The following is a 144,179-nucleotide window of genomic DNA, read 5'->3' as shown; positions in this document are numbered from 1 at the left end:
TACATTGGTGTGGACTATAAATGGTAGAAGGTTACCAGTCATATCTGCGTGTAAGAAAATTTCTAACATACATGTGTTGGTCCCTACACGAATTTTATGGCAAATACTGATGATAACATTTTAAGGAGTATTTATATGTTCTCTATCAATCTTTTACTGACTTGGACTTGACTAATTTTCATGATAACACCTCCACCGACACATGTTAAGTGTTTCTTTTTTATGTGAAGGGTCATTAATTTGTAAGTGTAGTCTAGAAAAACTCCGAAACACAAATAAAAGGGCTTGGTTAGATGTGAAACCCTGGCTACGATTATCCTCAAGACAGGACAGTGGAGGAAAATGGTTAGAAACAATAGTTCACGTGTGAATCGACAGAAATCATTGTAACCGAGTAAACAAAAACTTTACACCGAAACACAAGTACTTATAATAAAAAGACTATTTGCCCTTAAACGATGGTACTTTTTAAAGATATGGCTCCTTGTTGGCTCGCCAAGGTCCCGAAAACAAAGTCTCACATGATCCTTGCCGTGTGTACTGAATTCTTTGCTATACGCTGATTCCAGATTTAACAACCACTCCGTTAAAAGATGTGATTCTTTGCCCAGGAGTTGTGAAAATGTAAGTTAATTATTTAGCGTAAGAAGGAGTAGCTTACACTTCTAGTTGCTTTTCCTTACTTACCTGCCTCTATTCCTGCTTACCAACCTCCGTACCTACTAACCTTACTGCCTACCGTACCTTCCTGCCTACCTCACTGCCAGCCTCCCTCATTGCCTGCATCCCTTCCTACATATCTATTTTACCTCTTCACCTACCTCTCTACTGACCTTCATACTTGTCTGCATGAATCATACCCTCCTACCTACCTGCCTACCAAAGTATCCAACCAAGACCCTACCAACATACTTGCTTACCTATCTACCTGCTACCTTCCTTCCTAGTTACCTTCCTGTTTACTTTCTTAACCACCTCCTTGCCAACCTTCCTATCTGCCAACCAACCTCCCAGTCTTCATCCCTGAGTACATCCTAGACTCTTCACTGCCTACTTCCTTGCCTACTTAACTATTTCCTACCTACCTCTCTGCCTAACTCTCTGTCTACCTCCCTACTTATCCTCCTGCCTACCTCCGTGCTACCTCCCTGTCTGCCTTCCTATCTCCACAACTGCCTCCTTCCCTGTCTGCCTGCCTGCTCCCTACCTTTCCAGGCATATAGATGAAAAACTCTCTCTCTCTCTCTCTCTCTCTCTCTCTCTCTCTCTCTCTCTCTCTCTCTCTCTCCTTGTAAAAAATCAAATGCGTGGGAGGGCAGAGACCTGGTAAAGAGTGAGAGGGAGATGACGGATGGTGATTGGCTGGCTGGCTGTGACACACTTCTAGCGTCATGGAGGATTTCTATATGATTTACCTAGATCTTTCTCCAGTCTTTGTGACCTTGGTTTTGACCTGTCCGTGTCCACCACTAAGACTAGGGAACACTATCAGCGCGGGATGATTCAATTGACACCTCAGTCCGTCCAAAACCGTGTACAATTTCGGCCTATAAGTCGCAAAGGATGCTTTTTTTTTTCTTTTTTTCTTTTTTTTTTTTGTCAGCCTTAACGACGAGTTCGACTTCGTTTTCAGTTTTTTTTTTTTTTTTTTACATATCGGTTATCAGAAGAATCTACATTGTTAAAGAAGGAATCAGACACTTCCAAATGATTGGTCAACGAAATTAATCGAACACCCTAACATTATTATTATCGGCTTTTATGTGCAGTGAAGAAGGAAAGAAAACGATTGAAAATGCGATTTGTTTCACTGTTTCTTCCGTATGTTCCAGCCTCAAGGGATGACTGAAATTTTTCGATCAAGTAATGCATTCAAAGAAAGCTCGCTAGTAAGTTATCATAGACCCTTCAAAATACTGATCAACGTTAGCCCATCCTCAGGCCTCTACACCTGTAAAGGATAATAAGAAAATGGGTTTTTACATTAGTAAAGCAAGTACTTTTTTTCTTTTAGTTTCTTATATCCGCCTTGCCTCCTTCTTGCTGCCACAGCCGAGTTTACTCAGATTAAGATATTTGGAAATGGGTAGTTTAGATATTGCCTTTATTTTCAGTTTCATCCATCCATCCATCCATCATCCAATCCTACATTGCCCCATGAGGAGCGTAGGAGCCCGGGGCTAGGCAGTTGGCCCCGACATTATTTTCAATTTCACTCTAAGTTAAATCTTTTAAAACAAAATCGTCCTGTTACAGTAAGGATGAAGCTAAAAAACAACATCTGATTGAATGTTATGGCCTTCTGTACTAACGTGCACAAAAATTCCTTCCATCAACCAGGGGACAGGGTAATCTGCCACTAGAGGCAGGGTTACTTGCACACGTCTGCCACCCAACTCCCTGTCCTTACTCTCACCAATGCACTGATTTGTTAGGCGGATGGATCGGATATATGAAGCTTCAGTTCGGTAACCCTAATGTATAGTTTGATTTCAAAATATTTATCCAACGCGTTCTACGCGATATACTGTACTACAATGCAAGTAACTGCGACAAATTTTATGACTGCTAGCCACATAAGTCCCTCTCCTGCCTTGTCATCTGGGGAGCGACATATCCATTCACCCATTCATCCACTTACCCACTTAGCCCATCCAACACAACCTCACCTCGGCCCCTCACCCTGCCCAGACACCTGGGCGACGAATCCATCCCACCGATCCCGGCTATCCACCCTGCCAACTCACGAATACTACCCACGAAGCTCACCCAACAAATCCGCTTAACAAATCTACTCACCCACCTATCCACCCTGAACCGATCCAGTCACCCAACCCACAAACCTAACCACCCACCCAGAGCACCCCTGCCACCCTGGTGCCCCAAAGTGCCCACAGACTCTGGCGGCCCACCATGCCCACTCACCCTGGCAACCCACTCTTCCCACATTTTCCAACGACTTACCTTGCCCACCGATCCCTATGACCCACCCGTCCCACCCACAAATTCCACCCACCTTGCTCACCAAACAGTACCATCCATCACATCTGCCCACACAACCCTCCCAGCGTGCTCTCCCAATTCACCCTGAAAACTCACCCACCCTGCCCACTCATCTCACCCTGGGAAACAACCCATCCTATCCACCCACTCCTCCCATCGATCCACCCGCCCATCCACATGCCCAACTACCCTTCATATCGAACCTTATTCACTCCCCCATCCCATTCACCTATTCTAACCCGACTCATCCACCAACTCACCCCATCCAAACCTATCTTACCGACCCCTCCCCGATCACCGACGTATCCAGCCACTCACCCACCCAGCCCACCCCGCGCACCCACTCACAAATCCATCTACCCCAACAACCCACCCCAATCCCCTCCACATACTCCAACCAACCAACCCACCCCCTTACCAACCATCCTGCCCACCCACGTAGGCGATACACCGAACTACCATACCCAGCAGTACAACCTTACTCACCCCACCCACCAAACCAACTGACTCACACACACACACACACACACACACACACACACACACACACACACACACACACACAAAGAGAAAGAGAGAGAGAGAGAGAGAGAGAGAGAGAGAGTAGTTCACAACGACTTCAGACACAAATCATCCCCAGTGGTTGTTCTTCCTCGAGGAAGATTGGTCCCAAGCCTTACGAAGTATGGTTTGATGGTTGACTGCATGATATTTAATATTTTACCGAAGTATTCCTTCATTAAAACTATTTCCTACTGGATAGCATATCGTGGAATCCTAATGGAAATACAACCATAACATTGGTGGATTGAAAGGTATATGTCGAAGATATGAGTCAATATACTGTGCAAGTTGCTATTAGAACAGTACTGGTTACTTCCATATCTCATCCTCCCCCTTCACCATCACAAAATTCTCCTCCCCTCTCCCTCCCTCTATTCCCGCCTCTGTGTGTGTGTGTGTGTGTGTGTGTGTGTGTGTGTGTGTGTGTGTGTGTGTGTGTGTGTGTGTGTGTGTGTGTGTGTGTGTGTGTGTTGGAGTCAGTTGGTTGGTTGGGCGGTGTTAATGAGGCTGAGTTGCTGGGTGTGGTAATTCGGTGCATTGCCAAGGTGGGTGGGCAGGATGGTTGATTAAGATGGAGGTGGGAGGATGTTGGGTGAGGTGTGTGGAGTGGTTTGGGGTGGGTTGTAAGGGTACTGTAGATGGGTTAATAACTGGATGCGTTTGGTGCGCTGGGTGGATGAGTGGCTGGATATGTGGGTGGTCGGGGAGGGGTTGGCAAGTTAGAGGTTTAGATGGGGTAAGTTTGGTGGATGAGTCGGGTTCGAATGAGTGAATGGGATGGGGGAGTGAATGGGGTTGGGTATGTACAGTAGGGTGGTTGGACATCTGGATGGAAAGATGGGGCAGCGAGAGAATGGGTGGATAGAATGGGTGGAAGGGCAGGGTGGATTCGGTGGGCAGGGTGGGTGAGTGTTCAGGGAGAGGTGGGTGGGTTGTGTGGGTAAATGCGATGAATGACATTGCTGGGTGAGCAGGGTGGATGCAGTTCGTGGGTGGGACGAGTGGGTGGTAGGAATCGGTGGGCAAGGTAAGTCTCCGGAATGTGTGGGCAGAGTGGGTTGCCAGGGTGAGTGGACTCGGTGGGTCGCCAAGGTTGCTGAGACGATTGTGTGGCCAGGGTGCTCCGGATGGATGGTTGGGTTGGTGGGTTTGGTGGCTGGATCGGTTCAGGGTGGCTGGGTGCGCGAATTGATGTGTTGAGGGCATTGTTAGGTGAGTTTCGTGGGTAGCATTCGTAAGTTAGCAGGTTGGATGACCGGGAATGGTGGGCTGGAAGCGTCGTCCAAGTGTCCGGGGAGGGTGAGTGGCCGGGGTGAGGTTGGTGAATTGTGCTGGATGGGTTGAGTGGGTAGGTGGATGATTGGGTGGGTGGATATGTGGCTCCCCCGATGACAGCGCAGGAGAGGGACTGATGTCTATCTATCTATCTATCTATCTATAGCCCGTCGCCCTAATCCCGCAAAGGGTGGCCGCAGACAAAACGCCTCCAAGTCACTCTGTCACCCACCATTTGACTCCCCTCCCCCCAACTCACCCCCCCCTCCCTCATATACCTCTCAACTCCATCCCTCCACCTCATCCTCGGTCTACCCCTCCCTCTCCCTCCCTCCACCTCACCTACATACACCCTCTTAGTCAGTCTTTCATTCTCCATTCTCTCCACATGTCCAAACCACCTCAGTGTATTTCTCCTAATCTTTTCAACCACATCCACATCTACCCCACAACGTTCCTTCACTTCTTCATTCGTCAACCTGTCCCTCCACGTCACTCCACATGCTCCTCTCAAGTAACTCATTTCCACTGCTCTCACTCTTGAGTTGTTCCCCTCTTGCAATGTCCACGCCTCGCTTCCATACGTCAGGGTAGGGATCACAATACCATCATGTAGTGACTTCTTAACTTCCATACTCACCTCCCTATTTCTCATCACTGCTTTCAGTATACCAACAACCTTTCTTCCCTGCTGTACCCTTTCACGTACTTCATCCCCCAAAGTTCCATCCTTACTCATCACACTACCCAAGTACTTGAATGCACTCACATTCTCCATATCCTCACCATCCAACCTCACTGCACACTCTGTGACTTCATTCCTCTCAAACACCATAACTTTACTTTTGTTTACATTAACTTTCAGCTTCCTCCTCCTACACACTGTCCCAAATTCATTCACCAAACCTTGCAACTCCCATTCATCTTCACTCAACAATACTGTATCATCAGCAAACACCAACACCGGAAGCTTCCAAATCTCACCCTCATTCATTAGGGCCACCCCCAAATCCACTGCCCTACCTTGTACCTCCTTTACAACCCCATCCATATATATATTAAACAGCCATGGAGACATTACACACCCCTGTTTCAGTCCCACATTGAGATCAAAGAACTCACTCAGCTCACCATCCACTCGCACCGTAGCCCTAGCTCCCTCGTACATACTCTTCACGGCACTCAACAATTTCCCCTCCACTCCATATATTCTTAATACCTTCCACATACCTTGCCTATCTATTCTGTCATAAGCTTTCTCCAAGTCCATGAAGGCAGCATACACTTTCCTTCCCTTCTCTAGATACTTCTCCACTAAACATCTTAGAACAAATATCTGATCTACACACCCTTTTCCCTTCCTAAATCCCCTTTGTTCTTCTCCAACTAGCTCCTCTGTCATATGCCTAACCCTATCAATGAGTATTCTACCATATATTTTACCAGTCACACTAAGAAGGCAAATACCCCTATGGTTACCACATACTTCTCTCTCCCCTTTTCCCTTTGTACAGAGGAACAATTATACCTGATTTCCAGTCCTCTGAACCCTTCCCTCTTCCCAAGCCAATCTACACAACTTCCATATCCACTCCACAACAATCTCACCCCCATACCTAAGCATTTCACCACACACTCCATCAATTCCTGGGGCCTTTCCCAGCTTAATCTTCTTCATCGCTTCCACTACTTCCGACCTACTGATCTCTTCCTCCCTCCTCTCATCTCTTCTTCTCCCAGCCATTCCCCAACCACTTATACTCACACTGCTCTCACTCTCTACATTCAACAAATCCTCAAAGTGCTCCTTCCATCTCCTCAATTTCTCTCTCTTCTCCACCAACAATCTATTATTCCTATCTTTCACTCCCCTACTATTTTCCCTTTCACACTGCCTTACTTTCTTTACCTCCTTCCAAAACAATTTCTTACTCTCCCTCCATTCCACACTCAGATTCCTCCCAAACTCTTCATCCACTTTCTTCTTACTCTCCTTCACCAGTCTCTTAACCTCCCTTCTCCTGCTCACATATACCTCTCTCTTCTCTCTCTCATCTTCTCCCCTACCTCTACTCGCCAACCATTCACCATATGCCTTCTTCTTTTGTTCCACAGCTCGTTTCACCTCATCATTCCACCATGCTGTCCCTCGCACACCCTTGCATCTCCTCCTCACTCCACAAACCGCCTCACACGCTGCGCTTATCTCTTCCGTGAATATCTTACATACTTCTTCCACCCCTTCCATCTGCTCTAGCTCATACCTTCCCAATCTTTCTTCCACTATGCTCTTATACTCTGTCCTTTTCTCACTATCTTGCAATTTCTCCACTCTTCTCACAGGAGCTGCTTCCTCCTGTCTTCCCCTTCGCCTCCTCAAGGACTGATGTGACTAGTAATTTTATCATTCATCCCAAATACTTGAAATTTTAGTATATCGTTTAGATCATGTTGGTTAAATATTTAGAAATCAAACTCCATACATTAGGGTCATTCTATTGAAATCTGGTGAAACTTCAGTATAATTACTTCTTAAGGAACTGAGTATGGGACTATTCACGTGATAATACACCTAATAGCAGGATAAATGAAAGTAACATTACATGCGGCAAGACGTGAGAGTGACTGAAACTTCATACCTAAGAGCCATCCGCCTAGCAAATCAGAGCATTACTGGGAGTAAGGAGGGAGGGTTGGGGGTAGACGTGTGCAATTAACCTGATCTCTAGTGGCAGATTACCCTGTCCCCTGGTTGATGGAAGGAACTTTTGTGCATGACAGTACAGTACAGTCTTCAGCTTATTCTTGTTGTCTCCAAGCAATTTTATCAAGCTCGGAGGAGATTACGGGAACTGGCAGCAATACATAATTATATCTTTCATTTACCTCTTGAATAGCAGGGTGATTATCTTAACTGTAATCAGTCATATGGTAGTAGCAAGAATTAAGAAAAATGAGGTCCCTGTTTGAAGGTATTACGCTGGATATCTTACTTGCTCCGCGTTGCGTATGGTCTGCAGAGGATAAAGAGAATCTAGGCCACATCAAACAGTTTATTTTGTGCTATGAATCGGCTTAACCGGAGGAAGTAAGGTTAGGTTAGGTTAGGTACGATTAGGTTAGGTGAAACTACATTATATCCCTTTGTAAAGAATGGGAGAGGATTTACCATGCTAGAGGTAGGTGTGTGATATGATACAAGTAAAGGTTGTGCAAAAAGGAAAGAAAAAAGAAAGCAAGGGAGATATAAAAGAGAGAAAAACGAAACAAGAGGAAAAGTATCGGAGCAAGAGAGGAATGAAGGACAAGAAATGTTTAAGGGGAAAGAAGCAAAACATAGTTTTGTGTGTGTGTGTGTGTGTGTGTGTGTGTGTGTGTGTGTGTGTGTGTTGCTGCTGTTGTGGATGCTGTTGTTGTGGCGCTAAATTTATCTGTATGTTATCTAGTCGGACTATTGCAATCCACTCACTTCCTTTAGGGGGATAAGGAGGGAACTGAAGGACGTTGCTGCCTGGTTATATCGGAGCCATTGTGTGAATGCGTCCTCTCATTTACGCATGACTGAGTGTGAAGGGACGGGAGGGGGAGGAGGTAAATCATGGTATGTGCCGCAGTGTAGGAGCTATGGTACAAACAAGGAATAATGCATGCAACATTAAGTTCGGCAAAGAACTAGATAAGTCTTTACAGTACGTCACGTGAGGGGAAGAAAAAGACACAGGGAAAGTTAACGGACGAATTAATTAAAAGAAGCTGAAAGATTTGATAGGACTGAAAAAGGATGGGAAAAGCAGCGTTGACATTAAAATGAATAGGAAAGGACAAAAGAGATATCATGGTCGGACAGCGAAATACAGGCAGGGCATTAAGGTAGGGTAGGTGGAGCAGAGTACAGCAGAGATTAATAGAGTAGCATAAGGTAACGGCAAGGTAGGATGAGTCTGAGTTAAGTAGTAAAGCAGAGTACAGTTATGCATGGTAGGGTACAATAAATGGAGTAGGGTAAGATAGGGTAGGAAAAGGTATGACAAGACAAAGCTGAGCAGAGGAGAGCAAAGTAGAGCAAAGCGGAGTAGGCTAGAGTACGGTGGGGTACGGTAGGATAAGGCAGAACAGGTCGGGGCAAGATAAGAAAGGACAAGGCAGGAAGGGGTAGGGTAGCATGAGGTATGGTAGGGTTTAGATTTTACTAAGACTATTAGGTGGTTACAAAAAAATAAAGTAGTACGTCACTGTACTGACTGGGTCTCGTGCGTTCCCTCGATGGTCATTGGTGTCATTATGAAAACAAGTTCTTTAGGAAACTACTCCTAAGGATTGTATTCATATATAAACATAAATAAATAAGTAAATAATTATATATATATATATATATATATATATATATATATATATATATATATATATATATATATATATATATATATATATATATATATAATTCTCTTGTGTTATGGACTTGGCTCAGTCAGCAACACCATATTCTACTGTGAATCACTTACTGCTCCCATAACTTATTTCATGTCGTATAGCGCCTGCATTTTTACTTGGGTCAACTGCATGGCTGACTACTTACTTCATGAAACAGCTAAACTGTCAGCATTCCTCTCGCTACTTGACTGAACTTTTCCCGCAACACACAGAATACTGGACTAGCCTGTCATTCGAGTATTTCTCATTCTTGATATCTCCAGAGGCTTCTGTTCCTCCTAAGAGTGCTTTTTGGAAAAAGACTTGTGATTATGTATTCAAGGTTTTCAAGTACATTGTTCATCATGATTATGTATTGTATATCATTACCATATGGAGCCTAATGGAAAATGTTAATTACTAATTCAGTCTGAGGATATCTTATACATTAATATTCTTGTTACCTCCTGACAATGTTATGCTGCTTAGAGCATCGATGTAATAAAGCGGTCAATGAATATTATATCTAACCCTCCAGTTCGTAGCCTTTCCTAAGCTGAGTAAAAGCGTTTGGGATTAACAAGAGTAAAGTAAAAACTATGTCATCGGAGTCGAGTGATTAAATCGTCCAATAAAAGGACAACTTATATGAGTATTTCTCGTTCTTGGTATCTCCAGACGCTTCTGTTCTGCCTATGAGCGATTTTTTGGAACAAGACTAGTTTCTTCCTTCCTTCATTAACCTCATTAATGAAATCTTTACTAAATTTAAGAAAATCGTATGAATGGTAGCAAGAACAATACAGCAATAACATTCTAGGGCTGGAGGGATTAAGAAATATTCCATTAACTCCTGACTGTTTGCTCGAGCCTCTTAAGTCTTCAGTGTTCAACTTCTGCACTGTGATGACGTCCTTTACAGTTTTATTCTTATTATCACCAGACTAATGTTTCATTCACTTTTGCACACACCCCTGATAGCGAGGTAGTTAATGGACATTGTGTTTACACGTTTCGTGTCAGAGCATACTTTTCCAAGAATGGTAACGAAGCTATGATCGGGCAGACATTATACGTAGACAACAGTGAATAACCAGCTTTGCGCAGAGAGTCATATGTGGGATCTTAGTAGTTGTGTGGCCACCGACGTGGGTCCCTGCCACACAGCAGAGGCACACAATTACTTACCAACACAGTCACTTTTCTTGATCATTACAGCTGCAAAAATGCACATCAGTGCGTCCGTCCGTCATCGATTTGCGAGTCTGGGAGCCATTAGCCTCTTGCACAGTAGTGTCACACACTGACCGGTTACGGCGGTATGACAGTTCCGTGTAAACACACAGTCCACTGAGGAGTAATCATTTCTTTGTTCCATCCCACTGATTCTCCCCTGATCCCGTACATGCTCGGACATCATACGTGGTAACTGATCATATAAACAGGGTCTAGTCCCTTCACTACCAGAGGTCCATTATAAGTGGATTAAAAACAACCATTGGAAACATAAATAAAATAATTAAAGAAGTTGTCATAGTAAATTAGGTAAATATTTCACCACAAGCACGTTTTCATACGTTTATTCTGACAATCTCTAGACAATTATATATCAACTGAAGATTGATCTGTGAAGGTGACATGACAGCTTACGGCGGTTCCAACCTATCATTCTAACAGGATCTTCTAAGATTTCAAAAATCCTCAGGAAATAGCAATGAAAAAATGAAACTTTCGTCTGCATGCAATAAAGGGTAAATACTCTTAACCATTTCATCCCAAGAACGTAATCTGTATTATTCTTCCTGCACTAAGAAGACAAAATTCAGCTAAGGAAAGGCCGTTCGTACAGGAGGACTTAATGAAGATTGTATCTAAGCCCCAAGTTCAAAAACGCTGTCCTAAGTTGAATTAAAGCCACTGAATGAAGGAAGAATAAAATCTAAATAATGTCATCGGATTGAAACTTTAATATAAAATCACATAACAACATGAAACTTTCAATTTGTGTCGTCGGAAATATTAACGTGATTTTCTAAATTTGGTGAATAAGCTGAATAATATATATATATATATATATATATATATATATATATATATATATATATATATATATATATATATATATATATATGGGTGGTAGGTGGGGGCGCCCATCATCCACCCACTTAGTGTAGTGGTACCCTGTTTTTAGGGTAGCTCTTCATCGAGTAGTAAGCCAAATGATTTCCTGTAAGCCAAGAAATCATTTACAACGCCTGGTGGTAACCTTATAACCAACCGACATCAGTTCCCTACGTGACAGCAAGTGGGTTGGCGTAGTGTTAGTGCCCCTCCCGGGGAAACAACTACCGGTAACTAAAAATACGAACAAGAAGCCTCAGACCAGGACTGACCTAAAGATGATGACTGAGGACCGAACACAGGACATGATACGGATGGCGACGTGGAATGTAAGGGGTGCATATGATGAGGTGAAAGAGAGAGAGATTGTCTAGGTGCTTGAGGGTGCGAAAGTGGATGTATGTGGATTAACTGAAACTAAATAGCGAGATGAGAGCGTGAGAGAATGGGAGTATGGATGGGGTATATGTGAAGGAGTAGGTGAAAATAAGAGGGCAAAAGAAGGAGTGTGTATTGTTGTGAGTAACAGATGGAAGGAGAATATAAGAGTGTAAGGATCAGTTGGCTCAAAGACTGTGTAAGATTGAAAGTTGGACTACAAATATGGACAATTGTGTGCGTGTATGTGCAATCGCAAGATCGTGCAAGCAGAGTGAGAGAAGAGTTCTGGACAAATGTGGAAGTGTGCATGGAAAACTTTGAAAGGAATGAGAGAGTGTTTTTGATTGGTGATATGAATGGTAAAGTAGGGAATGTGAAGGTGGATGGAATAGTTGGTGAGTGGGGTGTGCCTGCTGAGATAAATGAGAATGGCAGTGCTTTGGTGGACATTTGTGACAGGAGGGGGTTGGTGGTAGCCAATACTCTCTTCAGGCACAAAATGATCCATAGGTATACTGGCAAGTGATGAGAAGGGTGGATGGTGAACTGAGTGAAAGGTAGGCAATGATTGATTATGTGTGTGTAAATGAAAGGATGCGAAGATGTGTAATGGATGCAAGAGTATATAGAGGTTGAGGGAGTGGACTTTCTCACCACCACTTGGTGGTGGTCAGAATCAAGGTCTAAATGAAATGGAGAAATAGAAGGGAAGGACGGGAGGAAGGAGTATATGCAAGGGGAGTGGAAACGTTACAAGAGGATGAGAAAAAGACAGAATGTAAGAGAGAAGTGGAGGAACGATTGGGTAAATATGAACTGGAGCAGATGGGGGACGTACGTGGAAGGTGTGTGCAAGATATTCAGAAAAGAAATGTGTGCAGCTTGTCAGGTGGTATGTGGGTTGAAGAGAAGACGAAAGGGGGTGCAAGGAACTGCATGGTGGAATGAAGAGGTGAGACAGGCTGTGGCACAAAAGAAAAAGAAAAACATATAATCAATGGATGTGAAATAGGGAGGTGGAAGAGGTTGAGAAACAGAAGGAAGAGTTATATGTAGAAAGGAACAGAGAGGTGAAAAGATTAGTATGAGAGAGTAAGAAGAGAGTGGATGAGGAATTTGGAAGGAATTTGAATGTCAAGTGCGGGGAATGTAAGAAAATGTTCTGGAAAGAGGTAAAGAGAGACAGACAGGTTGGCAATGAAGTTAGTAAGGTAATGAAAGATAGAAATGGTACATTACTAACTGAGAAGGAAGAAAAAGTGAGCAGATCGAGAGAACACTTTAATGAATTGTTAAACATAGAGAATGAAAGTAATGCGTGTTTAAGTGGCTTGGGAATGGTTAGGAGAAGGAGGGAGGTGAGAAGACAGGAAGAAATCAGTAGAATGGAAGTTGTGGAAACAATGAAGAAAGTCAAAATGAGGAAAGCCCCAGGAATTGATGGAGTGTGTGGTGAAATGCTGAAGCATGGGGGAGAGATAGTAGTAGAATGGACGTGGAAGATGTGAAAATTGGCCTGGGAGGAAGGTAGAGTCCCGGAGGATTGGAAGTCACGTAGAGTTATTCCCTTGTACAAAGGGAAAGGGGAAAAAGAAGTGTGTGGTAATCATAGGGTCATTTGTCTTCTTAGTGTAACAGGAAAAATATACGGTAGGATACTTATTGACAGAGTTAGGGAAATAACAGAGGACTTAGTTGGAAAAGAACAGGGAGGCTTTAAGAAGGGAAGAGGTTGTGTAGATCAGATATTCATTCTTAGATCTTTAGTGGAAAAGTTTCTAGAGAAGAGAAAGAAGTTGTATGCAGCCTTCATGGATTTGGAGAAAGCATATGACAGGATGGATAGAGAAGGATTGTGGAAAGTGTTAAGAATATATGGAGTAGATGGGAGGTTGTTGAATGCTGTGAAGAGAACGTATGAGGGTGCTAAGGCTGCAGTGCATGTGGATAGTGAACTGAGTGAGTTTTTCTGTTTGAAGGTTAGGTTGAAACAGAGATGTGTCATGTCTCCATGGTTGTTCAATCTGTATATGGATAGGGTTATTAAAAAGATACAAGATAGGGCAGTGGATGTTGGAGTGCCTCTAATGAGAGAGGGCAGTGTTTGGAAACTCCTGTACTGTTGTTTGCAGATGATACTGTGTTGTTAAGTGAAGACGAAGGGGAGCTGCAAGGCTTGGTGGATGAGTGTGGGAGAGTGTGTAAGAAACGGAATCTAAAGGTGAATGTAGGGAAGAGTAAAGTTATGGTCTTCGAGAGAGGTGAAGTCAATGAATGTACAGTGAGGCTGGATGATGAGGAAATGGATAATTTGAGTACGTTTAAGTACTTGGGTAGTGTGATGAGTAAGTATGGAAGTTTGGAGGGTGAAGTGCTTGAATGGGTACAACAAGGAAGAAAGGTTGCTGGTTTTTTAAAGACAGTGATAAGAAACAGGGAAGTAAGCATGGAAATGAAAAAATATTATATGACAATATTGTGATACCAACTGTAACGTATGGAAGTGAAGCTTGCACCTTCTTGGAGGGACAGAAGTCAAGAGTGAGAGCAGTGGAAGTAAGCTATTTGAAAGGAGCCTGTGGAGACACATGGAGAGACAGACTGACAAATGAGGATGTGAAGGAGCGTTGTGATGTGGATGTGATAGGAAGCTTTAGGAGAAACATATTGAGCTGGTTTGGCCATGTGGAGAGGACGGAAAGTGAGAGACTGACGAGGAGAGTGTATGTGAGTGAGGTGGACGGGGAGAGAGGGAGGGAAAGACCAAGGATGAGATGAAGGGATGGAGTGGAGAGGTATATGAGAGAGGGGTGTGTGAATTGGGAGCAGGGCAGTGAAATGGAGGGGGACAGGGTGACGTGGAGGCGATTTGTTTGTGGCCACCCCGTATGAGGGATTAAGGCGTCTGGCAATATATATATATATATATATATATATATATATATATGTGTGTGTGTGTGTGTGTGTGTGTGTGTGTGTGTGTGTGTATGTATGTTTGTATGTATGTATGTATGTATGTATGCATTTATGTATGTGTGTCAATTTATTGCCAGAAGCCTCAATCCCGTAAGGGGTGGCCACAGACAAATCGCCTCCATGTCCTTGTCACCCACCATTTGACTACCCTCCCCCCAGCTCACTCCCCCCTCCCTCATATGACTCTCAACTCCTTCCCTCCATCTCATCCTTGGCCTCCCCCTCCCTCTCCACCTCACTCACTTACACTCTCTTCGTCAGTCTCTCACTCTCCATCCTCTCCACATGGCCAAACCACCTCATTGTGTTTCTCTTAACACTTCCTATCACACCCACATCCACACCACAACTCTCCTTCATTTTCTCATTTGTCGGTCTATCTCCATGTGACTCCACAGGCTCCTCTCAAATAACTTAATCCCACTTCTGTCACTCTTGACTTCTGTCCCTCCAACAAGGTCCAAGCTTCACTTCCGTACGTTAGAGTTGGTATCACAATACTGTCATGTAGTAACTTTTTTCACTTCCATACTCAGCTCACTTCCTTGTTTCTTATCACTGCTTTCAAGGAACCGGCAACTTTTCTTCCTAATTGTACCCTTTCAGGCACTTCACCCTCTAAACTTCCATTCTTACTAATCACACTACCCAAGTACTCAAACGTACTCACATTTTCCTTTTCCTCCGCATCCAACCTCACTGTACATTCACTGACTTCAGTTCTCTCGAGGACCATAACTTTACTCTTCCCTCCATTCACCTTTAGATTCCGCTTCATACACACTCTCCCAAACTCACCCACCAAGCCTTGCAGGTCCCCTTCGTCTTCGCTTAACAACACAGTATCATCTACAAACAGCAGTACAGGGTGATTCCAAACACATCCCTCACTCACTAGGGCCGCTCCAACATCCACTGCCCTACCTTGTATCACTTTTATACCAACATCCATATACAGACTGAACAGCCATGGAGACATGACACATTCCTTTTTCAATCCAACGTTCAGGTAGCAAAATTCACTCAGTTCACTATCCACATGCACTGCAGCCTATGCACCCTCATACATACTCTTCACAGTATGCATCAACTTCTCATCTACTCTATATATGTATATACCACACACACACACACACACACACACACACACACACACATATATATATATATATATATATATATATATATATATGTGTGTGTGTGTGTGTGTGTGTGTGTGTGTGTGTGTAATTCAGAACTGAGCATTCTATTTCCGATTACACTGAGCTTCAGCTACAAAGTCGTGTCACTGATGACTGTATTTAAAAACCGAGTTCATGGTGCAAAAGTGATGGCTATTTAAGTCTTTGATGATAAGGACAACTCTAGCTATACTGTGTGTTACAGCAAAAGATAACTCTAGGATTATACTGCAATGGACACCAGATTAGACTGAGTCACTGGAGCCTGAAAGTGTTAATAATATAATATTAGCCATGATGAGTTCGGGATAACTTGATTTTTTTTTTTTTTTTTTTTTTTTGCTAGGACAAGATGATTTTATTAGGCTGGCAGTCACTCACACAACCTGAAAATAGTATGAAACACTTGCCATAACTGTCAGTAGTGACCAGCCTGCACCTTACTTTGCAGTGTGTAGTTAACAACAGTACAGAATGGTCTGACATGTTCTGTCATCAGTAATGGTTTCAGAAACTATCGACAAAAACTGTGGGCCTGTCCAAACATTTGCGCAATCCAGTTTTATCATGAAGACACTGACCGATGGCGAGAAAGAGAAATTGAAAGAATCCCATCTCTATCGGTTTTGATATCTTGTTGTTGTCTGTCGGCGGTTCTGTTCAACTTGGGAAATACTTCTCAATGCCATAGGGTTAACCTTCAGTCTGATGACGTATGTTCTAAGTTGTTACTTCTAGACTCTTTAACTAAAAAAAAAATGTAATTCAGCAAATTACTAAAATTCTGTACTCCATACGTTTAAAAAAGTCCATCCAAAGCTGTATTAAGGAGCCTGAAGAAAGCAAGAATAACGTATAATAAGTAATCGGATTACCTCTCGGTTAATCCTTCATCTGCTACGGATACCAGATCACTTTATTTCAAGTATTTATTTCTCGCCGCTCGACCCTCCCATGGGCCATCCCACAAGCACTGGTGTCGCTGAATGGCTACTGTGGTGCCGATTTGAAATGAGCTCTTTGTAGCTCTTCCAGAACCTCAAGGATGGTTGCAGGTACTTCTTATGACCTTTCCCCCCATCCGATGATTCCCATGGATTTTTATTATATTTACAATGATTCTTATATTAAAATTAATAACTTAAGATTCTTTCTGAAAATGAACCATATTCATAAAATGGCCTTTTAAGGTAATTTTTGGCGTTATTTATTTATTTTTTATTTTTTCAATTTTTGAGGCAAGAGCCTCAAGAATCCAGCATACGAGTAAACTTGCTGTTCCAGTATTGCATTCGTCCTCATTCCGACACAAGTGTTTCATCATTTACTAAATATGGAGTTTTAGGAAATGTTCACTGGTGCTCAAACAACTGCCACAATGTAAAGTGAATTTTATTGGTTGAGTCTTTTCTTCGGCTCCGTTTTCGTATAATCTTCCCTTGAATGCTTTGAAGAATAAAACTGAAACTCACGCCTTATAACACAGACACACACATATTACTTTGCCAAAAACTTTAATGGTAATTGGTGTTAAAAACTACAGTTACGAAAAGATTAGTATCCTAAAACTTGAAGTCCCAATTTAAAGTAATTTTGTTTCACTGCAAGACATTAAACCACTACTTGATTTTTCAAGCCAACTGCTCATTGCATGCTATATGTTGATCACAACTCGTGTGTGTGTTTGTGTGTGTGTGTGTGTGTGTGTGTGTGTGTGTGTGTGTGTGTGTGTGTGTGTGTGTGTGTGTGTGTGTGTGTGAAACTGGCATAAACAATACGAAATGTATTTTTTTATGAAAGAAGGAACTGAAGGCCAGAAGCCCACAAGATTGTTCCTTCCTAGCAATATACAAAACAAATTTAGAGAGCCAGATTCAAGATCCATTCATTTTGAGATGCCTTGACACACTGTGTTTAAAAGACTGGAAATCACAGGCAGCAGGAAATACAGACAGAGGAAGTCAGTTTCAGACTTTACCTGTTGCATACATGAAGACCAGGGAGTGATGGTTAACTTTTGCATTAGAGAAGTGGGCAGAAAAAGAATGTTTTTGTGTGTGTGTGTGAGGAAAAAGGAACCAAAGGCAACGAGCCTGCAAAACTATTCCTTCCAAGAGTAAAAAAAAATTTAAGAGGGAGCCAAATTCAAGATCCGATCATTTCCAGATGCCTGGAAACACTGCGTTTGAAAAACTGGAGATCATAGGAAGTAGGAAATACAGACAGAGGGAGACAGTTACAGAGTTGACCTGTTGCATAAATGAAGGACTGGGAGTAACGGTTAACTCTTGCATTAGAGAGTTGGACAGAAAAGGGATGAGAGTTTGCTGCTAGACGGGTGCTACGCGTCCGTCGTAGGGGTGGAGGAATGCATGCAGACAGTTCAGAGGAGCAGTGACCATTGAAGTAGCGATAGAATAGAGATAAAGATGTAACAGTGCGGCGAAGAGACAAAGGTTGAAGGGAGTCAGTAAGAGGAGGAGAGTTAATGAGGCGAAAGGCCTTTGACTCCACCCTATTGAGAAGAGCTGTATGTGGGGAGCCTCCCCACACATGAGAGTTGTACTCTACACAGGGGCGGATAAAACCCCTGTATAGAGTCAACAATTGTGCAGGGGTAAAGAAGGAACGGAGCTGGCTTAGCACACCCAATCTCTTGGAAGCAGATTTTACAAGAGATGTAATATGATCTTTCTAAGACAAGTCCCGAGTAAATGAAACCCCAAGCATGTTCAAGGGTGATGCAGGATTAAGCTGAATATTATCAAACATTAGTGGGTATACCTGTGGAAGATATTGTCGGGTTAATAGGTGCAAAAACTGAGTCTTTGATGCATTAAAAATAACAAGATTATTTTCATCCCAGTTAGAGATATGGGCCAAGTCAGACATTAGGTGTGCCATAGCCTCATCCCTTGTTTGTTGAAGTAACTGCTGAGATGGACGTTGCGGGAATCGAATGGAAAGGCGAAAGGTGGAGTCATCAGTGTACGAGTGGATAGGGTTAGATGTACAGCTTAGAAGGTCCTTGATGAATAAAAGGAAGAGAGTTGGTGATAGGACAGAGCCCTGAGGAACACCACTGTTAATAGATCTAGGAGAAGAACGACGGCCGTCTACAACAGCGGCTATAGAACGACCAGAAAGGAATCTAGAGATGAAGGCACAGATAGAAGGATAAAAACCGTAAGAGGGCAGTTTGGAAATTAAAGATTTATGCCAGACTCGATCGAAAGCCTTTGAGATGTCAAGTGCAATGGCAAAGCTTTCGCCAAAGTCCCGAAAGGAGAATGACCAGGAGTCTGAAAGGTAGGTGAGAAGATCGCCGGTGGAGCATCCCTGATGGAACCCATACTGACGATCAGAAAGAAGGTTGTGTTAGGAAAGATGCTTTAAAATTTTTCTATTAAGAACAGACTCGAAAACTTTTGAGATACAGGATGTTAAAGCAATTGGACTATAGTTAGAGGGTTGGGAATGGTCACCCTTCTTTGGGACTGGCTGAATGAGAGCAAACTTCCAGCAAGAAGGAAAGGTACAAGTTGACAGACAAAGGCGAAAGAGTTTGCCTAGGCAGGGTGTAAGCACAGAAGCACAGTTCTTGAGAACAACAGGAGGGACTCCATCAGGCCCATATGTTTTATTAGTATTGAGGCCTGTGACAGCAGAAAATACATAAGCTGAAGAAATTTTAATGTCAGCCATGAAGAAGTCAGGGGGGAAGTGATGGAGGAACAGCACCGGAATCGTCTAAGGTGGAATTGGAGGAGAAAGTCTAAGTGAAGAGATCTGTTTTATCAGTAGAAGAAATAGCTACAGAGCCATCAGAGTAGAAAAGAGGAGGGAAGGATGATGAGGTAAAGTTGTTAGAAAGGTTTTTGGCAAGGTGCCACAAGGAGCGGGAAGAATTCGAGTTATAGAGTTGAGAGCACTTAGTATGGATGAAATTATTTTTAGCAGAGCGAAGAACAGACTTAGCACGATTCCAGGCAGAAACGTATAAAAGATGTGATTCAGGGGTGGGTTGGCTCCGGTACCTTTTATAGGCCCTCTCCTTGTTGCGGACAGCATTAGAACAAGCGTGATTAATCCAATGCTTTCGTGCATTAGTCAAAGGATATGAGAAAGGAATGTATGCTTCCATGCCCGAAAGAATAACCTCTGTAATGCGCAAGGCACACCCAGATGGCTCCTGGCCATGGAAGCAATAATCATTCCAGGGAAAATCAAAGAAGTACTGCCTGAGGGCCTCCCAGTCCGCAGCTCCAAAGTGCCACAGACGACGTTTCTTTGGAGAGTCCACAGGCCGTACTGGAGCGATAGGACAGGTTAAGGTGATAAGGTTGTGATCGGAGAAGCCCAACGGAGAGAAAAGCTGAACACTGTAAGCAGAAGGATTAGTTGTGAGGAAGAGGTCAAGTATGTTGGAACTCCCATCAAGGCAATCAGGGATATGGGTAGGGTGCTGTACAAGCTGCTCTAGGTCATTAAGGATAGAAAAGGTGTAGGCTTGTTCACCAGGTGGATCAGTGAATGGAGAGGAGAGCCAAAGGTGGTGGCGAACATTGAAATCTCCCAAAATGGAGATTTCAGAGAAAGGAGAAATGGATAGAATGTGTTCCATCGTAGAAGTAAGATAGTCAAGGAAATTTTGATTGTCAGTAGAATTAGGAGATAAGTAAACAGCACAGATATATTTAGTCAGAGAATGACAGGAAAGCCGAAGCCAGAGTGTAGAGAATTCGGAAGAATCAAGTTCAGGAACATGACAGCAAGATAAGTTGTTGCGTATATATACACAACAGCCACCTTTGGCTTTGAAATGAGTATACAGAAAGTAGGAGGATACAGAAAAGGGTCTGCTGTCAGTTGCCTCAGACAGCAGAGTCTCAGTTAGAAAAAGAAGGTGAGGTTTAGAGAAGGAGACGTGGTGCTCAACAGAGCGAAAGTTAGAGGAAAGGCCACGAATGTTGCAGAAATGAAGAAGAAGTCAGACAGTGGTTCCAGGCATCTTGAGTTGTCGCCGGGAGAGGGGCAGAATGTGGGGGCATTTATGGTTCTCCCCCCTGGGGACTCCGAGGCTATGTTAGTCGATGCCATTTTTTCTTTTTAAATTTTGAAAAGGAAGTGTGGTGTGTACTGTGCATGTAGTTTGGTGTTGATAGTTAGAGAAACTTGTACTGGAGAGCATGCTGGCCTACTCTCTGTGTTACTGAGACACTGAAAAATTTCAGCAAAGGGGGATGGTCGGGACCTAGTCCCGAGGGCTGATGAAACGGGAGCTCCAGCTCTCCCTATCATCAGCTTTCCATCCACCTTGGGAGTACTGCCCTGCTCGACTGGTGCTACAGTCTGCTACATCGGTGCTAAGCACCCTCCGTAGCAGTGGATGGACGCAAGCAGACAGTTCAGAGGAGCAATGGCCAATGAAATAGCAAAAGAATAGAGATAAAGATGATACTGTGCAGCAAAGAGACAAAGGTTGATGGGAACCAGTAAAAGGTGAGACTTACTGAGTCGAGAAGCCTTTGACTCCACCGTGTTGGGAGGAGCTGTATGTGGAGAGCCTTCCCCCGCGTGAGAGTTGTACTCTACACAGGGGTGAAAAAAAACCCTGTACAAAGTCAACAGCTGTGTAGGGGAAAAAAAAAAAAAAAAAAAGCATGCGGTCGGCTTAGCACACCTAATCTCTTGGAAGCAGATTATACAAGAGAGGTAATATGATCATACAAAGATAAATCCCGAGAAAATGAAACCTCAATGATGTTTAAAGACTATGGAGGATTGAGTTGAACATCGTTAAAAATTAGAGGATACTCATGCAGAAATATTTTATAAAGATTTTGAATACATAACTTTGTATAAAATGTAAAAAAAAAAAAAAAGTGTTTTTGTGTGTGTGTGGAGGGGTCTACTGCATTAAAAATACATTATCTCGGCATGCTAGTGCATATCATGTAACTGGAATGCAGTATTACAGTCAATATATCTTTATAGAGATTTGTTCAAAATTCTAAATTAAGCATAATGAACAAAACTGCGGAAGGATTTGGCTAAAACTTATTTTTTAACATACACTCATACGTCACAAATAACCTGCAAATAGTCAAATCTAGTGCTAACACCATCTGATCCCGCCAAAATAAAGTAAAAGTTCCATCCAGTCTCTGTCAGTGTAACCAATGAACTGCTTATCATACTGTTAGTTGGACCGTCTAACTTTAGTAGAGACTGTGAATAGAAAGGCATGCCTCAAATTCTTGACAATAATTTCTGGCATTCGTGATACAGACGGAAAGTGTCTGGCCTCTCTGTCATTGCATTCTGAACTGAACGTTAATACAACATAATAACCAGTGCCATTACACAAGTGTCTGTAGATAATTATAGACTTACCATTAATTTTCGGAAAACTAAATTTCTCCATTTCGAAACCAATTTTTTTTTTTTCTGGTCAACTTTGGTGTGATTTGAATGAATTTGACCATTTTTGTCGGAAATCACTCGTTTTGGATACAAGCCTATCTCCAAAACGAGTGATTTCCGACAAAAACCAAGGTAAAACTCATTCTGGTCACACTAAAACTGACCAGAAAGAACATTTTTGGTTTCCAAATCGAGGATACGGGTTGAACCGTATACCCTGACTTGGGGGGACTTCGCCCCCTAGTCCCCGCCCCATATTATTAACCGAACCTAACCTAATCTAAAATTGACCAAAGCCAACCTAACCTAACCTTATCTTAAATATCGTCGAAGTAGCACCTTCCAGGGGTCAAAATGGCAATTTTCAAGAAAAGTTCCTGAATAATCTGATACACTAAACCCACATGCCCTCCGCTTACTTGACTTTGTGTAACTCTTAAAATTCTTACAGTACCACTGATGAAGGTCCTATGTAGGTCACTTCCACACTTCTTACATTTCTGAGAAGAAGGCAGAACACCGTGACTGCGTAGGAAATTCACACTTTCCTGATTATTCTTTAAAAATCGAGCGATGGCCTCGTATTGTCACTGCACACCCACTACAAGTGGAAACCATCGTGGAACTGACTAAAGGATGGGATTTTTGAAATTTGAAAATCTAACTCTATTAATGATGTGATTGGCCCGCATTTTGGCTGATTTTAATTTCATTGGCCGTGACGTCTGAGCATGTTCTATAGTGGCATGACGTCACGCCCGAGAGCTCCCGTGACAGGGAGAAAGACCGATGCGAAAGTTTGAAACTGAGGGGAGATCCAAGGCAGTGTTGCCAACCTCAAAAATTTCTTCCCCCTCCACATACACTGTAAACGCCCTACGTTCCCCTTCGACGACCTACGGCTCAGGATGAAATTAGTATTCTACAAGTTGGTAGAATATATATATATATATATATATATATATATATATATATATATATATATATATATATGGAGCCTCTGTGGTACAGTAGTAGAGTGTGCGTTTCGTACACGGGTGAGCTAGGGTTCGCGCCCCGCCAGGGTCATAAACTTTGGGAGTGTTCACCCGGCTACATACTGCATTGGTGGACACAAAGGGTGCTGTGGTTGAACCAATGTTGCTTACTATAAAGTATGCTTGCACCCAGTCGGCTTGCGCGGGCCGATTATACTTGGTTCACAGACTACACACACATCCAAAGCCACTCCAACATTATAATTACACTTACAAGCACTTCTCATGCTACATACAATCTCTACCAGACAGCCTAAGCCACTTGGTAGAGATACATTGGCTGTATCGTCCCCACTTTGGTCGGGATAGGCCGGTCCTGCAGTGGACACTCAAACAGCTGATGATATATATATATATATATATATATATATATATATATATATATATATATATTATATATATATATATATATATATATATATATATATATATATATATATGTATGTATTTAAATATATAATGGCATACAGCTATTATGGTTTCTGTTGTTTAGTGCAGGACTAGACCTACACCTTATCTTCCTGTAAAAAATTATTTTAATATGTAATGAGTGTGTGCATTGTGTGAACACCTTGTCGTGGCTACCCTTGTCTTGGGGAAGTCAGCTAGGTATATGTATATGTATGTAATCATAACCTGTCCCATTCATGTTCGCTTTAGCCACACGAGCGGCCCAGCAGCTGATGCGCTGTCAGCTGCCAGATGCACTCATTAGTTATCATTTAACCAGTTTTTCTAGAGCGTAATAGAAAAATATTAAAAACTACTAGCCTACCTTTTTTTTTTTTTTTATCATATTTCCTTCCTGCTTATAGAATTTATCTTATGTTGCAAAGCAAATACAACTCAAAACCAAAAATTCAAAACTGCTTTACGTTTTACTCAGTTTCTGTAAAATCGCCCTACGGTCCTACAATCCATGTTATGATGCTTAATCGCCCTACGCTTAGGGCGATCGCCCTGAGGTTGGCAACACTGATCCAAGGTAATGTTATATAGGATTTTTACGTTAAATATACATTTCAGAAAACAACAGTATAGTGGAATAGATTCAGAATAACATGGTCTGCGACATGGTTGTGTCAGATTTCCTGGATCGAGAAATGTAGTTTTCCTAAAACTGACCGACTTACCTTACACTTTGGGATGTGTGTTATAATTAAATCGGTCGTACTGATTATCCTGAGATTAGAAACTGGAAGGGAAATATTTTTAAAAACAGTTTTCCTAAATACGTGACGAAAAGTGATAGTGATTTTATCTTTCTACCTCACTGACGATTGCGTTATAAAATGCGAAATGCACGCTAACCATTTGTTATCTTCACAGGTGTTATAAAATTTACTGTCGTCATATTAATTAGAGACTACTTGACATAATCGAACATTCAGTTTTAACATAAATACAATACAATAACTAAACCCCGAAATTATAGTACATTATATACACACAAGGGTATTGGTTGTATTTCTGACGAGGAAAATTGTTAGTATCATTGGTGAAAGGAGGATAAAAAAAAAATAAGACCCATGTAATGAAAGTACAAAATTCACCAAAGACATGCCTTATTGGCTTTAATATTCCCACGTTTGAACGTATGCAATGTACAATATTCTCAGCTAATATTTCCAGTGAGTTACCAGTGATACAGTACATCACAAACACCTCCCCAGCACATCACTGTCAGGAGGGTAAAGTCAGTAATGATAAAATATAATGCTTGAACGAGAGGCAGTATTAACCGGTGAGTCTTTGGTATTTTATTAAGTTTGCTTCTTCAAATAAATACATATATATATATATATATATATATATATATATATATATATATATATATGCTTGTACTTATACATCATTGTAAAACGAACGAATCACAAAAGAAACAGCTTACAGGGCCCGTTCAATCGAACTCGCTCCATACTGTAGCCATGTTCAAAGACAAACAGAACACATAATGGGATGCTTGTGATGGTGTCTTGTAGTTCTGTGCATGTTTGGTGGTTGCTCACCTGTGTTTTTACATCTTTTGGTACATAGAATATTTCTATGACCTTATCAGTCAATCTGTAAAAAAATTCTCTAGATTCTACAGTAGAGCCAGAAATATGCACAGTAATTTTTAGGTCAAGCAGTCGGAGATAAAGATGTGAAACCATGGAGACGAACTTTGATAAAAAGAATGAGAACACCAACACAACGATTAAACAAGGAAAATCCAAACATTTTCACTTCGTTAAATATAATTATTACGGTAAATGGCAACGATAAAAATGTTTAGACAATTATTTCATACCACTGAAGGCTGGTTATCTTCAATAGTTTAACAGGAACGGCGAACAAAAACTCGAGAGCTGTGAATCACTAGGTGAGTAAGGTTGCTTCTCACGCAGGTAAAGAGGGTAAAAATCAACCTTGCCACGTCTGTGGGTCTACAAATCTACTTACCAAGACGGGCCAGGTCTGGTCAAAGGCTGGGCCGGCATGCGGGGCTCAATGGCATACCAGCACAGCCCATTGCCTACGAGCCTACCCATAGTCACTATACGAAAAACAAATAATTATTAATATTGAAACTTGAGCATTTTCATCTTTTTTACAAACAAACAGATGTACAGAGATAAAATCACTTTGGTTCAGTATTCTACAGCAATGACAATCCGATGCATGAATATGTATGAGACACAAGTCAGTGTGGTCCATATATTGCGCAACTCCGGCATCTTAGCTGGCGAGTTCCCGTGTACTGCAGGAACGGCTCTGTCATCATTAATGATATCCCTTGAATATTATTCGGTTTCCAGTTTCCTCTCCTATGTCTAGTTGTCTGCTTTTTTATGACCATCATTGATTTCATGGTTCATTACTTATCTCATGAGACAGACAAAATTTCTGCACTCATGACACTATGCTTCATCCATTTTAACCTGGCGGAAAATTTCATCATTCTGCAGCTCCTTTCCTGTGCTGTAGCTTATTGGCAGAAAAAATACTGCTACATCTCTGCATCATTCCCACAGACTTCTTCATCGCTTGCACCTAATTCTAATGCATTCTGTTGTTACAGCTCAGGGTTCAAGAGCGATAGATCGCTGTTTTAGGCCAAGAGAAAGTGGAAAGAGACTAAGCCGTTCCTACATCACACAAGGAAAGGAGGCAAAATTAAATTAAGCAACCTGTATAAACTTTTAGGTGACGCTGCAGTCAAGACTGCTAGCAATCATCGCTGTGCTCGGATTCTGGGAGGCAAAGTCGATGTACGTAAATACTGCAGTATTCATTGATCTATACAAATGGAAAAGCACCCCCCCACCCACACCCACACACACACACACACACACACACACAATGTAAGTATCCACAAATGACTTTTTATTATACGGTCTGGGATACGTTAACGATATCTTTTAAAGTTACATTATTTAGTTTGGCTCTATAGTATACAGTACATATGAAATTACTGTATTTACAAAAATATATATATATATATATATATGCACATTTCTGTCCATATGCCACTCCTGATCAATAATAAAAATAGATACCATTGATGTTTTCGCTGCATACTCAAAAATACACCTCCAAATCTTTGCAAACCAGAAACGCATCTCAGCTTTACACATTATGCATATCGTTGGTCTTGACGATGAACAGTCGTAATAATATACTTTTGAGCTCTGTTTTCTTGGGCATTGGTAACTCCATAGTACTTCGTCCCCACAACACTATAGCTGGATATAGTGAGTTACTCCCTTCGTTTATGTTGCTTATGAACGTTGATTCGATTATGCTATAAGTAACGTAAAAAAGAATACTACGGTTGTCACGCGCAGAAAATAAACTGCAAAAGAGGCCTACGGAACCTCCTAGGCTAAAAACTGCATGCTCTTTGGCTTCAACGTTTCAGGTAAGTTCACACTGACTTGAGAGGTTCGCTACCAGCCGTTATTCTCTCCCTGTTGCCGAATTGCATGATCCACCACTCAGGCCTCCATAGTTGACCGACTGCCTATGTCCTCCAGAGAGAAATCTAACGTCTTGAGGCTGTGGACTACTGGACCCATCATCACGCGTGGCTCCATTAGTAAAGCTGGTGGTGATGGTGGTATTGGTAGTGTGGTTGAAGGCAGCACTCGGGGAAGGACTAAGGTGGTTGGTGGTATTTGCAGTCAGGCTTCTCATTGGGAAGGGCTGCGGGCTTGGACGGGGACTGAGAGGCCTTGTCTCCAAGTCCGTCCTACCATTATGGGCTGAGCGTCGCTGAGGGCCACAGGAGATCACCTTACGGAATGCCTTTCTATTGGGTACAAGGAAAAAGTGAGTTAGTGTGGATTTATTGAAGTGTTTACAATGAGTGGGGTTTTATTAACTTTGTGCTCTTTACGTCGTTATGGACATTACCCATAAGGCACGACTCATCTGCCTATCTGTTTTGTAAAGGCAATTTTTTACATTAGAAAATTCCTGGTCTCACTAGCTTTTATCAATATTTACATACCCCTCCACTTACCTTCCCAGCTTCTACTACAGTCACAAGCGAATCCCTCTTCCTCTTTAATTTCTCTCACCCTCTTGACGAACCAAGCCTCTTCCCTCCCCACCTAATCATGTTTACCTTGACTCACTAATCACTACCTCTTAATCATATGCTCTTCGGTGGCTCACAGGAGACTCCTTTATCTTTCTGTCCATCCATCCATCCATCCATGCATTCATCCATCCAGCCAGCCATTCTACAGTCTGTTCAGTATCTGCTAGTTGTCTGTATATGTCTATACGAGTATATTATTATACGATCAATCAGTCACTCAGTCTATCTATCCACAATCTATCTGTTTGTCTGTTTAGTTATCAATCTTGAAGCATTCCCCAGACTCACCAAGCTTTCCTTCAATCACAGACGACCTCACCTATCTAACCAACATTTCATTTGTGTATCATCTTAAGTTCTTTACTAACCAATGTCTCCTCTCAATTTCCCAGTCTCTCTAATAGTCCTTTTGTCTATCTGTCTTCCCTGTTTCAGTCTATCTATCTATCTGTCAGTCTATCTATTTATCAATGTATGTCCATCTATCTGCAAACTCACCCAGCTGTTAGTCAATCCATCTATTCATTCATCAGCCAGTCACTCATTCAGTCAATTAACCAGTCAATCAATCTGTTAATCAATCCACTAATCAGTCAGCTAATCAAACAGTCCCTCAATCATTTATTCAGTCAACTGATCAATCAATCATTCAATCAGTCAGTCCAAACAATCAGCCTGTCAATCAGTCGTTTAGACAATCAACCAACCAATGAACCACTATGGCAGTCACTTAATCAGCCATTCAGCCAATTAATCAGATGGTCAGTCAGCTAGTCAGTCACAGTCAAACAACCGATCAACCAACCAACCTATGAGTCATTCAATCAATAAATCAGTCAGTTAGTCACAGTTAACTAATCAAGTAGTCAGTCAGTCAGTTAATCAATGACTCAACCAATCCATCATTCAGCCAGTCAAGTTAGTCAGGTCTAGTTAGTCCTGTCCAGTTAGTGAAGTCAAGTTAGTCTAGTCAAGTTAGTCTAGTCAAGTTAGTCTAGTAAGTTACTCCAGTCTAGTTAGTCTAGTCTACTTAGCCTTGTCTAGTAGTCTAGTCTAGTAAGTTAAGTCTTGTTAGTCTATTCTAGTTAGTCTAGTTTGTTTAATCTAGTCTATTTAGTCTAGTCAAGTTAGTTTGTTTAATCTAGTCTATTTTGTCTAGTCTCGTTAGTCTAGTCTGGTTAGTCTAGTCTAGTATGTCTTGTTAGTCTAGTTCAGGTAGTCAGTTCTAGTTAGTCTAGTCTAGTTGGTCTAGTTTAGGTATCTGGTCTAGTTAGTCCAGTCGAGTCAAGTCTCTCTCTCTCTCTCTCTCTCTCTCTCTCTCTCTCTCTCTCTCTCTCTCTCTCTCTGTACTCACCTGAATGGGTCTGAAAGGAAGGCATACAGTATGGGGTTGACGCAGGAATTAATATAAGCCAGTACTTGAGCTGCAATCTGCATGATGATGCGGAACGTGGTCATTTCATATAACTCTAGCGATTTGAGCAGGAGCACCAGCTGTTGGAGAGAGACGAGAGGCAATGGAGGAGCGATGAATGGATGAACAATAAGTGCGGGATAGCATGATGAGGGAGGGAAAGAGGAATGAATGAGGCTAGGAAATAAAGGAAGAAAAGATTGTCAACAATTGCTTTAAATTTCCAAGCGAATGCAAGAATTAATAGTCCCGCCATAGTCATCGCACATCGATTCTAGCACATCCCGTACACTTTAGAGAAAATGGAGAAAATCGGCACATCATAATCCTTTCATGCCGATTTTACAGTTACCTCCACTTCTAACGTGTACAGCGGGGCGGGTGGTGTGTTTGATGAAATGTGGCACCACTGTGTTTGTTTACATCGTAGTAATAATAAGTGAATGGGTAGGCCCGGCAGAGCTTCCCCCTCCGCTACAGTAACTAGTACCCACAGAAATAATGTTCAAGTCATACTCTGTGTGCAGATCCAAGTTTTTTACACGTTTGTATAGTGGAATGTAGAGAGAAAAACAAATGGTAATGCCACTGGATCCCATTACTTCTCTGACTGGAGATGACTGTGAGGTGAGGTGGAACGGAGGGGAGTGGGGGACAGGTGGTGGGGACGCATGTATCGAAACTTAGTCGTGTTTCAATTTGAAAGATGAAGAGTGTGATTATACAGATGTTCTGAGGTGATCTATAACTCCGTATGCAATACCACGTATTGGATTAATGTTGGAGTCTTAATGTTCTTCATGCAGTGTTGTGAACAAGTGTAATTGAGATAAATGTTAGGTGTGATGTACGGTGTCTCGAAACGAGGTTCACCTGAGTCTAGTGTGTGTTTGACTCAACTACTGTGTGGCTGAACCAGGGTAGCCATACATGATTCACGATTAAGCATGTAACAGAACGGTCATGCCATGTTGTGCATCATCTAGTATGTTTTATTGTGGGGGAAAAGCAATCATTTTATTCTCAAATTATGGTATAAGTAGAAATCCTGTTGCATAGGATTATAGCTACTTTGAGTGTAGGACAGCTATTGGGCTATTGTGCGATAATGTTGTGCAGTCATCATACTGATGGATCACGTGGAGGAAATGAGATACTGTATTTGCATAATAAATGTATATCTTGTATTATAATAATTGAAATAACGGTGTTAGGGGTGTCCAGTCCACAAATGATGTCGCTTTGTTCGAGGTGCTATACACTAATATATATATATATATATATATATATATATATATATATATATATATTTTGACTTCCTTATTATATCGCATCACTACGACGAGATTTCAGCCTTAACAACGACCTTCTGTAAATCTACTGGATGACGTGGGGTAGCTTCAGAACCCGAGAGTATTTTGCCTAAAGCGCGGTGGTTGAGTTTTATCATCCAGGTGCTGGTGCACCAATGTTGCTTGCGTTTACTTGGACGCTTCAGCAGCACTCAACCTTTATCCTACCATAGGTCCAGCTTATCCTTGGCTATGTTATACTGTATGAGCCTGTATGATGACACGGTGCATAAAACACTCCTTACTTTACATATGAAATTGCATTGTTCACAGCACTAAATGTTTCTATTGCTTGAAAACAGGATCTCATTCAGACTGATGGGAGTTGAAAATGTGTTCAATGCTCAGTCAGTATAGTCACCAAAACCGCGACTTTGGCTGCTATCTTGACTGGAATGGGAATAAATCGGTGAAGTTTATTACCAGACTCCCTGCAGAACCACAGGTAGATGATACGCAATTTACTCTCTTCGGCAGCACCACGCCACCGATATATTTTGTGTAGCCGTGACCACATGCTAAATCCTTGTGTTATAATGGCAGACAACTGACAGACTTGCATGGTAAAGGAAATGTTGCTCTCTGTGGATGAACAGTGTGTGAGTGAAGACACACAATTAAACAGTAAAGTTCGTCTGGAGCTAAGGAGGGCCTGAATGTGTAATACTTGTATGAAAACTAATGTATGAATGTTTCAAAGAGAATATACGATGATCGATATTTTAAATGTTGTGTCACAGCTATCTAGACTAATGAAATAGCACCTCGAAGCGACATCATCTGTGGACTGGACACACATACTGTAACACCGTTATTTCAATTATTATAATACAAGATATACATTCATTATGCAAATACAGTAGCTCATTTCCTCCACGTGATCCATCAGTATGATCACTGCACAACATTTTCGCACATAAGCCAATAGCTGTCCTACACTCAAAATAGCTTTAATCCTATGCAACAGGATTTCTACTTATATCATGGTTTGAGAATATAATTGAAATACCGACTCGGCGGATCGAGCCAGACACCACCACCCTAGGAGGAGGATACACCCCACAAGGAAATGAAGGGAGGCTCTCTTCACCTGCCGAGCCTTCCAGGCATAATCAGCATGTCTCCCCGTTGACCCAATGCCCCTCTTCCCCGCAGCCAGACCACCGGGCAGTATACAGTAAAAGTACACTACTCTTCAGCGGAAGGAACACTCGCCAGGATCAGGGTGGGACTTGCAGTGGCAAGATCCCAAGCGAACCCTCGGACGCCGAGTCCCCTGGATCGGCCTCCAATTTAGCAGTAGACTGAGGAGCCTCAAGGGTTGCCATTTCCCCAAGGGTGCAGCGGCACAGTAGCACCCGTCGGGTATACTGTGGGTGGAGGGACTGTCGGTCAGCCACCCTCTGCCAACCACCTTTGGGAGCCGGCATGTCGGCACGTCCACCAGACGACCTTCGCCGGCACTCCCAAGGAGGAAGGCGGGCCCTGGGGTACGCTCTATCAGAGGTACCACGCAGGACAGAGCGTCGCCGTCCCCCAGTGCTGCCCTAACCTGCCCCTACCCCGACGAAAGGAGGACAGGCTCCGTCCCGTCCTACCGATGTCCCTGGGACAGGAGTCCCAGGCCCTGCAGCAGGAGTCCAGTCTCCGTTGGAGCTGTGGCCTTAGCCGGGAGTGCCCGTCGGGTGCCTTCTCCCAGCCGCCAGGGTCTGTTGTGTCTAGAGGAGTCTCCCCCGGCTCCTCATACACCCCTGTCCCTCGTAGGAGCACAGTCAGTGCCCAACGGGGCTGCCTGATGAAGGGAACGTCTCCTGGACCTCCCACGCACACCTCAGACCGGAGTTTTGGCAGGGCCTCCCCGGTCCGCCAAGTAGAAGAGCCGGCCCTTGGCTGCTTTCCCTCCACAAGTCCCCAGGCTCCTAGAGAGGAAGTTGCCTCTTGCTTCCCTCCTGTGGCAGAGTGAGGCCCCTTTCCCCCTACCTCTCTCCTCGAGACGGTGGTATCTGCTCCCTTCCAGGAGCCCCACGAGAAACCAGACTGGGTGTGACGTCCCCGAGGCCAGGTGTCCTGTCCCTGTAGCCCCGCCCTCCCCAGGTGCTGACGGACTCCGCCAGGATGAGAGGCCACAGGCCAGTCCTGAAGGCCTCCTCCCACAGACGAGACCATAGCCCCCGGAGTCAGCAGGCCTCCCCCAATGCCTGCTGCAGTAGCCAGACCTCCCCCGGAGTAGGTGGCCGCAGTTCCTCCCTGACAGCCGCCTCTGTCGGACAAGACGACAGTTCAGCCAGGGTGCCGCCTGCCTCACAGCCGTCCCTATGCCCGGGCCTCCTCAGGTCCGCCCCCAGTACCCTGATGACAACTAAGGGCCAGGCGCACCTCCTGGTCCTCTTCGGCCCTAGTCTAGAGAGCCCCCACATCACCCAAGGCCTCTACAGAAAGAGGGCCTCCCACCACGCCACCCACCAACTCCTATGGGACTCATGGTGACCCCACAGGCAATCGATCCCTGGAATACACTCCAAACGGCCCAACCCCCAACGCCCGGCCACCACATGTAGGTCCTGGCACAGGGCCTCCTGCCGCCTGTGACCCGAGCACTCCTCTCCACCTGTTCCGTAAGTAAAAGACTGAGGTTGTTTGTCCCCTAGTGTCTGGGAAGCCCCTACCCCAGTGTACTTGCCACCTCGCCCCAGTGTCTCCCCCCCTAGTGTTATCTCCCCGTGTGGAATAGTGCACTCCCCACCAATAAGCTCATGCACAGAGCGCGTGGTGCTAGGCCACGGGCCGCCCCCAGTGTTACATATGGACAGACAGCATCAGTGCCGCACTGATGCTGTCTGTCCTTTTGCTCTGGCCATATGAAGTGAACAGAAAGTGATATATGAGGTATACTCCCAACTTCCTGTCTCGTTAGGAAGTCTGTATCACCACTCACCCCCTGCCCCCACGCGCGGATAAATCATGAGTGCTATATTCTCTCGTCCTATGTAACACACACATAGCATAAGGATAGCTAGGGTATCGTCTGTGTCACGCGGATGCATATAACTAGCATAGGAGGCCGTTTATGTTACGTGAATATATATACGGTATAAGGACTTGAGTATATACTGTCGTCTATGTCACGCGTTTTGGTATATTGATATATACTTGACTATTTGTTATATACCCGGGACCAAGCTCACCTGGTGTATTATGTGGACCGTGGACCATATGTATGACACTGTGTGGAAATTATCCAATGTAAGGAAAGGTAGAATACTGTGTAAAGATCAAACTCGCTGAACTAGATGGAGATATTTATTGTGAGGGCTAGCCTTCTGAGATTATCTGGTTATTATATGTCCCATAGTTTTGATCACGGGTGTGTGTAGTTGTCTATTGTTAATATATATGTGTGAATTTGACCAGTTGTGTTTGGACTTTCCATCCCTGCCTGTGACTGACCCGGTCGAGAACAAAGAACCCAAGGTCGCACCGTACCTTAACCCAAGAAGTAGGGACTCAGAATACACTGCATAACAATAATGATTACCTTTCCCTCACAATAAAACAGACTGGATGATGCACAACATGGCATGACTGTTGTGTTACATGCTTAATGGTGAGTCAAGTATGGCTACCCTGGTTCAGCCACAAAAATGTTACAGCAGTTGAGTCAAACACACATTAGACTCAGGTGAACCACGTTTCGAGACACCGCACATCACACCTAACATTTATGCCCAACTACACTTGTTCACCACACTGTATGATGAACATTTAGACTCCAATATTCATCCAATACACGTTATTGCATAAGGAGTTATAGATCACCTCAGAACATCTGTATAATCTCACTCTTCATCTTTCAAATCGAAACACGACAGAGTTTCGATACATGCGCCCCCACCACCTGTCCCCCTCTCCCCTTCATTCCATCTTACCTCAGTCATCTCCTGTCAGTGAAGCAATGGGATCCAATAACATTACTAATTTGTTTTTCTCTCTACTTTCCACTATACAAACGTTGAAAACACATGGATTTGCAGACAGAGTATGACTTGATAGAACATTGTTTCTGTGGGTACTAGATACTGCGGAGGAGTGGAAGCTCTGCCGGGCCTGCCCATTCAGTTACCATTACTACGATGTAAACAAACACAGTGGTGCCACATTTCACCAAACAGACCACCCGCTGTACTCGTTAGAAGTGGAGGTAACTGTACAATGATACGGAGGCAGAAACAGAAGCATAAGGAGTGGCACAAAGAGAGGTGGTAGGAGGGGACAGAACGCGTACCAGGAGGCGCAGACGGAGGGGGGAAAAGTAGGGACAAAGGGAGAATAAGGAAGAAGGGAGCAGAAGGACCAACAGATGGAGTGGCAGAAAGACAGCCAAACGGGGCCTGGAAGGATTGTAGAAGTAATGGGAGATGCACTTGGGTTCTTTAAGGAATGAGGCTCTGGCAGGAGTAGAAGAAGGAGGGGGCAGAAGGAGTGCAGTTGGAGGTATCTTTGAGTTCTCAATGGAATGCGAGAGTGGCAGAAAGAGTAGTAGAAGGAGGAGGTGTGAGGATGGGACACAAAGGGTAGCAGAAGGCATGGCAAAAGTAGGGGAGGGAGGAGTGAGTACGAGGTGTCCTTGGGTTCGGTAAGGAATATGGGTGTGGCAGAAGGGACGGATAATGTAGCAGAGACAGGGAGCAAAAGGAGTGTAGAAGGATTGGGAGGAGCTTTAGTTCTCTAAGGGATGTGGGACTGAAAGTAGAAGGGACAGATGGAGTGAAATAGAAAGGGGCAGAAGGAGAGGCAGAAGTATGGGAAGAAGGAGCAGAAAAAGGAGTGGTAAGCTCTATGGATATATGAAAAACGTTTGCAGATAGAGGGAAAGTCCACGGAAAGTGTAACTACATGTGACGGAAGGATGGCAGAAAGTCATGTCGAAGTCCATGTCCAAAAACTGTGTCTTCTTTCACAAACTCTGTATGGGAAAACTGACTCCGAGGTACCCCACCGCCCTAACCACAGGAAATTGCAGTGATAAATGTCCCTCATGTAGTCACGTGTGTGGCGTGCAGTAGCTTGTAAACCCCGTAATAAATTGCAGCCTATTCTAGCTTGTAAATATGTTACCTGTACACGGGTAATGTTTAGAATGGTCACCCCGATCTAGTGTCGACTCTCTTGTACACGATATTCAAGCAGGCCAATCACATAGATTAAAATTCTTAGCAAGTATGCTATACGAGTAGATCTAATCCTCATTAGCAGAGGACAGGAACTGTTCATATTTTGTATGAGATGGGGGACATCATTACAGGTGTGTAGAGTATGTAACAGGCGTGATGACAGGACAAACACGTTGGCTGAGTAATGCGGCGAACTCATTCCATCACCGACAGATCACGCCTGCCAACAGCTGGCAGATGATGACAGAAAATTCAGTGAAGTTAGTGGTGAGATATATTAAACAGAAAGGCACAAGTATGACCATAGTGCTTTTTCCACGACTGTGTGAATATTTTGGAAGCAGTATACACCAACCATTGAACAAACTTGCCAGCGAATCCTATGTGACAACAGCATGGGATTTTATTTTACACTAGAAATTCATCCCTGTGATAAGTTATCGAAGTCACTGGTTGAAAATGTGAATAAGTATGAATTACAGATGAATTCTGTTACAGCATATGCATTTTTAATTAAAATATGACGGCAGTAAAGTGTTGACAGGACTGTTTAGTGTATCTATCTATCTATCTATCTAAATATATATATATATATATATATATATATATATATATATATATATATATATATATATATGTGTGTGTGTGTGTTTGTGTGTGTATATATATATATATATATATATATATATATATATATGTGTGTGTGTGTGTGTGTGTGTGTTTATATATATATATATATATATATATATATATATATATATATATATATATATATATATATATATATATATATATATATATATATATATATATATATATATATATATATATATATATATATATATATATATATATATATATATATATATATATATTCTTTAAGAAAATGTATGTTGCAACAGAATTCTTCTGTAATTCATACTTATACACATTTTGAACCAGTGACTACAATAACATCCACATCCACATCATAAAGGAGCGTTGTGGTGTGGATGTGGATGTGATAGGAAGCGTTATGAGGAACACACTGAGGTGGTTTGGCCATGTGGAGAGGATGGAGGGTGAAAGACTGACGAAGAGAGTGTATGTGAGTAAGGTGGAGGGGGGAAGAGGGAGGGGGAGGCCGAGGATGAGATGGAGGGATGGGGTGGAGAGGTATATGAGAGAGGGGGATGTGAGTTGGGAGCAGGGCAGTGAGATGGCGGGGGACAGGGCGACTTGGAGGCGATTTGTTTGTGGCCACCCCAAACGGGACTGAGGCGTCTGGCAATAGATAGATAGATAGATAGACTACGATAACCTACCACAGGGATGAACTTATAGTGTAAAATAACCCCCTCACTGTTGTTATGTAGGATTTGCTGGCAAGTGTGTTCAAAGAATGGTGTATACTGCTCTCCAGAATACATATGCAGATACGGTATAGTATATACAACCCTCAGTTATTGGGCATACAGTATTTCAGCCAAGCCCTAAGCCGGTTAAAACAAAACACTAGATTTTGCATATCACCTCCCATCGACTCAATAATCGGCATCGATCCAGATATTGCATTTCAGTCTGTCTCAAACTTCCATCCTAACAACTTTCCCATGAGTAAGAGATGAAAATTAAGCAAAAAATAAAATATAATAATGATACAGTACAGTAAGGCACCAGGTGTACCACCTAATAGGGACCACGAAAAGTGCCACCAACGTTGATTCTGCCAAAGTTTGGGCATTGACCTTATGGGAAATAAACTAATAGCGACCAGGATAGTAAGAAAATTCGCTCCCCTAGTGTATACCCTACTTTAAATTCGTCCTAAAGTTACCTGAAATGTTGCTATTAACACATTAAAATATAAAGTAACATTAAAATTACAATAAAACATAAAAACATCTGAAATTACTTGTAAATTCAGCATGTATTAGCAATATTACTTACACATGTAGCACATGCACTCTCTCCATTCAAACATAGCACACCAGAAAGGCTAAGGTGAAGGGCTCAGTGGACTCGATGCTAGGGGGTATTAGAAGCTTTGGGTAGGGCTAGTGTGCCCCACCACTGCTTCCAATTCTACCACGATTTTATTTTTTAACTTGTTACCATATTTGCGTTTTTCACCCCCTTGCGGTAGTCATGCTTGGCCTTCCCTTTACCGCCAGCTGTTCCGGGTTAACGCCTTCTTACACCATTTCCTTTATCACCTGGTCCACCTCCGGCTCCAATTGAAGCACACGATGACATATTTCTGTCATTTACTAATCAAGGATGCAAGAACACACTGAATATGTGCGGGAAACAGGCCGAAAATGCTAGTGCTGGCATCACCAAGGTGAGAATCCAAACCTTGTGCTGCTGGAGGGTGTGAAAATGCGTTTTTTAGTCATGAATGTGCAATCATGGGAAAGTTTGATGGCTGCTGCCAAAGTGCGATTTTGCCAATCTGGATGCCACAATTAAACAGTAATACAGCACTGGTTGGCTACCATTTAAGAGCCAGATGATACATTTCAATGCCATATATTGTATAGAACTACTGGTTATGTCCCATTCTGGCACCTGATTTTGCTTAATTTCATTGGATATTACTTTAACAGAGCTACCTCTGCAGTGCTGGATATTGCATTGGGCCGGATATTGTGATGGCAGATAATTTAGAGTTTACAGTATATATATATATATATATATATATATATATATATATATATATATATATATATATATATATATATATATGTATATATATGGGTGCTCAGAGCCAAATGGGGTAAATTGTCGTGCTCGGAGCAGTATGAGGTAAATTTTTGAGAAGTAAGAAATAACAGTGCAGACTCAGTTTTTAATTCTATGTATCAAAACTAAAGCTCATAGGGAAATTCCATGGTGTTTGGAGGGTGTTAACGGTTTGCACAAGAGCTCGACTGTCTATCACCATCCAGTACAAAGTCCTTATTCCTTTACTCCTGTGTGGTGGTGTCCTACTGAAATTGGACTGATCATACCTGTTATTTTTGGCCTGAAATGCGCAGGAAGTACATCTGGTTCACTTCCACTCCCTTACAGAATGCAGTGCAGTTATGGGATGGTGAAATAGTGATTTTTTTTTTTTTTTTTTTTTTTTAAATGTGTCCGACTCTGGGCATAGGCTTCACAGCCTGCTATCAAGGCTCAGTAGTCCTCCTACATACCATACACCTCTAAATGTCACCACTTCGGCGCTAACACCCACCGTCCATATTGAATACATGCTAGGGCTGTCTCATACAGGACTGGTGTATTGGTATTAGCGGGGGTATTTTTACGACATGTCGGCGGGTCTTCTGGTAGATCAGTAAAGCCTGATTTAATGAAATTCAAATCCTTAAACTGTTCCCTGCCCCAGCCGGGATTCGAACCTGGGTCCGTAAGGACTGCAAGCCACCCCTCTACCGATTGAGCCACCGCCTCCCCCACATTTTCCATTTCCTCATCATATGCAGAGCATATCCCTCAGTCCAGTTTGGTTTTGAGTGCCCAAGCTATCTTTACCAAATCCAATTTTTTTGTTTCCTCAGGAAATCATCACTAGAAGGAGAAAATAATCCTGGCAGAGGTGTTGTGATAGACATGAAGGAGGAGGAAGCAGCAGGTGTAGCATGTTGTAAAGAAGAGAACTACTCGGTCCAAGGGATGCATTTACTTAGAGTGCCGAGCAAGACTATCACTGGGGCTTGCCTTTCGACACTTCAGCAAGTGCTGGCAAGGTATTTCCACTTACACAAATTGGAAAAGATGAGGGTGTGCAAAAGTTCCAGAATTGCTGTGCAAGAAACAGTGGAGTTCTGGAGAAAGTCCAGAATCCCCACAGCAGAAGAACGAAGTGTCATCGACTCCCTCAAAATGATCCTGAAGAGGCGGGAAAATCTAAAGAAAAGCAAGGGTTGAAGTTCAGAAACCAAGTTACAAAATGAAGAAGCTTTCAGAGAAGAACTGGACATGCTGTTCAGTATCAAGCACCACAAGGCTGAGTCTCTGATCAAGAAAGAAGACTGCCTCTTCCTAAAAGATCTGGAAATGAATCGAAAGGCCACAAGGTCAGTGAACCTGTACTGTTGTTTGCAGATGATACTGTGTTATTGAGTGAAGACGAAGGGGAGCAGCAAGACTTGCTGGATGGGTCTGGGAGAGTGTGTAAGAAACTGAATCTAAAGATGAATGTAGGGAAGAGTAAAGTGATGGTCTTTGAGAGAGGTGAAGTCAGTGAATGTACAGTGAGTTTGGATGGTGAGGAAATGGAAAATGTGAGTACTTTTAAGTACTTGGGTAGTGTGATGAGAAAGGATGGAGGTTTGGAGGGTGAAGTGCTTGAAAGGGTACAGCAGGGAAGAAAGGTTGCTGGTTCCATGAAAGCAGTGATAAGAAACAGGGAAGTGAGCATGGAAGTGAAAAAGTTACTACATGACAGTATTATGATACCAACTCTAACGTATGGAAGTGAAGCTTGGACGTTGTTGGAAGGACACAAATCAAGAGAGAGAGCAGTGGAAATGAGTTATTTAAGAGGGGCCAGTGGAGTTACATGGAGAGACAGGCTGACAAATGAGGATATAAAGGAGCGTTGTGGTGTGGATGTGGATGTGATAGGAAGCGTTAGGAGGAACTCAAACACACTGAGATGGTTTAGCCATGTGAAGAGGATGGAGGGTGAGAGACTGACGAGGAGAGTGTATGTGAGTGAGGTGGAGGGGGGAGAGGGAGGGGGATGCCGAGGATGAGATGGAGGGATGAAGTGGAGAGGTATATGAGAGAGGGGGGGGTGAGGTGGGAGCAGGGCAGTGTACTGGCGGGGGACAGAGCGACGTGGAGGCGATTTGTTTGTGGCCACTCTGTACGGGATTGAGGCGTCTGGCAATATATATATATATATATATATATATATATATATATATATATATATATATATATATATATGGAGGCTCTCGCTCTGGGGAAGCATGGATAGAATACTTACCCAGTATTCCCTGCTTGTCGTAAAAGGCGACTAAAAGGGACACTTTTATCAACATTCTTTTTGCTCTCTGTCTTTCCCTTGTACTTTGTCTGTCCTAACCCTCTGCATTTTATTTTCGTTTACTTAATTTCCTCTCTCCACTGTCTGGTTCCTGCAAGCCACTGGCATTGGCTCCAGGGTAAAATATTTTTCTGCCTAAGAAATCTTGATGAACTCTGGTGACGAAGCAATGGCCCTCAGTTCCGTGCAGCCCTTAAGTGGGCAGGGGGTGCTAAAAATCCCACGGTGTAGAAATAAGTTTATACATCCAAAAAGAACCATAAGAATAGGAAACTGGACTGTTCGAACTCTCAATCAGACTGGTAAAAGGGAAGAACTTTTTTCAGTGTTCAAGGAATACAAGATGGATATTTGTGCTCTTACAGAAACGAGGTTGCTTGGAGTTGATAAAATGAATTTGGAAGATGGTATAACTATGCTGGTCTGTGGTAGGAGTGATAGAAATCATTAACAAGGAGTGGGCTTACTGCTGAGTAGAGACGTTTGTAAGGCAGTATGTGAGTTTGAACCAATTAATGAGCGCTTGCTTTATGCTCGTTTAAAATCTGACCATGGTAATATCAGTATGGTGGTAGGGTACGCTCCGACAAATGAGGCTGCTGATGAAATGAAGGATGACTTTTATGAGAAGCTGCAGGATGTAGTGAACAGAGTGGCAAGACATGATGTGTTAGTTTACATTGGTGATTTTAATGCGATTGTTGACAGTAGCAAGGATGGCTTTGAAGATTGTCTGGGTAAGGAGGGTGTTGGTATAAAAAACGAAAATGGGGTACGATTTGGAAGCTTTTGTTTGGCAAATGACCTTATAATTGGTGGAACTATCTTTGAGCATAGAAAAATACATAAGACTACTTGGATTTCACCATGTGGTAAATATTGTAACCAGATTGACGACACTGCAATTAGAAGGCATAGAGGTTATTTGCAAGATGTTTGCGTAAGGATGGGGGCATATATAGGTAGTGATCATCAACTTGTTATGTCAAAGATTAAAGTAAAACTTAAGAGAAACGTTAATGGTAATTGTACAGGAGGTGGTGGTTGTGATTTTGGTGAGCTGGGGGGTGATGAGAACACCAAGGAAAAGTTTCGATGGGCATGCAGGAACAGGTTTCTAGTCCTGCAGACTTTGATGGAATCTGAAGACAATGATATTAAACAAATGTGGAGAGAGGAAAAAGAGGTTTTGCATGAGAGTGCTAAGGTTACTATTAAGAAAAAGAGAAAAGCGAGAAGGAAAATGTGGATGTCAGATGAAACATGGAATGAATTCAGAAAGGGAAAGAGGCGAAGTTAAGAAGTGAAGAACAACATGTTGATCGTCAGGTAGTTCAAGTACTTAGAGCAAAGTACTGGAGTTTACATTCTGAAGTAAAAAGACTCGTTAGGCGTGATAAGAGGAGGCTATATGATGAAAAGGCAACAGAGACAGAAATTAAATTAAGTAAAAATGACGGTCAGAGCACAAGAGCAGCGTATCAGGCCATAAAGGAGTTAACTGGGGCTGAAAAGGGAAGGAAGGAAAAACCTGTACGAGATAGAAATGGTAATATGATTAAAGATTTGGATATAAAAGGAAGTTGGAAAGAGCACTTTGAATCTGTTCTGAATAGACCAATCCCAGCTGAAGAGGACATTTTGCCAGCCGAGAGAGATTTGCAGATAGAAACAGGGGATATAACCTTGGAAGAGGTAGCAAAAGCTATAAAGGAGTTAAAGAATTTTAAGGCCCCAGGAGAGGATGGAATATTTCCTGAAATGCTTAAGGTGGAAAATGACGAGTTGATGAATGCGCTTTTGAAACTTTTTAATGTGGCTTGGGATAATGGTGGAATTCCAGAAGAGTGGACAAATGGAGTGATTATAAAAATACCAAAAAAGGGAGATTTAAGTGTATGTGGCAATTGGAGGGGGATAACTTTGACACCTGTAATTGCAAAAGTCTTTTCCAAAATCTTGTTGAACAGAATAGAGCCAGTAATTGTTAAAATTTTAAGAGAAGAACAAATGGGCTTGGTTCGAGGTTGTAATGATCAGATTTTTATTGTAAGGCATCTAATGCAGCAAGCTAATGAGATGAAAATGCCACTTAGTATGTGTTTTCTGGATTTTGAATAGGCGTTTGATAGTGTTTCACGTGGAGGTATGTTGAAAATTATGAGATTCTGTGGTATACCAGAAAAGTTTGTAAGTATTATTAGAAGCCTGCATGAAGGTACTTTTTGTAAGGTAATGGTGGGTGGTTCTTTGAGTGATCCATTTCAGGTTAGGTCAGGAGTGATTCAAGGAGGAATTCTTTCGCCATTGCTGATTGTTTTGGTTATGGATTATGTTATGAGAAAGGTTGTAAGGAGAACAGGTACAGGAATTAACTGGAAAGAAAATAAGAAGCTGATGGATTTGGACTATGCTGATGATATTGTACTGATTTGCGGAAGTATTTACGAGATGCAGAGGGTGCTTGATTGTCTGGTGGAGGAAGGAGAAAAAGTGGGATTGATAATAAATTGTGGAAAGACTGAAATTATTAATATGAACGTGGAGAACCAAATCGATTGTGTAACTGGGAATAATGTGGTGAAGAATGTAGAAAACTTTAAATATCTGGGAACGATTGTATCATCTAATTGATCATTAAACAATGAAATTGAGGAGAGGATTAGACAGGCTTGGCGAGCTGTTGGAAAGTTGAAATCTGTTTGGACTAATAATATGCTTTCGGTACATACTAACGTGAAACTTTACAAGTCCATGGTTAGACCAATTTTAATTTATGGGCATGAGTCATGGTACAGTACAATTGCAACAGATCAGAAAGTATTAGGATTTGAGAATAAAATACTGAGAAGGATTCTTGGGGTAAAGTGGCAAGACAGAGTTACAAATGAAAGAGTAAGGGATATTACGAGAGTGGAACCAGTTCATGAATATGTGAGACTGTCTCGCTGGAAGTGGGTGGGGCACATATACAGAAAAGAAGGCAGTTTAATACAGGATGTGCCAGAGTGGACTGCTAGAGGAAGAAGAGGTAGAGGTAGGCTGAGGGAAACCCGGTTGAGGACAATGAAAAGAGAAGCAGGAGAGGAGAGTTTGGTGGGACCTGAAGGAGATGGCAAGAGACAAATATTGGTGGAGAGTTCATCGAGGCTCTATGCATCCCGTGGGGTGCCACAGGAAATGATTGATTGATTGATTGTTATGGAGCCTCTGTGGTACAGTATTAGAGTGTGCGTTTCGCAAGTTGGTGAGGGCGGGTTCGTCTCCCGCCAGAGTTGTAAAAACTTTGAGAAACGTTCACCAAATCATTTGCTACTTTGGCGGACGTAAGGGGTGATGGTTGAACCAGTTTCGCATACTAGTATGCTTGCACCCAATCGGCTTAAGGCGGGCCGATTACACTTGGTTCATAGACTCCACACACATCCAAAGCCACTACAACACTACAGTCACACTCATAAGCACTTCTCACCCTATATGCAGTCTCTACCGGACCGCCTAAGCCACTGGGTAGAGATACATTGGCTGTATCGTCCCTGCTTTGGTAGAGATAGGCCGGTCCTGCAGTGGACCTCAACGGCTGATGATATATATATATATATATATATATATATATATATATATATATATATATATATATATATATATATATATATATATATATATATATATATATATATATATATATATATATATACTGTAGCCTATAGATAGATGGATAGATAGACAGACATATACAGAGAGAGAGAGAGAGAGTTCGCTTTCGATCGCACCTACCGTCACAATTGCATGGTTGTGTGATTATTACAGAATGCGCCATGATAACTGCATGCCCCTAACGCACAATACTATTTTTACATATAAAACATATTTTAGTTTCACGTTGTGAGGTAGGTTATAATTATTGAGGTCCTGAGGGGGGACAAAGCCCCTACCTCCTCAGTTGGATTCTTTCGCCTCTCCCGTTAGTTTCCTCCGCTATTAATTATTTTAAAATTCTGTACAAACGAAATAGTCTGGTACATTGACGTTGAGTCCAGTCGGCAGAGTCAGCAGTTAACACGATGTTGCCGCTGGTCAGACGGCTTTGCTTATTTTCATTTTTTTTTTTTTTTTTTGTCCACTATCAACTGCTAATTAAATGTAAAATATCTCGTATCAAAGTTGTTTTCCATGAGGACGTGAGTTTGTAAGAAAACCTAAAAACATACCGAATCAGTTGTGATTGTGGCTGTGGCAGCGATGGGTGATTACTACACAGGATGTGTGAAGTTCTCTCTCTCTCTCTCTCTCTCTCTCTCTCTCTAAGCAAAACTATCATCAAAATGTGGAGAGGTGGATCATGACGTCGCAGAGGCTGTCACAATACCTTAGTGTGGGGGAGGTATGCAGAGGGTTAAAAAAAAATATCAAATGCATCTAAGATGGGTAAATATGCAATAACTAACAACTACAATAATTTAAATTTCCTAAACACACTTCCTCTCCTTTCCCTGTAGATGATGCTCAGAATAAGAGTCTAGCATCTCCCGTAGCTGGCCCGAGTGGTCTGGCCGCCAACGACCCGGAAGTAGATATCTCACCTACCGCAGGCCCCAGCGGGTTACGGGGAAGATAATGCTCATCACTCGAGTTTCAGGTCAAACATGAACCCAATTGACGTATGTCTCCAGATAGAAATTCAGAAACTTTTCTTCTAAATACAATGAGGGAATATATCGGATTATTTATCAGATGTCACTACAGAATACACGATCAGACCATCACTGACTCCATTGCTCACCTCACCCAATATAGGGACTTCCCATCCCAAAAGCTGATGACTTGGTGGATTTATAGATTAACCACCTTTAGGCTATGGCACACAAACTGATGGGTGAAACAGATGGTTCTGGTCTTATAATTTTGCTGTGGAGACTCATTACACAAATTTTTGTGGGTATCCAGTCCATAACATCCAAAGGTCCTATGTAGTCTGTCCCAGGGGTGTTCGTGAAGCATACGAAATTTTTATTCCTAATGGAAATGGAAGGTTTTGTGTTATTCAGTGCACTTTTGTCTCTGAACTGAAACAGATTGGCAGAGCATGGGGGTAGTATACAGAGGAAAGTAGAATTCCGTCGCATTTGCAGTACGGTGGTATAGAATGTCCAGTTTCGTATGATAACCTTTCCAGTTTAGAGAAGGTGAATAGGGTAACTTCAAATGCATTAACTGTTTCTGTAGATAAAGGCAGTAATGATTGACGATACTTTCTATCCTTATCCAGGAAGGGAAATCATCACTTTCCATTCGTTATACCCCTACTTTCCTGGGTGAAAAGGACATAACTTTCATCAAGGATGTGCAGACATATTACAGAAATTTAACCACATCTCCCTCAACATCTGGATATCAACTTCCGTCAAGGTGAGTGATCACGAATATAACTGCAACCTACTCAAACACTGATCTTCCCTGAAGAAGATGAATTCACTCAATATACATACACCTATTCACTCTCATACATGTTTTTTTTTTTTCAATCATGAGTAATCCCAGTCATAATTAGAACAGTATCATTCTTGCTGATGATCATGTTTTAGGGTATCCCTACCTGATTGTTGACATACATGGTAGCACTGCCAAAAAGACCTCATCTTTAGGACCAGATGTTGTAAATAATTTTGCTGACAACCTACCAACTGCTTGGAGTGAAACTAACGTCGGTGTAAATCCATACATGCCCTTTAACCATGTCTCTCGAAGATTAAAATAACTTTCAAAAACAGCATCAATGTGCCTTATGCTTTCAACCTTTCACTAAGAAGAACAAACCCAAGATACATCACAATCACTCCATGCATCAGAATAATTACACAGGAGCTTACTGTAGTCGCTGTTAATGCAGTGTCGCGACGTGAGAAATCATCTCATCTCTCTAGCATACAATATGAATTTTGATTTTCCCATTACCTGAAATAAAATCAATAGACCACAAAAAGTTAGCATCTATTCAGAATCAGAAACACAATTATTCGGTGTAAAAATAAAGGAACTTAAGTTTCAGAAAAATTCACATAAGCTTATTTGGAGACACGTGTCTGCAGGCTACCCTGTCCCATATGCTTACAATATGGTGAGTTTATCTCCCTGAAAAAGTGAGAAAAGTTGTTTGTAGTCAGATTTTTTTTTTCTTTGCTATAGATTCATTGCTAATTTAAAGTGCTTGGAGGATATGAGATTACATCCTCGTGAGACTTTTCAACACTCTCCAAAGCAAAAAGCCCTCTCTCCAGAATATTTCCATCATATTCAAAGCTTGTGGGCGGTAACAACCTGCCAGTCCTTAACCCTTTAACTGCGGGTGTCATTCCAGAATGACATTGACAAAACTGTACCAGACCGTGGGTGTCATTCTGGAATGATCGTGAATATTTTGAACACCGCGCGTTTTCCCGGTGCGCAAAGTGTCTCACGCAAGGGTAGCTGTCGAGTTCTTTCACGCCAGCCATCCCACACCTCCCTCCTCCAACCCTGAGGGGGCCCCCCCCACCCCTGCCCTGACCCGCATCAGTCAGAGTCTGTCCAGCTCTGTACATGATAATGGCGCTCCGTCCCGACTCATCGTCGCTCGCTTCCTCCTCTACAATGATTAGTGCTAGTGTTCCCTCTACCTCTACACCGGTAAAGGAACTGCCGACGGCGAGGCAGAAGGGGTTGAGCACTCCTGAAATTAGAAATGAGCTGGACAAAACTGTAAGTACTACTCTTGATTGTGGCAGTGAAAGTGACACACTCACAGCAAGCAGTGATGATTTGGCAGTGATTGGTGGTGAACCATTTTCCATTGATAGTGACAGTGATGAAAGTGATCGTGTTGTTTCCCCCCCACCACCCCCAACTTACTCTGGGAAAGGAAAGGCTCCTATGGGCAAATCTGGTATTGCACGTGGGAAGGGAGTGAAGCGCAGGCTCACGTCTCCCACACCAGGCCCTAGTAAGCATTTCCCATCAATTTCTCGTTCCCCTAGCCCTATTGCCCTCACATCATCATCATCATCTGCCATGCCCTCTCCTCAGTCTACATTATCTGAGGAGTACGAATTCCCAAAGCCTGCAAAGCGAGGGAAGGCAGGCCGTGCAGGCAGGCCTAGAACAAAGGGGATGCGTGGCAGTTGGAGGGCAAAGCTGGGTGATAAGCGAGGAGATTAGCGAGGTGATAAGCGGGGTAGAAAGGGTCAAGTTTCACCACACACCAGGTCAGAAACCCCCCCGCCTGCCCCCCGCTCAGCTCCCTCACTCTCGCCACCCCCCCACTCACCGCCCCCCGCACTCACCCCCCTCCCCGTTGCCTCCTGCCTCACCCCCCTCCCGCTCGCCTCCTCCCTCACCTCCTGCCTCACCCATTGCCTCACCCATTGCCTCACCCATTGCCTCCACCTCAGCTCCTTCTCACAGGGAAACGAGTGCAATGCAACCTGCCACTGCCACTGAACCACGCACAGGGAAAGTGGATGCATTTGTTTGATCTGACGGTGCAGATTTTCAGCCACACAATCCACTGTTTGATATGACAAATGCTGGAATACAGCCTGCCTTCCCATGCAACGCAGGAGATGACTTTGTTGACTACTTCCTGGCCTTCATGGATGATGAAATCGTGCAGCATGTCAGCAATGAGACCAATAGGTATGCAGCTCAGTGTGCAGCAGAAGGGCTGGGACCTATTGGCTCACCAAAGCAAGTGTCGTGGTTGCCTGTCGGAATCAGAGAGCTGTATGTTTTTTTAGCCCTAATGTTTCTTATGCCCCATATAAAGAGACATGAGTTGGAGGAGTACTGGCTCATGGATGACATTACTACTATCCCAATATTCGGGAAGTATATGTCACGGGATCGGTTCCAACAGCTGCTTGGATACCTGCACTTCGCTGACAATGCAAACCCGGTCCAAACTGACCCTTTGTGGAAAGTGAGGGATTTTCTCAACAGGATTAGGGATCGATTTATGCGATTTTTCCGGCCTATGCAGAAAGTCATCATAGACGAATCCCTGGTATTGTTCAGAGGACGTCTCAAATTCATGCAGTACATCCCCAGCAAACGCCACCGCTTTGGGATAAAGTTCTTTGTGCTGTGTGACTGTGAGACGGGGTATATCCTGGATTTTGTCATCTACTCTGCTAGCACAATGGATGTGAACAGGAAAGACCCCCTTGGCTTCTCTGGCTCCATTGTAAAAGTGCTTAATGGAGTGGTATTTTGGTGGTAATCATGTGCTGTACACAGACAATTACTACACAGCACCGAAACTCTCCAAATACCTTGCTGAACACGGCATTGGCACTGTTGGCACTGTACGGAGCTATAGGAAAGAGTGGCCAAGTTTCCCCGAAGCATCATCATCATCCAAGGGAGATGTTCACCTGAAGAAATCAGACAAGCTTCTTGCGATCAGGTGGCATGACAAGAAGGTCGTGAATATGATCAGCACCATCCACAAGGGGGAATTGCAGAGAACTGGGAAGGTCAGCTACAGGACGGGAGAGCCAATCATGAAGCCTGATGCCGTCATTGATTACAATGTCAATATGAGACTTGTTGATAAGTCTGATATGATGATTGGTGAAATCGACTGTCTCAGGAGAAACACCCGATGGTACAGGAAGGCTTGCCTGCACATGCTCGATATGTGCATGCTCAACGCCTTCATTCTCTACAAGACACAAGTCGGGGGCATAAGGCAACCATCACTGAGACAGTTTTCCAAGACTGTCGTGCAGCAGCTACTTGCACGATTTGGTCAGGTGACGGCATTGATCCCGAGGCGACACTCTGACACACAACCTGACCGTCTTGAGTGCCGCAATTACATGAGCCGGCACCAGCTTGTGAAATTGCCTCTTACAGCAGGCGGCAGGTTGTCACAGGGCCACTGCAGAGTATGTTCTAACACCACACAGAGGCCTAGGACAAGAAAAATGAGCACACACCAGTGCCTGGAATGCCAAGTCGCTCTATGTGTAACTCCGTGCTTTGCCGAGTACCACTCTCTGAGTAAATACTGAAAGTGACAGTGATATATAGTGATGCGACAGTGACGTGCTTTGCCAATAATTGTATAATGGATAATGTAGTAATAAGAGATATTTTGCCTAGAAAAAATGTAAATATTGGCCAGTATAATAAGTGATATTGTAATAAGAGAATCTGCAGCACTTGTGTAATTCTGCGGCACTTGTGTAATTCTGTGATGCGCCAGTGACGCAATATAGTAATAAGTGCAGTGTAAATATAATGTATATTGCCCAGATTATATGTAAAATAATATTAGAAGTTAGAAAGAATGAAAAGATCGCATGAAACGTCAGTGAGCGGGTGCCGCCGCAGTGAAGTGAGGCGCAGCCGCAGTGAAGAGCGGGCGCAGCCACAGGGAAGTGCCTTTTACCTACCTCAGTGAACACAGAGTGGGTGTTTATCGTATGTACAGTGTTCATATATGTTTATATTACTATTATGAGAGAGTGGTTGGCATTTGGTACTGGTGTGCAGGGTGTAAAATAGTTATTTCACACCCCTCATTTCTAACGGCTCTCCCCGTCCTGTGAAAGTCAACAAAGTCATGAAACCTACGTCAATGGAAAGCTGAAGGTTAGTACTTTCTAATGGTACCTTATTTTTTTCTCTAGCTTTATTCTGTGGAGAGTTATTAAGGTTTAAAGGTTTGTTTACATTTGGCTGAAACCCCCACGGGAGAGGACAGTCAGACCAAAACAATACCCACGGTTAAAGGGTTAAAAGATAACGTTAAGCTCTAATGTGAGAATGATGAAGTTTTAGCTGGCGTTTTTACATGAATTATATGGTCCAGATGTGGCACAGTATATATAGTTTTCATCGTAGACCTATGATGTCTTTTCAAAGAACACAGTTATACAACTTAACCCTCCATACTCACCAGAGTTATATCACCTCATTAAAAGGAATATTCACGGTGGTCTTGTAGCCTGTGTCACATCATATCTGAAGGTTGGAAATCCAGAAATTTATCAGAGGGGAGGCAGAAGTCCTTATCTAGGCAGAGGGAAGAGGTCATAAAAGAGCAGCCAGACTTATCAGTGAGACGTAAGGCAGACGTTGTACTTGGTAATAATACTAGAACAATATAAAAAAGAAATGGATATTCTGTCTTTTAGTTCCTCTCCAAATGTAGGCTATCATGGCTATGGGGAGTGAAAACGCCTTTACTAACACGCAGACAGAGGAAAATACATAGAGAGAAGGAGGGCGGGGGAGGGAGGGAAATTATCTTCACATGAATAATAATCGTCACTCACTGCCACACTTACCAAAATCAACAACTAACATCACTACCACCCTTTACGATGATGATCAAGAAACGTATATGTCATCAAAAAATTGTGCTGAATAATTTTATAAATTTATCTTCAAACGAGCACGATAATTTTTGACATGTATAAGCTTCCGGTAAAAAAAAAAAAAAATGGCATACAAGATTTGGTGGCAAGTGTGTTAACCCGAGACATGCTGTCGACGTATGGGTACGTTGCAACATTTTGCATTTGCCAGTCCTGTCGACGTACTGGTACGTTTTGCAATTGCAAGGTTCCTAATTTGCGCAATTTTCAATTTTCGCGTGTGATTTTTCGTATGTATACACGGGACACCTTCCTCTATTCCTCTACAAGATCCCAAGCAGGGACAATGCCTTACACCGCATAACCTCTCCCCCCCTTCCCGCACGTCATTGTCTCGGCAATTCACCTGTACCAGTGAACTGGCCAATAAAGACATTCAGGGGCCAGAGTGATTCCCCAATCGATGACAATGTGGAGGACAAAGTTTACATAGCATTAGAGGAAGAAACAGTCAGAGATGATGATCAGGTAATGTGGCAAAAGAAGGTCAGGAATGGTGATGAGTTAGTGAGTGAAACAATACTTATAATGCCTATATTACTGTTTGAAAACTAATATACTCTCATACAACATATAAATTCGTACCAAATAAATAAATAAATATCGTTTAGGAGTGGTGTGGAATAGTTATCCTCCCATAGAACTCGTTTTCTTTGCAGCCAGCCTGATAGAAAACCCTGTAAGGTAAGGAGGTACTCCTACCTGTATCGAGTATTTTAAACCTCAGGTGAGCGATTTCTCTGAATTTTCGATGTTTCTCACCAAAAGCGGAGGTTTTAGCCAAAAAAAAGTTTTTCCAAAAATGGTCGGGACTGGGGCGTGTCTGAGGTGCAAAAGTGGTCAGGACGTGACGGGTTAAAGGGTTGGTGTATACTCGGACCAAAATCAACAACTAACATCACTACCACCCTTTACGATGATGATCAAGAAACGTATATGTCATCAAAAAAGGGTTAAAGGGTTGGTGTATACTCGGACAAGGACTGACCAAACGTTGACGACCCAGGACCGGACAAAGGACTTGGTAATGTGTACATGGAATGTAAGAGGAGCGAATGATGAGGTGAAAGAGAGAGAGATTGTCCAGGTGCTTGAGGATGCGAAAGTGGATGTATGTGGAATAACTGAAACAAAATGGAGAGGAGAAAGTGTGAGAGAATGGGAGTATGGATGGGGTATATGTGCAGGAGTAGATGAGAATGAGAGGGCAAAGGAAGGAGTGTGTATAGTTGTGAGTAAAAGATGGAAGAAGAGCATAAGACAGTATGGATCAGTTGGGTCAAGGATTGTGTGGGTAAAGTTGAAAGTTGGAATACAAATGTGGGCGATTGTGTGTGTGTATGCGCCAACGCAAGATCGTGCTAGAAGAGTGAGAGAAGAGTTCTGGACAAATGTGGAAGTGTGCATGGAAAAGTTTGGAAGGAATGAGAGAGTGTTTTTGATCGGTGATATGAATGGTAAAGTTGGTAATGTGAAGGTGGATGGAATAGTTGGTGAGTGGGGTGTGCCTGCTGAGATAGATGAGAATGGGAGTGCGTTAGTGGACATCTGTGCTGGGAGGGGGTTGGTAATAGCCAATACCCTCTTCAGGCATAAAATGATCCACAGGTATACATGGCGAGTGATGAGAAGGGTGGGTGGTGAACTGAATGAAAGGAAGGCAATGATTGATTATGTGTGTGTGGATGAAAGGATGCGAAGATGTATATTGGATGCAAGAGTTTATAGAGGTTGGGGGAGTGGCCTTTCTGACCACTACTTGGTGGTGGCCAGAATTAGGATGCAAGTAAGATGGAGGAATAGAAGAAGGGAAAGACGAGAGGAAGGAGTAGTTGCAAGGAGAGTGGAAAGGTTACAAGAGGATGAGAAAAAGGCAGAGTATAAGAGAGAAGTGGAGGAACGATTGGGCAAATATGAATTGGAGCAGATGGGAGACCTGGAAGGTGTGTGTAAGATATTTACAGAAGAAATATGTGCAGCATGTGATGTGGTGTGTGGAAGGAAGAGAAGACGGAGGGGGGTGCAAGGAACAGCGTGGTGGACTGAAGAGGTGAAACAGGCTGTGGCACAAAAGAAGAAAGCATACAATGAATGGATGAGAAATAGGGGCGTGGAAGAAGTTGAGAGGCAGAAGAGAGAGTTATATGTGGAAAGGAAGAGAGAGGTGAAAAGATTAGTAAGAGAGAGTAAGAAGAGAGTGGATGAGGAATTTGGAAGGAATTTGAGTGTAAAGTGGAGGGACTGTAAGAAAATGTTCTGGAGAGAAGTGAAAAGAGTAAGACAGGGTGGAAGTGAAGTTAGCAGGGGAGTGAAAGATAAACATGGTAGATTACTAGTGGAGAAGGGAGAAAAAGTGAGCAGATGGAGAGAACACTTTAAGGAATTGTTGAACGTAGAGGATGGAAGTAATGCGAGTATAAGTGGCTGGGGAATGGCTGGGAGAAGGAGGGAGGTGAGAAGACAGGTAGAAATCAGTAGGATAGAGATTGTGGAAGCAATGAAGAAAGTTAAATCGGGGAAAGCCCCAGGAATTGATGGAGTGTGTGGTGAGATGCTGAAGCATGGGGGAGAGATAGTAGTAGAATGGATGTGGAAGATGTGCAGATTGGCCTGGGAGGAAGGTAGAGTCCCGGAGGATTGGAAGTCAGGTATAATTATTCCCTTGTACAAAGGAAAAGGGGAAAAAGAAGTGTGTGGTAATCATAGGGGCATTTGTCTTCTTAGTATAATAGGAAAAGTGTATGGTAGGATACTTATAGACAGAGTTAGAGAAAGAACAGAGAAATTAGTTGGAGAAGAACAGGAGGCTTTAGGAAGGGAAGAGGTTGTGTAGATCAGATATTCATTCTTAGATCTTTAGTGGAAAAGTTTCTAGAGAAGGGAAAGAAGTTGTATGCGGCTTTCATGGATTTGGAGAAAGCATATGACAGGGTGGATAGACAAGGATTGTGGAAAGTGTTAAGAATATATGGAGTAGATGGGAAGTTGTTGAATGCTGTGAAGAGTATGTATGATGGTGCTAAGGCTGCAGTGCGTGTGGATGGTGAACTAAGTGAATTTTTCTCTTTGAAAGTTGGTTTGAAACAGGGATGTGTCATGTCTCCATGGTTGTTCAATCTGTACATGGATGGGGTAATAAAAGAGGTACAAGGTAGGGTAGTGGATGTTGGAGTGGCCCTGGTGAGAGAGGATAGTGTTTGGAAACTCCCTGTACTGTTGTTTGCAGATGATACTGTGTTGTTGAGTGAAGATGAAGGGGAGCTACAAGGCTTGGTGGATGAGTTTGAGAGAGTGTGTAGGAAACGGAACCTAAAGGTGAATGTAGGGAAGAGTAAAGTGATGGTCTTTGAGAGAGGTGAAGTCAGTGAATGTATAGCGAGGTTGGATGGTGAGGAATTGGAAAATGTGAGTACGTTTAAGTATTTGGGTAGTGTGATGAGTAAGGATGGAGGTTTGGAGGGTGAAGTGCTTGAAAGGGTACAGCAGGGAAGAAAGGTTGCTGGTTCCTTGAAAGCAGTGATAAGAAACAGGGAAGTGAGCATGGAAGTAAAAAAGTTACTACATGACAGTATTGTGATACCAACTCTAACGTACGGAAGTGAAGCTTGGACGTTGTTGGAAGGACACAAGTCAAGAGTGAGAGCAGTGGAAATGAGTTATTTAAGAGGAGCTTGTGGAGTCACGTGGAGAGACAGGCTGACGAATGAGGATATAAAGGAGCGTTGTGGTGTTGATGTGGATGTGATAGGAAGTGTTGTGAGGAACACACTGAGGTGGTTTGGCCATGTGGAGAGGATGGAGGGTGAAAGACTGACGAAGAGAGTGTATGTGAGTGAGGTGGAGGGTGGAAGAGGGAGGGGGAGACCGAGGATGAGATGGAGGGATGGGGTGGAGAGGTATATGAGAGAGGGGGGTGTGAGTTGGGAGCAGGGTAGTGAAATGGCGGGGGACAGGGCGACTTGGAGGCGATTTGTTTGTGGCCACCCCAAACGGGATTGAGGCGTCTGGCAATAGATAGATAGATAGTATACTCATACAGTTCTCCAAAATACTTACACATTCTTGAAAAAAACACTCTTTATCATACATATGTCTATTTTGTTGAAAAAATTCTCACCACTAACTTCACTGAATTTTTGTCATCATCTGCCACCTATTGGCAGGCTTGATCTGTTGGTAACACAGAGTTCGCCGCATTTCTCACACAATGTGTTTGTCCTGTTATCACTCTTGTTACACGCTACACCTGCAGTGATGTCTTGCATCTCATACAAAATGTGTACAGTTTCTGTCCTCTAATGATGAGTGATTAGACGCATAGCATCTTCATTATGATTTCTTCGTGATGTGGCTTGCATGAATGTTGTGTATGGGAGAGAGGCAGGTCGATACTAAACTGAGGAGAGCAGGCTACAGACTACAGGTATACAGGCTACAGGTTTACCCGTTTGTGTAGGTTACAGATTATATAGGGTTTAAAGTCCAGTGCATGCGATGGTAGACATTTAGTGCGGGAATTTCCAGTGGGGAGGCCGATTGAGTGCATGGGCATCAACCTTCCCATACTGTACAGAGTCTGTGTAAGAATACAGACACAACCCTTGTATAAAGATTTTGGCAAGACCTTCTGACCAACCCCTTCATCACAAACAAGTTACCCTCCCTTACAACATCCTTTCACAAATGATTTAATGATTTCTTACACTCTAGAATGATGTCAATGTATATGTATTAGTGTATATGAAATAGAGTTAGTGTGGCGCTTTGTAGATATAACCATTGGTGGTCAGCGTGACAGAATCTTGCATGTCAGTTGGCGTCATCCTGAAGATTTAGATGACAAAGGTCTAGAGAGCTGGGAGGAAGAGAGGCCGGTGCTAACTGCTGGCAGTTCTGGTTCAGGCACAACCTAGGGCACACCTGTAATCATTTAGCCAAGAATAATGCAGCAATAATGCAATGGACTTTGGGCTCACTCTTTGATTATTAACATAGTAACAATTGGTACCAGCAAAGTGCTTCGACCTACACATTTTACGCCTCCAACAAACTTTGTCAGAAACACTGCCAGTGAGCCACACCCTGTTTTGTACATAACCGACCTGCCGCTCCCTGATTGTATAAGCCACCCTGGTTTCCTCTTTGCTCTGCTCCTAATTTAACTAGTAGTTCTAACCTAACAGTGCCCAGCATAATGCTGCGTGTCCTCTGTTCTCGCTGTAAGTGTGATGCAGCTGCATTTACCTATCTGTGGGGTATACACCTGTCTGCTTTCCCAGTCCCATAACATCCTGCCTTTCACTGTGTGCAACTGGACTCTGTGTGTCCTGCATCTTCATCATGAGGTGATTTGTCATCGCCCTTACTCCTGTCCTGCCTGTTGTGAGGAAAATCAAACCGTCACCGCCCACCAAAAACCCTACAGGCACTGACGAAGTCCTGACCAGTCCAACACTGCATCAACGTCCACATGCTCTAAAGCCGTATTCAAAACCAGACTTCGACTTAAGCTGTCAAACCAAGGACACTTGGCCACAGTCACCCCCTCAACTTCATCGCTACGTCTCATGCGGTCGGGGTGTCACACCTCGTGTACATCTACATCAAAACCAGCATCATCCTGCTTTCTTCAATCAACACATCTGCTCAACTAGATGGGTGGAGTCTCCAGCCTCACCCCAGCTACGCGCTCAACTGAGTGAACACCTCCTCCCTCAGTCTTAATGGACACATCTGTCATTATCTACTTTTACCTTGCCATGTTGTCACCTCCTCTTGAAATTGTCTGTCACTTTCTCTAAAGACTGTGATTAATATATATTTTATTCCCGATTTCATTCAGTGTTTTAGCTCTTTCACATCACTAAACTTTTCATTTTCATTAATCTTTTCTCTTCTTATCCCCCTTTATTCACTGTTCATAAACTTGCCAGTTTTCTCTAATATAACTACCATTATCTATATTTCATTCTCTTTAAATTAACCGCTAAAGTACGAAGATCATCGATTGAGCTTTTTGCTCAATTTTTTAAAAGGACGAGCAACATCGATTGTGCAACATCCACAAAAAACTGGCGACAGCTGGCTCCACCCCAGCTGTGACGTAGATGGCTTCTAACCAGTCTGAACTAAGTGTTGGACACACCGGAGGAGGGACCCAGGCCCATAACAAGGCAGTGAGGGGTGTACCCGCCACATCCCTCTCGCCACATCCCTCTATCCTACTACCTTGTTACTACCCAACCTCCCACCATTCTTACCACCACCACCACCCCTCCCACCCCCTCCTCATGCATCTTCCCCACTCCCATGTGGATCCCCCCATGTTCCCCCCTAGTCATCTGAGGGGAGGGTATTTCCCCCCTACCCTCCCTCCATGTCCCTGTACTCCACTGGAGCCCTTCCTTTGTGTCTGTTGGTGGTCTCCTCCCATCCCTCCATCCCCACACACCCCCTACTAGCCTCACCACCACCCACAATCTCCCCCCACCCCCACCCCCTACCACCTTCCCAGCCTCGAATATTTTGCATATTTTTTACACTTTAAGGAGCGTGTTTTCGAATCATTACCTGTAATTTATTTGTGTCATTGCATACAGATATGCACACCACAATTATTTTAGCAGTCTTTATTCGAAACCCACTCGAAAAAGAAATTTTATTTTATGCCAACGCATGCAAACATGTTGGAGCCTTCAAAAACGAAACGAAACGAAAGCTAACTAGATTTGACAGCTCGGAGAGGAGGGAAGAGGAGGGGATGGCGTAGGGGAGGTTAGGTGAGGGGAGGGGAGGGAAGGAGAGGAGAGAGGAAGTGCGGAAAGGGAAGGGGAGGGAGGGGACTGGAAGTATAGGGAGGGGAGAGGAGGGGATGATAATTTTTACTATTTATCATATTTTTATTGGGGAGTTCATGACCATTTTCCCTAGCTAGATTTGACAGCTAGGCAGGGAGGGGAGGGGGAGGGGAAAGGGGAGGGGAGGTTAGGCAAGGGAAGAGGAGGGGAGGGAAGGGAAGGGAAGGGGAGGGAGGAGATTGGAGATATGGAGAGAGGAGAGGAGTGGAGGATAATTTTTTATTATCATATTCATTTGGGGGGTTTGTCACCACTGTATTTTTTTCTAAGCATATTACAATGGTTTATATAACATCCGTACACACCAAAAAAGATTTTGGTGATTTTTGTATGTATTTTTGTGAAAACAGGTGCGAGCGGCATATTTTCTTTCTCGACGGGGCCTTGACGGGTAACTATTATAAACTTTGACGGGACATAGCTCGTTAACTATTGGGTCTAGCAGGGTGAGGTTTGTGTTTTCAGGTGTGTAAATTGAAGCTCTATAAATCGGGCATAAAACTTATAACCTTTGAGAAAGTCAAAAAATAGGCCTGTTTTTGCGTCCCGGGGGGTATCCTAGTCGAAGTTGGAGAATTGCGTACCCTAGGGGTTAATATTACACTGTATAAAATTCATCTTCTTTCACAGAGTGTTCATTGCGTATAATTAATTTTCATTGATTCTTCACTCATTTATGTTTTTATTCATTCATTCATTCATTATTCGTTCTTCATCACATCCCCAATTTTCTTTCATATCATGTTCGGTGTATATAATTAATTTTCGTAAATAAGGCTATATATTTCCCTGCTCAGGCTTAGCCTTTCCGATTGAATATACATTGCATCAAACGAGTGAAACTCTCCCCAACTCGCCAGTCGTATGATCATGATGGAATAGGATGTGGTAATGATACTGAAATAACTTTGCTTTGTAGTGGTTAATTCTATATGAAGCCAATCGCGAACACCACTAACACTACTACTACTTCAACGACTATTACTGAAATTATTCCAACTGCTACTACTACTTATAATACTGCCAGTCCTAATACTGTCTTGTGTCATCCAGAACATTATAAACCAGATACTCTTACACCTTCCTCCAGGACAGAATCTCTTCCGTCTTATTTTCCTACTGATCTACCTTCAGTTAACTTTGTCAAAATTCCATCTCCATCACGAATTCTCTCTCACTACTCCTTCCTCCTTGGTTTCCCCCGCTCTTTCTCATCTTCCATCCAATTTACGGTCTCCTGCAACATTTTCTCAGTCCCAGCCACGTATGCAAACGATGATGACGGGTGTGGCTGTACATTTCTCTGCTTGTTCATGCTCATCCATCAATGGTGTCCCTGCTAATATGCATAATCTTCTCGAGATGCAGATTGCCTACATCTGATTGGAGTTGTCGCCTGTCCAGTGGGCGTGATCATTCGACAGGATGTCGGAGAGGGAAATCTTTTATTGTTTGCTGGCACTGTGGCGTCTGTGGCCATCGTAGGTCAAATTGTTATCACAGGCGAGGAAAATCTTATGACAAAAAAGCCAGTAGGTCACGGTCCGGCCATGGATATCATAGGTACTAAGACTGGCGATGGCATTCACCTTCACTGTCCGTGTGTGAATTCTGTATCACAAAGAATCCACAAGCCATAATACTAATGATTGTTGTTACCCTGCACGCCGGCGTTCGGGGGAAGAGCAGTGCAACACTCGGAATCCTCCAACACTGCAGTTACTGAACACCATGAACTGCTCCTGTATATTGTTCGTGCATTAGGGTCCTTAGGGGTAGTTGTGCACAGAAACTGTGGTCAAGTGAATGTGTCTGTCTTTATGGATTTAGGTTCTACCATGAACTTGGAAACTAAACAGGCATTAGGAAGACTTAAATGTAACAGGCCAATAAAGACATTCAGGGGCCAGAGTGATTCAAAACATGTTAGCTTCCTTGAGCTCTCCAATCATCGTCTTTGCAGTGCAGATGGATCAGATTTAATATTCGAAGGCAAAATTCAGCTTCAAATTTCTCTACCTGATTCGGCAGATCCATTCAGTACTGAGTTCTATGTCATTCCTTGGATCAGCTGTCCTGTTGATATGTAACTGGAATTTAAAACCATAGCAGACGAATATATCGATGTGTTACCGGCTCGTGGAGGCATTACTATTTATGACTGCTTTGTGCCAAGTACCCCAGATCAGATTCCCTTCCAGTCATCGAGCTGATACACTTTCTGCCTCCCCTGTCAAATCCTCCTCCTCTGACATACGTGATTCAGTTACTGATTCCCTGTATTCCTCGGAAGCGTTAGGAGAAACACATTTGAGATGGTTTGGCCATGTGGAGAGGATGAAGAGTGACAGACTGACGAGAAGAGTGTGTGAGTGAGGTGGAGGGGGAGAGAGGGAGGGGGAGGCCAAGGATAAGATGGAGTGATGGAATGGAGAGGCATATGAGAGAGGGGTGTGTGAAATGGGAGCAGGGCAGTGAAATGGCGAGGGACAAGGTGACGTGGAGGCGATTTGTTTGTGGCCACCCCGTATGAGATTAAGGCGTCTGGCAATAGATAGATAGATAGATAGGGCTGCGAGAGGTAGACCGAAAAAGACCTAGGACGAGGTCATTGAGTGTGACCTCAAGGATAAGGGACTGAAGAGAGAAGCTGCCAGAGAATGAGCAGGATGGAGAGCCGCCATTAGGTGACCAAGGCCGACGCATGCAAGCATGTTGGAGCCTTCAAAAACGAACGAAACGAACGAATATTATCATAGAAAAATTGTATATCGCCTTCCAACAATTTATGTTGTAAATGACGATATTATCAATCATCATGTTATCATAGACCCTATCTCCAAGAGAAATCTTACCCAATTTTACAATGGGCTCGCTCTACTTTACTATTTTTTCTCTTTCGAGGTTGTTCTATCCTATACTAGAATCAATTTCTTTTCTTTTTTTCTTCCCTAATATTATATTCCTGTTCATTTTGCACTCATTCTTATCTCTTCCAACTAATTCCTTTCCCTCTCCCTCGCAGTAACACTATATATATATCATTCTCGTACTCTAAATTCCTTCTTCTGCCTCACGACTCTATGACCCTTAACTGTACGACCCGTTTGATCTCTTACTTTAGTGATCGTCTGTAGATCGCCCTAACCTTCATCCTTCTCCTGTGGTTTTCTTAATATATTCCCTATTACAGCTGTTCCTCGTAAATATACTACATAGTTCAGGTATCTCATTTCCTTCGTCACATTTTTTTTTACCCTCATTTTACATGTATATCCTCTTTTTGCATTCACTCTGCCACGGTTTTTATTCATTTATTTTCTTTCCATTGTTGTGTTTGTGATATGGAAAAATGATCCCATGAATTTAAGTTACGACATAAAACAACAAAACAATGAAAACTACTCTGATGTGACTTTCATCAGTAACATGCCAGGTGATATTAAGGCACGTACAGAATAAATCGCTAAAGAAAGAGTGTTAAGAAATGCTAAGAAATCCTCAATGCAGCTGCCGATACGACCCAGAGATGTGCAAAATTAATCGCTGAGAATGAGTAGAGACGATGCCAGTATTTTTTTTTTTTTCCAAAATGGAAGTGAGAGGAACCTGCAACCTGATACTGAACAGAAGAAAATTCGATGAGGTTATGATGAGCGAAACGAACCGTACAACATTTCACTCTCGTGATACAGTGTCGATTTCCTTGAAGACGAGTGGACACCCAGCACATTATGTGAACATTACTTGGTTACCATATGACAAGATAACCTGCTGTTTTGTAGTTTTATTCCTTATCAGTGTAACATAATCTTTTACCAATTCATATTAAGTTAGGTAAATATTTTTTTTATTAACCAGTATACTCACCAGTATACCATCACCGCAAAACGATCAAACAGTTTGCATCCAAGGCTGTGTGTACACTAATGCCATTTAATATCTGCAACCTTACACATCGATATTGTCAAATGTATATTTCACTGTCACCTGCAAATATCCGTGTCTCACCCTGGCATACTTGCCATACGGATGAGGATTATATCAAATACATTTCGTTTACACACGTATGTTGAGGGCACCAGTGTGAGGATCATTTCTAACCCTAGTGTACGTGCCCCATAACTATGTATATCATGATCTGAGACTTCCACCTTTGTATATCATGATGTATATTACATGTAGTCTTCCCAGCATTTCCATGTGATGTTACGCTCGTCCTCTTCCGCACTGTTCCATTTTCCTTCTCATTGAATAACTCCTTCTTTCTGTCTCATCTGAATACTCATGATCACGTTTGCTTTGCGTCTGCGTCCTCTGATTCAGTCAATGTTCTCTCTTCTGCCTAATTCTCATTTTTGCCATATCTATTTCTTTGTTATTCTTACTAGTAGGCTGACCCTAGTAGATCTGCCCTGCCTGTAATCTTTCCGTGCAGTCCCAGACTTTCAGTCTATCATGCCCATCTCTGTCATGTTCAGCATTTCTTAGCATTCCTTTTTCAGTGTACTAACGCTAGTTTCAGTGTCTCGTGTTCCTGTCCATTTAATTCATGCTAATGATTCCTGTTGTGCTATTTTGTCTTGTGTTCCTCTCTATTTCATTCATGCTAATGGCTGGAATCCTGTCGATTCCTCCTGTCGCTTCCTATCCTACTCATCTTTATTATGCTGTTTGTTCTCACACATATGAAATTATTTAATCTGATAATATACCGGTAACTGTTTCTTTTGTAGCACTTCTCATTGCTGTCTGTGTAGTTTAATGCTGTGTTAGACGAATGTAGGAAAGACAGCATCAGAATAGTACTACCACCAGAGGACGTTGAAATTGGTCGTACCCAGTGACACTCGATGTGACTACTAGTACTGAAAAGAGCTTGTAACATCACACTGTCGGGGAGAAAGTTGTGTCAGGTGGAGGAAAATAAGTGAGATAATGATAACAGTGAAAGAACACATATCAGGAAAGAACTACAACGCATTTCACCCATATTATACAGTGCTAAATTGTGTGCAAACGTGGAAACACCTAACTAATAGTTTGATTATGAGACATTACTATGGCAGGCCTGTGAGTCCCTATGTAACCAACTGCGTGTAATTTTCTTGCACCTCACTGTCACATGTATTAATATGACCTCCATTACAATGCAGTTAATTGGAAAAGTTCCCTTAATAATGTTCCTACAGGATGAACTTCACTTATGAAGTGATGATGTACTTTCAAGGATACTGAACTTACTAAAATATGCTACTACTATTACTTTCAATTCATATTTTATAATGGAATTACTATAATCACTACGTACACATCATACCTACATACGCCTTATTATTATCATTGTTATTTTCTATATATATATATATATATATATATATATATATATATATATATATATATATATATATATATATATATATATATATATATTAATTTGTTATTGATAATTTGTACTTTATCAACTTTTGAACCCTTATATTACTGGATTTTTACCACGGCCATGTGATTGTATTATATATAATGTTTTCTTGTCTTACTGAAACTGTTTGCTTTGTATTATTTTATTCTGTAATATCCATTGTTGTACTTCTCTATGATAAGGGGGCCAACTACATCGTTTTCCTATCTCATTCTTATTCTTTTGCTCAGTTTTTCTCCATCCTTGATGTAACTAGACTCCTTATCCGTGTACTTCCTCAGTGTGCCAGGAGACACAACTTTCTAACAAGAAGTGGTGCCAAAGCACTGGAAACCCGTCCCCGGCAGTCATTTTAGTGCTGACGTATAGATACAACAGGATATCCAGTCAAAGATGTCACATATCAAATTTTGAGTAAATCGGGTGAAAAATTACGATGTTATGCCCATTTGAAATTTTTGGCCCAACCCACCTGACAGTGACCCCTTACCGCTAACTGATGATGTAATAAGGCATGTTATAGGACGCAGAGTTGAAAGATGCATCTTAAGATTTTGGTTTCATGTCGATATGACGAATTTGATTACGACGAGAAACTATTTATTTATTTATTTATTCATTTATTTTTTATTTTATTTTTTTTTTTTTTTGGGGGGGGGCCTACAGCCTGGCCCTTGTCCCAATTTGGCCCCAAATTATCAGGTGATCAGAAGGTTATAGACCATCATCCTTAAAATTTAGTCAAAATCGCACTAGTTGTTTTCGCATAGAGTTGTTAACAGACAGACAGACAGACAGACAGACAAACCGAGTGAAATCAATACCCGTCCCCAATCCCTTCCAGAGCGGGGACGGATAATTAGCCCAGGAAAATTGTTACAAATGATTTAATGATTTCTTACAAACTAGACTGGTATTAGTGTATATATTTGTGTATAGTAGTAGTGTTTGGTGTAGCCCTGTGTAGATATAACCGTTGGTGGTCGACGTGACTGAATCTATCCTGTTAGCTGGCGTTATCCTGATGATTTTGATGACAAAGGTCTAGAGAGCTGGAAGGCAGAGGCCGGTGCTTCCCGCTGGTAGCTCTAGTTCAGGCACAACCCAGGACACATTTGTAATCATCTGTAGTCGCGGGGCACGACCCTGAGGTTGTCATTATCGTACCCTGGCAACCTACCATTCACAAGTGCGTTCGATTTCGTATCATATCATACACGAATCATATTACTATGAACGAATATATTATACACGAATATTATTATACACGAACATATTATACACGAATCACATGCGTCTCATATTATACACGAAATCAGACGCACTTTTGAATGGTAGGTTGCCAGGCACGATAATAACAACCTCAGAGTCGCGCCGCGACTATGGTCAAGAATAAAGCAGCAAAGACGCACTAGACTTTGGGCTCACCCTTTGATCTTTTAACATACAGTAGTAACAATTCCCTCTTTCCGTAGACTTTTTTCCCTCAGAGTTCTGTACAGGTATTTACCACTACTTCCGTTACTCCTTCATTTCATAAAGAACCGAAGGGCACCCCCAATCCATCTATATTCCTTCCCTCTCTTCTTCACCCACTTCCGTTACTCCTATCCCCTCCCTCTCCCGGTCTTTCCCCCAGCTTCCATTACTTTTTCTAATCTTCTGCTATCCCCTCCTTCTGCACCTCCCCCTCCCTTCCGTTACTCTTTCTGACTCTCCTGTCACTTTCTCATTCTACACAATCCAAAGGTACATCCCCTCCTTCAACGAGTATTATAGTTATGACCCCTGATGAAATGGGTAAGCAACGTACCGGTATTTGGGCGTATTTACCGGCGAGACTGCATAAAGGAGAGTGATGGCGTGTCGTGAGCAATTAGCCGTTGATTTGTAGGGACAGAAAAACCTGAAGGTCATTTAGTTAAAACCACTCCTCGCAGGAAGTGGCATGAGGCAACAGACAGATAGGCAGACCGGACGCGCGCTCGTGCGTGTGCGAATGCGTTTGTGTGTGTGTGTGTGTGTGTGTGTGTGTTTACGTGTCTGACTCAGGGCAAAGGCTCCAGGGCCTATTTCTCGGGGGCAGTGACCTATCCCAAGGCCCAGTAGTCCTCCTACACCTCCACATGTCACCACTTCGGCGCTAACACCCACCATCCATATTGAATACATGCTAGGGCTGTCTCATACAGGATTGGTGTATTGGTATTAGCGGGAGTATTTGTACGACATGTCGGCGGGTCATCTGGTAGATCAGGAAAGTCTGCTTTTTAGGAAATTTAAATCCTTAAACTGTTCCCTGCCCCAGCCGGGATTCAATCCTGGGTCCATTAGGACCGCAGGCCGCCTCTCTACCAATTCGGGCACCGCCGTGTGTGTGCGTGTGTCCTATCCATCTTTTCGGGTTTGAAATACTAAAAGCCTTCACTGTAGCATCATCTCATTCATGCTTATAGAGATTGTCTATAATTTAGTCAAGTTCAAATATGAAGGTTGTCAAAGGTCAAGACCAAGAGAGTGAAAAATGTATCTCAAGCAGGATATTGGCCTCCATCTCAGGGCCTCTTCAATAACTGTTATTTCTAAACATCTGGTGCTTCAGTTTCATGTCTGAGTGCTACTCGGGGAAATGAAAAGCAGTTTCTGCAGTCAATAAAACACTACTAAACTTTTATAAAAACAGTCACACCTCTTACACTTGCTCAGATCCTGTCACTCCGACTATCAACAGCTTTGCCGCCTTTGATCCTTCCCTAATCCCCTCAGCAGCCAGTCACCTACAATCTGTGTCAAACTGGGAGGTTCGCCCTTGATTTTCTAAGCCGGTCAAACATACTGTAGTTATCTGAATCTCATTACTAAATCTAGTTATTGTTCCTTAAAGAGTTGTATGATGTCTGTTTAATTTGTTCGTCATAATGTGTTAACCATGCAATAATATATACAGTCTTTGTATCTATTTGATTTTCTGTTATCCTCATTCTCTGCCCATCTACATACATAATCATCAATCTACTCATATCTTTTTATACACAGTGTTATTAACAAGGAAAACATCAGAATGTTGTTCAGTTTCCCGCCAAATCGAAAGAAAAGAGTAGAACAAAGGTACAGAAAAATGAGATGGCGACGGAGTTAAATAGTGACGAAGGAAAAAGGGTACATGTATATTTACCTACATAGTTTTCGACCACATGCAAATAGAAAAACCTTCATGCCGATGACGACGATGACGATGATGATAACTATGATGACTGTCTGTGTCTCCTCACGTGTGTGTTAATCTATGTACAAAAGTAAGTCTCTCTACTTTCCCCTCCCAACATCCGCCTGAATGGAGAACAGCACACTATTCTTGCGGCTCTCTTGTTGTCCTTCCTTGCTTGTGTGTGACTGAGAAAATACCCAACAAATATTCCCGCAGTCAGCTACATACAACCGTCGTTTTACAAACCCAGGTCCCTATTTCAGTTCTTGGTGCAAACAGAAAATGAGAAGAAATACCTTGGCCAACGATACCGTGTCTGTCTGTGTACTATTATTTATTCATCCAGCTCTCTCTCTCTCTCTCTCTCTCTCTCTCTCTCTCTCTCTCAACACCCACCTGTATGGGGAACCAGCACACTATGAAGGTGACCACCACAATCACCACCATCCTGGTCACCCTCTTCTTGCCCTTCACACTCTCAGCGCTCCTGGTGCCCACTCCGTACCACAGCCGCTTCAGGATCATCAGGTACAGCACCACGATCACCGTCAGAGGCATGAAGTACATCGTTGTTATGAACCCGATCTGCGAGGAGAGGTGGTTTGATTGATTACGAGAACTGAGAGATGGGCAGCTGTCAGAGAGAGGGAGAGAGAGAGAGAGAGAGAGAGAGAGAGAGAGAGAGAAAGACAGACAGACAGCAAACAGACGGGTAACAACACACACACACACACTCAGACAGACAGGTAAAACACACACACACACACACACACACACACACACACACACACACACACACACACACACACACACAGACTGACAGACATACAAGGATTACAGTTAATTCTTCCAGGTACTCACGTGGAAAGCGCTGTGGTTGTAGTCTTTATCGAGGAAGGAGCATTGGTTGTACACCTCCCCATCGAAGTTCTGCCGCTTGATGCCGTGACACAGGTAGAGCGGGATGCAGGAGGTTAAGATCAGAATCCAGCTGAAGGCGATAGCGTACAGGGCATTCCTCTCTGTACGGACTGGGAAACGGTAAGATGTACACCATTAGCATCATCATCATTATCATCATAAACATCAACGTAAAAAAAAAACAGCATCATTAACATAAACATAAGCATTAGCTTCAGCACCATTAACGTATTCCCAAGCAATAAGATCCATATTAAGGCGAACATTTTATTAAATGTTAGCACCATCAACATAATAATTATTATCCTCAACATTACCACTGCCATTAGCATTAGTAACATCGCCACCACCACCAGCATCATCATCATCATTAGCCTATATCTGAGAAAATGACTTTAGCCTTAATTACATTCATCTTTAGATATCGATTCTTACATACTGTGCTCTCCCTATCTCATTCACCAAACAGCAGCTCCCTTCAGTTAACAGTACAGTATCGTCAGGAAACAACAATACAACAGTTATAAAACTCTGCCCTCTCTCACCAAGGACACTCCAATATCCACTGCCCTACATTGTATCTCCTTTAAAGCGCCATCCATATACTCGTATGTATGTGCATCTACTGTATATTATAATGATCCGATTTCTGTATGTCTGTTGGTTTGTTACCGTATCACAGCAACAACGGCGCATGTAACGCAAATTTTTGTTAGAGCAAGGTACTGTTAAAATGCTCTAACTTGAAGAATAAAGAAATTTCCAGGCCAATCGGGTCACAGGTTCCCGAGTTATGACTCATTTCTGGTCTTTTGTTTAGAGTGGAAGGGATGGATTCGTCCTTGGTCAGGCGTTGAAATTACCAGAATGACAAAAGAGAAAAGTGACGTGTTTCTTGTATTATCGCTCTCTCACCTCTCTTTCCTTCCCCTTTATACTCATAAAATTGTATAATATACTGATATACTATAATCTATATTATAATGATCCGATTTCTGTATATTTGTTGCATTTATTGCTTGACAACGAGCGGAGGCCGCCATCTAAACGTGTATATATATATATATATATATATATATATATATATATATATATATATATATATATATATATATATATATATATATATATATATATATATATATATATATATATATATATATATATATATATATTATATATATATATATATATATATATATATATATATATATATATATTTATATATATATATATATATATATATATATATATATATATATATATTGTTACGGTAGCGCCAGCCCGGGGCTATTACAAAAAAAAGACCACAAGGCAGCCTTAGATGATCGGCCTCCACTGCGTTGCAAAAGTAACTCAGACCCTGGCACTCACGCTCCGCAAACTAGAGAAAAACTGCGCAACGGAAAAACTTAAATGCAACACTCTGTACTTTGACTAACAAACGGAACAGCCTACCTATAGATCTAGCCTACTATCGTCACTACCGGAAGTAATACCGCCCGAGACAGTCTACAGGAACACCTCCCACTTACTTCTGGTGGTGACGACTTTCTACTTAACCCGTGTCCAAGGGGGAACGCAGTTGACGGCTCACGATAGTTCTCACTAGCCTTGTGCAAGTAGATGGGATTGAACTGTGTAGGGGTTAGGGGTGTGTGTGTACGTACGTGTTGGGGAACGTTAATTAAGGCAGCGAGAGGACTACGGTGAGCCAGACTGGCCCTCCAAAGACAACAAGGTCACAAAACAAATAAAATAACTACTTCCCTCAGTCAGCAACAAAAGAATAAAATAAACTTAAATGAAAACGCCAACTCGGCACAAAAAATGACTGGGGAGAGAGAGAGTGTACAACACCCGATACTGAAGCTGGTTGGGAAGACACTGCACTGATCAAGGCTCATGTGCAGTCAAGCGCGAACGCATGAATCAGATTAATTAACAAGGAACTTAAATTCGTGCCCCTCTCTCTCTCTCTCTCTCTCTCTCTCTCTCTACAATGAATTGGTACTTCTAATGCAAGCAAAACATCATTAAATATACTGGTAGCTCACATAAGACAATCAAAATAATCAAATGCACACTCAGCATGGTATGAAACAAAATTGCCCCCAGTGGCAGGAACGAAAGAAACAAAAGAACTTGTAACACTCGCTAATTTAAACTCCGCAAATGACACGGATATATACTGCATAATCCCCTAGCCCAGCTGTAACGGCTGCACCCGTGGGAACGGAAAGGTGGACAGCGTAACACGACCTTCCCCAAGGGAAAATTTTGAGCCCTGGATCAAAATTTTCGAATCAAGACCCTGACCCCTCCCTGGATAAACAATCAGCAATTACGTTATCAATCCCTTTAATATGCCTAACTTCTAAATTGTACTCTTGCAAAAGCAAACTCCAGCGGGTTAAACGCTGGTTCTTAAATTTAAACTTGTTCAAAAACTGCAGGGAATGATGGTCTGAATAAATCTTGATCACAGGGCCAAAAGGGGGCAGGTAGACAGCAAAGTGTTGCAGGGCCAGGATAATCGCTAATAACTCCTGCTCTATGACGGAATAGTTCTTCTGGGCTCTATTAAACTTCTTTGAGAAGTATGATATGGGATGTTCAACCTGGCCCTCATCCGGCTGCATCAACACTGCTCCTACCCCTACTCGGCTAGCATCAACTGCCAGCACAAAAGATTTGTCAAAATCTGGTGCACGCAGTATAGGGTGGTGGCACAGCAGAGACTTAACAGTAGTAAAAGCTTGCTCACACTCGGCTGTCCACTGCCACTTCTTATCCTTGCGCAATAAGTCAGTAAGAGGGGCAAGCACTGTGGAGTAATTTCCAATAAATCTTCTGTAATAGCCGATCATGCCCAAAAATCGCTGGAGGGCACGGCGACACTGGGGTGCTGCAAAGTTGGAAATGGCATCCACCTTAGCCCGAGGTGGAGCCACTTGCCCATGTCCTACAACAAATCCAAGGTACTGGACCTTAGCACTTATGAACTCGCACTTGTCCAAGTTGACTACTAAGCCAGCTTCCTCCAACCGCTTAATGAGCATTTCCACATGATCAAGGTGCTCCTCCCACTTGCTGTCATACACAATGACATCATCGATGTAAACGGCACAATTAGGTATGCCATCCACCACTTTATCCATAAGCCTCTGGAAAGTGGCTGGAGCATTCTTCAATCCATAAGGCATCACCTGGCACTGATATACTGCACCACTGACAACAAAGCTAGCCACTTGTTTAGCCCGTTCCGTCAGCGGAACCTGCCAGTATCCTTTTACTAAGTCAAGTTTGGTGATATAAGTGGCATTTCCCACCTTGTCCACGGAGTCATCGACCCGAGGTAAAGGATAAGCATCGGTCTTAGACAGTGAGTTAACCTTCCGGAAGTCCACGCACAACCTAACCTTCCCATCTGGCTTCGGCTGTAAGGTAACTGGTGAACTCCACTCACTGAAACTCCTCTTGATCAATCCATGGTCCAACATATACTTGATCTCATTATCGAGAGCTTTCTGTCTGATAGGGTTGATGCGGTAGGGAGCTAATTTTACAGGCTTACTATCCCCAACGTCAATGTCATGAGTAGCCCAAGTTGTCAATCCCGGTGAATCTCCAAAAACTTTCGGATGTTTCCATAATCTGTTGCACAGCTCTTCTCACTTTACTGGATCAAGGTGTAGCAATTTCTTCACCAGAGCTGCATAACCATTGCCCTCCCATAGGTCAGCTGGTAACATCTCACCACGACTAAGCACTTCCTCCTGCTCCTCCAACTCACTACCAACCGCCAAAACTACAGGAGCGCTCTTATCCCTGGTTCCCTCGACGTCCACTCCAAAGTCACCTTCCAGGGACTGTGGCTGTAACCCTGGTCCACTACTCACATCACCGGCACCAACAGCTCCCTCCACAGCACGTTCCTTTGATGCCACGTCCTCCCTTCCCCGTCCTTCACATCCCAGGTGAGAGACATCAGCAGTCATCCCACAATGAGAATCAACTGGGCGGTTGTATGGCTTCACCATATTAATGTGGCACAACTGAGTACTCTTCCGCCTATCTGGGGTAACAATTAGATAGTCAAGTTCCCCAACTCTCTTCTTCACAATATAAGGACCACTGAATCTAGCCGCCAAAGGTTTTCCTTGCATGGGCAGCAGTGCCAAAACTTCATCTCCTTGCTTAAACTCACGACTTCTGACCTTCTTATCGTAATGAGCCTTCATTTTCGCTTGAGCCCCGATTAGATGGTCACGGGCAAGCTCTAAAGCGCAATGCAGTCTCTCCTGAGTGCGGCAGACATAGTCAAGCATGGATTCCTGGTTGCCAGATTTGTTGTTACTCCAGGCCTCTCGCACCACATCCAAGGGACCACGAACTCTGTGCCCAAACACTAACTCATTGGGTGAAAACCCTAATGACTCAGTTGGTACCTCTCTCCCTGCAAACATAACAAAGGGTACCGCTAGGTCCCAATCCTTTCCACTATCATAGCAGAAGGTGCGCAGCATTGTCTTTAAGGTCTGATGATGCCTCTCCAGGGCACCTTGTGACTGCGGATGGTAGGCACTGGACAAAATGTGTTTGATGCCCAACTCTGTCATTGTCTGCTTAAACAAATTAGATGTAAAATTTACTCCACGGTCTGACCGCAACTCCTTGGGCAGGCCAAAATGAGTAAAGAACAGGATAAGTTGCTTGACTACTGACTTCGCCTGCATGCTTCTGATTGGTATAACCTCTGGGTATCGCGTTGTAACATCCATTATGGTTAACAAATACTTGTTTCCAGCAGAAGTAGGAGGTAAAGGGCCCACGATATCAATGATTACCCGGGTAAACGGAGGTTCAACTGCAGGAATGGGAGTCAAAGGGGCCACAGGAAGAACTTGATTAGGCTTGCCCACTATCTGACACGTGTGACAGCTCTTGATGTACGCAGCAACTTGTCCCGGCATACTTGGCCACCAAAAGTTATATCTTAAGCGCTGCACTGTCTTTCTGTTTCCCAAGTGACCTGCTAAAGGTCCCTCATGTGCTAACTGTATTAACGGCACCCTATACTGCACAGACACCACCACCTGCACTAACTCACCCACTCCTCCATCCACCGTGGCGCCAGTGGGCGTCCATCGGCGATGTAAAACATTGTCTTTAATCAGGAACTCCTCCTTACCGCACTCCATACTTCTTTCTTCCCCTACTCGAGCAAACAAGGGCTTTAATGTTACATCCTCCTGTTGCTTCACCCTCAATTCTGCTGGCCTAACACCCGCCAGCTCTACTGAGGACTGGGATAAGGGACTGGTTGGGACACTGGATTGCGAAGGGCGATCAATCTCAGCGCCACCTCTAGTACACTCGACAGGGGGAGGAATGTCAGACTCCACACTGACATCATCACCTCTACCCTCAACAGTGACACTCTGTTCCTCAGGCGCGTTTGACGGTGGTCCTGCATCCCCGCAGTCGACCCCAGCGTCCTGAAATTCTTCTAATTCAGTTGGTGGGCTGGGTTCAGTCTCCACACAGACACACTCAACACCACCTCTAGTGTCCTGAGTGGGAAGTGGGGCGGCGACCATGCACGCATTCCCACTCTCCTCACCCACTACAGCAACACTCTGCTCACTAGGTTTCTCCATTGGTGGCCCTGCCTCATCACAGTCGACCCCAAGAACCTGTGACTTCGCCAGTTCTTCCTCGCAGGCTGCAACCTGTGCCATAGATCTTGTAATTGCACAGACCGGGAACATGGCTTCCACTTCTGCATCAACTTCAATACCAATTTCTGGGGCGTCAAAACACTTCTCTGCCACAACAACTGGTGGGGGAAGAGATGGAAATACTTTCTCCCCAGCCAGGTCGTTCCCCAGCAGAAAATCAACCCCCTCTACTGGCATTACATCAGCAACAGCTACTTGAGCTGCAGCCTGAACAATGGGGCAATCGAGTTCCACATGAACATAATCAGAGTATTCATCTGAGTTCATACCTCTACACAGCACATACTTCCCTGAGTTTACAGGCCCTCCAGTCACGTTTCTGCACACAGACTGTTGTGCACCGGTATCACGAACCACAGTAACTGGATAACTGATCCCATGAATTTTCACTGTGCCGTGACACATAAAAGGTTTACACCAGTCTAGGGACGATTTCTGAGGCAGTTCATCCGGAGGTGGCGTAGCATGTTGGGTAACTTTTTCAGCCTGAGCTGGCAGCGAGCACAGCCGGCTGCACTCCAGCTTTCCACAGACTTCTCCCTCACCGTTACCACTCTCCCAACTCCTCTCGTTCACCTGACTCGAACCTACAATTAGTGCCACTGGTTTGGCATTTTGGGAGGCCTTCCACTTAGGGCAGTTAGGCTTGATGTGCCCACTCTGTTTGCAAAAGTATCAAACTAGCTTCGAACTGGATACGGGGCTCTTTCTCCCAGAATTCTTTTTCTCCTCTGAACTTCCCTTGGACTGATTCACGGGAGATTTATCCCAGGCAGGGCCACTCACAGTCCTCTCCCTGAAATGCTGAAAATTAGCATACTTGACCCCCATACTCCGCAAGGCAAACACCCGGTCATCAGCCCACGTCGCTGCTTCCTTCACGGTCTTAAATCTCTTCTCCCTAATTTTAACACCAATTTCTTTGTCAGCCATGTTGGTAAAATGTTCCATCAAAAGCAGTTCACGCACCTCGTTATACGAAGTGACGCTCTCACTCAGCAACCACTCGTCTAACCTCCCCTCCAGATACCTGGCGTAGGCCATATAGGTGTCAGCAGGTCTTTTCCGAGCACCACGGAACAACAACCGATAAGCCTCTGGTCTAAGTTCATATGCCTTCAGGATGGCTGCTTTAAGTTCATCATAATCATCTACATCCTCAGGGCTCAACCTATTATACACTTCCAAAGCTTTTCCCTTCAGCACATTAGATACCAAGCCCCCCCAGCGCTGCCTGGGCCACTCAAACTCCCTAGCCTTCTTTTCAAACCTGACAAACCATTCTGTCACCTTCAACTCATCAAATGCCGGCACTAATTTTAGACTCCTTGAGAGCCAACTCTCCCTATCCTCTGCACGGCCTGAGGTTTGGGTATCTGAAGTTGGTCTATTAGCAGTCACCTCCAAGCGAGTCTTCTCCAGCTCAAATCGCATTTTTTCACGCTGCAACTCCATCTCTTCTTTCTCTCTTGCACGCTGCATTTCCCTCTCTTCTTTTGCACGCTGCATTTCCATCTCCAACTTTTTCAACTCCAACTGCAACTGGGCCTCCGGTGACAAGACTCCAGGGTATATGGGAGTGGAATGAACAGCTCCAGGGAAAGCACTAGACATACCTGGGGGAACTGCTCTAAACTGGCTCGGCGGCATCATAGATGGTAATAGTGGGGTAGCGAAACGAGGCAGCTCAGCACCATAGTCAAACTCAGGGCTCACACGGGGAGTACCTTTGCTATGTGCCTCTCGTTGCTCCATATTTTCCATATCCACAGGTGACTCAGCACGTACGTGATCTGGTGTAGACACGCATGACTCCATGGCGACAATTCAATGGCAGTACTGAATAATGAAATACTAATGCTGACTGAGAAACTTCACACACATCAACTTCACCTCAAAGCACAGAGAACGCCAAGGTAACGATATCCTAGCAAGAAGAAGGCACTGTTAGGATATCCTGATGTGAGGTCGCCACTGTTACGGTAGCGCCAGCCCGGGGCTATTACAAAAAAAAGACCACAAGGCAGCCTTAGATGATCGGCCTCCACTGCGATGCAAAAGTAACGCAGACCCCGGCACTCACGCTCCGCAAACTAGAGAAAAACTGCGCAACGGAAAAACTTAAACGCAACACTCTGTACTTTGACTAACAAACGGAACAGCCTACCTATAGATCTAGCCTACTATCGTCACTACCGGAAGTAATACCGCCCGAGACAGTCTACAGGAACACCTCCCACTTACTTCCGGTGGTGACGACTTTCTACTTAACCCGTGTCCAAGGGGGAACGCAGTTGACGTCTCACGATAGTTCTCACTAGCATTGTGCAAGTAGATGGGATTGAACTGTGTAGGGGTTAGGGGTGTGTGTGTATGTACGTGTTGGGGAACGTTAATTAAGGCAGCGAGAGGACTACGGTGAGCCAGATTGGCCCTCCAAAGACAACAAGGTCACAAAACAAATAAAATAACTACTTCCCTCAGTCAGCAACAAAAGAATAAAATAAACTTAAATGAAAACGCCAAATCGGCACAAAAAATGACTGGGGAGAGAGAGAGTGTACAACACCCGATACTGAAGCTGGCTGGGAAGACACTGCACTGATCAAGGCTCGTGTGCAGTCAAGCGCGAACGCATGAATCAGATTAATTAACAAGGAACTTAAATTCGTGCCCCTCTCTCTCTCTCTCTCTCTCTCTCTCTCTCTCTCTCTCTCTCTACAATGAATTGGTACTTCTAATGCAAGCAAAACATCATTAAATATACTGGTAGCTCACATAAGACAATCAAAATAATCAAATGCACACTCAGCATGGTATGAAACAAAATTGCCCCCAGTGGCAGGAAAGAAAGAAACAAAAGAACTTGTAACACTCGCTAATTTAAACTCCGCGAATGACACGGATATATACTGCATAATCCCCTAGCCCAGCTGTAACGGCTGCACCCGTGGGAACGGAAAGGCGGACAGCTTAACAATATATATATATATATATATATATATATATATATATATATATATATATATATATATATATATATATATATAAAGCAGTCACAGTGACATGACACATCCCTACACCAAACCAATGTTAAAGTCAAGGGACTCCATTTTCCTCATGCCCTGCAGCCCTAGTACCTTCATACATATTCGTGAATGCATTGTGTAACTTCCCATCCACTCCATGCATCTGAAGCATTTTCCACATACCTTATCGATCCACTTTGTGTTAGGCCTAGCATTCTCCAAATTCGTGAAGATAGCACACAACTTGTTTCCCTTCTCTAGATTACTTCCCACAAAACATTTTAGAACGAATTTCTGATCCACCCAACCTCTTTCTTTCTTAAAACCCCCTAGCTCTTCTCCAAGTAATTCCTTGGCTTCTTCTCTAGCTATATCGGCAAGTTTCTTATCATATAAGTTTCTTTTTTTTTTTTTTTAAGCAAGGAAAAAGGAGCTGAAGGCCAGAAGTCCGCAAGATTGTTCCCTCCAAGGAAAACCAAAAATAAGATAGCCTAGAGCCAAATTCAAGATCTGTGACAAATACTCATCTGTTTGCCACACATGGCTTTCTGTTTCCTCTTTTACAGGAGAACGATAAATGTACGACACTTCCAGTCCTAAGAAACCCTACTTTCTTTCCAGGCCAAAGTATCCATCATCCTCATCCACTGTTCCACTATTCTTCCCAGTATTTCAGCAATTCATCCCACGCTATGAATTCCGCCATTTTGTCATATTTCTTCGCTTCAGACACTTCCACCCTCCTGATCTCGACCTCACTTCTCGTTTATCTTCTCCCCGCCATTACCCACCAATTTTACATGGGGTACATTCGATATCTCTATGCAGTAAGTTCCTAAAATGTTCTCTCCATCTGCTGACTATCTATTCCTTCTCCATCAATGTTCTGCCTGAAATATTAACAGGAGAAATGGAAATAAAAAAAGAAAAGCAAGGAAACGGGAAAGACAGGAATAAACTTGGACATGTAATTACTTTCTGTAATGACGGTGCTTAAGAAGGAAAATTAATAAATAAAGAGAAGTGAAATTAGGGGAGGAAGAAATAGTAAAAAGTAAAATAGAAAATGAATTATATGAAAATTCACATATATATATATATATATATATATATATATATATATATATATATATATATATATATATATATATATATATATATATATATCTATATATATATATATATATATATATATATATATATATATATATATATATATATATATATATATATACAGTATATATATATATATATATATATATATATATATATATATATATATATATATATATATATATGGATAGATAGATAGATAGATAGATAGATAGACAGATACAGATACAGATATAGATTTATACAGTTCTCGTTTGTTGTTAGAAAGAAAGGATTGCAAAAAAGTGTTAACGAAATGTAGAGTGAATTTGAAGGAGGACAGAGCAGAAGGAGAAAAATCGAACTGAAACAGAGAGAGAGAAAAAAAAATATCGAAATAGATCATGCTGTTGTCAGAAAATAAGGAAATTTGCAAATATCTGTTGAAATATGAACGGTGATAAGCGGGAAGGATAATGCTCCCAAACTGCATTAGGGGGAAAATAAATTTTAACAACTCCTCCATGAACCCAGTGGGTCATACCAGGTTGCAAATTGTTACCCGTCTATGCATTCAGGTGTACCCATTGTTTCACTATATGGGAAATGTGTACAGTGTTAAAATGTATACCATGGATAAGCCGGTAGAATTCAGACCAAAGGTAGAGAAGCAAAACTGGGAGGATTGGGTGGGAAAACTGAAAACAGTGGTGGGGGATTAGGCAGAACAGAACAAACATATGTTGTGAAGATGTGTGTTGCATGAGGAAGGGTGAAGGTGGTGGGAAGCTGTACTTCACAGGTATTCGAGAGGGGATGGTGTGGTTACATGGGTGGTGAGGTAGATCGAGGGTATTATACCCGATGAAGACAGGTATTGTAGGTTGGTTAGTATGACAACAGGAATGATTTTATTGAAAATTTTCACGAAGAATGAGGGAAAAAAGCAAGCATGAATTATTGTCCTATACTTGGAAGTCATAAACTACAAGTTTAAAATCAGAAAATATTATGGTGGTGAAGGTCTCCTTCAGGTGGTGGTACCTTTAAGATAAAGTAGGCCTACTTCCGCGGCGCGGTTAAAAATTCCTCAAGTGCCTCCCTATACCCCAAAAAGTAGAGTTGGGAGCTGCTGGGGAAGGCCTGCAGGTCATCGACTTCGGGTTCAGTTAACTTGGGGAAACAACAAGAACAACAACAATAACTTTCTAACACAGCACTAACTGGTTAAGGCCGCTATAGGGTGAACGACGGCCAGGAATCTGTCGAAGGAGAGGAGCAGCAGCGTGTAGACTGAGGCATATGCAGTGACGTAGGTGAGGTACTGCACTGTCTTACACCACACGTTACCGAAAGGCCACGACGCAAGGATGTAGTCAGAGGCGGTGAACGGCACGCAGAACACGATGAACAACAGGTCAGCCATGGCCAAGCTGCAAGGGGGGAGGGGGAGCAAGGAGTTAATAGTGGAATTATTATAAAAAAAAAAAAAAAACAAGACAGGATAAAAAAATGAAGCAAGTGTAGGAATAAATGTCGAAATTAAAAATGGGGATGAAATGGTGGCGGAAACGTAAACATGAGTAGAAAACTTAGGGGAAGAATTGCAAAGGAGGAGTGCAGAGGCTTTAAAATAACGATGAAAAGAGGAGCCAGGAAATATCATCTAAAGGTAACGTAAGGTGGTTAAAGGCACACACAACTTGATGAACGATGGGTCTGCCACAGTCAAGCTGAAACGGGAGAGATGAGTTTATGTTGCTACTGTGCATAGGAATGGAACAACTGAAAACAGGGGTGGAGAGACTGAACACACGAGTGCAGTAATTCATCGACTAGACATCTGACTAATCAGAGGAGCTAGTCCAGACAACAAAATAATTTAATGGATAAAATACAAAGTTGTAAAAGCAAGAAGAGAACTAAAAGGGGGAAACTAACTGACACAAAAAAAAAAAACAAAGCAGAAATGTAAAATGAAAAAAGGACTTCATGGCAAAATTGTAAAATGGAGAAAATGACTGACTGACAGTAATGTAAAGTAGAAATGAGTACCTAAAAGCTGAAGGACACAAAGAAGACTTACTGGCAGAAATGTAAAAGGGAAAGGAAAACCTAAAAGCAAAAACGTAAAAGTAAGAGCAGGATCCAAAGGCAACACTGCAAAATTAGACGAAGATCTACAGGCAGAATATAATAGGGAGAAACAGACTTCAAGTGTAAATGTAAAACGAAGAGGGAAGCATAAAAGCAGAAATGTTCAAGAGGGAGTAGGATCTAAAGGCAGAAATGGAAATGTGTACTGCATGAACAAACCGTCCATCATGGCCAAAATAAGAGAATGGAAAATAAGGGCCGTAAAAGAAGTACTGGAAAAAAAAAAGCGTGACTGACAAGGAATCCATCACAAGGTTCCCCTAGTTTACGATAAGTAACGACCAAATATGGAGTCCATATCCCTATTCCAGTTTTCGGTAGGAACATAATGTGATAGAGAGAACCTTCGTAAATGCTTCTTGGTTAAGTGCATGAAAATATGAAGGTGCTTAGATGCACTGAAGTAAACTGAGGAGGATCCAGTTCCTCACGAAGCTGTTGTACCCTTTCTTAAAGTAAATCAATAAATCAATAATGAAAAAAAAAGACCCAATAAGGGTATACATTTTTTAGGGAATCAATTCATGGCCTGCGATATCGAGGCAAGAAGAACGGTTACAATTACTGTTGTACGAGGGTCACTAAGGCTGAGAACTTTCACTTACAACATAACCCATTTCAGCGGGAACAGGGAAATAGATTATTTGAACCATGTTTAAGAAGTAGCACTGGAAACATAATGAACAGAAGAAGAATTAGGGTTAGAGGTATAAACACAAGCATAACATACAGCCCTTCCCCGCCCTCTCTCTCTCTCTTTCTCTCTCTCTCTCTAATTGCCCTTTGTATTGCCCTCATATATTACCCTCCACCCCTGCCATCACATTATCGCAATAACTTCATCCTTCATTTATAATTCCCCTCCCTTTCACCTTCTCCTCGCTGTTAAATGCTCCTTTATGAATATTCGCTTAATCATCGATAATATTTGCCTCCCCATCTGTGTACTTATTTGCACTCATTAAGTGGTTAATGAACGCATTAATCATTAGAGGGTGAAATCCAGATTTTCCTTTCATGCCGGGTCTTGCTGGGAAAGATAATAATGATAAATGATAACGATGGTGTTGCTGCTGCTGATGATGATGATGATGAAAATGATGATAATGACTTGAAATGCCTAATCTTAATCTTACTCTTTTTCTACGACAGGTATACACCGAGCTGAACAGAATTATTTGGCAGTACCAAGAATATAAAATAGGTCACTGGTAGCAGGCGCGTGTTCCAGGTGGCAAAGGAGACTTCTCAACATCGCTTTCTTATCGGTGTTTTTTTTTTTTTTTTTTTTTTTTCATATGTCACCTCTACATTCACTTGTGCTGCCGTACTCTTATCATTGTAATATCGATATAGTTTGCCACGGTAACATGCAAACATCTACTGAGATCTAACGTATTCAATAAAGTGCAAAGCAAGAGGTGTCTGAAAATCTTCAAAGCCACTGAAAATTTGATAATTGCCCTTAAGTACGATATTCATTACCTGAGCTAAATTAACATATACAGTCTTCCTCCTACTGATGACATACGGAGATTGGGTCTGACTGATGTCATGGAGAAGGTGTTTTCGCCATAATCTGTAACATTTTCAACGCTTAAAAGCCATTTTCCTTGATGTATCCTTTATTATACTTCATCATGTAAACTCCCATCTTTACACATCACACTACCAAGATAATTGAAACTGATTATGTTCTCCATATCCCAATCACTCCTTCTATCCACGCTTCTGTTACTTCTTTCATCTGGCAGCTACAACCTTACCCTTTATTACATACTTTATCATATTTCGTTTTTCAAAATCACCTCGAGCATGATTCACCAAGCCTTGCAACTTCTACTTCTCTTAACAACAGAAAATCATCAGTAAACTAGAGTATACGCAATTTCCACGCCCCACAACTTCTTTTAAGCGTATTTCAACATCCAATCCTCTACCCTGAAGAATTCTAAGGCTGTGTCGGCTATGGGTGGATCTGGTGTTGGCGATTCACGTGACCAGTAAATCCGTTACCAGATTTCAACTCGATAACTCCTTTTGATATTTTGTTCACCTTTGCTAACTAATTTTGCTCAGTTTGTGAAACATAATATTTGTAGTTGACAGGATTAGAAACATCTCCATTAAAATTTTTCAGTATGAGAGATCAAGTCTCGTTGTTACATGGCCTAATTGTTATACCTTCAGTACCTCTATAATTAGTCGATAGACGAGGGAGTCATCGTAGCCATGGTACGCAGCTTTTCAGCAAAGGTGTGGCATGAAGTGGCAACTCTAAGGGGTTCCTTGATTAAGAACTAATGTTAAAAACCGATTTTTCAGCTGTCAACATTTTCTTTTATCTTCAAAGTTATTTTTTTTTTAATATTTGTCAACTGATGATGAAGCTGAGTAACTTGCTGCATGGTACCATATATACGGCTCTTGGTGGTGGTGTCAATTTTGTCGACATAAAATGGCCAAGTGTACAGAACACAGGTGTTGGGCTTTGTCGCTGTGGATAAGTTGTCATTGTATCAATTTGCTCCCTTCTAGAACAGCTGTAACAATTTGTCTGAGTATTTTCAGATATCACTTGAACCATGCCCTGGAATGACCAATGGAAAACTGACTGATGATATGGAAGCAACAGTTGTGGATAATAATAATTTAAAAGTGTTGCAGATCAGTACGCTGTAATGAAATAATAACATATTGGTTAATGAACAGTATTGGTAATGCTGATCTTCATGGACTCATATGTACCGAGGGTGGTATCTGTGCTTATCTGCCAGTTTGTCTATCTATCTATCTGTCTATGTCTGTCTGAGACTTTAAATTGAATCATTCATCTATCTCTCTATATCAGTAAATCAATCAATCTACGTCAGTCTGTCTAGATCTACCTCTCTCTCTCTCTCTCTATCTATAAATGGTGAAAATGGAACAGGTGATTGCTTTAGTAAGTGCTGGTGGCGGTGATGGAGTGATTGAATAATAGTAGTAGTTGCACATTTAAGTGATTCAGTTATTGATAGGGATTGTGATGAAGGGACTGAATGAATGATAAAGTTATATTTCCTTACACTACCTCCAGTACGCCAATAGCATGCAATCACATGAGAACAACATTAGAATTAGTATGTATATATTTGGGTACTGTACAATATATATCAATTTACCCTGGAGTGCGTGGCAAGTTGTCCTGTACCTGGGGTTAGTTGTGGCGGATGACATGCAATCACATATTATTATTATTATTATTATGGTACCGGCAGAAGATTACTACGGTATCATGAACCATGGTAGTTGTTCATAATAGGGATTGCCCAGGAATTTTGCTGAAAACCCTACTGGAACAGTCACCTAAAAACCATCTTAGAAAGCAAACTTACTCTTGAAACAACATCCAGAGGGTTCCTTTCCAATAGTTTAGGTCAGCCAAGCATTGATAATAAGGAAAGGAAGTGTTATAAGAAAGTTTGGTACATAAGAAATCTGCCAGTGTGTTCATGTTATTGTTATTCATATTATTGTTTCACAGGTCTACAAGAAAATGTATTCGCTATTTCGGGATAAAATCTGGCCAGTCGTACTTAATGGGTCACTGGGAGTGTCCATGACCGATTTTAAAACACCTAATCGAAAGATGATCATCCAACTTCCAAATACATTGCAAGCACGTGAGAAGCCATTCAGGTATGGAATTGCCGTCAAGTATCATTACTGCATCACTAGCAGCGTGAGTATTGTAAATTCTATAGTGCACTACGTTATTACTAAGTGGAAAGCTCTAGCTAGTAGATTGCTTATGCGGACAATGAAGCGCCATTGTTTTTTTTTTTTTTTTGGTAATAACAGAGGAAGGAAAAAGAAATGAATAAAAAAATTATCCATACACCAGATTACTGGCGTCCTCCATTCATTAAATATTTGTAACAACTGGACTTGAACAGCCGTAGGTTGAAGTTTGGGGGGAAACAACTCCGGGGGAAGTGAGTTCCAGCGAGTTGCAGTTGGGGGAATACATGAATTCTGATACACAGAAGTTCTTCAATATGGCAGTGTGACATTCCAGTCATGAGCGCTACCAGATGCCCGTGTTCCACGAGGGAAGGCATGGAGAGGTGGCACAATGGATGCAACTTCGTCTGAGCATTTGCCGTAAAAATATCTGTAAAATAATGCAAGGGAGGCAACATTCCTTCTTGTTGGGGAGGTAGTTTATTTATAGCAGCACGGTTATTAATAATTCCAACAGCTTTGTTCTGAATTTTATCAAGTTGTTTTAAAGCAACCTCTCCACATCCATTCCACAAGGGTGAGCAATATACAAGCTGAGAGCGCACATAATTCTCCTCAGTGACGAAGTTACGGACTTTGTACAATAATCCAAGTTTCTTTGAGACGGTTTTAGCAAATGAACTGACATGAGAGGTCCAGCTGAGGGCGTTGTTAAGTGGGACACCGAGAATGTCAATACTGTACTTTTGGAGATGGGAAAATTGGCAGCACTGAGGGTAATATACGAATCAAGGAATATGTGTCTATTAGTAAACTGTAGATATTTGGTTTTACTAGCATTAAATGAGACAAGGTTGTTTTGTCCCCATTCATTGATCGTAGATAAGTCTTGATTTATGATTATGTGGGAAAGGATCTTTGCATAATTAACACGCACCAGCGCAACTGTACACAGTTACATTATTTTTTTAAACTCAAGGCTTTATTCAGGTTTTTTAGTTCATCCCTGAAGTCCCAGCAGGCTTGTGTGTAGACGTCACGTGAGACAACTGAAAAGCGCGAGTTTGTGCTTTGTGGTCTGATTGGAAGTGACCACGTTGCGATATCGAGACCATTTCTCAAAGCGAACGAACGCCAAACTTGGATCAGTTTTTCAACGTTATTGGAATTCATCGTGACAGTAGCCATCGCACGAGTCAACTGCACGGGGGCGCATAGGAGGGGGGAGAGGAAGAGATGGAGAAGGAGGACGAGGAACAGGCAGAGGAAGGGGATGAAGAGTGCATGGGCTAGGCATAAGAAGTGCTCCCTATATCAATTATTACTGTACGGTAACTAATGTAGTAATGTTCCATTTTCAGTTTCACAAAAAATACCCACTATTAAGCAAAACAGTCATGCAAAGTACACAACAGCAGATTTTGATTCTGTCTTGTAATCAGTTTGAAGCGTTTCAGATTTTACTCATTGCAACTTCTTAAAACTTAACTTTGTTTAATCAGTTTGCAAAATATAGAGATTCTGAAACAATGTCCACTGTACGAGGCCTCACATCTATTGCAAAAAAAAAAAAAAAAATCAGAATTTAAAATAACTACCAACAATCAATGTGTGCAAAGCGACAACACCACAGCAATGAAAATTATTAGAAAATGTCAAGTGTTTAGTGTTATAAAAGCTTTCATGGTAAGTGAAACGCAAAAATTTTGATGTTTAATTCATAAATGGATTATAATAAAAGTAAGCAAACTAAGTAAATAAAAATTTAGTAATTTAAAAACGGGGTGAAGGGATCACTAAAAAAAAGTAAACAAACATGGAAGGATCGCTGGAAAGCATGCAAAACCAGCAAGGATTCAAGTAACGTTGACAGTGTAAGCCCCCAAATCGCTATTTTGACTCCTTACAAACTGTTATTGCCGGAGTCAAAAGGGATTTGTGGGTTTACATTGTCAACGTTACTTGAATCCTTGCTGGTTTTGCATGCTCTCCAGCGATTCTTCCTTATTTGTTTCCTTTTTTCAGCGATCCTTATCCCCAAATTTCAAATTCTGGTTAGTAATTTTTTATTTATCTAGTTCACCTATGTGGAGTCCTCCTGGAGAGAGATCAAGATGATTTGGCGATTCAGATTATCATCATCATCATCAAATTTTGTGGAAAGCCCTCGTAGCGAAGTGAACTAGCTAAAGATCTGGTGATTCATTATCATCATCATCATCATCATCATCATCATCGAGACTCTCATGACAATACACTGAATTGAATGGATGACTAGAGCTTTTCATCAAATTATTATTACAGCTTTTGACTGCTGGGTAAGAGCCAATAAGTAAACAGACACGTAAAGTATTAGTGAAATGTAAAGTACTAGTGAAGATTAAGTAGATGCTCATAAAGACAAATTTAACAGCGAGGAGTGTGTGGAAAGGAGAGGAATACCATAAATAATGAAGGGTGAAATTACTCTGATGAGAGAGAGAGAGAGAGAGAGAGACTCAAGCACTACGGCATTCAACTCAGATACTGAACAGTGAATAGAGAGGATATTTCAAAAGGGCAGTTCAGTTGGCAGTCTATTTTCAAAACAAGTATGCACAGTATGTCTGTATGTATGCATGTCTGTATATGTTTCTGCCTGTATGTATGTATCTGGTAAAGCGTCCGGCAGTCGGGTCTGTAGCATGCACTGATACCATTCCTCCTGAACTGGGCTCAGTTCCTTCCCTTGGCGGAGATTTGAGAGGATGCAGTATTATGCCACTGCATATCTTCTCATAGTTTCACACACTTCAGAGTTTTCCTCAATATCACACAGACTCTCTCCCCATCACAAACACAGCCACTATAACAATCTCCACATACACTTTTCACCCAATACTTCAAAGAGGCTTCCCTTACATGCATATACCCATTCGTGAAACATTTGAGTGGGCCGTGTCACTTTTCCTGAGACAGAAGGTGGTGTTCCTCTGCTCCATGAATTAGATGACCTTTAAGACCTGTAAAACATGGCTAAAACCTGCATAGCACAACTGCCAGCCCATTTCAAGTGTGGGTAAGCCTGCTTCTACAATGCATACATAGTAGTATCTGGTTGACTATTAGTTATGATTGATTTTGATAACTTGACACTGTATGAAAAATAGATTATCTGTCTATTTATCGATCTAGCTGTCTACAGCAAAGCCTGTCAGTAGTTAAAAATGTTAAAATGATCAAACCCATCATTTCATCCTCTTAACTATAAAGAGATTTTTTGTTCATTTTTGCTCATTAAGATGAACGCTTGAGATGAAATGGTTGAATGTAATGGAGATGAGGTGTCTAAGGAGTATGAGTGGAGTGACGCATGTGGATCGAGCGAGGAATGATGAGGTGCGAAGGAGAACTGGAGCTGTGAGGGAGATGGCTGGTAGAGTTGAGCAGAGGGTGTTGAGATGGTTTGGGCATATGGAGAGAATGGATGATGAGCGACTGGTGAAAAAGATAACTAGACTGGATGTGAGAGGTGTAAGGCTGAGAGGAAGACCACGAATAGGATGGAGGGACAGTGTGAAGAGAGCGTTGGATGCGAGACGGATGTCTGTCGAGCAAGGGAAAGTGGCTGCGTGTGACAGAAATTATTGGATAGAAACTGTGAATAAAATAATGATGACGCAGCCCTGAGGGGATATTCTCTCACATTTGGTGTGATCAGCTGATCAGGTCATGTGCAGGTAAGAGGATGGGTCCTCCATGATGTGGCAGGGGTAAACTAGCTCTGCTGTCGGGCCCTGCTGCGGATGTCACTGACTGCACTGCGCAGTTGACCCTCGTGCGGTGTGGTGCGGTGAGGATCTGTCCCTTCTCCACTTGGAACTAAGATGCGAATGAATGTGTTTGTGTGGATGGGTAAATTGGGAGTGTGTCGTCCTGTCTCGGATACCTCCCTTTCTTGGGGGAAGCAGCCTAGGTATATAGATATAGACAGATTGATGAACACTGATATCAGACATGTGACAAGAAAATTTATTACAAATGAAGTGCTGGCATCTGCTAAGTGGTCCCTCGAATTCCTATTCATCACTCAATCTGCAACTCTGTGGGAAACATTTCTATCTACACCTCACTCCACTTTGTCAGTACTTGCTTTGGTGATCATTCCCCTAACTATAGAACACTGTCAATCTAATCATCATGTTCCATGATTGGTGGAACCAGCCTTACAGTGAAGGAGCACGTGGAAACACCCTTCTGCTGTACCCCGGAAGATATTCCACTTCTGCCTTTGACTTCAGTCCCTATATGATCAACTCCCCAGTTCTGCCGGAACTATGCAGTGGGATGACATGGCCCTCTGGGCGATAAGAGGGCAGACAGAGAACCACCGTCTGGCACATTTTTCATACATAGCCAAACAACCGTCATCGTAAGACTTTCACCCACCCTACATTCTTTGAGTGCAGCTCACTGAGCTGCCATAACTAGTCTGGTTGCTATGATACACTGGATTCCTAACACTCCCTGAGATGAAATAGTCCACTGGCTTGTTGCGGTCTACCTGACTGTTGTGGGTCACACAAACACTGGGGAGCAGACTACATCCCATCAACCATGCCTGTAGTTAGTCGTCGAGACCCATCTCCGACACCGTGGCCTAATACTAAATTTTGAGCCCTGGCTGACTATCATAGAACCTGCTATCACTCCGGAAGCACTCCAGTTGTAGTTTCTTCAGTGAACCCTCAGTGAGGACTAGGATAATCAGTACATAAGAACTTCACAATCACTCTTATACTCACACTTTTAGGTAGTACATGCCATACATGAGAGAAACTCATAACTCTCACTTTTCTTCACACTGTCCATAATGCAGTATACACCATGTACTAAGGTCGCTAAGGTAACTCTTAAAATTCTGATACCTGATGCTATCTTCCCTACTGTACTGATATGTGTCAGTTGTGCTTAATGAGGGAGCTTGGAAAAGTGAATACTAACCTCACACGTGGCACGCCAATTTTGGACAGTGCCCAAATATTTATATGGGGGTTCGAGTAATATATTATGTATTACTATCACATATTTGTTTTCATCTGCCCCCTTGTATTCCCTAATTATGCTGGGAGTAATAAGTAGTAAGAATGAAATGGAAATACATCACTTGATGAAAGGGGTAAATATAACCAAGAGTGTTGTAAATTAACAAGTGTATACCTAGTGTCAGTACCGAAAATTCCTTTCTACAACAAAAACCATATTTCTTATGTCGTAGACTGGTGGACTAGGTTTGTTTACCAATAGTCCCCGTTCACCCAGCAGTAATTTGGGAACCTGGATACACCAACATCTACACTGGGTCCGGTTCTGTGAAACTTAGTAACAATTAATTCTCCGCCTAAAGGGCCCTCAAGTAACCCAGAGTACAAACAATATAAAGTATGTATATATGCGTATGTGTATGTATCGATGTATGTATGTATCTCTCTCTCTATCTGTCGAGAACGAGAGAGAGAGAGAGAGAGAGAGAGAGAGAGAAATCAGTCCTCACTTCTGGCACACCTGAAGATGAGTTAGTGGTTGATCTCCTTATATATCTATACGGTATCTATCTATCTACAGTAACTATAGTACTACCTTTCTATACTTTGTGTCCTCCGTCATTCTCTCTGTCTTACCTGAATATGAGGTAATTTGTGGTTGACCTCATTTGCTTGTTTGCGATGATGACGATGACGACGAGTGTGTTGCCAAAGAGGCCCACCAACACGATGATGCCGAAGATAATAGGCACAACGATGGCCACTATCAGCGCATACTCGAAGGCCTGGTTCTCCTGTACGAGGGATGATAAAGGATACTTAATAATTGTGGCAGAATTAATAAAATGGAGTAATCATTACAATGATTATTCCAAGGCAAGTCTTTATATAACAATCTGATGAGGCACACACGAAATACACGGTTGAACTGTTCATGAGTCTGGGGTCACATGGCCAGAGACTCATTATCCAAGAAAGGTGTGGGGACTGGATTCATATACAGTCTCAAAGATTCCCATAATCCCTGTTCACCATCTACCCATTAAATAGCCTGACGGAAAGTTTTAAGAGCATCAAGCAATGCCCCATCGTTCAGTATAGAAGTGGTAGTTCAAAGGTTTGCTGAACTACATTAGATGCAATTCAAGATGATACTTAAACACTTTAGTGCAGCGATGGGTTGAACTTAACAATGAATGATGATATTAGAAAGTATTCCGTTTGGCACTAGATACTTCACACCTCACTTTTCTTTGAGATATACGTTGACAGTACAGCGACAGGAACTCACCTCTAGCGTCTTATTGTAGTTATTGCAGAGCGGCAGTTTGGTATAGTTTGTGGAGTTACAAAGGATGTAGGGTGGCAGGAAAGATAGGAAGCTCTCTATCCCTTGTTCCTCGTCCATCCCTAGTCCTCCTCCACTCCCGTCCACTCCTCCGAGTCCACCTCCTCCTATCGATCCTCCTCCATCTTCTGTTCCGTAGTATGTTGAACTTCCAAGCTCCTCCATCTTAGTCTTGTTTCTGAGAGTCTGGTTTAAGTGCTTCTCGATTGGTAGTCTTGGTATTTTGATTATGTGTGTGTGTGTGTGTGTGTGTGTGTGTGTGTGTGTGTGTGTGTGTGTGTGTGTGTGTGTGTGTGTGTGTGTTTCTTTAGTTGTGCCTGGTTGTGCTTTGCTCGTGTTTGAATGTGGTGTGTTTGCCTTAGGTTCTGCGTTAATTAGGTTAGTGTGTGGGATGCATATGTGTTTGTTTTGGTGCTTAGGATGATGTCTGCGCCAAGTAAACTGAAGAACTGTTTGCGTTGTTGGTATAACTGTGTGCTGTGCTAATTAATGAAACGTGTGACCTGGTTAAGGCGTTCCAACCGCAAGGTGCCTGTAAACGTTTACATCTGAGGAGTGGTTGGGGGGGGGGTGTATTACTCACCTAATGCCACTCAAGGGAAAAACAAGGATGATCATCCTCATCTTGAAGGTGGAGACTGAGTAGCCTAGTGTTGGGTCCCCACGTTCCCAGAGTGGCAGAAAAAGAATTGGATGGCAGGTAGAGTAGATGCTGTCCTGTATATGTCTTTGTTTTGTTGCCTGCTTATGCGAGGATCCTAAGTGACGCTTCTTCGAGGATGTGTGTGCAAGGCAGAAAACCCGACTTCTGGTGAAATATATTGAGTTTTGTAGTTTGTGGGTTTTCTGTTGCTTTTGATTAGTTTATGATGGGTAAGTGTAATGTAAGGTATGATCTGCGATTGCATTAATAAAGGTAAGGAATCTGATATGTTTGTGAGAATGTACTGTTGCTTGTGTGAGTTTGAATATGTCAATGCTTATCGGTGTATGAGTGTGTGCATTGGTGAGAACGAATTCTTATTTGCCTATGGAAGTTGCTTTGTGTTCGAGTTTGTCCGAGCATTTAAATTCAGGCATAGGCCTGGCTGTATATTTAGGCATAAATTCGCTGGATACTCGATAACTCTCATTTGTTTCAGGTAAAGTAAAAAAAAAAAAAAAAAAGGATATTACTACCAAGTTGGTCCTTCTGTATGTTTGATGTATACGTTTAAATGTTCTTAATGCTCCTGAGACAATGTTTACCCCAGACTGCATCAAGAACTGAAATAGGGATCTAGACTGAAAATTCGACGGTTTTGTGGGAAGGTTTGGCTACTTTCTCTGCAAGTGTCACACACTGTAACAATTTGTATGAATAAGAGAAAATTATTGAAGAGGTGTATTAATATGCTAACTATGTAGTTATTATATATATTTTGGTGTGTGTGTGTGTGTGTGTGTGTGTGTGTGTGTGTGTGTGTGTGTGTGTGTGTGTGTGTGTGTGTGTGTGTGTGTGTGTTTCAATATATCAGTGTCTCAATGCGTGCATATGCTTGAGTTGTGTGTATTGGTCATTCTTATCTCAGTGACTTGTCCACCTGTATCCGAGTGTGTGTGTGTGTGTGTGTGTGCTTGTGTGTGTGCGTGCCCGTATGTGTGTGTATGTATGTGTCTGTATATGTGTGTGTTTTGGCATGCGTATCTCAACAACTCAATACACCGAGAGTTTCTCTTTGCTTAAATATATGCGTTTGATTTCTGTAGGTATTCGTGACAGCAATCATCAGTCACACACGTCCTCTTGCTCATCACCAATCATCATCTCACTGGCATTATTGAAAAAATGTGTTCCAAGTTTTTTGTTTTGCTTTTTTCTCTTTGAAGTCACATCACACAGGTGTAGCTTGTTTATGTCTTTGTTCCTGCGCTGAAAGATACTCCATATATTTTAGTTGTTCAAATACTAGTTTAAATATTACCATTCACTTTGTATATATTTTTTTCCAGTATGGAGTAATAGTGGCTATCAGGTTTCTTACTTTGTCATATTCTGTACACATAGGCCTATTTTGTTTTCTCTAGGTTTATTTTCTGGTAATACCTTGCATACATCTGGATATTTTTTATTTTCTTATGGTTATAACTTAGTCGCTTCCTTCTTTCTCTGTTCGCATGTTTCGTAGGTTTATGTACTTTTATTTTCTGGGATGCATATTTTCGTGGAATGCAGTATTCAGTGCATAACTTTTCATAATTTTTTTTCGGGAACACATCTGCAGTATCAAGAATTACACGAACAAAGCATTCCTGTTTCCATTTTTTTGTTGTTGTTTATCAAAGGCTACTCCAGTCACACTCTTTTGTAAGGACATTCGGCCTACTGAAGTTATTTTTCTTTCATCTGATATGCTCATACATCAAAGTTACCCATACTGAGGTTGAATAACTGTACTGTAAAGGACCACTTTGTTACCTTCCCTTTCTCTTGCCCTTCTTTAAAACCCCTCTGAAGTAGGTATTTTACCATCATAAGTTTTTTAATTCGTTCACCGTAACTTTGCGGTGATTTTCTTTCTCTTGCAGCATATTTCCTGTAGCTCAGTTTTAGAAAAAGACAATATTAGCGCTAAAAATCCTTTTCAAATAGTTCTACGCAACTAGCAATATTTTCAACTGCTAATCAATATTGTCGGCCAACCTTTCAATATGGTAAGATGAAAATTTTAGGTCAGTTTAAAGTGGACAATGTGCAGCACCATATTCTAGTGCTAATATATTAACACAGCATTCAATATGGAGTGATGATAATTTCAATTTAACGTAAGGAGAACAGAGAGTAGCATCGTATCCTACTGACAGTCTCAAGATACAGCTAAGGAAGAGATGGGAACTTTAGACCACTTTGAAGAAGGCGGTGTACAGGGCCTGGTGTTCACAAAAGGCACGCTGCATTATCGGGTTTCATAGCTTTTAGACTGGGAAAGGTGGCTTTCAAAATGCTTTCAGATGTAGCTGCCAGGAAACTCGATGCAGTCCTTCCGTTTCGCTCTCTGCTCTTACCACTTGCAACTTTTGATGAAACTTCTGTTCGGCGGAGGGGCTCTTATGTCTTGATATCCCTGGCTTCATTGAATACGGCCAAAGTCAAGTCAGGTAAGACAAGGTCAGATGAGAGGCGGTCATGTGTGCCTGACAGCGGATTTGAGGTTAATTTCTCCCAGAACAGCCAGCAACTGAAGCCTGAAACAAAACGGAAGAAAATAAGTTTAGTACATTTAGGCTGGGTTAGATTATGTATGATTGTTAAGAGTCTGGTACAACAACGTAATGTAGGCTAGTTTAGGTTATAACAGCACAGCCTAGATGGGATTCCTTTGGATTAAATTAGATTAGGTGAGGCTAGGTTCAGTTAGATTGCCAGGTTAAATCAAGCTAGATTATGATTTAACTAGATTAGGTTAAGTGCGGTTGGCTCTGAGCTGGAAGATAAATTGAATAATGCCTTTAGTAATGTGGAAATTGGTAACATGAATGTATATAAACAAGAGAATTTAGCTACTCCATAATTCCGTTTGATTATATTCAGTTTAACTCCGGCTTCCTTCAGACGATTTAAATCAGTTTTTCCGTGCTTTTCTGACTGCAGAGGTTGGACAGAGCCTTCCAAGCCACCTACAGGACAAGTGTCTTTCCTATTTTGGATAAAGTCGTATGAAATTAGCAAAAAAATAACATGAAATATGTCATCGGCTTGGGGAGGTTAACAGCTAGATTGTTTTTTACGTCAGAGTAATAAACCATTTACACTGCATACAAACTCACAGCACTTTCCAAAATCTTATTAAGCAAAGGCAATAATAAAGCGCATCAACTGCAGTAGGCTCGTAACGGTATCCATCTGAGGTATGGTTGAGGTTTATTCCCTGCATAATGCATTTCATGGATGAGTGGGGCTGGTCAACCTTGCCTTAAATGTCAGGACTGAGTAGCTTAGCCCAGAACCCATTTGCTTATGATGGGGCAAAAAGGGACTGGATGAAACATAGACTCAACACAAATGCACTGAAATCTCGTTTAATTGTGTTAGAACCAAAGAAGAGTCAAGGAGTTATTGAGGATTCCATGCAGTTTTGGGGAAAGGCAAGCTCATATATATATATACCAATCGATAAAACGAGAGACATGAAGGCAGACATTTAGAGTCTCCTACTGGTAGGTCCCAGTCTCCCCTTAAACTATGAGACGGAATTGTCGATTTTATGCCGTAGGCTTGTATTTCGGTTTAGCAACAGGATAGGATAGAGATCTTCCTCAAAGATCTCATGGCAGCCCCGGAAATGAATCAAAGTGGGTGGATACGGGGGCAGTATGGATAACTGGGTGGGTGTATGTGTGACTTCTCGGAGAACATAGTAGGAAATGGGTTTATATTGTTTTTACATATTATTCTTGCTATTTTCAGTGTTTTAGGTCAACTTGGAAGAAATCCATTGTAAAAAAAAAAAAAACGGTTATTAATGTCTTTGTTTACCATCTTGAATCGAAAGGTCTTCCATAAACTACTGTACACAGTCTACGAGCAGGAAGAGTAAAATACATCTATGAAAGGCATGAAACTCTCCCACACAACTTCCCTTTTCATGAAGATTATCAAAGATGATTAAAAACTTATGCTTCTCATATTAAGTAAATTAAAACTTTTAGAGTATTTCAAAAGCTGGCATCTGTTTAAGTTAATTTCTATATGTACTTATAACCCTGCTGGATCTTTTTTAAGTGTTTGGTTCTTACTACTGTAGCCTATATGGGTAAGCTAGTTCATTCATTTCAAAAAGACGTCTAATATTGAAGAGATTAACCACGTCAGTTCCATGACTAATTTTTTTCCATACCGTCCTCAGACATTTTGTTAAACTTACGAAAGGCCCTTCGTTGCCGAAAGGTTAATGAAGTCAGTATCTAACCCTCCAATTGCTAAAGCTTTTTCTGGACATAGTATGAAAAAAGAAAATGTAAAATACCTTGCCAGGTTGAAGGAGTTAACTGACAGCCACTGTTATCCATCCTAATGCAAAAATGTCTCCTAATTTAAATAAAGTCATCTGCTGGTAGCAAGAATAAATTGTGAATATACAGTACCGTACTGAAAGGATGAACTGGAATGTAGGGTGCTTCCTCAACTTATTAATTACCAACGAAAACTGTTTCAGTTCAGACTGTTCAATAGACGTACTGTTTTATGTCTTCTGAGAAATACTGAGAGATGGCTAACTAGATAAGATAAAACACTCATAGTGCAACACCTCTGCCGTATAATTGATATAAAGGTATCTCCACACTATCAATGGGTACTTGTGGTTTTAAAATATGGTTAGAAATTAATGCCAGAAAATCATCAAAAAGGGAACGCAGATGAAGCACCATCCTTGTTTCTGATGTACTATTCGTAGTGTGTTTCGTTACATCCATAGAAATGATGGGCAATATGCTCAGATATGACAAGTGCTCACTTAACGTGTGGAATACCTTAAGGCCGAACCTGTTACCCTGCCCTATGTTCATATCCTTCGAGTGCTCATAAAACTGAATTACTTCGTCATTACCTGACCCCAGCTCATGGACCAAACTGTTTCAGATCGGATCAAAAGGATTAAAGTGATCTTACCCTGTGACAACCACAGATCTCATATTTTGATAATTAGTAATTTCTTTTGTGGATAACTACACATTAGTGCCCAAATTTTTATCCAAATCGATCAAATCTATTTGAGTTAAAGCACTGAAACTTTTACTTTGACCTGCGACCGTTCCTTTAACCGATTGTTCTCAAAATTCCATCAAATTACCCTTTCCTTTTCTTTAACGCTCCAACCAGGTTTGACCAAAATCAGGTAACAAAATGTCTGAGTTGACCTTGCCATTGACCTAAGACGTTTTCAGTCATAATTTAATCACCCTTTCCTCTGAAGGTCCTCAGTCATTATGTCACAGGTGGTGCAAATCCAATTAATAGTTTTCGATAATACTGGTAGCAGGTAGGCAGTAAGATAGGAAAAACAGACAAACAAACCGTACCATGCACACAGCAACCTCGGGTTTTCACGAGGGTAGGTGTGTTATTGTCCAAGATCCAAACAGACATCTCATCACCTTACTCCATCACTGGCTGACTATGTCAGTATCGGTAAATATACCGGAAGTAAGTGAGGCAAGGAGTTGTACGAAGCTGAATGACCGAGTTCTAGTATACTAGTATTTGCAAACAATTTTGATTCTATTTTTATCAAAATCAATGAAAGGAATGAGGTTCAGCCAAGGGGATGACCCTTTTTTTTTTTTTTTTTTTTTTTAGAAAAGGTCAAGTCAAGGTCACATGGCGTGCTCACTTAAACAAATGTGATTCGATTTAAACCAATCATGGTAGAAGGGTAGAGAGTGAGATAGGAACCAAGAGAACTGATACTGAGAACAACTAGTCAAAGGTCGAGGTAATGGGGAAAGAATATACTTCTACCCTTGTGTGTCTGTGTATTAACAAAATCATTAAAATAGTTTTTATCCGATTCTTGTAAAACTTGGTGGAAGGGCCGAGAGTCAGCCAAGGGGTTGACTTACTGTTGAGAACAGTAGGTCTAAAGTCAAGGTCACATGGCAAGGTCAACTTAAAAATATTTTATCCAATTTAAAACAAACCTCGTAGAGGGGTTTGTAGTAAGCTGAGAATGGAGGAATTCGATTTTGAAAACAGCCAGTCAAAGCTCATGGTCAGAGTATGAGGTCACACTTCGACAACTGTATATTGTAGTGTTCTAATATTTATTTTACTTTATTTTCCTAAGATTCTGTTGTGTTTTCCTGAACCAGTTTATAATTTTATCATTCGTTTCCATCTTCCGTCCCTGCAACTTTCATATTTCCCTTTTCTCTTTTATCTTTTCATTCCTTTCCTCTCCTACTTTCAAGCACCCTTCCTCCCCTCCCCTCCTCTAACGTGTTCCCTCTTCTCCTTTCTCCTCTGTTCTTCCCTCCCTCGTTCATGTCTTCTTTTTCTTCCACTCTGCTCCTTTCATCCCTATCACTTATCCCTCGTTCTGTACATCCTGCTTTTCTCCCACTTCTCCTTCGCCTTCTCCTCCCTGCATTTTTCCTATCCCCCATTTCCTCTTATTTCTTCTCTCTCTCCTATCGCACTTCCATTCTGTCTACATCTTTTCTCCTATGCTTTCCTAAGGAAAAAATTTTGCTCACTGACAGACTTCAATTCAGACCAGGTCCTGCGTAAGGTGAAACCCCCTATGAGCCCCATGGAGCTTCAGCTAACACTGGTGTGCGCGGGCATAGTCTTTAACATCGGATCACTAAATTAACAGAGCGGTAGATCCCCATCCAGACAAGAGTTTAGGCTGGGAGGGACCCCGAGAGCCGCCTCCCCCTGGAAGGAACACCGGTATGCACTGCTACGGTATTTGACCGAAAAAAATGAAACAGCACAGTGTTAGGCCACCATCCGGAACTGATTTTCATTCTCTTCCAGCACTCACCTTTTCATTAATTTGTTATTCTTATCATTTTATGACATCCCCAGTACTGTTCAGTAACACATATCCGTTGCCTGTGGCTTGCTTTTATCCCTGCATTACCACAGACCTCATATATGTCATAACTGCATTTCTTTTGAATTTTAATAATGTGCATATTCAGTGGATAGTTTTCCATCCTGGTAAAAGCACTTTCAGCCTCCTCTGTTCTTAATATCAATTTCAATCCTGCCGACGCTAAAAAGTTTACTCCCTAATTAGGAAAATTTTTGAAATTGCTTTATCTCATTCCCTATTAACTCAGTCCATCACCTCACTAATACATTCTTCGTTATTACCAAACACTCCGTATGGGTAACGTTTTTCTTATATCCCTCGAAAGTATGAGTCCATGAGTAGAGGGCATGACAAAGGAACGGGGGAACAAGGAATGTCAGGTGTGCTGATTTATGAGACAGAATTAAGAGCTTACGGCCGAAGTCACAATGACTTACAGCGGCATAACCGCCACTCCCCCCTCTCTTACACACATACACGCCATCTACCAGCTCATCTGGCCTATTTGGTCCTCACCTCCACCCTCCTTTCTCTCAGGGTACCTTTTTACTAACTCTGATGTGTTAAGAAATGAGAACAATACTAACTGAAAATGAGAGCACGAAGGTGTACAGGTCCCCAATTTTTTACGATAACTTCCAAATCGTTTTATCATTAAAGAACATAGGCCCATCTGATCATTTTATGTCTTTGTTGAATACAGTATTCAATGTGGGATTAAAGCTGCACACATGTAACAATTACAACCCCTTCAAAAATGATTGTCAGTTTTAAGATTTTAGTTACACTGTCGCACACTCAGCTATAATATACGAGCCTTTAGGTCCCATTACCATAGCTACCGTAATTTTACACAACACGTTCCTGTCCATGTTATGGTAAATAGCCTTTACTCTTCCTGCCTGCTCATCACCATCCTCGTCTATCTCAGTAATAATCACAGAATCCTATGTGTTGAAAAGTAATGTGTCTGTAATCGATTGCCTCTCTGTTGAACCTTACAGAGCTGAGGTATTATTTTGTATTTTATCCTTACTGTCGTCAAACATATCATTTTATTTAAGTATGATAAAACTGGTGGAGTAAGGCATTTATTAACACCTTCAGTGCATGGGTAATCTGGAAGCTGAATAAATTTTTTCTGGGGCGATCTGGTAAATGATTTAAGATAGGCTAAACGTGAAGCGCTTAGGGTAAATCACAGACTAGTCAGCAGAGTCTTGTGGTGGATAGAGCACAAGGTTATTTTGCTCAAACCACTGCATTCGAAAATGTATGAAGAGCTGTAGTGATGTACAGAACATAACGGAACAGATGAGAGAGGCGAGACTGCGCTAATGATACAAGTGTATTGAGAATCAGTCATGAAAAACCAGTTCAGATTCTTTGGAAGAAACTGGTGCGGGCGAGTGAAGGCTACGCAGAGAAAGAGAGAGAGAGAGAGGATAGATCGTGTGGAGCGTGAACTGGGTTAGCAGCAGGTGGACAAGGCAGACAGAAGTCGATGGAGGTGAAGGTAATAGCTGGAAAGGATAACTTTGACCATGAATAAAACATAAGCATTTCTTCAAACTATTATTATTTGATGAAAGTAAAATGCCACCTAAGGGAAAAGTAAGGGGTAACATGCAAATCAGTCGCTAAAGATGAGGTGCATGGAGCCTCGTAAAGCGAAGAAAATGACGTTCGTATTACAAAGCACAAAGAACACACAGACAGTGCAACATCTTTGCCAATCAACTGACCTCGGGGCCGAACATCTGACTTTACCCTGTATTCTCGACGTTCGACCGATTGCTCTCAAAATCGAATTACGGTACTCCACTCTTGACTGGATCTTAACCCTTCCACCGACTGAACTGAATCGGAACAACATTGAGTTGACCTTCTCTTGTGACCTTATTCATAGACTTACTGTTCTCAAAATCATATACCTTCACCCGTAGCATACTTCTACGAAGTTGAGTCCAAATCATGTAAAAATTGTTAAGTTATATGTTCCATCATTTGATCTTGCCACGTGACCTTGTTCTTTTAGTTCTTTTACGGACTGTTCTCAATACTGAATCCCTTCATCCTTTCTTTACCACTAACTCCATCACAGAGTTTGGTCTAAATTGGACTGAAACTATTTAAGTTGGCTTTACAGTACCATGTGGCCTTTACCCTTGACCTATATCAGTGAATGTGACATTTAAATGACTTTTCTCCATTTAATCCCTTCTTGCCTTATTCGGAACTCTTCCACAAAATTTGGTTAAAACTGACTTTTCAATGTGACCTTGACCTTTGAGCTATTATTTTCGAACACGATAGGTCAACTCCTTGGTAAATCATCAACTTTGCTACCAAGCTTGGTCCAGAGCAGAACTGAAATTATTATACTTACACACGTAAATGCGATTCAAATTTTGCCCTTGCCCTGTGACCTTGTTATTTGGCTGATTGTTTAATAAACTGGCTCCCTTCGTTATTGTGATACACATAACCACTGCCCCAGGGTAGCTTGAAATCGGATAAAAACTGCTCAAGTTAACGTTGTTAGGCCAAAGTTTAACCTAACCCCATGACCAGAACTTTGTCCTAATGTTTTCAAAAGCAATAACCCAATTCTTTGCATGCTGCAGTCTTTTTCACCGTTTGACTAAACTTGGATAAAAATTCCTTGAGATTCTTTTTACACACACACACACACACACACACACACACACACACACACACACACTGAGCAACAAGAAAGAGGAGGACAGACATACGCCTACTGTGAGAAGGCTAAGACAAACCTGTAGCTAAGTTAGGACAATCATTATAAAATCATCTGCGAAGACAGTAAACGGTTAGATTTACAGCACGAAATCCTCAACGAGTAGGAACCAGTTCTTTTTCCTGGTATCATTTATTTCTATTAGGAGACTGTAAGCTAAGGGCCTGCTTTGCCCTGCGGGACATCAGGTTTAACAAAAAGATGCTATGAATTTAAGTACCATGCAAGAGACGTCCCTGAACCACGCATCATTTTGGAGCAAGTGCTTTGCAGCCCAGTTAGGTCCACAACGCACTTGACCAAATAAAAGCTGCGTCTAAACAGCTGCCTCCACCACCATCGTCATCACAGCTGCCACCATCATCACCACCACCACCACGATAGCTACCACCATTTTCTGCCGAATAAAATCGTCTGTTATTAGCATCAGTGAAGTATTAAACACTGAAGTAGATGTAAAAACCTTCTCTCTCTCTCTCTCTCTTTCTCTCTCTCTCTCTCTCTCTCTCTCTCTCTCTCCCCCCAAGGAAAATGTACCGCAGCCTCTTTCACGCCCGCTTATTGTAACTTCGATGAGAGCAATTACAAGAGTCTAATATACCCCGACAGAAAATATCAGTCAACATCAAACTGAAACTGGCCCATCTGGGACCCAGTTTCAATCATTCTGCGAAGATTCCTCAAAATCCTATTTTTCAAGTTTCGATTCGCTATACACACACACACACACACACACACACACACACACACACACACACACGATTATATTAGACTCTGGAGGGCTTCGGAGGCCGCCAAGTATCTTTTCCCGTGATAAATATTTAAAACATGCTGTTTATTTCGACATCGACATGCTTGAATTAATACCACGCAAAAACACATTACTGTAAACAGATCGTCCACCTTAACCGGACGAAGTTTTTTTTCTTTTGACATCATAGCAGTACATTTCGTTGCTGAATATCAGAATAAGGAAGTGCAAAAGTTATAAATCTCTTTTACCATGATTCTTAACTAGTATCAAACAATTCGTTTAAACTCCATTTTGAAGTTAGCATTCAAGATTAAGAAATGACAAAGTTAATGTATACGAAAGATATTCAGGAACCAATAATGGTGTGTTTTCAAAACCAATTGCAATATGATCCTTGTAGGATTATCAATAGCCTCTCATTTCCCAAGTGTGTGTAGTGGTTGAGGATCGGGATTAGAGTCTCAGCCGGGAGGAATGAAACTGATGACTGCTTGCCTAAAAGAACATCGCTCTAATGTGGGAAGGTGAAGAGAAAAAGTACGTCTGTTCAATATGACTGGCAGAAGACTAATGCCTATAACGCTGACACAATGACAATATGATTTTGTAGTAAACAGAGGCTTCTTGTTTTGAACTTCTTATTGTGCACTGACACATGCAAATATATATACCCATCAAACGCTCTGAGAGACACGGTTTATAATGTCTGTTCAAATCTGAGCTTAGCCGGGTAATTCTTAATATTGTAATTCAAAGTATTAAAGATGACAGTAGATACATCAGACAGGTATGACACCGGAAGTAGCTCGTCCTGCTATGAACACAAGAAATTATGGAACACAGAAATATATCAAAGAGTAAATGTAAAATAAATCGTAAGGAATAAGTGTTAGAAAACCTAACACGACGAGAATGAGGCACAGTGTTTTTTCTGTAAATAAGGGCAACTGTTTCCTTTTTGACCCATCCCATCTGAAGTAAGGATCCAGATTTTACACTTTTCATCTTCTGATATACATTATGACTTTGTTTAGGCTATATCACTGGCGTTTAGATACTTACATTTCGTACGTCATATTAGTATCCTAAATCTTACTGCCATTTTCTAACATTAATAAAATTATTTAGTATATCATTATACTCAAGTAAGGAAATTTAAACTCATAATATATATACAGAATAATTTTACCTGTCTGCACTAAGCCAGTATCACAACTTCAATGCAGTGTAGTGGCTGCATGAAATTGATGATGCTTAGAAGAGAGGAACGAATCTTCTTGGTTTTATATATTTGGTTTCTTTTCAGATGTAGGAGTATCTCTAGGAACCAGGCTGTCCGTTAGTCACTCATAAATTATATGACATTCCGAAAAAGGCGTTCAACTCTCCGAGAATATAGCTCTCCTGCATCTAGTATTTTTATAATCTCTCTCTCTCTCTCTCTCTCTCTCTCTCTCTCTCTCTCTGCAGCAGTGTTCACCAAATCAGTTTATCTTCTTCCGTTTATCTTGTCTTCGTGTTTTTTTTTTTTTTCTGTCTTCCTCGCGTCCCTTTATTTGTCTCTCATAAAACTCATGCAACTTCCCAAATAAGCTTAAATCTGCATTAGACTGCAGTGTAACTGTAACTAAAGTTCACTACATGACCCAATCTTCTGGAAGGGGGAGAAGTAATGGGACATAACTTTTTCCATGCCGGGCAAGTATGAATTGTGAGGCGGGGTGTGGAGTTAGTCAAGAGAAAGTGGATGTGTCTGGGGCTTTGTGCTTCAGAGACTATATATCATCAGGATGTACTAACAGGTGGGAAAAATTATATTTCATATGATCTGTCCTTTCACAAGATTCGTCTATCTTATGGATGAATCATGTGTGTGTGCTAGAGAGAGAGAGAGAGAGAGAGAGAGAGAGAGAGAGAGAGAGAGAGAGAGAGAGAGAGAGAGAGAGAGAGAGTTTACCTAATTCTAACCACACTTGGTGAGAGGGTAAAGGGTTAGGCATGGAATGAACCTATTGTTTTCGAGAGTAAAATGTCAGAAGATCAAGGTCACATAGCTCGTTCAAAGTCTGCCCTATCAGAGTCAACTTTGTGTGTTGGCGGTAAGGCAAGAACGAAGTGACTCGAATTTAAGAACAATCAGACAAAGGTCAACGTCAGGGCGAAATATATACGGTAACTAAGTTCGACCCGAGCGTCAATGAAGAAAATAACTAGACAGATTCTGATGTAATCTAAAGCAAACTTGGCGAAAGTAATAAGCGTAGGCCAAAGAGCAAACCAGTTATTTTGATAGAAAATCAGGTCAAAAGTTAAGGTCACACGGCAAGGTTAATTTAGCAGCTGATATTAGATTTCCACTAAACTTTGAGGAAAGATTCAGGTTAATTACAAAGAAGAAAAAAAGGGTTTCGAAGAACAATCAGTAAAGGTCAATTTCACAGAGGAAGGTCAAAAGTCAGGGTCGCAAGGCGTGATCAAGTCACACAGCAATGATCCGATTCCGACCAAACGTGTTGGAAGTGTTAAGGGTCATAAAAAAAATATGTAATTCGACTTTGAGAGCAGTCGGTCGAAGATCGAGATCACAGGGCACAGATAAACGTTAGGTTCTTGGACCACTTGGTGGGCACTGTTTCACTCTGGAAGTGCTGTTACTTATCATCATGATCATCATCATTGTAACGGTGTGTCTTGGAACATCCACCTCCAGACAGACACTTTATAATACAGGAGTCCGCAACCCGCCTTTTTCCAGCCGCATGAGGCCAGAAAAGTCATACATGCGGCTGGCTGAACGAAATTCAAATTTCTGGGTATGCGGCCTGTAAGATCGTTATTATTAAGTTGATTCCCTGTGAACGATATGCAGGGGTAAATAGATGAATAAAACAACCGAAAAATAAGTACGATGATTATTGGCAGATAATTATAATCGGGAATTGACCAATTTTGAAGAATCTGGTAGGCTAATGAGCTCGAATTCAGACTTGGCAACCATGGTCTGAAGTCGTGTGATATCTTAACATTTAGTTCGGTACTGACAACAACTTCATCGTGAACGGGTATGTTAAGTCTCCCGCACTTGGATTGTTGTTTGACACGCTGAACATCAATGTACTGACTTATTACGGACTGATTTGGTTCTTTTTTCCTGTTTCACTATGTATTTATTTCGATAATTATTTCAGTTTCCTGTGAACACGTGACAGTGTAATCACAAGATGATGAAGATTGTTCTTATCAGCTGTTGGTCATTTTTACGGTAGAGTGATAGATGGAAGTTTGTGGGAAACGCGATAATTTCTGTAATATGGGCATTTGTGTTTCAGATCTAACAGAACTCTTATTTAGCTTTACGAAAAGCACATTTGTGTGACCTTTTGTAAACTGATAATGGACTGAGCTTTGTTACTTACAGGCATCTTAGTTTTGTGTTAATTTTCTGTGCAGTGCTGTACTGTATTTCATATAGGTTTCCTTGCATATTTCAGGAGTAAATCGGATATTTTGTACTGTTGTTATATTGCTATAGCTTGTATTGGCGATTTTTTTATTTTTTTCAAATTATTCAATTAGGCTAGAATCGCTACTTCATATTTTTCTGCACAGAATACATAATACGGTGTACATGTAGTACTAAAATCTCAAACTATATTACTCTTGAATATCTCCTTACGATAAAATTTTGTCCTGTATTTCTGATGGCTAATTAACTCCTGTGGAATGCATCACTGACTTTTCTTACGTAAGCATTACTGCGGCCGATCGCTAATAATTTGTATCAGTGAGTGGCCGACTAGTGTATGAAGGTAGCAAACCCCTGATGTAATATATATCTGAAGGACTGTGAAGATGAAAAAGTCGAAAGATATCTCGTCCTTTTTAGCAGTTGTGATGGTACAGTGGCTAAGAACTGGAGAAGACAGTACCAGGTTCGACCGCAGAGCAGTGTGATTGGTCTACACACGCCAACTAGCCTATAACCAAGGCAAGGCCATATCAGTTCTCAGTACACTTTCACTTGGCCGAAACTGCCATATGTTCATTTTCCAACATGGGTTATAGCACAAAATTAACACTAGAATAAGGCTCAAGTCACGAAATAGTTCTGTGGGAAAGATAACTGCAAAGCCAAAGGGATTGCCTTCTTGCACCATTTAGCTGTCAAAACAGATATACTTTATATTATGGTGCTAGTCACAAAGAAGTGCTATGGAATGAATGTAGAGACATATCATTGCTTCAATCTGCCGTTTAGCCAATAAAAATTTCCTGAGAGAGAGAGAGAGAGAGAGAGAGCGAGAGAGAGAGACCTCTCCCAGGTTGAAGTGGACAAAATAGCCTCCTAAAAACCCTGCTAACATCCGCCTGATTAGCTATGTGACGCCGTAAGAATATCTTACTCCATATGAAAGTGACAGGGTGTAAAATGGAAATATTCCGCTTCGCCATTCTCAGTGCCACCCTTTTTCTCTAAAATAAATCGGGTGGATAGGGTTGATGAACAGGAAGACAAAAACACAAAAGATTAATTCTCGACAGAGGAACTAAACAACAAACAAAAACAAGATGATGCACTCAGTGAATGCGAGGGTTGAACTTAACGTTGATCTCAAAACTGAATCCCTTCATCTCTGCTTTACCCCGAACCCACTGACAAAAAATTGGTCTAAGTAGGATTAAAACTGTCAAGCTGACCTTGACATGAAACCTTAACCTCTGGCCTTTGTTTAAAAGAAAATCGGCTTTGACTGACCCTCAACCCTTTCAAGAACTTTGTTCCAAATAATCTCAAAAATGTTTTATTATGTTCACACAGACACATGATTCGAAATCTTACATTGTCCTGTGGACTTTATATCAGATTAATTGCTTTGAACACTGATTTAATTATTTCTTCCCTTAACCGGAACTATTTCACATACTCTGGGGTAATTCAGACAAATAAGTTGATTTTGCGATGTCAGATTTTGACCTAGAGCTGTGCCCTTGATCTTTGACCTATTATTCTTAGAAAAAAAAAAAAAAAAACTATCAGCACTTGGTCTACTCCTCAGCCCACACACGGCTTCTTTAACTAAAATCGAAGACAAACTTCTTGAATTATTTTATTCACACACACACACACACACACACACACACACACACACACACACACACACACACACACACACGCACACGCTCGCGAGCGAGACGATTAAAACATACTACCCACTCTTCCGAATATATATATATATATATATATATATATATATATATATATATATATATATATATATATATAATACTTTCCTCTCTGGTGTGGACTTTAGTAAGCCATGGGCCATTCAAGGATCATGCATACGTAAAACACAAAACCTGAAATTATTTGACTGAAGATAATACACATTTTTTTAAACAACTCAGGTAACGCAAAGATTAATGGACCCAAGTGTTGAATTGGTAACTGATTGGTATGAGTTACTTCCTGGTCTGTGGTCTGCAAATGTTGGGGAATTACATCCACATGTGATTATTTGAGTAATACATGGATTCAGTTGGTATGAAGGAAAATAAAGGAGAGTTTTGTGCCATATTATTAAAACTAAGAGGGCAAATAGAACGGAAAGAGCCCAACCTTTATTCTCTCTGCAGCATTCGACGAAGATAGAACGTACTTAGCTACGTAATATCGTACCTAACTCCACTCTAATGTGGTTTGGTTGGATGAGGTTAGATTAATGATCTTAAGGGTTGGGGAGCGAAGCTCCTAATTAGAACAGATGTGGCTGGGTCTGGATAAAGAAAGTCTTCTTATGTGTTCATTTTTCTATGCAATTTATTTTATTTAATCAAAATCTCCTGACGGAAATGTTTCGATCTTTTGCATTTACCGCACATATAATCACACATTCCCACGGGTTCCAATATTTGATAGGGGAGTGGAGGGGAAAGGAAAAATAGGAAAAGTGAAGCATTATCGCAATAAATGACAGTTGAAATCACCTGGCTTGCAGACAGAAATAAGAATAATCTTGTTTTCGGAAAAAAAAAAAAAATGCGTTTGCCCGGGTGAGCATTTACTGCATCTATCTTTATTTTCCGAGGATGTGCTGTGTGTAGTACATACAGTATACATAACAATTAATCCTGAATTATTCCTTTTCTGTTCCCGAAGGGCAAGGGTTTCTGGAGGACTTGAAACTATTTCACGGACATCGAACATCATTTAAACCTCAGGAGATCACCCATGTCCCTGCTGGAGTGTAGGTTGTTGAATAATCACCGAACACCTACAGGATTCAAGTCAGTGCATGTTGGCGCTCTCTTCATACCTGAGATTTCTGTCAGCCATGATTCTGAGGTGGATAGTACGACATATTGCATTTTGAAAAATCCTATGCTGTTTCCTTTGTGTCCCACCCACTCATCAGCTACATGCTTAAACGACCCACATTTCTCCGTCGATGGGTTTAATAATTTGCTCTTATGGTTCGAGCATTCAGGAACAATACACAGGAATAAATACAGGCGTTTGCATTAAAATACATTAACGAGAAAACTTCCGTTCCCTTAAATTACATATACTGTATGCTTACATACATATGAAAATATATACACATAACTTCAAACACAAAGTACTCAATTGTATATACGGCATAACCTATGCAGAGTAATTATATAATGACTACTACAGTATACTGCAATTCTCTCTCTCTCTCTCTCTCTCTCTTTCTCTCTCTCTCTCTGTACATTATGCCTGAGGACTTACCTTCCAGAGTACCAACAGGTGAGAGATTCACAAATACAGTTCCGATCAGTCCCCTGTCGTAACTAAGATGTGTTTTTGTTGGAAGGACAACGGAGTTTACCACAGATGTTGAAATAACTGTCAGAGTATCTACACTCCACTTTGAATGAATCAGGAGTTAGAGAAGCACAGATTCCTAGTCGTAAGATTTTTTCAGGTAACACAAAATACTTTATCCCAGAGGTAGCAATGAATTCTCTCAACGTTATTTTTCGGCGAGCCATGAATATTTCAGAGCTGACGCTTACAAACGTACTTCCGATTTACTGTAGTGCATATCGTTACAAAGACTGTATTTGCAGGAAGGACAAAGAATGGAAGGAGCAGTGACGCTATGTGTCTCTTGTTCTTCCTCTTATAACTAATCTCAGTTACCAGAGAACTGACAGGAAGCTGGTTTGTGAATTGGGCACGGATCTGTTTGCTGTACCTATAACATTTCCACCCTCAACTGCATACAGGCCAAATCCAATAAGTTACTTTTTCAGTTTTCTGGACGACACTGGTTTAAAAATGTCACGCTCGATTAACGCAGATAAATCTTACACAATCTGTGCATGTGAAGGTTGAAATAATAATCATTTTCAAAAATAAATAAATAAATACATAAACTGCCGTGACAAACAGCCTGTTTCAATCACCCCTGTTCAATTAATCATTTTCGAGACAGACTTCTTTCAGTGTATGCCATGAGGACAAAATGAAGACAATCTGTACCACAGAAACCATCGCATGTCAAGAATAAGTCATATCAGTTACTTCACGTTTAGCATTTGCTCAGTTTCAGTAGTGTTTTTTATTACAGATAAAGCCCGTAAATGCTCGAAACTGTGAACGGAGTGACATTGACTAATGAGAATGTCCTTCTTAATGCTGCAGGAAGATTTGACACATTGGCCACTTCACTGCATTTATGATTCTTTCATTTACGCTACAAGGCGATGCTAAAATACGGTGACATATGTAAATTTTGTTCATGACATCTCCAGATTACTTTGCGCAGGGTATCAGCGACTTTTGAGGGATTAAATATGAACTTCCTTATGAGCTTCACTACGACAGTCGATCTTCTAAGCTTAGTAAGTCGTCTGGTAGTTGAAGAATGAAAAAAGAAGACGTTCTGGGGGTGAAAGAGCTGTGGCAGTGAAAGAGTATTGGGCGGTGAGGGAGCCGCACTGGCAAACACACCCTCCCTCACTGACGGCACGGTTCCCACTGACTGCTCTTACCTCACCCTCACCTCACCTGACTCGCCCGCAGTCTCCCTGGTACTCGTATAACCGCCGCATTTCGTACCACATCCTAAGCACAGATTTACGCCCGTATTCTCGTTGGATGTCTTAGCTTTTCCTCCGTAGGGATTTATTTTGAACATTAACGTCTGTTTTGTTGTAATTTTGCCATCTTTTAACGGTTTCATTCAGCTTGGGGGAGCCTTTTCGAACAAAAGCAGATACAGCTGTCATTTACCCCTTACTTCTAGTGTGCCTTCCTCAGTTAGTTACAATTGTCTTCTTCGTTGTGTTTCCAGATCACCGGATGATATAATATTCTTCAAACGAATTTCTGCTGCTGACTACATTATGTGATCAGGTGGCTCCTCCCCCAAGCTTCTATTTCTAAAACAGTTGTTGGTTTGTAAAAAAAAAAAAATCAGATTCTTATAATAAAAAAAGGAATATAAAGATCACCATTGTTAAGAAGACTACTGTGCAGTCAGCCTTTCATCTGCCGTGGGGAAGGCACTGGAGTTTGGAGATTGGGTTTTGTTTTTTGGACAAAATAAGTATGATTGCAACACAGCTTCATTAAGCAGCGATCTTTGATCATTTTTATCTAATTCGCCCACTGTATACGCTCTGTGAATATGACCAGTGCCAGGAATGAAGCGGTGGATGTGGTACTTTGGAGCTGCTGAGTGGTAGGCCCTCAGGCAGGACTTCTTTGATTTTCCCTGGAATGATTATAGCTTCCAAGGCCGAGAGCCATCTGAGCGTGCATCGCGCATTACAGAGGTTAATCTCTCAGACAGAAGCATACAGTGCATTCTTTTCTCTTAACCTATGACTAAGAAAAAAAATTGGTTTAATCACTCTTGTTCTAATACTGCCCACGACAAGAAGGCCTGCAAAAGGCAACAGAGCCAACCCACCCCTAATTCCCATCTGTTATTTCTCTTCCTGGAACCGTGCCACGACAGTTCTCTGCTCTGCTAAGAATAATTTCATTCGCACTAAATGCTCTGAACTCTCTAGCTCAGATTTTCCCCGCTCCTTCAGGCACCTTGCCCAAAACCTTTCATACAACTTTACTATCATCCTTCCGTCTTCTTTTTCGCTTTGATGGTTCTGTAACTCGTTCTTCTAATGAAAAAGCAGAACTCTCCTCAGACTTTCTCCTCCAGTTCTACCTCAGACGATTCCAGTGGTGTCTCTCCATCTCTTCCCCCCTCTGATTTCCTCATGGCTAACACTGAAATGTTTTCAGTTGATGTATTTTCTAGTATCACTGGACTCAGTACTAACAAAAAAATATGAGCCTGATGGGGTGCCTCCCGTTGTCCTCAAGAACTGTGCGTCTGTGCATAAACCAAGCCTGAATAAACTCTTTCGGCTTTGTTAGTCGACTTGTACCAGTCCTTCTGGCTGGAATTTTGTTCTCATTCAGTATCCCAAAGAAGGGCGACCAATCTTAGCACTAGCTATCTCCCTATTGCTTTAACATCCTGTATTCCTAAAGTTTTTGTACCTACAAAAAAACAATATAGCACCTTTCCCACCACAACCATATTTCTGATCGCCAGTTTGGGCTCCGTCAGGGACAATCCAAAGGCAATATTTTCACTTTTTTCAGGCTTCTGGTCATCCTCCTTTCGGGAGTTTGGCGAAACCTTTGTCATTGCATCTGACATCGCAAAGGCTTTCGATCGAGTCTGGAAAATATTTTTAACTTCCAAACTGACGTCCTACGATTTCACCAATCGTTCATTATCCATTCTCTCCATATGCCCAAACCATCGCAACACCCTCTGCTCAACTCTACCAGCCATCTCCCGAACAACTCCAGTTCTCCTTCGCACTTCATCATTTCGCACTCGATCCATACGCGTCACTCCACACATACTCCTCAGACATCTCATCTCCATTACATTCAAACTTTTCCTCTGCTACACCCATATTCCATGTTTCAGCCCCATATAATGCAGTCGGTACCACAACACCCTCATACAGCCTTCTCTTTACATCCATTCTAAGCGAACGACATCTAAACACTTTTTTCATTCCTCCCAGCACCTTTCCTACTTCATTTATTCTAAACTTCACTTCTGCATCTATTCTTCCACACACACACAAACAAAAGCTAACAATCAACTGTCAGGGGGAGGCTATATGATGTCTTTGAGTTTTTTTTTTTTTTTTTTTTTTTTGGTTATATCGCTACCACGCTTTGGCGAAAAAAAAGATAATTCATTAAAAATCATTTACAATTAAGATTTATAAGTTTGGTTATTATGCATTTAGAATTTTTTATTTGATTGTGAGTTATGGCAGTTACCGAATCGGGCGATTTGCAGTATTTTGTATAGCATGTATTAACTGCAAAGCTTATGAATGTGTGGTCATTGTATTTTATTTTATGTCTGGAAGTAAAAGTGAGGTTATTATGTCTTTGTTTAAGAGTTTTGGCCTGCTCAATAATTTTATATGTTCGATTTACTATCTGAGGAAATATGATCAAATTTAGAGAAATTATTACAGCTTTCCAAGGATATTCCGCGAACAAGAACTGAGAGCCCTGCTCTCCATTCTTCCAGGGAAGCTGTTACAGTGTCTACCCCCTCTGAATTTGACTCTGATGACTACTCTCAGACAAACTAAAGACACCTCTAGAGCAACATGGATTCACAGCAGTTCTTCCTCCCGAAGTCAAGGCCAGCAGGAGCATTATCTGCTCCAAAATCGATGATATCATTTACTATCATTCTGAAGAAGAAATAGCCACAGAAATTATGAGAAACAACACCTGGGCCAAGGTCATAAAGGTAAAAAATTTGGCAAGACCAACCTTCTCAAAGTACAATTTGAAGATATCAACATGGCTCGGAAGGCTCTGGATGGCATCAAACTATATCATCTATGCATTAGTAGCCAACAGACTGAGGCAGAAAAGTGTGTCAACATCTCTACTCGTTTTAAATGTTATGCTCTAGAATCACACATCAAAAACTGCCCCAAACCAAAAGACTTTAGAATATGCTCTGAGTGCTCCTCCACAACATATCTGGAGAAACTGCACCTCTCCAACAAAAAAATGCATAAATTGTGGAGAACAACATCGCACTTCGGCCTGAAATGCCAGAAAAGAAAGGAAATAATTAAAAACAAAATGGCCACACCCCCAGACCTCCACAACCCTACCTGGCATCACCTATGTTCAGGCTACTCACCAATCCAACCCCAACAGCTCTCCCCAAACCCATAACAACAGCTTTTCCAGTATCCTGCATCAGAACACCAAAATTTCTGAATACATGGTGCTCATTATCAATGCTCATCTGACTGAATTTGCTAATTCAGGCAGCTTTAATTCAACCTTTGAAGAAAGCTGTAAACTCAACAACCTCCCCATTATAAATCTGCCTTCTAACCCCCCCTCACGAAAAAATCATGCAAGCACTCCTACCATCAATAACTACTAACCACCTCACCCTCCCATCTGTAAACACTCTGTTTAACACCACTCCTTCACCTCCCCCTCCTCAACAAGCACCACTCACAGCAATAGATACCATCTCAACAGCAAACGAAGACCACATCACAGTCCCTACACCCACTCTACACCCATCAGAATCATCATCACTCCACATAACAGAATCCCTTACCCCAAACACCAACATCTTAAAGGGTGCTACCGCCGTAGACATCCAGGAAAATACCACATTTTAAGATGAACTCGACTTCCCAGAAAAAGAAAAAAAAGAAACAGACAAACAGAGGTGATATTACTACCATCCATATGGAAACCCAACAAAATTTACATCAGAGAAATAACCAGAGCCTGCAAAGAGAAGAAAGCCATGGTAAAAAAGCAACAAAAAACACTACAACAAGATGCAGCATTGGACCAGATCAGAGCCATCTCTGAAAAATACAACAATATTCAAGACTCCATCAGAATGGCCAATAATGAGGAAGGGAAATTCCTCCTACACAGTCTAGAAAACCGCAACAAAACCACTCAACCCCACAATAATAGACCACAAAGATCCAAAAATGAAAATCCTGCAACATAATGTACTAAACTGGTCAGGTAGAAACCTAGGCCTCATAAACACCTATAAAACCATTGATCCTGACATAATACTAATAAACAGCCATGGAATTTCATCACACACAACACTACAAATCCCAGGATATACCACCTACAAAAGAAACTCATATAACCGACCAATGGACGGCTCAGCTATAGCCATAAAGAACAACATAACATAAAATACTAAACCATTTCATTTCAGACATGATTGCTGTAGAAATTCCAACACACACTGGTAAAATCATAATAGCCACTGTTTATCTTCGGAGCAGCCGGCCCTATTTACCTACCCCAGACTTCGTTAATCTTTTTAAAAGAAACATTCCTGTTTATCTAATAGGGTATCTAAATGCTAAACACCATCTCCTGGGTACTAGAAACACAAATACTGTCGGTACATAACTTGCTAGACTAATTTCAGACACCACATTGAAACACTTAGGCCCTCATTTTCCCACTTTTCATTCCCACAACTCTAGCACTACCCCAGACATAACACTAAGTAATCATAACACATGCCATAACATACTCTTCACACCTGGCCCCCTCAATACTAGTGACCATATCCCAATAACAGCCACCATCTCTACTACACCTATTCATGTTCCTACCCAACCTAGACCCAACCTTGCCCTGGTAAATTGGGAGAGATTCAAAGAAGAATTAAATACAGCATTTTCAAACTTCGCTGACGTAAACAGAGGTACTGTACAATAGAAGAAATAGACCTAGCTCTAGACAACTGGTATTCAAAAATTCACTCTGCAGTACATAACAACATCCCCACTACGACATATAGACCAACCACTCACCCCAGACTCAGCAGGGAGACGTAAAACTTAATTAACCAGTTCAGTGCCCTCAGAACACACTCCCAAACACACGGATGGACACAAGCACACTACAGACGATACAGATCACTCCAGACACTACTTCACACCGCTCTCATCACAGAATAAAACACACATTGGGCCAACGTCATCAACAATACAGCCAACACTTACAGAGATCCCTCTACATTTTGGAGAAAAATCAAAGCTCTCTCTGGCAACCATAACCTTGACCCTCACTATATTCTAGACTCAAACGGCTCCAGACAACACACCCCACATGGAAAAGAGGCTGTACACAGACAATACTGGGAGTCTATATTCCAGGAGGAAAACGACGACCAAGATGACAACATACAGGACCTCAATATCAGAGAATTCCTCAACACGAATCTTGACAGACTATCACCCTATCATACTGCTGACTCTTCCAGACTAGACTCAGAAACTATATTCACCACCTCTATCACTGAAGCAGAAATTACCGTAATCATTAGTAAAATGAAAAAGACATGCCCAGGAGAAAGTGGTTTTAATAAAACAATTCTGACTAATCTCCCAGTATTGCTAAAATAAAACTAGCCCAAATCTTCAACGCCACCATTTCTGCAGGCTATTTTCCCGATAAATTCAAAACTGCCACCCTGAAACTTATACCAAAAAAGAACAATAACCCCCATCAAATCGTAAATTATACACCAATATCACTATTAGAGGTTCCTGGTAAAATTCTCGAGAATATTATTAACAAACGACTTCGATCCCACTTAGAATACAATAACCTCTACCATGAACATCAATATGGTTTTAGATTTAATAGAGGTACAACACATGCAATTGCCATCGCCACCGAACACATATCTATCTATAAAGCAAACAAAGGCCAATGTCAAGTAGTCCTTAGGGACATTTCTAAAGCTTTTGACAAGGTATAGCATCTTGGGCTAAAATATAAAATACTTGGACTCAATCTTCCGCCGACCACTGAAAAACTACTTTGCGACTTCCTCGATGATAGGAAAGCAAAAATTAAAATAAACAACCATTTGGGCCCTACTGTCAACCTAAACTGTGGAGTCTCTCAAGGAAGTGTATTATCCCCAACCTTATTCACTATTTACACAAACGATACTCCTCTATCAACACACCGCATCAATATCAGCTTTGCCGATGGTATCACACAAATCACACACTACCCAGGTCCATCCAGAAACATAATGAATTCTAGAACAAAGAACGAGGCAGAAAAAATCAATACACATGAAGCCCAATGGAAAATCCGAACCAATTTTAATAAATTTACCGTAATACAACTAGGAAATACCAGAAAAGAACCCCTCACCATTAACGAAGAAATCACGGAATTTAAGGAAGAAGGTAAAATGTTAGGCTTCAAATTCAATTCAAGAGGGTACCTTCACAGTATAAAAGAAAACAAAATGCAGTGGGAGCCCTTAGTCGCTTATATCGATTCAGAGACATGCCAACCAACATTAAAGTACACCTCTTGAAAGCATTAGTGCTGCCAATACTAGAATATCCCCCCATACCTACACACACACTTAGCAAAAACCAACTAAAACAGTTACAGGTAGTCCAAAACAAGGCCCTCAGATTCGCCACAAACCAATACTATCCCTATACACTTAACACCGAGCAAATGCATCAAACTACCAAAACATTACCCCTAAACATTAGACTTCATAAACAAGCTAAGAAAATCTGGGAAAAAATTGAAACCTACAACAGTAATATATACAATCTCTTGAGAAATTACATCGAAGAGAACAATTTTAACTTTCACAGATGGTTCCCCAGAAGTCTATCCTCAATAACAAGGGACCCACACCCCATATATTAGGACTAAAACTAGCCAAACTATAACAACAAAGGACCCTCTCCCCATAGATTAAGATTTAAAATCACTAAGCCGACTACTACCCTAAACTATATACCCAAACTATGCCCGTATATAAGCAACCTCAACAAAACCGACAAGTGACGCGCTGATTTTTACCCAAACTACTCAATCTCCCAATACGATAAAACCACCTAATTACGACCTAAACCCAAACAACCCAACCAAACCCTCAAATAGCTAGCTAGTTTAACTCAAACACGCGCAAGCACGCGCACGCACTCTCTCTCTCTCTCTCTCTCTCTCTCACACACACACACACACACACACACACACACACACACACACACACACACACACACACACACACACACACACACACACACACACACACACACACACACACACACACACACACACACACACACACACACACACACAACCACTATATGTTTGTATATGTATACGTAGCCAAAATAACACAATAAACAAAACAAAAGCACGGCGGTCAGCCCACCAGCTGTCTACTCCCCCTTCCTTCCTCTTTCTTACTATCCCTTCCCCTCTGCTCTCTTCTTTCCCCCATCTTCCATTAAAAAAAAAAAAAAAAAAAAAAAGTGCGTGACTCACTCCACCGCCTTTGTCTGATTCACAGGTTAGTGCTAAAGCCTCATAATCTCCCCCCTTCCTTTGTTTTCACAGTGAGAGTTGTAGAAAATAGAGTGATTAATAGTGTGTTCAATAGCAAAGATCTTGTGTGACTCACTCCATCTCCTTTGTCTGATTCACACATTTTAACATCAAGTCGTAATCTGCCAAACACGTCATCACACTTATATACCATACACTTCCGCTCCCCATTCATTGTGTTCGGCAAAGATCTAACTCATTGTACCTTAACCTAAGTCGGGGAGTTATCTGTATTATAAGTCACAAGGGAAGTAATGTAATCGAAGTGTATTTCATTAGTCTAAAATGATAAATCTAATTCTCGGAAGTTGTGTATTAAGTTAGGTCATTTTGGGTCTTACCATTAATTGTACAGAGTGTTACTGTTAAATCTCACCATTGAAGGAAAAGTGTTATTGTTGGAGAGGGGTGATGGATGTATTATTGAGTAAGTGGTGTTTGTATCATTTTAGTATCGTCCCTCCTCGAGTCGTTCAGTGACTAAGGAGAAGGACATCCACTCATAACTCGCATGGTCTTTCTGTTTCAAGTGTTATTAGAACTAGGGAAGTGAGTCTATGGATTTAAGCATTCATCTAATTTTGGGTATGATTAAAATAAAAATATGTTATACTCTTTAAATTCGGGCTTGCAACTGCCCTTCTTTGATGGCTACGTACTGGGCGGCCCGCATGGTGTTCTAGGGGGAATAACAACTCGAGAACCTAAGCCTACCTAAATTCATGCTGAAATCTGATCCTACAGTTTGGACATACAGTAAGTCGGGTCATTGGTATCTATTTCGGAGTAAAAGGGGCGTAAAACACCCCAGTTGGTTTGGGTTACACTAAAACAGGCTCGGTAATGTAATAACATTCACGTTGGTAAGTCTAAAGTGTTATGCTCAAGGTCAGTACAGTGACGACTAGCCATAAAGAATATCACGCTACCACACCTCCCATCCTCCATAAATTCTAATACAACCTTGAGTTGAACTAAGACGACTAGAACCGGCATAGAAACTTCACCTGATACTAAATTCCCATTGCCTACTAAATTCCCATTGCCAACTGACGCCATTATATTCCCAACTTGAAACTCAGTGGCATCTTGGTGATTTACATTCCAACTCTAAGCGGTGATATAAGAAATTGTTGTAAGAGGAAAGATTGTAGTGACATCAAAGTTTTTGTGTGATCAGAATAATAGTAGCATTACTGTGGTGTCATAACAGTGAGATAAAATTAAAATTCTTACCAATACACTGGTGGCCAGCCGTGGCATACACAACAATTCCCGGCAATACAAAGATAGGATAAAAAGTGGACAGTCAGTTCTAAAAGATGCTTTACTCTGTCCTTCGCCTTTTCTAACCTTCCTAGGCAATTTACATCCTTGCTAAACACACACACACACACACACACACACACACACACACACACACACACACACACAACCTCATTATTAGGTCGCATCCTCCACCATTCTCCTGCGATTGTTTTACTACAAGCATTCTTTCATGAACACTAAAACCATCGTCAACCGCTCCCACGATTTCATCTATTCAGTTGACGCTCCTTATGTGAATGAATGACCGTCACAAATTACCTCTGAACCACTTCACTCCAATGATTCTGTTACTGTTTCCGTCAAACGATTTCTGTTAACTATGAACAGATTTTTCGACCTGGAAGAGTTGCCTATAGCTTTAAAGTTAATAAAATCGGTTGGTTGTTAGTGCTGTAAATCGGCAGTCAAAAATCGATTAATGTCGGTATAGGTGTCGGAAGGGAAAAATTTTCCGATAATCGGATTCGTATCCTGATCGCCTGAGACACGATGAAAAAATACATAAATGCTTGTTTTACCTATAGTCCCTAGACTGTAGCACTTATTTCTCTTTCACTGTAGGTGTGAACTAACGGTGTAATGACTATTATTTTTCAGAGATACGGTCGTGTCCCATATTCTAATAACTGTTTTAAATGATAAAATGCTTGAATTAAAACATACGAAATATTTAAGTCATAATATTGTATCACATGTTAGAATGAAGCTCGACACAAATACCTAGAAAACGGTCTTCTGTCAAGAACAAATGACATACTTGTATGAACTTGCGAGTGTCTCTCTCTCTCTCTCACACACACACACACACACATACACTGGTAGTGTTCCATCGGTGATATGATTTAACCTTAATGTTTGCATCAGACGATACAGGAACTATGGGCAGAAAAGGGTTTCTTTTCATTTTTTTTCTATTAATCTTCAGTAAAATGCATATGATTAAATAATCAACACTATTTAATTACAAGAGGATGGGAAAAAGGCAGACTATAAGAGGGAGGTGGAGGAGCGACTGGGTAAATATGGCTTGGAGCAGCCAGGGGACGTGGAAGGTCTTTGCACGGAAGAAATCTGTGCAGCATGTGAGGTGGTGTGTGGGTTGAAGAGAAGACGAAAGGGGGTGCAGGGAACAGCATTGTGGAATGATGAAGTGAGAGAGGCTGTGGAACAAAAGAAGAAAGCATATGGTGAGTGAATGAAAAACGGGGGCTTGAAAGAAGTTGAGAGACAGAAGAGTAATATGTAGAGAGGAAGAGAGTGGTGAAAATATTAGTAGGGGAGAGTAAGAAGAGAGTGGATGAGGAATTTGAGTGTAAAATAGAGGGAATGTAAGAAAATGTTCTGGAAAGAGGTAAAGGGAGTTAGATAGGGGGCCAAAGAAGTTAGTTGGGAAGTGCAAGATAAAAATGATAGATTACTAGTGGAGAAGGGAGAAAAAATGAGCAGATGGAGAGAACACTTTAATACTGTAGATTGTTGAACATAGAGAATGAAAGCAATGCGAGTATAAGTGCCTGGGGAATGGCTAGCAGGAGGAGAAATGTGAGAAGAGAGGAAGAAATCAGTAGGATGGAAGTTGTGGAAGCAATGAAGAAAGTTAAAATGGGAAAAGCAGGAATTGATGAAGTGTGTGGTGAAATGCTGAAGCATGGGGGAGAGATAGTAGTAGAATGGATGTGGAAGATGTGCAGATTGGCCTGGAAGGACGGTAGAGTCCGGGAGGATTGGAAGTCAGGTATAATCATTCCCTTGTACAAAAAAAAAAAAAAATGTGGCAATCATAGGGGCATTGCCTTCTTAGTGTAATAAGAAAAGAATATGGTAGGATACTTATTGACAGTTAGGGAAATAGCAGAGGAATTAGCTGGAGAAGAACAGGGAGGCTTTAGGAAGGGAAGAGGTTGTGTACATCAGATATTCATTCTTAGATAATTGGTGGGAAAGTTTCTAGAGAAGGGAAAGAAGTTGTATGCGTCCTTCATGGATTTGGAGAAAGCATATGACAGGGTGGATAGACAGGGACTGTGGAAAGTAGTAAGAAGCTATGGAGTAGATGGAAAGTTGCTGAAGGCCGTGAAGAGTATGTATGAGGGTGGTAAGGCTCCAGTGCATGTGGATAGTGAACTGAGTGAGTTTACCTATTTGAAGATTGGATTGAAGCAAGGATGTGTTACGTCTGTTGTTGTTCAATCAAAATATGGATGGGGTTATAAAAGAGATATAAGGTAGGGCAGTGGATGTTTGAGTGGCCCTGCTGAGAGAGGGCACTGTTTGGAAATTCCCTATACTGTTGTTTGAAGATGATACTGAGTTAAGTGAAGATGAAGGGGAGCTGCAAGGCTTGGTGGATGAGTATGGGAGAGTGTGTAAGAAACGGAATCTAAAGGTGAATGTAGGGAAGAGTAACGTTATGGTCTTCAAGAGAAGTGAAGTCAGTGAATATACAGTGAGGTTGGATGAGGAGGAAATGGAAAATGTGAGTGCGTTTAAGTACATGGGTAGTGTGATGAGTAAGGATGGAAGTTTAGAGGAAGAAGTGCTTAAAAGGGTAAAACAAGGAAGAAAGGTTGCTGGTTCCTTGAAAGTAGTGATAAGAAACAGGGAATAGAGCATGGAAGTGAAAAAGTTACTACATAACAGTATTGTGATACCAACTCTAACGTATGAAAGTGAAACCTGAACCTTGTTGGAGGAACAGAAGTCAAGAGTGAGAGCAGTGGAAATGAGCTACTTGAGAGGAGCACGGGGAGTCACATGGAGAGACAGACTGACATATGAGGAAGTGAATGAGCGTTGTGGTGTCGATGTGGATGTGATAGGAAGCTTTAGGAGAAACACACTGATGTGGTTTGGCCATGTGGAGAGGGTGGAGAGTCAGTCACTGACACGGCGAGTGTATGTGAGTGAGGTGGAGGAGGGAGGGGGAGGCCAAGGAGAAGATAAAGGGATGGAGTGGAGAGGTATATGAGAGAGGGGGGGTGTGAGCTGGGAGCAAGGCAATGAAATGGCGGGGAACAGGGCGACATGGAGGCAATTTGTTTGTGGCCACCCCTTACGGGAATATGGCGTCTGGCAACAGATAGATAGATTGATAGAATTTAATTATCATTGCCTTTCTTTGAGTTTAAGGAAATTAGTGCTAAATTGGGTCGTATCTTGCAAATCTAATTTTGTTTAACGTAATATATATATATATATATATATATATATATATATATATATATATATATATATATATATATATATATATAGATAGATAGATAGATAGATAGATAGATAGATAGATAGATATACATAATATATAGTGGTAAATGGGGGCACTCATCATCCACTCACCCAATGTAGTGCTGCTATCGGGTGACTGCCCTTTCCTCTCCTCCATCCTTCTTTCCATCCATCCTCTTCTGTCTTTCCTTCATTCTTTCCTCTTTCTTCTGCCTGCGGGTGACTTTACACTCCCTCTTGTGTCTTTCTTTCCTTCATTCTTTCCACTTCCTTCTGCCTGTGGGTGACTCTACACTGAGTGACAAGCCAAATAATTTCCTGTACACTAGGAAACTATTTACTACGCTGGGTGGTAACCATATAACCAAATTTTGGCTCCTGGTGGTTTAGTGGGTAATAAAGGTGCTCCAATCGGATTGAGCCGGTGAAGGTTAATATCCAAGGGGTGGTTGGGGTTTATTGCTCACTTAATGCCACTCAGGGATGAGTGAGGCTGGTCACTCTCATCTTAAATGCCAGGACCAACTTTCCTAGCCCCGGGCTCCTACGCTCCTCATAGGGCAACGTAGGATTGGATGATATATATATATATATATATATATATATATATATATATATATATATATATATATATATATATATATATATATATATATATATATATTTATATATTTATATATATAATTATGTATATATAATTATATATAATTATATATATATATATATATATATATATATATATATATATATATATATATATATATATATATATATATATATCAGATTACATCGAATAACAATTTAATTTTTATATATGGATTTTTAAATAAAGAAGCTATAAAATGATAATAAGGCAAAGTAATAGGAAATATAAAGAACATGCCGTAAGTTTCGTTCCCCTAAAAGTACGGAACACCAAGTCATAAGATAAATAGTAAACATATAACAACTCCTAAATCTAAGCCAAATCATGGAGATTTAACGATGTATGAAACGAATAACATATGTAAGCTTGTGGTCATTACCACGTTGTTAAGAAGCGAGATTTGCTGGTTAGGTAGCAGAAATGTTTCTCGATGTTTCCCGATGTTTACGATAGCTAATTCCGGTACGAGTGAGTTGCCAGTTTGCCTGGCAACTCACTCGTTATTTGAGCGTAGTTATTTCGTAAGTTATGCATTAATTTTTCTGCTCTTTTTCTTTAAAAGGTTTTGTTTATGTGATTTCCTGTTAATTTTGTAATTTAAGTTTGGACGCTAAATAATTTACAGTGTTATGTAAGAAACCTTTGGCATGCTTTGGATGTCTCCGAATTATAACTGTTGTTGGTAGGGGCAGGTACAGGACCAGCATGTTCTAAAACAGAGGTGGGGAACGTCCGGCCTCCTGGCTGTAAAAGGCCCGCAAGACCATTTGATCAGGCCCACGAGGCAAGTCATAAATGCAATTTCATAAACTAATGAACGAATATATATATATATATATATATATATATATATATATATATATATATATATATATATATATATATATATATATATTACGTACTGGGCTGCAGTTGATTTTATGTTGATAATTTTGTATGGCCCGTGAATGATGTTAAAAATATCCTTAATGACCCTTAATAGGAGAAAGGTTCCCCACCCATGTTCAAGAATGTTGGAGAAGCAAGGAAGGTTATACAAGGATGAGGAGGAGACTATTTCAAGTTCAGTCGGTTTTCAGTTCAATTTGAGTGTAGTGCAGTGCTGTTAGTGAAGTTTGTGAAGTGTTGCTAGCAAGCATTAAGTGTAATTCCAGTTAGAGATGATTATTTTCGGTACTTGTGAAAACAGTGAAGTGTTGTGAAGCATTAAGTGTAATAGCAGTTAGTAAAGTTTGTATAGCTCCAGTGCTTGTGAAAACAGTGAAGTGAAGTTGGAAAGCATTCACTGTAATTATCTGGGAAAATAAAGACAGTGAACTTAAGAAGCCAGTGTTTATTCACCACGCCTGAGCTAATTTTGTGTACTGTACACCTAAAGGCTGACCATAAGAAGAACAAGTCACTGGGCAACGTCCTTCCTAAACTGAACTACTGTTGTTGGGGCCTGTGGCAGTGTGGGGTACGGACGTAACAATATAATAAAACAACATTTTTGAAGTTTCGTACCGTATGGAAAATCTTGGCCGGCCGGCCATTAGCCTTAGAAATAACATTCGTAATTAAGCGTGCTATGGGTCCCAAAGGTATCGGTGCACAAGATGCGTGAAACATTTTGGACCACAGAACAGTCAGTGAAATATTAGTGTCCGACCTACCACACGCTGGTAGGCCTATCGTTGGGAGGTGTCATATATCGCCAACCAACAATATCCTCATGCAAATATGTAGCAAATGGTATGTTTATATAAACATTGTTCATACAAAATGCGACATTGGTAATATAAGCAGTTGTTCGAATGTTTTCGGTAAGCATTGGACCCCTGACCGCCGGTACTTTTGTGACCCATGGTACGTAACATTTTGATCATTAGCCAATTCAGGTCAAGGCAGCCGAGAGTTAGTGCATAGTGGAAAAAAATACACTTGCTTTCATTGCTGAGATTGGATTTAACACACTAGTAGTCAAAGACTGATCCTCATACATATCCTGATTAAAACCGCATTCCGTGAAGTAAAGACTAAATGTCTAAGTTCAGTGTATGTCAGCCACTTATGTAGGTACTGTAGTGGCTCACATTACACACACACAAAATGTCATGCTTCTGTAGATCTTAAGTCAAGTATATCTTATTTTGAAAAGCTAAGCATTGAGGGCTCTGTGGTTAAAGAGAGCGAAGCTTTGGATCACCCCTTTAGCCATGCTAAATATTTGTTCTGAGATGAAGCTCGAATCTGGGCATCATTTACTTGCACAAAAACTAGTAATTTACACACGATCGACCATACATACACATCATCAAAAGACGTTCACACCATGCGATTTACCGTCTTTCCTTTGTGTACACGGTAGCATCTATCTATCCATGTATTAATGTACACACACACACACACACACACACACACACACACACACACACACACACACACACAAGTACCAAATTGCAAACTCTGTATGTATAGCACAGGAATGAAGAAGCCTAGGCAGGGTCTATGTGTAACTTTTTCCATCAAGTATTATTTCACTGCTTATGCTGAGCTTCAACAAAGTTGCCAAATGTCGTTCATCCCATGTCTCAGAGTCACTGTCTCCTTATTGCCACCATCCACTGTCTTCTTTCTTATTATATGCAGCAAATAACTTCGTATTTAGACTCCAGTGAGAAGATTGACTATTACGGCTAGATAAAGAATACAGTAACAAATGGGTGCGAGCATTTCGCTCTTATTTCGCCAGCAAGTGTACGCTATTTATGTGCATAAACCCACACGGCCATCACACTTACACACCACCAGTACGCGTACACAGTATACCTCACTCTCAACTTGCTGCTTTCGGCCTTTAGTTCTCTCTCTCTCTCTCTCTCCTTTCCCACTCGCTCACTGATGATAAACATTTAATGATTCTGAGTAAGACTTTTAGGCTGCAAAACAGAGTCAAGGTAACAACATTCTTTCACACAGAATCAGGCAAAACAATGACCGAAATAAGTCATGTTAATGTTTCTTCCGTCCATATCCAATATCCCGATATCATCAATAAATATCGGTATCGGTTCTGAGTCGGAAAAATGCAAATATCGGGAATATATGGTTTCAGCGTATCGTATCGGTTACAGGACTACTGGTGGTAGGAAAAATGAGAGAGAGAGAGAGAGAGAGAGAGAGAGAGAGAGAGAGAGAGAGAGAGAGAGAGAGAAACTGTTAACCTACTCCACCTTTCCCTGTCATCGATTTACTGTTGTACTCAGTAAGAAAACCCTCATCTACCATCTCGCCTTTCTTTGGCCGTCTTTAGTAATTTACCATCTAACGGAAAAAAGTCACCATCACCTTTATCATACCTAACTGCTCCCATTTCTCTATGACTGACCCCTTAACCTAAAAGCACATCATCATCATCATTATATTCAACGTCTCCCATATCTCTTCCTTAACGACTGAAAATGCTGCGTAGTTTAACTGCACATCATCATTATCATCATCGTCATCACCACCCTACCTCAATCCCCTCTGCCCTTCACCAATAATTCACCACCTAATCGAATCGACGCCTTGTCATCATTAGCATCATCATCACTATTTCCACATCCTCCAATCTCATTTTTTTTTTATTGTCTACGTTACTTATTCGAACGCCATCATCATCATCATTACTGGCAACCACTCATCGTTTTTGGGCATACTCTGGATGGCACTGGAAGATTCGCACCGTCTTCTCCTGAGCGATCTAGTTTGTAATAACACTTTACCATTCTCGTGTATGCTGTCTGTACAGCTATTTTCTCGACGGCATATGCATAATTAACATACAGAAGATACTGGAGTGTTATGTTCAGCATAAATCGCTAGGCAAGAGGCGTTACGAAATCTGTTCCACTCAGCATGCAGTCCTTTATCTTATCCAAAGCTTGTTGCCCTTTTACAGCCATTTTGTTATAAAAGAATAATCACCTGTAAATATCTAAACATCTGTGTCCTGTCTTACCAGCTCTCTGTAAACATAACCTAATCAAGCCACAAAAGTGTAAATAAAATAACTCTGACCTGTCTCACAAGTTCTCTGTAAACAACAAGTAATCAAGACACAAAATTATTTTATCTTTTTACTCATTAATCCAAATCACTTCTGCAAGCTTCGCAAATCCGACCATTTAGGCTGAATGTTTCTCCACATCATATTAAGGCAGTGATACACAAAACTAGGCAATTTATGACCAAGTTGATGATGATGTGTGTGTGTGTGTGTGTGTGTGTGTGTGTGTGTGTGTGTGTGTGTGTGTGTGTGTGTGTGTGTGTGTGTGTTTACGTTTGTTCTTCCTCTGCCCAAGGTCTACAATGAAGGTGACGACTCACACTTCAGAACAAAACCTTGTTTTAATTTGTTCTGTATAATTATGAACAGACGTTTCTTAAGTCTGGTAATTGTGGTGGTGGTGTTAACTGTAGTTACCGGTACTGTAGCTGTAAAGTGAATGTAGCTGTAGAGAATAAGAAATTAGAAAACAGAATGGAGAGAGAGAGAGAGAGAGAGAGAGAGAGAGAGAGAGAGAGAGAGAGAGAGAGGAGACTACGCCTTACTTTTTTTTTTTTTTTTTTTCAGTACACTCGCCCTGGTGAAAGTATCCTACCACGGTCAAGTTCAGGTAAAGGATCCTGGAAACGGATATGTTTGTTGTTTATGTCGGTAGGTAAAAGCTACCCGGGAATGAACGATGGTCAAGCACTGACCTTAGTCTCTCCTTCCCTTCGTCATTTAGCCAGTTGCTACTGTACGAGGTGGACGTGTGTGCTCTCATGATTAAACTGTATCTTCAGCTTGCGTAGATTTGGACTTGGGGGGGGGGCGGAGGAGATGTGGCCTGCGTAGCTATGGACAGGAGGTTGTGGCCTAAAATTCAAGTGGGAGAGGGGGGAGGATTGATGGAGACTGCTTGTTGGCAGGGGGAGGAGGGATAGGGAGGGGGGTGGGGAAGGGAGCGGGGGAAGAGGAGACGGGGAAAGGGAGGAGGAAGGGGAGGGGAACGAAATCCTCAAAAAAATTCAAGTTAAAGTTTCTTCCGTCCATATCCGATATCCCAATATCGACAGTAAATATCGGTATCGGTTCTGTATCGAAAAATAGAAAATATCGACAATATATGGGTTTGGTGAAATCATATCGTTTGCAGCATTAGGGAGAGACAGACAGACAGACAGACAGACAGACAGAACTGCACTAGGTAAAAGCTACCCAGGTATGAAAGTTGGTCAAGGCCACTCACTCACTTAAAGTCGGGTTTCACCTGGTCATTTACCCACCAGACAGTAAGAGGTGGACTTGTGTGCTCTCGTGACTGAAATATCTTCAGCCTGCATAGATTTGGACAGAGGGTATGTGACCTAATAATCGGGGGAGGGAGGGGGAATTGCTTGCGGGCATGCCCAATATTGCACAGACAATATTGGGCATGCCTAGTACTACACATAGGTGGGATGAGGGGGGTGGGGGGATTGCTTGAGGGCATACCTACTACTACGCATGGGTGGGAGGAGAAGGAGGGTGGGATGGCGGATTGCTTGAGGGTATGACCCAGTACAACCCTGCCCAGGACTACGCGTTCGTAGACCTGGGCAGGGTTGCACTACTCGAGGTGTTTTCTGTCTCACTGGAACATCACTGGATTGAGCTTCCTGCAACACAACATAATCTGAGAAGCATGTATATACAATAATCTTTGCTTCTGGACTGAGAGAGAGAGAGAGAGAGAGAGAGAGAGAGAGAGAGAGAGAGCATATATAGGAGTACATAGGGGTACGTACTATGTACAGATAAGAGGAGGCCTGTTGGCCCATGACGAAGAAATCTGTTGGAAAAATCCTAATGTTGGTAAGATCTAAAGAATATGTAAAAAAAAACATGAACGAGAGAAAAAACACCATGCTTCTTAGAGAGAACAATCATGGAATTTTTATAGGAGAGGCAGAAGAGAAACAGCTGTGCACTTTGTAATCTCTGTTCTACAGATCTGCAAAAGAAAGAGCAAACACAACTGCTGAATGTTCACATTATTAAGCAAACATCTCACAGCGTCAGCATACATTTTAACCTGGAAAATAACAACACGAAGTTAGAAATAGCCTAAGGTCTCAAATTCTTGTCTACCCAATTGTTAAACGTAGCCTACCAATAGTTCTTGCACTAACTAATGTTGCTAGTGCCCTATTCCATTTTTCGGCTTGGCGAATATTAAAGTATGTTTTCCTTACATTACTGATGCATCTCATACTTTTTATTTTCATTCCATTATATTTACCGAAGTCACAGTATCATTCTGAATTTCGAACAAGTGATCATATCTCATATCGTCATTTTTGTTAAAAATGTTAAATTCTTGTATTAGATCCCCTCTGAGGTGTTGCTTTTTTGGCATATATATATATATATATATATATATATATATATATATATATATATATATATATATATATATAATTTCCTGTGGCACCCCACGGGATGCATAGGGCCTCGATGAACTCTTTCCACCAATAGGCTACTTGTCTCTTTCCATCTCCTTCAGGTCCCACCAACACTTCTGTCCTGCTTCTCTTTTCATTGTCGTCAACCAGGTTTCCCACATCCTACCTCTGCCTCTTCATCCTCTAGCAGTCCATTCTGGCACATCCTATATTAAACTTTCTTCTTTTCTTTTTCGCCATTTCAAGCGAGACAGTCTCACATATTCCTGAACTGGTTCCACTCTCGTAATATCCTTTACTCTTTCATTTGTAACTCTGTCTTGCCACTTTACCCCAAGAATCCTTCTCAGTATTTTATTCTCACATCATAATACTTTCTGATCTGTTGCAATTGTACTGTACCATAACTCATGCCCACAAATTAAAATTGATCTAACCATGGACTTATAAATTTTTATTTAAGTATGTACCGAAAGCATTTTATTATTCCAAACAGATTTCAGCATTCCAACAGCTCGCCCTGCCTGCCTGATCCTCTCCTCAGTTTCATTGTTTAATGATCCTTTAGGTGATACAATTGTTCCCAGATATTTAAAATTTTCTACATTCTTCACCACATTATATATATATATATATATATATATATATATATATATATATATATATATATATATATATATATATATATATATATATATATATATATGTAAACTACATCATATATATATATCCATCCATCCATCATCTAATCCTACGTTGCCCCATGAGAAGCGTAGAAGCCCGGGGCTAGGCAAGTTGGTCCTGGCATTTAAGATGAGAGCGACCAGTCTCACTCATCCCTGAGTTGCATTACGTGAGCAATAAACCCCAACCATCCCTTGGATATAAACCTTCACCGGCTCAATCCGATTGGAGCACCGTTATTACCCACTAATCCACCAGGCGCCAAAATCTGGTTATATGGTTACCAACCAGCTTAGTAAATGGTTTCCTGGTGTACAGTAAACCATTTGGCTTGGCTCATATATATATATATATATATATATATATATATATATATATATATATATATATATATATATATATATATATATATATATATATATATATATATATATATATATATATATATATATATATATATATATATATATATATATATATATATATATATATATATATATATATTGAGAGGGATGGCGTTGGTAATGAATGGTGATGGATGGAATATCTCAAATTGTTGTATGATGATGATGCAGTACTGCTTGCAACTACCAGGCAAGAACTTGGTAGGCTAGTGCAAAGTTTTACGGATGTCTGTAAGCGTCATGACTTGAGGATAAATGTAGAAGAGAGAGAAGGTAACTCCAGTGCAATGTAACAGTGAATGGAGAGAAACTGGAATTGGTGAGAGAGTTCAAGTACCTGGGTACAGAGATAGAAAAGAGAGGAAAATGTGCAAAAGAAGTTGAAAGTAGTGTGACACAAGGAAAAGAAGTAGCTGGTGCAATGAAGGCCTTGATGAGAAACAGAGGCTTCAGTGTTGCAGCTGCACGAGGCGTACATGAACGAGTGTTAGTGCCAACTTTAACATATGGATGTGAGATAATGGTGTGGCACGAAAATGATAAGTCAAGAGTGAGAGCAGAGGAGAATGGACTCCCAAGGAATGTATGTGGAGTACAGAGGGTGGATAGGATACGAAATGATGTGATTCGTGAAAGATGCGGAGTGAGGAAGTCGGTGGACACCAGAATTGAAGAGAGTGTACTGAGATTTTATGGTCATGTGGAGAGAATGGATAACAACAGAGTGGTGAAAAAGATATATCTGAGAGAATTCGATGGAGGAAGGAGGCGAGGTAGACCAAGGAGAAGATGGAGAGACATGTTGGATGAATCTGTAAGGAAGAGAGGTTTGGAAGTCGGTGAGGCTAGGGAACTGACAGGAGAACGAGCTGGCTGGATGATTTTTGTGAGAAGTGCATGGTCAGGAATTTTTGGCACCCTTTTTAACATGGCAGCGTCTGGACTGACTCTGTCAGATACGATTGTGTGAAGCTACAAAACGTGGTGAATGTTTTTGGCGTATCTGATAGAGCCAGGATTCCGGGGGCTTGAATGATGAGTGAATGGAAGCGTGGCCCATTCGACTGGGCAGATTTGGGCTGTCTGAACATTGCTACTCCTCACCCTGCCCTAGGGTGGGAAAGGAGGTCCGGATGATGATGATGATGATGATGATGATGATATATATATATATATATATATATATATATATATATATATATATATATATATATATATATATATGTGTGTGTGTGTGTGTGTGTGTGTGTGTGTGTGTGTGTATTAATGATTTTCGATTTTCACAGGGTAAAGTTCGTAGGGATGGTCATTTTTGTGGCTTCGCGCTGCACTATCTCTAGCCTGTCATCGTCCATGATAAGATTTAGGGATCATTGCTGGACACAGTATTCTAGATGTAATCTGACTAATAACGTATATAGCTTAGAGATTACATCGGGCATTTTATTATCAATTTCTTGTGATGAAGTCAAACTTTTTGTTTGCTCTCTTACTGACTGCTATACACTGTTTTGAGTTTGTAAGGCCGTTACTGATAACTCCCAAGTCCATCTCGCCCTATATTTCCGTCAATGGAGTACTAAACATGGGATATTTGTATTTAAGGCTTTTGTCGCCAAAGAGCATTTTTCTACATTAATTTTCATCATCTGCCGTTTTTCAGTTCAATTCAATAACTTCTGCAGGTTATTCTGCATAGAGTCACTGATACAAGTAATGAAAAGAACTGGTCCTAGAACTGACCCTTGATGAACCCCACTTGTTACTACTACCAGATCTGATGTTCGGAATTTATGAGTATTACTGCACGCTGCGTCCGATTCGTTACGTAATTAGCAATTCATGAACATAAATTGTTAGAGAGTACGTGGGGTTTCAATTTTTCTAGATTTCTTAGAAGAGACCCTAATCAATCTCTTTAAAAAAAATCTTGTTATATGACATCCGAAGGTATTTTTGCGTCCTAGTTTTCGTATATGGTTGTAAATTATTCAAGGAAAACTGTAAAACACGATCTGTTATTACGAAACCTCCGCGCACTATCTGTTATAAGATTATGCTTAGGAACAAGGTAATTGTATCTCATTTTTTCCCCTAATATTTGGTATAGGAATGTGATTATGTTTAATAACTGGTAATTTGTGGCAGATTTTTTTATCGCCTTTGTCTAATGATCGGCGATATATTAGCGAGCTTCTGTTGATTAGCTACTCTACATTCAGTTGATGATTTATTGAATATTTTAGCACAGGAAAGACAGACTGTTTGTAAAATTCAAGCAGTATGCGAAGATGTATCAGGTCTGAGCCAGTTGATATATTTGGGTCGATTTTCTGAAGATTATTTAATGCATCATGTCTTGTCACACCGTTGATTGATAACTAATCTTCTGGTCCTGTGAAAACCGAAGAAGGATAGGAAAGTTTACGGTATTTCTTTTGTGAAACCATAGTGAAAGGAGTCGTTCAGTATTGTTGCTATTGTTGGTTATCATGGACGAGCTCGATTTCCGAGCTTAGTAGAGGGCCTATGCTATCTTTTACATTTTTCTTACTCCTCACGTAATGAAATAATAAGGGGGGGGGGGTTGACTTTCCTTCAACAGAATTGACAGTCTCATAGTCTCGGTTATTTTCCGAATAATTTTAATTATTGCTGCTGTAGTTTAAAATACTTGGTACCCTCATCGGGATTTCCTGTACATTTATATTTTTTATTTGTTCTTCTCTTGTGACCGATGATTTCTTCAGTATTCTTTGACATCCAGGCCAGTTTATTAGGGTAATAATTTTGGGGGGGATCATACTCAGTATATTTTTTTGCCTGTGTTGGATATCAATCAGTTAGTATTCCTTATATTTCCTTGACGTTTCTATCTGGAAAATATTAATCCAGTTGGTCTTGGGATTTTTTTTATATTACCGAAAGTAGCCTTTTTAAATTTAGCAACTAAGAGGCTGTTCATGCTGGTCTTACAGTTTATGTTAATTTCAAGTTTGGTGATAATATATGACTGCTGTTGCTAAAATATTCACAAGCATCATACACTTTTAATTCATCAGTGACTATTGCTTAGGCAAGATCGAGTATGTCACTGCCACGCATCGGTGTATTTACTGCTTTCCTTTAAGATGCACCAGTCAATATTCGGGCTATTAAAGTCCCCCCAAATAAGACAGTCCTTAATATTTATTGAATTGTATTGTTCTATATTAGAACTCCCCCTCTAATTTTGAGCAGTTCAAGATTTTCACATATTTTACAGATCTGTAGCGATACTTCTCCAATGCGTTGCTTGTCATGAGGATTTAACAATGATTCTGTAATCACACTTATGTCGGCATTTTTCGTAGTTGCTTAATTATTTAATTTGTCTTGTTATGAAATAATACTTTTCGTATTCATAGTTATTATATTCATAGTACGGCTGGATCTAGTAGGGCTGAGATACACAGTTATTTTCTCCATTTAGTGGTTTATGTCCTCAGCCGATATAGCGACTCTTGTGCGTCACTAATGTGACTCCCACTTTCCCACAAATCCTCTGATTGTTTACGTGACAAGCCAAATGACTGATTGTAAACCAGGAAGTCATTTAATACACTTGGTGGCACCCTATAATTTACGTGTTCCCTACGTGTAAGCAAGTAGGTTGGCTGAGGGTTAGTGTCTCCCCGGAAAACAAATAACTAGCAAGACCAACAAAATGCCTCAGAACAAGACAGACCAACAGGTGACAACCAAGGACAGAACAAAGGACATGGTACGGATTTCAATGTGGCATGTAAGGGGTGCGAATGATGAGATGAAAGACTGAGAGATTGTCCTGGTGCTTGAGGATGAAAAACTGGACATATGTGGTTTGACTGAGACTAAATGGTGAGGTGAGAGTGTGAGAGAGTGGGAGTATGGATGGGGGTAAATGTCCGGGAGTAAGTGAGAATGAGAGGGCAAAAGAGGGAGTATGTATTGTTGCGTGCAAGATGTGGAAGGAGAATATAAGAGAGTATGGATCAGTTGGTTCAAGGATTGTATGGGTAAGATTAAAAGTAGGATTACAAACGTGGGCGAGTGTGTGTCTATATGCGTCAACAGAAGCTCGTGAAAGCAATTTGAAAGAAGAGTTGTGGGCAAATGTGGAAGTATGCATGGAAATGTTTGAGAGGAACGAGAGTGTTTTTTACTGGTGATATGAATGGAAACGTAGGGAATGTGAAGGTAGATGGGGTAGTTAGTGAGAGGGGTGTGCCTCCTGAAGTGGATGAGAATGGCAGTGTTCTAGTGGACATTTGTGCAGAGAGGAGGTTATCCACAGCCAATACACTCTTCAGGTACAAAATGATCCATAGGTATACATGGAGAGTGATAAGAAGTGTGGATGGTGAAATGTATGGCAATGATTAATTATGTGTGAGTGGATGAGAGAATGAGATTTGTATGTAATGGATGCAAGAACGTACAGAGGTTGGGAAAGTGGACTTGGTGATGGTGAAAGCCAGGGTACAAATGCGATCGATGAATAGAAGGAGAGGACAGGAGGAATTAGTTCACATAATGAGAGTAGAAAGGTTGCAAGAGGATGGAAAAACAGGCAGGCTGTAACGGGGAAGCGGAAGAGTAGTTGGATAAATATGATCTTGAGCAGATGCGGGAGGTGGAAGATGTATACAAGATATTCACAGAAGAAATCTGTGCAGCATGTGATCTGGTGTGTGGGGTGAAGAGAAGATGAAAGGGGGTGCAAGGAACAGGATGGAAGAATGAGGAGGTAGGAAAAGCTGTGGTGCAAATGAAGAAAACATATAGTGAGTGGAAGGGAGGCAGAGGGATGGAGGACGTTGAGAGACGGAAGAGAGATTTATATGTAGAAAGAGAGGAGAAAAGATTAGTAAGAGAGAGTAAGAAGAGAGTGGTTGAGAAATCTGGAAGGAATCTGAGTGTAAAGTGGAGGAAATTTAAGAAAAAAAACTTCTGGAAAGAGGTTAAAAGAGTTAGACAGGGTGATAAAGAAATTAGTAGGGAAGCGAAAGATAAAAATGGTAGATTGACAGCGCGGACGGGAGAAACAGTGAGCAGATGGAGGGAACACTTTAAGGAATTGTTAAACACAGAAAATGAAAGTAATGCAAGAATATGTGGCTGGTGAATGGGTAGGGGAAGAAAGAAGGTGAAATGGGAGGAAGAGATCAGTAGGATGGAAGTAGTGGAAGCAGTGAAGGAAGTCGAAATGGGGAAAGTCCCAGGAATTGATGGAGGGTGTGGTGAAATGCTGAAGGATGGGAGAAGTCAAAATGGGGAAAGTCGTAGGAATTGATGGGTGTGGTGATATGCTGAAGCATGGGGGAGAGATAGTAGTAGAATGAATATGGAAGATGTGCAGATTGGCCTGGGAAGAAGATAGAGTTGTGGAGGATTGTAAGTCAGGTATAATAATTCCCATGTAAAGAGGAAAAAGGGAAGAAGTGTGTGGTTAGGAGCATTTGTCTTCTTAGTGTAATAGGCAATGTGTATAGGAGGATACTTATTGACAGAGTTAGGGAAATAATAGAGGAATTAACTGGAGAAAGACAAGGAGGTTTTAGGAAGGGGAAAGGTTGTGTTGATCATATATTCATCCTTTGGTCTTTAATGGAAAAGTTTATAGAGAAGGGAAAGAAGTTGTGTGTGACCTTCATGAAAATGGAGCAAACATATGACAGAGTGAATACACAAGGAATGCGGAAAATATTAAGAATATATGGAGTACATGGGGAGCTGCTGAATGCCGTGAAAATTACGTATGAGGGTGCTAAGGCTGAGGTGCATGTGGATGGTGAACCGAGTGAATTTTTCTAAATGAATATTGGATTGAAACAGGGATGTCTCATGTCTCCATCGATTTTTAATAAGTATATGGATGTGGTTGTAAAAGTGATATATGGTAGGGCAGTGGATGTTTTCAGCCCTTATGAGTGAGGTCAGCCTTTGGAAATTTCCTGTTCTGTTGTTTGCATGTGTTACTGTATTGTTTAGCAAAGACGAAGAGGCCTTGCATGACTTGGTGAATGACTTTGGGAGAGTGGGGTAAAAAACAGAATGTAACGTTGGATTTAGGGAAGAGTAAAGTTATGGTCTTCGAGAAAAATGAAATCATTGAATGCACAGTGAGATTGGATGGTGAGGAAATGGAAAATGCGGGTGCATTAAGTACTTGGGTAGTGTGATGAGTAAGGATTCAAGCTTAGAAGATGAAGTTCTTGAAAGGATACAACAGGGAAGAATGGTTGCTGGTTCTCTAAAAGCAGTGATAAGAAGTAGGGAAGTAAACACGAAAGTAAAAAAATCGCTGCAGTATTGTGATACCAACTCTAAATGTATGGAAGCGAAGCTTGGGCCTTGTTGCAAGGACACAAGTCAAGAGTGAGAGTAGTGAAAATAAGTGATTTGAGAGGAGCATGTGGAAATACATGGAGAGACAGACTGATAAATGAGGAAGTGAAGGACCGTTGTGCTGGGTTGACACCAAAGTGGGTAACCCGGTTTTAACCACCCGGGTTTTTTCAATAAAACCCACTTGAAAAAAAACACTATTTTACCCACTTTACTGGGTTTTTAAAAAATAATGTATTTATTAAATTCAGTTTTATTTAATTAAATGGTTATATTTTTGCACACAATATCAGAAGTAAATAATAGCTAATCAATCATATTCTATTTCACTGGTGAAAAAAACACATCGCCAAGTATTTACAGTATCTTGGAAGCATGATCTTAGTGATTAAAAAAAAGATTATTACATTTCTCATCATCAACATAAGTAAAACATTCTCTTTGCAAATATGAATGTTGATCTTTGATTTTTTCAAAACTATTCATAATACTTCTGTTTTTCTAATAGCTTTTACAACCAATATTCTTTTCTTTTGAAATGATAATATTTTTGCGTTACAGTAAATTATGGTTCTTGTCATGTTACCCAACCAGTGTAACAAAGCTTTTTTTTTTTTTTTTTTTTTTTTTTTTTTCAAATATGAACGCAATTCTTTGCCTCAGTGATAAAATAAAAATGACACCACTTCTAAATGACTTACTGAGATGAAATAATAATATTTCCTGAAAAATACTAACATTATCCCTCACTGCTATTTCAGAAAATCGGGTCAGTTTTCTTCATCTTAAGAATATATTTACATTGCTTTCCTTTTCAGCAGATTCAGTTTTTATACGTCCACATGTAATGTGGTGAATACATACTTTACAGCCAGCACTTCCAGTCTCTAATTTTGAAAGTTTTAAAATTAAGAGTAAAATTGTTTTTGACATATGGTTTTGGTTTTATTAAGGAGTGGGGTAAATTTGTTATATAACAGTAATCATTACTGGAATTAACATAAACTGTATGTTGTCTCATATTATTACCAAATATCAGTAATTCTATAGCAATATATTATAAACATTGTTTTGTTTAAAATTGATGTATTTTAGAGGCTTAGATATTTGGTTACCAAAAACTATAATTACTGTTAAGATAATGTATGAAATCACTTATGCAACAGAATTTTCAATAATAATTATTTAGAAGATTGAGAAATGCAAGTATATAATTACCAAAGAAAGGAGAGTAGCAAGGCAAGTGACTCCTTCTTCCACTACTGTGTAGTGTGGACTGATCTTTGTCAGCTCATGAGTTGTGCAGTGCTCTCAAGCCTGTCATGTTGAAGCATGTTTTGCTGTGTAGCAGCAGGCCAAGGATAACAGCCAAACAGGTCAAAACATGATTGTGATCATTTCCCTCATTTAAATAACTGTGTGAAAATAAGATTTTATTAAGTATGTATAGCGGAAACATAATTTTAGTTAAATTTAAGGTAAACTTTGAAAAAAACCACTTTTGCCCGTTTTTTGGGGGGTATTTTGTGAAAAAAACCGAAAAAGACCAGGTGGGTTGGACTTTTTCAAAAAAAGTGTTTTTTTTTGCCAACCCTGCCGTTGTGGTGTGGATGTGTATGTGAAAGAAAGCATTTGGAGAAATACACTGAGGCGATTTGACATGTAGAGAGGATGGGGAGGGAGAGACTAACGAGGAGAGTGTGTGAGTGAGGTGGAGGGGGGGGGAGGGAGGAGGAAGATGAGGATGAGATGGCGGGATGGAGTGGAGAGGTATATGACAGAGGAGTGTGTGAGTTTGGGGTAGGGCAGCGAAATGGCAGGGGACAGGACGATATGGAGGCGATTTGTTCGTGGCCGCCTCTTACGGGATTAAGGCGTCTGGCATTAGATAGATAGATAGCCTAGTCTACCTGCACGTGGGTTGAGGTCAGACTTGGCTGGTGGTCTGATCTCACCTCACTCACTCTACCACCATTGGCCTCAGGGATTGGATTATTAACAGCTAAACCATTAATTGCCTCTCCTTCCACCTCGCTACCATTACCTAATGCATGCCTAACACTGTCATCCGGAATCCTGCCTAACCTTGCATTTCCTCCCCTACGAGTACACAGATAAAGCAAGCGTCTACAGTACAAACTCCTCTCATGTCTAAAATTGTCCCAAATATCAATAAACATCTCACTCCTGCAGTGGACCACTATCATTCTGCTGAGAGTTACAAACCATAGTAAAATTTTGGTAACAGACCACAGACAATTAACTCCCTATGACTTTCCTTGAATTTCCAAATAAAATCCCTATTCTTTCTAGGTATCTCCTCTGACTAGCCTGAAGCTACATTATTAGTCCCTACCACAACAACAAAGACCGAGTCATCAATTCTTTCAGTCACGTCCTGCATCCTACATCCAGGAGAGAAAAAACACTTCCTCCTAGACTCCTTAGTACAAAACTCCTTGTCCTGACGCCTGATCAATAAATCTCCGACAAGTATAGGATAGATTCATCCAGTATTTCGTTTTCTTGAACATGAAACCTATTCCTATAGATACATTCCTTTCATTGTTACTTACGTTAGCTTTGCATCCTCCCTTGACTGATTTAAAGCCATCACTATCTACTAGCCTGGTCGCATCTTTAACTTGACTAGTTTCTAAGTTGTCTGCCCTGCCTAACACTTCTGCTGCCACTTCCACTTCAAGCACTCCCTTAGAACCCGCTATTCCAGCCTCTTCCAGTAACCTTTCAACCTGTCACTGAACACATGAATTGCTCCACTGTTTTTCCTTATTTTTCGTCAAAACCTACTCGGTAACTCACAAAATAAACAACACGAACATTCATCTTTCTCTTTCACAGTGGAGTCTCTTATAAACTCCGTGGGAACACGCAGCAGGAGAATCGTCGAGCAGGTGCCATCTTAAACGGGAGCTTGGGAATACCTCTGAGAGCATGTGTTCACTTGAGCAGGTCACAGGTCAGGGTAAGCAGGTCAGAGGGTAGAGAGAGGGGGGAAAATGATGAATACTGGAGAGAGAGAGAGAGAGAGAGAGAGAGAGAGAGAGAGAGAGAGAGAGAGAGAGAGAGTTCTTATGCCAGAAAGAATATTGGATCAACAAAACTATTACGGGAGAAATAGAGGTGAGGAAACGAAAATGCGAGGAGTGGTAAAGTATTATATGAATCTCTCTCTCTCTCTCTCTCTCCCCCCTTATTTTCGTCTTCTTCCATCCTTCTGTCCTTCCTTTTCTTCCTTTTCCCTCTTATACATAATCTCTTTCCTGCTCCTCCTTTTTTTTCTTACATCGTTCCTTCCTTCTCCTCTTTTTCCTCCTTCTTCCTCCCCATTTCCTTGCCTTTTAACCTTTTATCCTGCCTCCCATCCTTCTTTCTTTTCATTTTCTCCTCTTCCTTCTCTTGTTCCTCTTTCTCTTCCTGCCCATCCTCTTCTCTTTTCATCCTTTCCTCTTCTTCTCCCTCTTCGTTTCTTTTTCCTCTTCTTTTCCTTTTTCTTTCCTTCTCTCCTGTCTCTCATGCTTCCTCATTTTCTCTTTCTCGTCTTGTGTTCTTCCTGTGCACCCTCTTCTTCTCCTTTCTGATCATCCAGTTCCTAATCCTGCTCATGTTTTTTCCCTTCACTCACCACTCCATTTCTATCTCCCTTTCTCCTCTTGCTATATCCTTTTCAAGAAAAAAAAAGAAAAAAAGAGAGATTTAGAACAATGATGTGGAACAACGACCAATTGATTATTTATTATACATAACTGTAGGCTATACACGCCAAAGCCTGGTGATTCATTTATGGAGTTAAGTCTGCCATCACTAAGTACGAACCGCTATAGCTACTGTATTAAACAATGAAACAGTCATTAGAAAAGTGAAACTGACTTCCTTTTATCCCACTGATTTCAGTCACCTTTTAATTTAAATCTCCCATCGTCTACGACTGCTTTCGGATTTTTTTTTTCTTCAGATAAAAAGAAAAAACATTTGAAAACATTCTCCCTAGTTCTGCATAAGGTAATAACAGAAAAGAAATACGAGGATTAAGCTAAAATTAAAGGACTATTAAGAGCCCTGTTTCATTGGCTTATTTTTAGGTCTCTAGACCAAAGTCTGGAATGCTAATGTATTCCCCCTGTTTCTTTCTCCTTTCTTCCCAACGCCATCTTAGCACCATTCTTCTCTATCTTTACCAGTTTTGTTCAAACCTGGCACAACTGTTCCTTGGGTCAATAGCTCCAGACATTTTTCCATTTTTTACGCCATTTAAAAGGAAGTTCGGGGTCTAACGTTAAACCATATAAACAAGCAAATTTAGAGAACTCATATTTCTGCATGTTCGTTAATCATCATGACAATATACACCTACATCAGTGTACAGTATTGGTGTGGAGACTATGCCTTTGGGAATGTTGGGAAGCTTGTTATTAATTGATTTCTATCAATCTAAAATAAAAAGTGGTTATACGTAAGGATGTAGAAATTTTTGCATATAAGCGCGGATATGGAATACTAATCCTCCTTTAAACATGGTAGAACATTCCACAGTGTTATTTTTCCACAAAGCAGATGAGCCTCCAGCACTTCGGCAACTCTGTTGCCGCATGGAACATAGAGAGAGGACCAGGGAGATTTTGTACACCAAACTAAAACCAACCTATTTCAAAGGGTTGTACAAAACACAGTGATATACATATGCAGCACCCAAACAATTACCTTTTCCTGTTAGATACGTACAGTACAATGGTCGAGGAGCAGTCACTTATAATATTTAGGTTAACGCCAGATGGTATTGTTGTTTGGCTTAGAAACTTATAAAAGTTAGGGTGTCAGAGCCTTGATTAACCCACTGGGTCCGAGGTTGTTCCTTTTTAATTTATTCTTGCTACTCCCAAATAACTGTACTCAGGTAAGTTGATATTGCTGAGACTAAAGGAGCAACATTTAGCCATCATAAGGTTCTTCACTTCGAAAGGTCCTTCATATGTTAAATGAAATTGGACTGAGCTAGCAAGAATAAGTTAAAGCATGACATCCCTGGAATGAAGTGGGTAACCTTTTTGCTGATGTACTTGATTTAGTGTATTAATTCAGACTAGTGTGAAATGGTTTTGTTTGTCGGATACAAAATCAAACAAGCAGATGACTAAAAAGTTCGTGGAGATAGTGATGTATTTGGAACAGTGGCGCAGCCAGAGGGGAGCCACGGGGGCCCTGCCCTCCGCCCCCCCCTCCCCCCGAAATTTCTACGTGTGTTCAAGAATACACTGCGAATGTTAAATGTCGAATCGCTGTTTAATCCAGGGTGTAATATTTGGTATGTCACATATTTAGAGAACTGAAAAAGTATGCAATTCTGAGTAAAAAGTCTTGTATACAGAGATACTTTCGAAGACTTACTTTATTTTAGGTGCAAGACAGATATTCGAATTTACGCACAGGGAGCCATTGGCGACCGGAAGGGTGAGGAGAGGAGATCAGGAAAGGAAGTAAGAAACGTGTGCCGCTCTGTGAAATTTTCAATTTTTTATGCATCTTATGACACATTATCTTCAAAATGGGAAACTCCGCTACTAATAGGTTTATGTAATTAACTAGTTAGGAGTACTTGTGGGCATGTAGGCCTACATGTGGCAGAACTGGCAAGAAAAATAAACTATCGTGGCAACGTTTACCGGCCATCAGCTGAGTGTCATTTGCTCATCACCCGCCTGCGCCATCAGTCATCAGTCAGCTCTCATCAGATCGTGTTGCACCAGTGACCAGTCCATACAACTTGCTAATTATGTTACTTGCGCGCTGTACTGTGACAAGAAGTGAAAAGACATATTCCGTGGGTTTCCTTGGATCACTTTATTATGAAACGGAAGCAGCTGCAGCAATCAAGTATATTGGACTTCATGAGTTCAAGTTCTAAAAGGTTAGTTTATGTTTAGCAAATGCATTACATTGTAGAGGATATTATTACTGCCAGTAATAATAACAGATGACAATGTCATGCCATGAGCTCTACATAAGTGTAGGTGCATGCAGAAACTGGAAGCCAATGACTGCTTAAGATTTTCCTTGTGATATATTTCAGGCTTTAGCTACCTGTGCCCTGTGTGGCAACCATCACTGAAGTAAATTAATCATTACTGAACTAAGTGAAATATTTAACAGACGATGGATTTTCATAGACATTAGCGTTGAGTGTGGTGACTTGGGACAGTACGGGACACGGGGTGAGTTGGAACAGTGGGCACTGCAATGCCAAATGACCAGACATTTCCATTTTATGGTGCCCATTCAATAGCCCTGCCCCAACTTTACAAATGTTGTTAATATTAGTTTTCTATAGAACCACGAATAATGCATGAAAATGTGCAAATATGAAAGGGTAGCATTTTGACCTTTGTAAAACTTCATTTTTGAAAATACACATATTGGGCCAGTTTTCCTCTCCCAGTCAGTTTTAGAGCTAAAGGTCAACTTTTTGGTGGGCGAACTCTTCAATTGTTATAGTTTTTGTGATTTATCCAGCAAATGCATTTTACAGCAGAGCAGTGCTGAAGGATTAATAGACAATTGACCCAACTCGCCCACCATTCTTTTTTATTTTTTTATCCAGTGTGAGTTGGGACAACAATTTCATTTGTGATATTTGCAAGGAAAAACCTAATTTTCATGCATAATGTACTACTATATTTTATAGTTTGCTGTATTTATGGTGGTTTGGGGTGTTAACAAGTAGATATTTCTCATGGTTTTGAGTGTTAACAAGTAGATATTTCTAATTTTCAGGTTGCATGCATGCCCTAAAGAGAGAAAATACTGTGATGTGGATTATGGCAAAAAACCATACTGTATATTGGTACAGTGTTAAAAGTAGGGAAAAATAGTTGTACAATGAAATTTTTGGAAAGGAAAGGAACTGAGAAATGCAACTGTCCAGTTTGTGATGATATACTGTATACTAATGATGATTTTCGGCAGTATATTATTGGTGGACCTGTCTTATTAGCATGAACTGTACCTTTTACGATGCAAGAGGTGGACAAAGTCTTTCATGATTATAAAAAGCATATTCTCAGTGAAATTTTTCAGAGCTACAGACAACTTAGTGAAACTCTCAACTACGGAATATGTATAGTGCAGTGGGTCCTTAAGTGCGAGGCGTGGGGAGGGGGACTAGGTTAGTCATTGTGCCCCCCCCCCCCAATTATATTTCTGGCTGCGCCCCTGATTTGGAAGCACATTTACCCTGTATCCAAAGAGTATGGATACGATTCTTGGCCTAGCCATGAAACTTGTTGATAAGGTATTCTCAGTCTCAGTCGTTTAACTGGAACTGACATAGTGACCTAAACTGTAAAGTCTATAATTGAATGTCTAGGGAAGATTGAGACACACCAAAACTGAATTTCAGGCTCAGCGACTCTCGTGTAGTCGATACACAGAAATATCAGCCTTCTTCTTGGCTAGATGCTAAATTAACCATTTGTAGGTCGGGAATGCAGTTGTGTAATAACATTTAACTCGCGCCAGATGTTCAGTTGTGACACAGTCTACCTTTCGCAGGTATGTATTCCCATTAGCATCAGGGTTATAATTGTGGCAAGGGGCGCTGACGCCAATCATTTTCAGTGCCCATTAACCTATCGTGGGTTGGTAAGTAAGAGTAGTGACTAGGATAACTCCCACGAGAGGTAACTATGATAACCTGGATGATGTAGTGGCTCTGTAACCCATAACAGTGGGTGAGTAACTCACTAAAGGCTCAAAAGCCCCACTTTTATCTTTACCTAACAAAGATAACGCCCTTAGGTGTACTCCTCTTTGATCTGCTCTCCCTTTGTCGTCAACACTTGTTTGCCTACACGCACACACACACACACACACACACACACACACACACACACACACACACACACACACACACACGGCTCCACTTCACTACAGAGTAAAAAACGGCGTAGGGAGTGGTTGCCTCCACCATGGGGACGGCGCCTTGCCGGGGTCATCCCCCCCTCGCAGAACGAAGGGTTGGATGAGGTTTCGTTTCCAGGTAGGAGGCGCATGTGCTTTTCCAGGTAGGAGGCACATGTGCTTCTCTCCAACTAGGGCAATGGCGGGACGGCGGGAAGGCTCCTTTCCACCATGTCCTGTGCCAATACACAACACCCATGTTATTAAATTACTGACACACATCAAACTTAGGTAAACAAAACAGTCACCACACAGACATTATCAAACCCTCTGCAACAGTATACCACCTCCAGACATTCCAGCGTTAGCAGTGATGAAACATGTACTGCACTTTCTTTACGTGCTGTGCGGTACACTTCGATATGAACAGTACTGTGTATTAAAAGCCCTCTCCTGATACCCACCTATCGGAGGTGTCCATAAGTAGATATGATCGAGTTCATCTAGCTAGGCTTAGAGTAGGACATCACCCAGCCCTCCTCAGCTACCAGCTGACATGTGCCCTGCTTGTTGAATATGGCCTCGGAACAAAGTACACATAATGGAGTGCTGCACAGCACATGCCACACTAAGACGCTGACACACCATCACTGGTGAAAGGAACTTATGGGGTCACCCCATAGG

General features: G+C 41.4%; 1 protein-coding gene across 1 annotated transcript; it reads right to left on the bottom strand.

The window, feature by feature from the left end:
• Positions 1-27,316: 27,316 nt before the first annotated feature.
• Positions 27,317-89,949, bottom strand: LOC145410093 (allatostatin-A receptor-like). Its single transcript, XM_080280298.1, has 7 exons — positions 89,833-89,949; positions 89,178-89,335; positions 78,859-79,067; positions 67,710-67,879; positions 67,245-67,433; positions 29,317-29,456; positions 27,317-27,668 (listed from the first exon to the last, which is right to left on the bottom strand). The coding sequence occupies exons 1-7, from the start codon at positions 89,947-89,949 to the stop codon at positions 27,317-27,319; spliced, it is 1,335 nt and encodes a 444-aa protein (XP_080136424.1).
• Between the last annotated feature and the right edge of the window lie 54,230 nt (positions 89,950-144,179).

Source organism: Coenobita brevimanus, chromosome 84 (genome assembly GCF_032717465.1).
Source record: "Coenobita brevimanus isolate Jiangsu-jjx chromosome 84, ASM3271746v2, whole genome shotgun sequence".
NCBI lineage: Eukaryota > Metazoa > Arthropoda > Malacostraca > Decapoda > Coenobitidae > Coenobita > Coenobita brevimanus.
Note: the sequence above shows the minus strand (reverse complement) of the source record. Positions and strands in the feature narration are given on the sequence as shown.

Bases quoted from the DNA above. Each gene is read 5' to 3' on its own strand.
- LOC145410093 (XM_080280298.1), bottom strand. From the start codon at position 89,949: ATGGACGAGGAACAAGGGATAGAGAGCTTCCTATCTTTCCTGCCACCC. The intron at 79,068-89,177 runs GTAAGACAGAGA...CCCCCCTTGCAG, and splicing joins ACAAATTACCTCATATTCAG to CTTGGCCATGGCTGACCTGT. The intron at 29,457-67,244 runs GTGGGTGTTGAG...TCTCTCCAACAG, and splicing joins TGTGCTGGTTCCCCATACAG to CTGGTGCTCCTGCTCAAATC.